General features: G+C 46.3%; 2 protein-coding genes across 2 annotated transcripts; both read right to left on the bottom strand.

Annotated features, from left to right (window-relative positions):
- Nucleotides 1-20,936: 20,936 nt before the first annotated feature.
- Nucleotides 20,937-40,110, bottom strand: SASH3 (SAM and SH3 domain containing 3). Its single transcript, XM_056107747.1, has 8 exons — nt 39,995-40,110; nt 28,781-28,876; nt 28,094-28,240; nt 24,877-25,018; nt 22,504-22,652; nt 22,170-22,379; nt 21,864-22,014; nt 20,937-21,349 (listed from the first exon to the last, which is right to left on the bottom strand). Exons 1-8 carry the CDS (start codon nt 40,049-40,051, stop codon nt 21,153-21,155), a joined length of 1,149 nt encoding a protein of 382 aa, XP_055963722.1. The 5' UTR covers nt 40,052-40,110; the 3' UTR covers nt 20,937-21,152.
- Nucleotides 40,111-55,924: 15,814 nt separating this feature from the next.
- On the bottom strand, nt 55,925-93,098 carry XPNPEP2 (X-prolyl aminopeptidase 2). Its single transcript, XM_056107746.1, has 21 exons — nt 93,050-93,098; nt 90,389-90,462; nt 88,499-88,609; nt 86,170-86,233; nt 85,146-85,250; nt 84,854-84,940; nt 83,561-83,707; nt 75,797-75,898; nt 73,816-73,897; nt 73,357-73,552; nt 72,542-72,631; nt 70,196-70,305; nt 69,379-69,456; nt 67,940-68,011; nt 65,503-65,563; nt 61,974-62,043; nt 61,207-61,311; nt 60,748-60,807; nt 60,277-60,353; nt 57,088-57,177; nt 55,925-56,119 (listed from the first exon to the last, which is right to left on the bottom strand). Exons 1-21 carry the CDS (start codon nt 93,096-93,098, stop codon nt 55,925-55,927), a joined length of 2,025 nt encoding a protein of 674 aa, XP_055963721.1.
- Between the last annotated feature and the right edge of the window lie 34,597 nt (nt 93,099-127,695).

The following is a 127,695-nucleotide window of genomic DNA, read 5'->3' as shown; positions in this document are numbered from 1 at the left end:
TTCGAGATATGTTCTGTTAATTGCAAGTAAGTGTTGGTTATTGAAGCAGGCTCATTATGGTCTCTTCTGGAATTATTCTATTAGTGATCTTTCATAACTGATGGGATATATTTATTTTACTTATTTTTTAGTTCTGATTCTTGGGCCACATCTGGCAGTGCTTAGGGCTTACTCCTGGCAGTGCTCAGGGGACCGTATGAAGTGCCAGAGATCAAACTTGTGGTGGACGTGTGCTGTAAAGTGCCTTACCTCCTGTACTGTCTCTTTGACCCCTGTATTTATTTTTCAGTGACCTATAATTGAGAGACCTTTCCAATGTCTATATCTTCCCAGTTAACCAGAATTAATGGAACTTGTCTGCTCAAGATTTTTTTCCATTGTCCTGTTTACTTGGTAAAAGGAAGTATGTTGAGGAAGAGAGCAGAGACTGAGACTCTCAGATTCTTTGATTTTCTACTTTACCACCTGTTTTTTCTTGACTTAAATTTTATCTTTGTAATTTGATTAAGGCCAAACTTGGAAAGTTTGGAAGTTATTAGATAGCCCTAGTTAGGGGCGAGAGAAACAGTACAGGGTTAAGGCTCTTGCCTTGCACACATTTTATCCTGGTTCAGTCCCTGGCACCTGAGCACCAGAATGAGTGATCCCTGAGCACCACTGGAAATGGTAAAAAAAAGAGAGAAATTATTTTTTATTTCTGATGTGAAGTATTATGTGAAAATCTTTTATTTCTAGCATGCAATTTTATTTTTTCTTTTTTCATATTTCCTGCCCTTTTGCTTTTCCTTAGTAAATCTTCTCTAATATCTTGGCCTGAGATCTGTCCCATTCCCGACCAGGCACCACACCTCAGTTCTGATCAGAGATGGAAGAATTGTTTTTTTCCTTATGAAATACACCTCAAATTGTTTCCTCTTTCTAATAGCTGGCATTCTTCTTCTTCTTTCTTTTTTTTTTGCTTTTTGGGTCACACCCAGCGTTGCACAGTGGTTACTCCTGGTTCTGCACTCAGGAATTACTCCTGGTGGTGCTCAGGCGACCATATGGGATGCTGGGAATCGAACCTGGGTCGGCCGCGTGCAAGGCAAATGCCCTGCCAGCTGTGCTAACGCTCCAGCCCCCAGGTGTTATTTTTTTATTGCTTATATTCCTCCTCATTCCTAACATTTCCAATGTATAACTCTTCTCCAGGCCAGGATCATTGGCATATATCCAAAATCTCTAGTGGTTGATGGAGTTTGACGATTTGGAGTTACTTCATGTCTGTTTGGCTCTGGGACCCTTCTTGTGTTAGTGAAGATCATCTCTTTCCCCCAGTGGTGGATGCAGATTCGAATTCTTTGTTGTTTGTTTGAGGGCCATACCTGGTAGTGCTCAGGGTGTACTCTAGATTCTGTGCTCAGGAGGTCACTCTTTTTTTCTCAGAGTCTTTTAAAAATTTTTTATTAGTGAAACAACGTGAGGTACAGTTGTAGACTTATAAATTTTTGTGCTTGGGTTTCAGTTCCACAATGATCGAGCACCCATCCCTCCACCGGTGCCCATTTTCCACCACCACTGATCCCAGTATCCCTCCCACCCCCCCATCCCTCCCATATCACCATGCCTCTGTGGCAGGGCATTCCTTTTTGTTCTCTCTCTCCTTTTGGGTGCTGAGGAGGTCACTCTTGACCATGCTCAGGAAGCCCTGAATGATACTGGGTATTGCCCACACAAAACACAGCTTCAGGAAATAAAAGAGGACACAAGGAAATGGAAATACATGCCTTGCTCATGGATTGGGTAGATTAATATCATCAAGATGGCAGTACTCCCCTAAAATAAAAACATTGTGTACATTTGATGCAGTCCCTATAAGGATACACGTGAAATTTTTCAAAGAAATAGATCAAACACTCCTGAAACTTATATGGAACAGTAACCCCCATTCCCCAAATAGCCAAAGCCATCCTTGGGAAAAAAGAAGATGGGAGGTATCACTTTCCCCTATTTCAAACTGTACTACAATGTGATAGTTTTAGTAATTAAAACAGCATGCTATTGTATTATAGACAGACCATGAGATTAGTGGAATATCCTGAGACCCTCAAGTATATGATCAATTATTCTTTGATAAAGGATCAAAACATGGAGCAAGGAAAGCCTCTCCAACAAGTGGTGCTGGGAAAACTGAGCAGCTACATGGAAAAAAAAATTCAGACCTCTTTCTAATTCCATGCACAAAAGTTAAATCAAAATGGATTAAAGACCTTGATATCAGACCTCAATCCATAAGGCACATAAAAGGAAAATGTAGGCAGAACCCACTCTGATATTGAAATTACAGGCATCTTCAAGGAAGAAACTCAACCGACCAAGCAAGTGGAAACAAAGATCAACAAATGAGACTATATTAAATTAAGGGACTTCTGCACCTCAAAGGAAATGATGACCAGGATACAAAGACTGCCCATAGAATGGAAGAAATTACTTGCCCACAACTGATATGGTAAGGGGTTGATATGCAAGATACATAAAGCACTGGTAAAACTACAGGAAAAATATCCAACCCCTTTAAATACTCAGGAGAGGAGATAAACAGGAACTTTGACAAAGAAGAAATGCAAATGGCCAAAGGCATATGAAAAAATGCTCTGCATCTGGGGATGGAGCGATAATACAGCAGGTAGGTCCCTGCACAAAGGTGACCCAGGTTCAATCCCTTTATCCTATATGGTCCTCCAGCACCTCCAGGAGTCATTCCTGGGTACAGAATCAGGAATGACTCCTGCGAGTCGCTAGGTGTAACCGAAAAATCAATAAAGAAAATAAACCTGCATCACTGATCCTCAGGGAGATGCAAATAGAAACAAGTTATTATCTCACCATGGAGAGTGGCTCACATCAAAAAGAAAAAGCAACCAATGCTCGAGTGTATATAGGGATAAAGGGGTTCTCTTTCACTGTTGGTGGGAATGTCAACTGGTCCAGCCTTTATGAAAAACAATATGGACATCCCTTTTTAAAAATCTAGGAATTAAGTTTCCATTGACCCAGAAACTCCACTTCTTTAAATATACCCCAAAAGCCCAAACATAAAAATGGAGAAAAGACATTTGTATCCCAATGTTTCTTGCAGCACTATCCACAGTAGCCAAAATCTAGAAACAAACCAAGTGACCAAGAATAAATTACTGGATAAAGAAACCGATATATATATAAATATATATATATTCCATATAATGGAATATATTCGGCTATAAGAGATGATAAAGTCATGCAACTTGCTGCTATATGGAGGAACCTGGAGAGTATCAATGCTGAATGGTTAGTCATAGGGAGAGAGTAACACAGAACCTCTCTCATATGTGGGATATAAAGAAACATAATGGGGGGATAATGAGTAACCAAAGAGAGTGGAAACAGAACATGAAAATTGGTAGTCAGTAGGAAATATGACAAGGGAGTTGGAGGACAGGATGAGGCCAGGGATGGGGAAGGGCAACACCTATGGTGGAGGGAAATATCCACCTCGGAGGAGGACGTGGTGCAGAAAGATGGTCAAATATTATGTTTGAAACTCTCAGCAACAGTACTGTAAACAACAGTGAAAATCACTAATGCATAAGAATATATATAAGTAATATAAATATAATAATAAATTTATAAAGAGCCTCTTGTAGAAGCAGATGGGTGGATGGGAAGCAAATGGGAGAGAGGGCATTGGTAAAGGGACGTCAACTCAGGTAAAGGGATCTGTGTTGAAACTGTATGCCTGAAACCCAATCATGAATAATTTTGTAACTTTACGGTGACTAAATACTTTTTTTAAGAAGAAAAGGAAAAAACGCTTGTGCCAGTTTTGAGAATAAATTGCAGGAATCACTTTCTGTTCTTAGGTGATAAGATTTAGAACTGACATCAAAAGTTAAAATGCTGAATATTACTAGTTTTTTGTTTGGAGGCCACACCTAGCAGTGCTCAGGGGTCACTCAAGGCTCTGAACTCATGAATCACTCCTGGCACTGCTCCAGGAACTATATGGGATGCCAGGGATTGAACCTGGGTGAGTCACATGCAAGGCAAGCACCCCACCTGCTGTACTATCTCCGGCCCTGAGTATCATCAGCTTTAAAGCTGGCAAGCCCAATTCATATTCAAAAAAAGAGTCATTATAGATTTCTTGGATAAGTATGAAAGGGAAATGGGAACTACAAATTTACGTCTTTTACTTTTGAATGTCTTATAAGACATGAGTGTCAGTGGAAAACAACTGTATAATTAGCTGTCCTGATTATTTTACAAATAAACACAAAATATGTTTTTGCAATTTTAATATATACTCTAAATTTTCAGGAATGTAGAGACTTTATAAATAGAGTGATGATGGTACTTTTAAAAATTTTTATTGAATCACTGAGATAGTTACAAGCGTTCATGTTTGGGTTACAATCACAAAATGATCAAACATCCATCCCTCCCCCTGCCTCCAGGGCAGACAATATTACCCATACTCTCTCTCTACTTTTTTGGGCAATAAAAACTGAGAGGTTATCATGTTTGGTCCTTTATTTACTTTCAGCACATATCTCCCATCCCAATCGATTCCTCAAGCCATCATTTTCTTAGTGATTCCTTTTCTATTCCAGCTGCCTTCTCCCCTCCGCTCATGAGGCAGGCTTCCAGCTATGGAGCAATCTACCTGTCCCATGTATCTACTATCCTTAAGTGTCAGCCTCATGTTATGTTGTTTTAGACTCCACAAATGAGTGCAGTCCTTCTATGTCTGTCCTTCTCTTTCTACTCATTTCACTTAGCACGATACTCTCCATGTCTATCCATTTACAAGCAAATTTCATGACTTCATCTCTCCTAACAGCTTCATAGTATTCCATTGTGTAGATGTACCAAAGTTTCTTTAACCAGTCATCTGGTTAAAATGCTGAATATTACTAGTTTCCAGATTTGGTTGTTTCCAGATTTTGGCTATTGTGAACAGTGCTGCAATGAACATATAGGTACAGACGTCATTTCTACTGTGCTTTTTTGTATCCTTGGGATATATTCCCAGAATTGATATTGCGGGGTCATATGGAAGCTCAATTTCTAGTTTTTGAAGGACTGTCCATACTGTTTTCCAGAAAGACTAGACTAGTGGTCATTCCCACCAACAGTGAAAGAACTTCCCTTTTCCCCCACATCCACGCCAGCACTGGTTGCTTTTGTTCTTTTGAATGTGTGCCAGTCTCTGTGTTGTGAGATGATATCTCATTATTGTTTTGATTTGCATCTCCCTGATGGCTAGGGATGTGGAGCATTTTTTCATGTGCCTTTTGGCCATTTGTATTTCTTTTTTGAGGAAACTTCTGTTCATTCTCCCCATTTTTTGATGGGGTTGTAGGTTTTTTTCTTGTACAATATCTTGTATATCCTGGATATTAATCCCTTATCAGGTGGGTCACGGTCACGGTCCTCCCATTGTTCATCGATTTGCTCGAGCGGGCCCAGTAACGTCTCCATCATGAGACTTGTTACTGTGTTTGGCATATCGATTACGTCACGGGTAGCTTGCCAGGCTCTGCCGTGCGGGCGAGATACTCTCAGTAGCTTGCCGGGCTCTCTGAGAGGGGCGGAGGAATCGAACTTGAGTCGGCCATGTTGGCTGTGTACAAGGCAAACACCCTACCGCTGTGCTATCGCTCCATCCCATCAGGTGGGTATTGGGTAAATATTCTTTCCCATTCTGTGGGCTCTTTCTGTATTTTGGTCACTGTTTCTTTTGAAGTGCAGAAGCTTCTTAGTTTGATGTAGTCCCATTTGTTTGTTTGCTTCCACTTGCATGGTCAGTGCTGTTTCATCCTTAAAGATGAGAACAGCGCAGAGTTTCCTGCCCCCGCACCTGGCTGTCCTCAACGGGGCCCCTTAGAGGAGGGAGGGTTGAGTTTCTTCCCCACCCCCGGCCCCGAGCAGAGCCCCAGCAGCTGAGGACCTCCGGAGCCAGCCGCGGCCATGCTGGGACCACTCTCCACACGTCCGGACAGGCCTCATGCATGAAAGAACGGGCAGAGGAACCCAGGCATGCGGGTCCCGGGGCTGAGGTCTCCAAGCCTACTCGGATTGGGACTGGGCCTTCTCCACCCAGACCCCCCATCTTCCAGTAGGTAGGCATCACACCCACCAGCTGCCGCCAGCGCCAGGTTGGTCCCATCAACGGCCAAGATGCAGAGACTATAAAACCCAGCTCCCGGAAGCACGCGACTGATATCTTATTATCTTATTTTACCTTTGGAGAACCTGGTAGGCTACCAAAAGTATCCTGCCCACACAGCAGAGTCTGGTAAACTTCCCGTGTCGTACTCAATATGCCAAATACCAGTAACAGTGATGGGTCTCATTCTCCTAATCCTGAAAGAGCATTGCAATGGCTCTTTTAAAATCTCAGGGCTAGGAAGAAGGAGACGTTACTGGTGCCTGCTCGAGGAAATCGACGAACAACAGGATGATCGTGATTGTGATTACAACATACTTGTATGAATCTTCTTTGGTACAGTTACACTGAGTAAATCTACGTATAGGTGGACACATTTGACCATTTGATTGTCTCTTTTAATATAGACTTGCCCAGGAATTTGTATACACAATGCACAATCTCTTATAAATTTTCTTTTGTGATTTTTCTCTTGGTTTTGGAGCCATACACAGCTGTACACAGGAGTCAACCCCTGTTTTATCTTTCAAGTCCCTTATTTCTCTTTATATAATAGTATTTAACATTACTGTTCTTGAAATTATGTGCACAACTATCTCTGACATGAATTTCAGAATTAACGGGTCTGAAAATGACATGGTTGAAAAACTGCTGGAGTAGAACAATGATTTTTCAGGCATTTTACGTCTGAGGACTGGAACATCCCAAGCATCAGCCTGTGGATCGACAGTTAATGACCTCTGTGGTACACCAGTGGCTTTTAACCTTTTTATGTTGCCAGACCAGCAGTCAGTCTATACTCAGCACCTCAAAAATCCTGAATCCACTGAACTGGATTATATCAAAGATTCCTTTCTACCTGTAAATATTTGGAAAATCTAGAAGATAAAAAATAATCAATTGGAACCAGAGCTATAGTACAGCAGGTAGGGTGTTTGCCTTCCCAGCATCCCATATGGTCCCCCAAACACAGCCAGGAGTAACCCCTGAGCATCGCTGGGTGTGACCAAAAAGAAAAAAAGTACTCAACCTCCTTTACTGTGCTTTTATTTGTCTAATTATTTGGTCTCCCAAGAGGTACTCAGGAGATATGGGGATCCCACTGTTGATTCTTGGCCAGCTGGGTTGGGAGTTCAGTGCAAGTACCTGAGGATATTATGTGGCTCAGCCCTGTGGTACTGAGGATATCTATGTGATCTACTCAGGTGGTGATGGGGACCTTCTGGACCACGCCCTGCAGTCCTCTGGGTATCAAACCCAGGTTGGGTACATGCAGCATGTGCTCTAACCTCTGTACTAACTCCAGCCCACAATGTACTTTTACTTTAAAAAGTTTTTTATGGTGTTAGGAATTGGTAGGACTTAAATTCAGAGCCTCGCAAATCCAAGCCCCTTTAATTTTTTTTTTTAATTTAAAACACCATGATTTATCTTTTTCATATTTGGCTTTTAGATATACTGTGTTCTAGTACCAATGTCACCACCAGTGTCATCTTCCCACTCCCAGGGTTCCCAGCTTACCTCCCTCCCCCCCGACCTGTGCCACCTCACCCTCTTCCCCATTGTGCACTTTGACAGGCACATATTTGATGAGATTTTTTAAATTTAAAAGTAAAGTAAAAAGTAAAGGCCCTCCCGTTGATCATCGATTTGCTCGAGCGGGCCCAGTAACGTCTCCATTGGAGACTTTGTTGTTACTGTGTCTGGCATATCGAATACTCTCGGTAGCTTGCCGGGCTCTCCGAGAGGGGCGGAGGAATCGAACTCGGGTCGGCCATGTTGGCTGCGTGCAAGGCAGACGCCCTACCCGCTGTGCTATCAGTTACAGAGTTGTTCATGGTTGGGTTTCAGTCATATAATGTTCCAACACCCATTCTTCACCAGACAGGCACATTTTTAAGTTTGGTTGTTGACGTTTGAATCTCTTGTTTTCAGTGTTGTTGACTCTGATTGGATATCTTGTTATCCCACTCCATTACACTACACCTCCCACGTACTCAGATCCTCAATTTTTAATTCCCCCCTCAATTTCTTTCCTTCTCTGTCCTTTTCCTCTCTATACTCTGGGCTCAAGGGTGATCTAGTCATCCCCCTTTTCAAACATTACATTTACTTGTCCAGTTCTTCTATATACCACTTATAAGGGAGAGCCTCCTGTGTTTGTCATCTGGCTTAGTTCATTTAACATGCTATCTTCCAGTTCCAACCATATTGCAGAGAATTGAGTGATTTCATCTTTCCTTATAGCTGTGCAGAATTGTGTTGTGTATATATTCCACACTTTCAGGATCCACTTATCTATCATTGGACACCTAAGGTTGATTCCATATCTTAGCTATTTTGCTAAGTGTTTCAGTGAATAATGTGCATATGTCTTCTTAAATGAATGTTTCTGTGTTCTGGGGGTATATACCTAGAAATGAAACTGCTGGTCATATGGCAGCTCACTTCTTAATTTACTGAGATCTCTCCATGCTGTTTTCCATGAAAGTCGAACCAGACAATGTTCCCACCAGCAGTGGATGATAATTCCTCTTTCACCACACCCCTGCCCAACACAGAGTTTTCCCAGTATTTTTGATATGTGACATGTTATTTCATTGTCATCTTGATTTGAATTTCCCTAGTGGTAAGTGATTATGAGCTTTTTTATTTGATGTACCTGTTGGTCATCCATTGGTCTTCCTCAGAGAAATCCCTGTTCATTTCCTCTCCCCAGTTCTAATGGTGTTTTTGAATATTTTGTTGTTTATCTTTGTGAGTGCTTTATATATTCTGGATATCAAACTTTTATCTGATGTGTTGAATGCAAATACTTTCTTGCATTCAGTTGTCTTTTCATTTTAGACCGTGTTTCTTCTGCCACGAAGAAAATCTTTAATTAGATATTTATTTTTTATTCTGTAGTCTTTATCATGGCATTGAAGCATTGAAGACACCTTTAAAGTACAGATCTTCGAGCATTTTGCCTATATTTTCAGCAATGTATTTCATACATTTTGTCCTAATTTTAAGGTCTTTGATCCATTTTTAATAGACTAGTGTTTTTATAAATTTTAAAAGTAACATTAACTTCTTATTAAAGTACAGGAAAGTAAGATTTTTTAAATCACTCATAAGCTTATCACTACACTATGATAATCACTCAATACCTTGATATATCTTTCTAATTTTTTCTATGCATGTATAACTAAAATATGTATAAACATAATTAAAAATTATAGGGACTGGAGAGACAGTAGAGTGGGTAAGGTACTTGCCTTGCATACAGCTGACTCAGATTCAATCCCCAGCACCCCATATGGTACCCCAAACCCACCAGGAGTGATTCCTGAGTGCAGAGCCAGTAGTTAGCCCAGAGCACAGTTGGGTATGGCCCCCAAACCAAAAAAAATCATCTATAGAGTTTTGTAATCCCATTTTTTGGGGGTGAATAACTTTCTTTAACATTAGGAATTAATTGAAATTTTTTCTATTTTTTAAAAATGTTTATAGTTATTCACAATTATTTATTATTACATTCAACATTCCAATACAAACCCCACCACCATTACATCTTTCCACCACCATTATTTCAAAATTTCCCACCATCACCAAAGCCTGTCCCAAAGGCAGGTGCTAAATAATTCATTTTGTATTGTTTGTTATGAGTAATCCACTAAAAATGATACAAAGATTTTTCCATAGAGGAAAGTGTGTGAAGGTCGTTATATCGGACCCTAGAGACATTAAGCTCTTATGTAAGAGATTACTAGTATTTATTTTTGATTGAGATTGGTTGCTTTCTACTTTACACCCTGTCAAATGTGGTGTGCTACTCCTGATACATCAGTGGCTTATAGAATGAGATATTCATAGCTCCAGGAATTCTAAAATTTTAAATAAGGTGATAGAGCTGAAGTTAAAATTTTAACTGGATGGTCACTTTGGGGTCTGGAGCATCTCTGTAGCTTGTGTCTCTCTTCTGAGATTTGTGAGCCTCTGAGCCTTGGCTGTTAATGAGCTTATATGGTGTCAGAGGCAATTTGTGAGTATGATTGCCAGGCTCCTGGAAGAACAGGGTGATGGGGGAGGTCGCCCATTCCAGACTCTGAGAGCCTGGAGATTTCGGTCACAAATCCTGCATACCAGGGTTTTTCAGCATATTCATTCTCATGCATGAGGCTTTCTCCAATGAAATTAATTGAAATTATTTTATAAGTCCCTCACCATTTCCCCATTGTCAGTCATTTAGAGGTTTCTATGTTTCTGTCATGCTATGATGAACTTTCTTTCATGTGGGCATGCCATTGATTATTTAGGATAGATTCCTAGAAGTGTAATTACTGCGACAGACTAATTTTCTCAAGACTTAAGCTAAATATGACCAGTTTGCTTCAAAGAAGGTGGCTCCTGTTTGTCCTGGTAGCAGTGAGCTTGCTTCAAAATATCACACTTAAACAGAGTAGGTACCATTACGACAATAATTGATGGAAATGATCACGCTGGATAAGAGCTGGATATTGAAAATAGGTAAAGGGATACATACACATATATAATATATATATATATACACACACACACATATATATAACACTTTTCAGTATCTGTATTACAAACCGATTTGCTCAAAAGAAGGGAAAGTGAGGAGAGAGAGGGGGTGAAGGAGGGAGAGGAAGGGAGAGGGGTGCCTGCCATAAAAGTAGGCTGGTGTGGTGGGGGGGAGTTGGTGAGGGTGGGATGGAAACTGGGAACATTGGTGCTGAGAAATGTACACTGGTGGAGAGGTGGATGTTGGAACACTGTATGACTGAAACCCAATTATGAACAACTTTGTAATGGTCTATATCATGGTGATTCAAAAATGATTTTTTAAAAAAATCACGTTAAATTTTGTGTGAGTTGACAGCTAAAGAGATAGCATAGGGGTTAATCCACTTGTCTTGCACATGCAGACCCTGGTACCATGCCCAGCACCACATAATTCTCTAAGCCCCGCCAGAGTTATCCCTAAATATCCTTGGGTGTGGCTCAACCTCCCACCCCAAGTTGGGTGACTTGATAGTTACACATTGGCATATCAGTGTCACATAATTTCTGTTTTATTAATAGTAATACATTTCCCACACTGCTTCTCTACTCATGTTTTGGGCCAGTTATGTTCTGCAGATTTTCTCCAATAGTATTGGGTTTTCTGCTTGATTAACAGATAAAAGCTTAGAGCATTCACTCCACCAAGGGCCAAATAATGAGTGCTTTTACAACTCCAGAACGTAGGATTTGTTGCCTAACTTTTCATGTCCCTTCACTTCCTTCAAGCCCCACTTCCCCCTAGACTTTGCTGCCCGGCACTGTCTTTCTTCAGTTGTTTGTTTCAACTTTACTCAATGGATTAAAGTGCCCAAATTAGAGACATGATTATTTATCATAAAACTGGACTCTGTCAAATGGTGTCACTAACAGAAACATGTGGATCATTCAGTCCTGGCTGCTCTCTTATCCAAGTTAAGTACCATGTCTTACCAAAGGTCGCAGAGGCAATTCTGGTAGAGCCAAGACAAGGACCTGGATGTTCTGACTCCCATTCCAGAGAGGATTTTGGCCTGACAGATAAAATATAAACACTCCAAGTGTCAGTTTGAATAAGATAAGCCTTTCATATATAATTTGCATATAAATTTATATAATATAGATTATATATGTATATTTTGTTTTGAGGGTCATACCTGTTGGTGTTCAGGACTTACTCTTTTTTGGGGGGCCAGACCTGGTGATGGTCAGGGGTTACTTCAGGCTCTACAGCCAGGAATTACTCTTGACAGTGCTTGGGGGACCATATGGGATGCTGTGGATTGAGCCCAGCTTGTGTGCATGCAAGGCAAATGCCCTACCCACTGTACTATATCTTCGCTCCCAGGATTTACTCTTGATCCTGTGGTCAGTGATCACACCTAACAGAACTCAGGGGACTGACTATATGTAGTGGTCAGCCACATGTTAGACACTTTATGCCCTGTACTATCTCTCTGGCTTCGAGCCTTTCATTTATTTTATGTTCAATGGATACTTTTGATAGCTCACCATCTGGTAGGGTTAACTTTGGGGGGAAAGTTTCTGTCTGCCACGTTTTGTTATGAGTTGATAAACATCAATGGTGTTTGGATTTCTTTTTGATGCATTTAACCAATGACTCCTCCATTTTAGGTAGAAGGTTGACTCTGTAGTCAGACTAACATGGGGGTGGTTGTTGGGGTTTTTTTTCTACATTTCTCTCCAGACCCCTGCACTTAGGTTGAACTGATGGTGGGATTTCTTTAGCACGGAAAGTCAGGAAGTGGCTTTGCCTTGTTCCCACAGTCAGGTTGGCTGTCCCTTTGTGAGGGCCATTGCCCTGGGCTCCTTCTGACGCTATCCCTGGCAGCTGCCAGAGGCAATGGTATACAAATGCTATATTGGTAACTGTGAAGTTATAGGAAAAGGTGAAGCCTACATATCAAGTGCTATAGAATTCCCTTTATTTAGGACCTTCCTGGAGGAGGAGTCTTGGCTGGGTTGGGAGGGGAAGGCAGTTCCTTCCCACTTGATTGTGTTATGGGCTGAATAGTATAGAATGGGGCTGGAGTCCTGTGAGAAGCAAAGGTGGCCTCTATTGTGAAGGAGAGGTGGGAGAGCCACTTTTTCCCCCCTCTGGGAAACCTTATACCTCATCCTGCATACCTCATCCTGAATTTCCTGACTTGGATGGGGGAAGGTGTTGGAGCTCACCAAGAACCCTCCCCCCCCCCCCCCCCCCCGTTCAAAACATCTCAGAGCTTTTGTTTTAATGCCCTTGGTTTCTAAGGGTGCTACTGTATCCTCCATTGACGTGACAAATTCCAAGGGTGCCCTCTGAGTCAGAGTTGAAAGCAGGGACCCATGTCACATCAGCCTGCTTCTTTAAAATTTGGGAGTAGAATGTGGGCTTTTTGTGGAGAGAGAGAAGGACAGCTTTTGGTGGGGCACTTTGGGATTGTGATCAGAACCTACCTGGCATAATCTGAGGTAAGGTCATGAGAAATGGAGACAGAGGAGGGATAAGGGGAGATTGAGCTGGGACGTGTCAGTGCCCCATCTGTTTCCCCTCATGGGGCAGAGAGGAAGAGGAAGTCATCTCTACCTCCAGATTGGGGAAGAACTGACTGAATTCTAAATAAGTATCAAGCCTGTGCTGGTCATTTCCCCCTGAACCTGGCAGAGCCAGAACTCTGTCAGCTCCTCAGGTGGCTTTCTCTCCAGCACCAGCCTCTGGACACCAGACTTGGCACCCCGAGTTATAGTACTCTCTGGAGATTTAGCTATGAATTAGTCCCTGAAACTGTGGCAAGTCCAAATGACAGTGGCAGATAAGCACATATTGACATGACACTTGTGCCCAGTCCTGAGCTAAGTACCCTGGTGGTTACAAAAAGGGAAATAAGCCAGAGTTCTGTCAGTGTGAAACAAGAACTTGGTTGGAGTTAATTTCAGTTATTTCTGACAACCCAGGAGGTAGGTATTATTGATTTGCTTTATTGATGTGGAGCCATGCCCAGCTTGGGGAGGGGGCAGCCGTGTGGTACCAACGATCAAACCTAGGACCATACATATGCAAGGTATGTTTTCAACCACTTGAATTACATCTCCAGAGCCTTTTATTTTAGAATCTTGGAGGTGGGGTGGGAATGGGGCCATACCTAACATTGCTCATGGGCTATTCTTTCTGGCTTGGTGGTCTGAGGACCATTTGTGATTCTGGGGATTGGAACCAGGGTGACAGCTGACACAACTGCAAACAAGGCAAGTGTCTTACCGCCTATACTCTCTCTCCACCCTACTTTGCTTATTTTTAATTGAAATCTAAGGAACATATAACACCGTACATTTATTTTTTAGTTTTTGCATATAAAAGAGTTCACATTTTCATTTAGAAAATGCAAAAATGTTAAAGCCTCAATACAACTATCTCCTTCATTTAAGAGAGGCAAGGCGAGTCCATAGGTATTCCTACTTAAAAAGTAGGCTGTAACACTATGTAAATGTCAAGTGTTCAGCATGTTTATCCATTTATGAATTGCAGTATAGACCCATCATTTTTTTTTACCAAGAAGAAATGTTTATGTTTGTGGTTACCTGAAGTCACATAACTAGTCAAGATTTAAAGACTTTTCACTTTGCTCTTGGTGGTCACAAAAGTAAGGGTGTGTGGGGGAAGGGCCTGAAAATAAAACAGAAATAGCAAGGTGGTGTAGATTTAGGGGATCACACACATTATCATTTTTTAAAAAAATTATTTTCTTTTTGCATCACACCCGGCGATGCACAGGGGTTACTCCTGGCTTTGCACTCAGAAATTACTCCTGGCAGTGTGTAGGGGACCAGATGAGATGCTGGGAATCAAACACAGGCCAGCTGCATGCAAGACCAATGCCCTACCTGCTGTGCTATTGCTCCAGCCCCACACATTATCATTTATTAAGCATTTTATGTTGAACATTGTACTAAATATTTACACACTATTTTATTCAATTTTTGTAACAGCCTTACGAGCTTATTACTGTTATTCCCCACTTTATTGACTGGAAAGTGAGGCTCAGGAGACTGCCTGATATGTCTAAAGTGACCTAACCAGTAAAATAAATAGCAAATACTTGAACACATGTTAACTGGATCTCCTAACTGCTAGAAACTAGCCACCCCGATTGCCATTTTGCACTACTGCATCCTTACCTTTCTTCGAGGAATGAGAGGCTCCAGCTCCCAGGGTTTTTGACATCATAGTATGGGACTGGAGTATAAATCTTGGACCCCAGCCCTTGATTTGCTGGACTCAGAGCACCACTTGGTATCTCCTAGATATCCATGGTATTGCAAAGAAAGTTCCAGAAACTGTGCCTCAGAAGCAGTAACAGGCTCTAGGTGGCAGACGCACTCATCATTGGCTTTCTTGCTTCTCTAACTCTATCAACAGATACCTCTCTACCCTCCATGGAAAGCCATATTTCTCAGAGAGAACAAAAGAGGTGACATCTTGGGTGAAAGTTGAGGTGATAATGCTAAGTGGAAGAAATCAGGAAGAGGTAAATACCAGATAGTTTCATTCATCTGTGGAATATAAGGAAACCAGCAAACTGACTAAACACAGCAAACACAGCTCTTAGAAAGTCAAAAACAGTGACTGAGGCCAGAGAGGTCAGAGAGAGAGAGAGAGAGAGAGAGAGAGAGAGAGAGAAAACAGGTGCTTGCCTTGCCAACCCTGACACTGCATATGCTCCCCGGAGCACCACCAGGAGTAATCCCTGACTTCAGATCTGTGGGTAGCACCTGAGCAAAGAGGGTTACCAAGGAAGGAGAATGGTGGGGAAACTCATGGGGGTTGGATGGAAACTCACAGAAGGGGGGGGATCAATTTGATGATTAATGAATGGTAGTGGAGTTTTGGTGGTAGATGCGGTGTGCATTTACATTTTATTTTGTGGGGCCTCCCAAGCAGTGCCAGGAGGTCTTGGGGTCCCAACAATTATTCTTGGATGACCAGGACAGCGGCTCAAATGCAAGGGTCTGAGGAGACGATGCTGCTCAGGTCCTGCAGTTCCAGATATTTTGGGCCACTCTGGTGGTGTTGGGGACCTCAAGAGGCACATTCAGCAGTGCTCAGAGACTTCCAGGACTGTTCCCGATGATGCTCTACATTTCCCTGACACCCAGCTTCACCTGCATCTCCTCCAGTTCTGTGATCACAGGTACCCTCGCACAGCAACCTACTCTGGCCTACAACCAGCCTATAAGCCCAACTGGGGCCTCATAACCTAGAGACATCCCATATCTGCTTCCCTAGGGAAAAGGGAGAATTACAAAACATTTTTTCCTGAATCATCTTTTTGATGATGGTTGTGGGGGTGGTCGTGGTTTACAAGCACTTTGCATCTTACTCACCCCACATCCCATCTTTCCAGAAGCCGAAAGGCAACAAGATAATTACTTTGCTCCTACAAAGTAATTATGGAGACTAGGGCTTCAGGCCTATTTGTGCTTTCATTTCCTTTCATATTTTCATAAATTGTATTGTTTCTTTTCAAATAGGTAGAACAATAACACTTTGAATTTCAAAGAAAACAAGGATGTACAATGTGAATTGTTCTCTCACTTGCCTTCTTCTACCCTGGTAACCACTGTGTATACATATCGTCCCCATATTTGTGTGTATGTTTTCAGAAATAAAAAATTAAATGGGCTCACCCTATAAATAATGTTTCAGCACTCACTTTTTCTCCCTAATAGAGCATAAGTTCTTTTTTGTTGTTTTTGGCTTGGGGGCCGTATCCAGAGATGCTCAGGAGTTACTCCTGGCTCTGTACTCAGGAATCACTCTTGGCAGGCTCAGGGTACCATATGGGATGTTGGGGATTGATCGTCTTCATGCAAGGCAAGTGCCTTACCCTCTGTACTATCACTCTGGCCCCAAGAATGGAGTTTTTTTACAAGAACATTTATACACTAGGTGTATACCTTGTAAATTTTAAAGAATAAAATAACATGAAGATTTTCCATGTGTTGTTAGCTATTTTTTCTAAGTCATGCTTGATGTCTGCATGATACTGTGAACAAACCAGAAGGTATTTAATTCCTGAGTGTTTTACAAACCAAGTGCTCATCTGTCTGTGTGCCCAGATGTTGGTGTGCAGCTGAGGGGCTCTTTCTGTTACTGGAGTCCTGGGGGCGGGATAACTGGCTCAGAGGTAGTGGACATAATACAGGGTCAGGGTGTCCTTTGGCACCTAGGGGCCTTGAGAGCTTACTAGTTTTTTTTCTTTTTTTGGGTCACACCCAGTGATGCTCAGGGGTTACTCCTGGCTATGCACTCAGGAATCACTCCTGGAGGTGCTCAGGGGACCATATGGGATGCTGGGAATTGAACCCAGGTTGGCTGCGTGTAAGGCAAATGGTCTACCCGCTGTGCTATTGCTCCAGCCCCAAAAGCTTACTGGATTTTCCACTCAACTTACCTTCAACCTTCTGAGCCTAGGTTTCCTCCTCTATGCCTGGGGAAGATGATGGTACTCATCTTGGGAAGATGCAGTGAGACTTAGATGAGGAAAACAATTGACCCTTGAACCAAAGGGTGTGACTGCATGGATCTGCCCGTACCCGAATTTTTTTTCTTGTTTGGCCATACCCAGTGAAGCTCAATGACTATTCCTGGCTCTCCTCAGGAGTGACCTCTGGTGGTGCTTAGGGGATGATATACAGTACCAGGCATTTGAATTGGGGGTGGCAGGATGAAAGGCAAGTGCTGTAACCCCTGTGCTTTTTTGCTTTTTTGGATCACACCCAAAAACAAATAACAAATAAACATAGTTCATCTCCCTGCCTTCCTCCCTCCAGTTCATTTCCAGCCATGATTTCCACTATCAAAGATTCAACCAACCTTGGATGTTGATTGACATAGCAAGTATGGAAACTCACAAATTTGGAGGGCCTACTATTAGGCTGAAAACAGTATCCTGCAGATGCCAAAGAACAAATAAAGTTAAAGGGGACTATAGTTATACATGGATTTTTTTAGTTGGCATAATTATGGGGGCCACCACAGTGGCAGCAGTGTTGGGGTAGGGTACAAATTAAGAACCTCAACCATGCAAGGCATGTTCAAGTGGTAACTTTGTAATCACACCACCAAGCAGGATATACACAATTGTCTTGTTTTTTTTTTTAACTACACTAAGGAGTGTTCCCAACCTCTGCATTGTACAGTGGTCAACAGTACATGTTGAGAGCTTGGTGCCTAGTCCCTCTGCCAGTGCTCACTCTACAGCAGATTATTCAGTACCATGAGCATTTGAAAGTTTTTTGGATGCCTCCCAGTTTCTTTATAGCAATAATCAAAGGCTGTGGGATGAGCTACTGAGAACAAAGTGTGGAAGTGACATGGCCTTGACTTCCGTCTGCTGGCAGTCTCAAGATTGCCCTCCCTGATGCTATGAATGTCTGCACCCAATCCAGGAGCCTTCTCCATCATCCCCCGCTGCTATCTTGGGCCCTAAAAAGGAGATAGTATGGCTTTAGTGGGCCCAAGAAGAGGTAACCTCAGAGGGAAGGCCCTGTTGACATATATATATATATATATGACATATATATATCTGTGTATATATATACATATATATATATACACACACACACCACACACACATATATAGTAATGACTCACAGGAAGCAGAGAAAAGGATGAGTAGTAGGCAGGCCATGAACAGCTTCCTAAATATACTACTTACAATCATAGTTAAGAAAGTTAGGTAGGGATGGAGAAATAGTACAGTGGGTAGGTGCTTGCTTTGCATGTGGGTAACTCAGGTTTGAGCCCTGGAACCATATATACTCTATCAAGCCTTCTCAGGAGCGATATGTGAGTGCAGAGCCAGGAGTAAGCCTTGAGTACTGTAAGGTGTGACCCAGAAGTAAAAGTAAATAAACTGAATTCCCCTTTACTTCAATCTCGTTGTTTATTCATTCTGAGCAATCTATCCAAGAAATAGATGAGCTTGACAGCTGGCTTTGTTTTTTGAATTCCAGACGCATGCTCTTCATACCTAATGAAACGTTTAGATGTGTCTCCACCTTGGGCACGGTGCTGCCCAGGTACATCCCTTCCTTAATGGGGCAGAGGCCTTTAAGGCTCCTGTTACATTTCTAGGAAGAGGGAAATTGCTGTCTCTGCTTTCAAACCCCAACAAGGCCAGTCTGTGGCCATGAGTTCTGAAGAAAGCTGGTTAGTGGCAAGGATTGAGTCAGTTCTGGCTTCAAACTGCAGCCCTATGGCTGAGGAGATCAAAGGGCTGGAATACCTGGTTTGCATGGCACCACTAGGATGATCAATCTCTGCCAAACACTGGACTGGGAGTAGCTTCTAAGCACTGTCCAGTATGGCACAAAAACAAAATTATAAACCAAAAAAAGCCAGACTGGAGATACAGTGCAGTGGATAAGGCACTTCTCTTGCATGTGGCCAGTACCAGTTGGATCCCTGGATCTCCATATGACTCCCCTGAGCACCATCAGGAGTGACCCCTGAATACAGAGCCAGAAGTAAGCCCTGAACACCACTGGTTTTGGTATCAGGCCCCCACCCCCAAAAAACTCAAATTGGAGTTCTAGATCAGATGGATTGGGGGAACTGAGTATCCCTGGAAAAGGGACAGATGAGACCTGAGAGGACAAGAGGCATGTGTTTGAGTCCAGTTTAGAGGAGCCGATCTCCCGCCCCCACCCTCTCTTCATAGAAAAGAGAACGGGAGACAGAAATTTAGTTCTACCTATGTTTATTGCCATCAATCTCATCCTGCACCCTTCTCCTATTTACACCCAAACCCTTCCCCCAAACTAGCTTTTTCCACAAATCTGGGTAGCAGGTCCAGAAATGTGTCCACTGAGCAGGCAGAGTGGGCACAGTTTCCCCAGGCCACTTGGACTCCAGAGAAAGGTACTATGGGAATTCATAGCACAGACTTGGTATGGAGGTCAAGGGAGGACCCCCGAAGGAAGGAAATAGTCCCCCTTTTGGGGTTCAGGATACTTCAAAACTTTTAGCGAAGCAAATAAAGTAGATTTCTCAGTGTCAAGCTTCATAATGTCTTTGCTTTTAAGGATCTACACACATGGCCAAGTCTTGATCCAGACCTGATTTTGGCTTTGGAGGAGTCAGTCTGGCCTTGGAATCGAAGTCTGACCAGCTGCTATTAGCCTTGTGGCAGTGGCTGGCAGCCAGAGGGGTGGCAGGGGAGGGTTGCATTGGCATGTATTGTCAGGCTTGAGCATTGTTTTAAGCGGGAAGTTTCAGCATGGCCTGAATTAAGTGGATGCTACAGGATGGAGGAGCAGGAGGAGCCATTTCACTGGGAATCCACAGACCCCTCAGTAAACCCCATAGGTGTCCTGGGCCACCTGGAAGAGGACAGCAAACAGTGTCCCAGAATGTCAGTGCCATCAGTTTCCTTAGGGGCTCTCCGTGACCTTCCTGTCCTAGGCCTGTTTCAGTCAGGCACTTAGTTCAAGTCAGCTATTTAGCAGAAAAGTCTCTAAGAAAGCTAAAGGGAAAGGCAATAGGGACAAGTGCCTGTGTCTTTCCTGGAACCCCATTCTCCATCTCTTTGTGATCACTGAGGGTCCTTTGTTCAGTTTTTGGGCCATACCTGTTGGTGCTCGGGGCTTACTCATGGCTCTGTGCTCAGAGATCATCCTTGGCGGGGCTTGGGGTTCCATATGGGGTGCCAGAGATGAAATTCAGGTCAGCTGCATACAAGGCACAAACACCTAACCTGCTGTTCTATCTCTCCTGAGGAACCAGTGAAATGACCGGCTCGGGGCCAGAATTATAGTTCCACGGCTTGGGTGCTTGCCTGGCTTGTGGCCAACATGGGTTTGATCCCCAGCATCCCATGTGGTCCCCTGAGCCCCACCAGGAGTAATTCTTGAGTGCAGAGCCAAGAGTAACCCCTGAGCATCACTGGGTGTGTCCCCAAAAGCAAAAAGATAAAAAAAAATACCAAAAAATGACCAGCTTCCCTGAGTTTAAAGTCTGACCTGAAGCACTAACTGGGTCTCCTGTTGGGGAGCAGCATGCCAGGGGAATGTACGGGGTGGCGGGGGAGGGGTGTGGAGAGAAGGGTTTGGGAGCCATGTTGGAAGGAGGGACATGAGTGAAGCATCTCAGAGCCTCACTTGCTGTGGCTGTAGCAGGAGCAGGATCGAGAAGGGCTGTGCAGTGGGGAGCCGGTGGAGGGAGGGTGTGCAGCGGGTGGGCCCTGAGATGGCCCCTCATCCATGCCACTCCAGCCTGGAGCCCTGGGCTGGCCTCTGCAGCTTCAGGCGCGTGTGGTGAAACAGAGCCAGGCACAGTGCCAGTCCTCTGGGCCCATCCTCCCAGCCTTTGCTTTACAGGTCCAGCCGAGGCCCAGGGTCGGTTGCCACCTCCGCCTCAGGGGACCCCGGCCAGGGAGAGGCCCTGCAACTGCTCCTCGGCGCCTGCCAGCTCCCCCTCATCGCGCCCGCTCTCCGAGCCCTCGAAGCAGCCCGAGTCGCGAGGAATGTCCACCTTGGGTCCCGACACGGACATTGTGTGTGCCGTGGGCTCCTGGCTGCTCTCGGCACCCTCCTCTGCCTCCTCACTGCCAGCTGCCGGGGGTGAGGGAGAAAAAAGAGAATATTTGGGACTTGAGCGTGTAACTGATGTGGAATGCAAGCCCCAAGGGGGGGAGAGCGAGGGGGAGGAGCCCTCTGCAGGAGGTCCTCTGCAAACTGCCTTTCCCTCTGGGCCACCGCCAGCCCTCGCAGGCCTGCTTAGAAAGCGGGGAATTGATTTCCAGGCCCTAAACCGAGGAGCCAGGAAGCCTGGTTTTGACTCCCGGCTTTGGTATTTGCAGCCGTGAGCCCTCGACTCAATCACCGGCCCTACCTTCACTGGCCTTTAAGTCTCCCCTTCGGTTTGAAAGTAGGGTTTGACTATGCCGAAAATCCCTCCGCCCCACAGACTAGGCCTGATGCTGGAATTCCAATCATTCCAATCAGAAAAGTGCCTTCCCACTGCAGGAGGTGGCGGGGCGCCATCTCAGTGTGGTCAGGGGCAGGTGCGCCTGGGGCTGGCCCCTGTTTGGAACCCCTTGGGTCTGGGTCGCCTGAACCCACTCACTGTCATAGTCCAGCAGGAGTTCTGCAGCCGTGAGCAGCTTGGCCCGGTGCTGTGGGTCTGTGATGTTCAGCTCATTAAGGTGTGTTTCCCGCAGCTCTTTGAAGTCCTCCAGGGTCTGGTAGCCATTGAGCAGCAGGGTGGACGTGTGTTCCTGTGGGCAGGCCCCCAGCGCAGCCCCTTAGAAACCATCCGCACCCAGCAACTCCAACCCTCCTCTGCCGCTGAGCTGCCTGCCCTGGTCCCCCCATCCCTGGGACAGGTGTGGCCTCCCTTTGTCCTCGACCCAGTCCCGGTCCACACTCCAACCTCCAGGCCGATGCGTTCCAGCAGCTCGTGCAGCGTCTTGGGCTTGGGCCTCTTGCCCTTGCTCTGGCGGCGACTGGGCCGGGCAGGTCCCGCAGCCTCCTCGGGCAGCACATCCACGTAGATGAACTTGAAAGAGCCCAGCTTGCCATTGAGGAGGCCCAGCCATGTCCCCACTGGTGGCTTTTCAACAATCTGGATCACATCGCCTTTCTGTGGGACAGCAAGAGAGCAGAGCAGGGGCGAGGAGGGAGGCCCTTAGGCCTGACCCGCCTCCTTGAAGGGAGCCCTCCACCCGCACCCCCAGGCTCAGGAGGGACCCGGTTGCCAGGCTTACCCGCAGTTTCAGGGAGTCATGGTCATAGGGACTGGGGGTGAAGTCGGTGTGGACTCGGGCCCGGCCACAGAAGGGTCCTGTGTACTGGGGAGCTGGTGGCTCCTCTCCAAAGTTGCCTGCGCCTGGGCCAGGGCTGGAGACCTCACTGCCTGTGGGACACGGGGGCAGGGAACAGGTTCACCACAGGTCCAGGACAGCCGGGACAGTGCCCAGCAGGCACCTTTGTGGGTGGAGGGTGTCTGGCTAGAAATCCTAAGGGTGTGTGCAAGAAATGGGAGCTCACACAGCAAAAGGGATTCAGATCCACCACCACCACCCCCCCCCCCCCCCCCCCCGGAGCACTGCTTCACCTCTGCAGCCTGATGCCGGAAACAGTTCACCACAGATGGAGAAATGTCTCACAGACCCAAGGGGGAGCAAACTGGGTGGGCCTCAAGAGACTAGCTAGGCTCACAGTCCCATGAACACATGAGGGAAATGGACGCCAGTAAGGGCAAGGGACCTGCCCAAGGCCTCTCACCTTCTATTTGGCGGCCCTGGGCCTGTTAGAGTCCAGGTCTCTGAGTCCTCTTTCAGGGCTCTTGGAAGCTACCTTCCTCCCAGGAAGTTACACCTGTGTTACTATTTGACTTTCTATACATCATAAGACTCTGTCTAGACACTGTATCCCATGGAAACTCAGACAGGCTTTTTTCTTCTGGGGAGGGCAGATGAGGAGCCATTGCTTTTGTTTGTTTTGGGGGCCACACCTGGCCATGTTCAGGGCTCAGTCCTGGCTCTGCACTCAGGGATCACTCCTGGCGGTGCTTGAGGAACCATATGGGGTGCCAGGGATCAACCCCAGGTCTGCTGCATGCAAGAAAAATGCCTCATTCACTGTATTATCTCTCTGGCCCCAAGGAGGAGCCATTTCAGTGGCTTTCCAGGGAGTTCGGAAGACATCTGTGGAGTCTGAGAGAGGGCTACTTGAAACTAATCTGAGGGGTGAGAAAGATGGTACCCAGTGGGTCTGCTACTCAGAGCTTACAACTGCTCCCCAGGCAGGGCTTTGGGAACCTTCTTTCAGCCTCATGAACAACTAGAAGATTCCAAGGGGCACCCTTAGCTAGCAAAGCAAGGGGGATTTGGAGAGCCCATTTATACCCCTACCTCAGCCTGACGTGTCCGAGACCTGAGGAGCTGTAGGTTCCAGCTCCCCTGGGAAGTACAGGGATGGATTGGCCCAAGATGGCAATTGGGGGCTCCTCCTCTGTACTTGGGCTCCCCCAGGGATTTGAACAAGAAGTGGGTGCGCCTCTAAGGCAGAAGTAAATTCAAGGCTGGGCCACTTTGAGCAAGGAACAAAATCATCCCTGTGAATAATCTCTGAGCTGGAGTGATAGCACAGCGGTAGGGCATTTGCCTTGCATGCAGCCAGCCCGGCCGAGCCGTGTTTGATTCTTCCACCCCCTTTCGGAGAGCCTGGCAAACTACCGAGAGTGTTCAATATGCCAAACACAGTAACAACAAGTCTCAAAATGGAGACGCTACTGGGCCCGCTTGAGCAAATCGATGAACAACGGGAGGACAGTGACAGTGACAGTGAATAATCTCACTGCCCCTAGGTGATTGTTGGAAAGATTTAACATAGAGAAGGCTGGGGAAGTTCCTAGCAGGCTACCCATACAGTTTGATTTCTTTCTTTTTATTTTTTATTTTATTTTTTTGCTTTTTGGGTCACACCCGGTGATGCTCAGGGGTTACTCCTGGCTTTGCACTCAGGAATCACTCCTGGTGGTGCTCGGGGGACCCTATGGGATGCTGGGAATCGAACCTGGGTCAGCCGCGTGCAAGGCAAACGCCCTACCCGCTGTGCTATTGCTCCAGCCCCCTGATTTCTTTCTTTTTAAACTTTTTTGGATTGAGATTCTGTGGTTTACAATACTGTTAATGATGGTTTCTCATGCACATAATTCCAACACCACAGCCATCACCAGTGCACCCACTTTCCTCCCCCAAAGACCCCAACATCCCACCCTCTCAATTCCTCCCCCCAACTCAGGTGTGTGGATCAGTTCTCCCATTATGTTGCCTTTGGTCCCTTGTTGCTTCTTAGTGTATCATTAATTCCCACATAGGAGAAGTCCATTCTGTATCTATTGCTTTCCTCCGGAGAGGAACAGACATTTCCCCAGAGAAGACGTATGGATGGCCACCAGGCATATGCCAAGGTATCTTTGTCACTCATTATAGGGAAAATGCAAACCAAAGGTTGATTTCTCTTATCCCCTTCTCCCCAATGCCATAGTTACCAGCAAGTCCCTAATCTCGACCTCTTTACTGGACTTGGTGGTGATCCCTCCATCACCCCCACCTCCCCCATGCTCTACTCACTGATGGAGGTCTGGCGGCTGAGAGTTGGATGCTCACGCTCTTCCTGCTCTGAAAAGGCCAGTGCCATCTTCTCAGGGCCGGGGCTGTCCAGGCTGAAGTCTGGAGATGTTGGGGAGCCTGAGCCCTCCTCCAGAGTGTCTCCCTGCAGTCGAGAGGAGGCAGGAAGTCATGACTAGCCTAGGCTGGCCAGACCCAGCTGCTTGGGAGGAAATAGACGTGGGCCTGGTGGAAAACTGGGGCCCAACTTAAGCCCAGTTCTGCCACTAACAGGGTGCCTGGCATGCTCTGAGTCCTGGCTTCTGTAAACAAATGCAAGAGATGGTTCTGTGCACCGGAGTACAGCGGGTAGGGCATTTGTCTCACACACGACCAACTCGCGTTTGATCCCTGGCATCCCATACGGTCCCCCTAGCACCGCCAGGAGTAATTTCTGAGTGCTGAGCCAAGAGTAACCCCTGAGCATCGCCAGGTATGACCCCAAAACAAAACAAAACAAAACAAAAGAAATGGTCTGGCCCTACCTATCCCATGGGAGTGAAGCTCAATGGGCATATAGGTAATGTGCTTTTCAATCACAGAAAAAAGGGACCAGACTGCATTGTCAAGCAGACAGCAGTTCCGGAAAGAAACTTTTTTTTTGGTGGGGGTGGATGTGCGGGGAAACACACCTAGAAATATTCAGGAGCCAAGCTTTGCCCTGTGCTCAGGCAACTGTATGAGTTTCAGGAATTCAAAACAGATTTGGGGGCCAGAGTGATAGTACAGCAGGGAGGGTGTTTGCCTGGTATGCAGCCGACCCAGGTTCTATCCCCGGCAAACCATATGGTCCCCCAAGTACCACCAGGAGTGATTCTTGAGTGCAGAGCCAGGAGTAACCCCTGAGCATCGCTGGGTGTGACCCCAAAGGAAAAAAAAAAACAGATTTGCTGCTGTAACCATGTGCAAGGAAAGTTCCTTAACCTTTGTTTTACCTTTAGCTCCTGGAAAGGAACTGCTTTTTTTTGGCTTTTTGGGTCACACCTGGCAATGCACAGGGGTTACTCCTGGCTCTGCACTCAGGAATTACCTCTGGCGGTGCTCAGGGGACCATATGGGATGCTGGGAATCAAACCCGGGTTGGCCGCGTGCAAGGCAAATGCCCTACCCGCTGTGCTATTGCTCCAGCCCCAAGGAACTGCTTTTGACTGCTCCTGTGTGCTAGTCATGTCTGTCAGTGCTCTTAATCTTCACAGTGAGATTTGTCCCAAGTTTACAGATAATAAGTCAATGGAGGAATGTTCCCAAGCCAGCCTGATACCAAAGCTCCCACACCTCAGCATGATAATAACTATTTCACAATTGGCCAGCTGGGGGAAAAGCCTAGATTTTTAGCACTTGTCCATTTTTGGGCAGTCAATACTCCCTGTCATGCTCAACTACAAGCTACTGAAGAATAGTCTTTCCTGTAGAAGTCTACTATAGGCTCCCAAGACCTTCACTGTAACCAAAATGTGTGTGTTTTATTTTTTTTATTTTTTGGTCTTTCCCCCACACACTTGATGGTATTCAGGGCTGACTACTGACTCTGTGCTCAGAGTTCACTGCTGCTGGTTCGTGGGGGTCCCTGTGCTGTGCAAGGGATTGCATTCAGATTGGTCGCATGTAAAGCAAGTGCCCTACCCACTGAACTGTCCTCCAGCAAAATGTGCATTATTTTTAGCTGAGATCAAGGTCCTGTGACTCCAAAGAAACTTTTACATTTCCCTTAACTTCCTAGGAGAACGAAAATTGGAGATATTGCCCAGATTTAGGGCTACCAGCAGAAATAAAGTTTCTCTCTTTTCATTTTGTTTTATTTTGGGGTCATACACAGCAGGGCTCAGGGCTTATTCCTAGTTCTGTGCTCAAGGGTCACTCCTGATGGGACTTGGGATCATATGGGGTACTGAGGATTGAACACATGTGCAAGGCCAACCCCTACCCCTGTACTATATCACCATGTCAGGAACAACCTTTCTGTCTGAGAAACCATCCATATGGCACGGTAAACATCTCATTTCGAGCACCTGGCCCTTTCTCATGGGAGTCCCCTTCCTCTCTCCTTGAACTCCCAGATCCCCCATCCCAGTCCTTAGCTTAGGATAAAAAGCTGAGGCTGGAGAATGGCTCAAAGGGCTGCAGCACATGCTTTTTAGGCAGGAGGCTGAGGTTCCCTGAGTACCCCAGGAGAGGTACCTGAGCACAGAGCTGGGAGTAGCCTTCCAACACCACCAGGTGTGACCCCCAAAGCGAGCAGTCCCCCCAAACAGCATCAAAGCCCCTCCTTTCAAATTTATATCTCTGGAGTTGCTTTATGTGTGTGCAGTTAGATTTGTTTTTCTCCTGATAATCTGAATTGGATGTGGGATTGCTCCACCAGCCCAAGGACAGAGTGGTCTGGGGACATTTCCTCACAGTCCTATGCAGTCACTGGGAGGTCGCCAAGTCACACGCAGATGCTGTGGATGTGCATGACCTTGAGGGCACAGAGCACAGTGCCAGATGGAACAAGAGTTAGGAAGTGACGTGTTTTGAAGATGGACTGTAGTTGCTTCATTTTAGAGTTTATTCAGTTCAAACTGAGAATTAAAATTTCAGACACGGTTGGGTTTCACTCCAAGAGCACAGAATTGCTAAAATTCCTGACAGACTGCTTTCCTGAATTTGTAAGAGCTAGGACACCACAGCCTTGGCATCTCCTAGAAGAGCCATAGGCATGGGCCTGAGAGATGGTTCACTGAGCTGAGTTGGAGGGAGGCCCAGGTTTCATCCCCGACACCCCAGGGTCTTCCAATCACAGAATTGTAAGTAGACCCCTGCACCACTAGGTGTGCCTCCCACCCCCAAGTCACTGTGTTATTCCGGTCACCAGAGTGAACCTCCTTATGGATGTCTCACCCTCCTTCCCGGCTTGAGGCATTGCGCCCCTAGGTCCTCTTTGCCTCAGGTGGTCCTGTCAGATGTCTTCTCTCCTCAGACCACTTCTGTTACCTGTACTGCCCCCCCCCCCCGCCCCGTTCCCTTCATACTAAGTTTGTTTTGGGAAGGGAGTGCCTTATCTCTGTAATCTTCCTTCTTATAAGTCAGCCTTCAGACATTGAACCCAAACAGAGGCTGAGAAAGCAGTCATGTTCAAACCCTACCAGAATGGTGCCTGTGCTCCCTGCCCTTTACCCATCTCCTGGATCCCAGGCCTCACCATCTCCTCTGACAGGGCCTTCACCATCATCTTGCCCATCTTCCTGTTCATAGTTCGGGAAATCACGGCCCGCCACTTCTTCCCCAGCTTTTTGCCACTCTTCCCAGGGTCCTCTGGGGTGGAGGCACCGGAATCATCTTCTGGAATCTGACAGGATGAAAGAAGAGGTATGATGACCCTGGTGATGGTCAGGATTTGGGGGATAGAGGCTACAGAGGTAGGAATGACAGGCCCCAACCACTTTTCCTTAGCTTCAGGTCTACCCTTAGGCCTTTTGATTTGTGATTAATTATCCACTTAATTTAGAATTGATTTGAGGAGGGGTTTGGGCCACACCTGGCAGTGCTCAGGGGCTACCCCTGGCTCTGAACTCCTGGGGTCACTCCTGGCTGTGCTCAGGGGACCATGTGAAGTGCTAGGAATCCAACTGGAGCCAGCCAGCTGCATGCAAGACAAGAAACCTTAACCCCTGTATTGTCTCCCAAACCCTGAACAAGATGCGTGTGAATTCTCAGAGCCCAAAATGTTGGTGGCTGGGCCGGTGGGCTTTCTGTCTTGAAGCTGGTTTTGCTTCAGTCGTCCTCAAACCTCCTTTCCTTTCCGCAACCCTGCCCCCCCCCCCCATCCACCCGCACTTCTCCACCCAGGGCCTGCTGCCAGATCTCCCCAGGAGGTTCTGAAACTCACATTATCATCCAGATTAAATTCTTTCTCGCTCACCACAGGGGAGCTGGGCTTGGATTTGGCAAAATCCTTGAAGCTGCTGGAGCGCTGAAGTGAGAGCTGGAAGAAGCAGAGGTGGAAGAAGCAATCAGTGGTGCTAAAATGGCTGGCTAAGTCGGGAGCGGCTCACTCCCACCCTCCCCGCAGACCCCAGGCTGGAGCTGAGCCATATGTACCCTGAGGACTCAAGGCTAATGAGGTGACGCACCCAGATGTTCTCAGGGATCAGATTCCATTTCTTTGGTAGGAATACAGAGGTGTTGGGAGGGAAACGCTGATTCTAATAAAGAAACCCTAGACTTGCATTTCTTTTCTCTCCCTTAACTTCAGGAAAAGAATTTAGATCTTTAGATCAGGGACCTGTGTCAGGTAGGGAACTCTAATCAGAGATACCTACAAAGAATCTAAGCTAAAAGTGGTAGGCCAGGGGGAGGGATTAGTGAGGCCTGTTTGTTCTTAATCTACAAATGTGTCCCTTTGTCTCTTTGCATGGCACCAGCAAACATTTGTTTACCAAACATTCGCTTTTCCCACCCATCTCCCCAAGAATTGCCTTCTTCCACTTTGAATTCTGGTCCCTTACTGGCCCTGCACCATTCTCCTGAGCTCAGGATGGCATAGAAAACTCATTTGCTCAACTGTCAAGAACCTCATATCTTTGTGTGTTTCCCTGGATATAAGAAATGGAAACTTTTTTTTCTCTCCGATTAATCTATTCTATGTCAATTCAATTACTATGCAGGCAAAAGCATCTTGAAGGGTAGGGGGACAATATTCTCTCCCCTAGAGTGCCCTCAGGGCTCCCTGTCTTTATCCTGTCCCTTAGCTGAGAAGGGTCAGAGCCAGTTCCTCACTATAGGAGCCTGGACATCAGTCATATCTCAGCCTAGGCTCATGTTTCTTTCTTTCTTCTTTTTAAGTTTTATTGCACAGCAGGTAGGGCATTTGCCTTGAACACAGCCAACATGGCCGACCCGAGTTCGATTCCTCCGCCCCTCTCGGAGAGCCCGGCAAGCTACCGAGAGTATTCGATATGCCAGACACAGTAACAACAAAGTCTCCAATGGAGACGTTACTGGGCCCGCTCGAGCAAATCGATGATCAACGGGAGGGCCTTTACTTTACTTTACTTTTATAAAGTTGTTCACAATAATTTATTACATTCAATATTTCAACACCAATCCCACCACTATTGCACATTCCCACCACCATTACACCTTCCCACCACCATCATTTTGAACTTTACAACCACCACCACCCAAGCCTGCTCCAAAGGCAGATGGTAAATAATTTATTTTGTATTGCTTGTTTTGACTAAGCCATTAAAAATGATTCAAAAATGTTTCCTTAGAGGAACGTGAGGAAAGTGTGTTAAAACTGTTGTATTTCACCTTGGAGCGATAGAACAACGGTAGGGCATTTGTCTTGCACGCAGCCAACATGGCCGACCCGAGTTCGATTCCTCTGCCCCTCTTGGAGAGCCCGGCAAGCTACCAAGAATATCTCGCCCACACGGCAGAGCCTGGCAAGCTCCCCGTGACGTATTCAATATGCCAAACACAATATCAACAAAGTCTCCAATGGAGACGTTACTGGGCCCCCTCGAGCAAATCGATGAACAACAGGAGGACAGTGACAGTGACAGTGACATCTTGGAGCCATCAAATCCCTGTATAAGAGATCGCTAACATATTGTTACAGGTTGAGCTTTATGTGCATATATATATATATATATATATATATATCAAGATCCATTGCCTTCTACTTTACACCCCATCAAATGTGGTGTGCTATTCTTGGTGCATAGTGGCTTAGAGAATGAGATGTCACTCCAGGAACTCTAAAATTTTAAATAGGGTGCTAGAGCTAGAGTTAAACTTTTAACTGGCTGACAGGATTGTGATTTTGGAGTCTGGAGACATCTCTGCAGCGTGTTGCTCTCTTCCGAGATTTATTTGTGAGTCTCTGGATTATGGCCATTAATGAGCTTATATGACCCCCCAGAGATATTTTGTGGGCTTGACTGCCAGGGACCCGGAAGCACAGGGAGGTGAGGGAAGGGAGCCTATTCCTGACTCTGTCTATGCCCATATTTCTACCTGAAGTTAGTTCCTGGAAACTTGAACTCTGAAGTCTGATCCTAGAACCCAGAAGTAAAAGGCTAAATAAGCAGAAACCAACACATATCTCCTATTGGACATTCACTTCAGGAGCTGGAGAGCTAGCATAGGGGTTAAGGTGCTTGCCTGGCACATGATCAACCCAGGTTTGAACCGTAGCACTGTATGTGGTTTTCTGAGACCTACCAAGAGGGATCCCTGAGTACATAGACAGGAGTGAGCCCTGAGAACTTCTGGGTGTGGCCCTCAAATCCGGAAAAAAATAAACTTTTGGGGGATGAGAGACATAGTACAAGGATAAAGCCTTCTAGGTGATCGAACCTCCAGACAATGAATATGGTTCCTGTACCATGTCAGGAGTAAGCCTAGGGCACAGTTGAAAGCGAGAAAAAAACTTAAAAGGGGGCTAGAGTGATAGTAGAGCAGGGAGAACTCTTGTCTTCCACGTGGCCTACCTGGATTCAATATCTGGTACTCTATATGGTCGCTCATGCCTGCCAGAAGTGATCCCTGAGCACAGAGCCAGGATTAAGCCTTGAACACTGCTCGGTGTGGCCCCCAAACCAAAATAACTAACTAAATAAAGTAGACTTTTAGGGTATAGGAGAGATAGCACAGAGAAAAAATGCTTGCACTCCACATGGCTGACTTCAGTTTGATGCCATGAGCGTTGCCAGGAGTGATCCCTGAGCACAGAGCCAGGAGTAACTACAATAGATTCACCCTCACAAGACATAGCCCGCCTCTAGCATTTTCCCACCTTCCTCCAATCTTGTTCCAAGTGAGCTGGGAGCACCAAGCTCCCATTGTAGTGATAAATGTACATGTATCAGGGCTTCCTAACTAATGAATCTGTGTCTCAAGGAAAGCAGGAAGAGTCTCAGAGAAGTCAGCAAGCCCTGGTAGTATCTTTTTGGGGAAGCCACAGTAGAGGCACTCAAAAAACGTGGTCACAGATTTGGAACACAAATGATTGGGGAAAGGGAAGGGAAGAGATGGGAAGGGAAGGGAAGGGAAGGGAAGGGAAGGGAAGGGAAGGGAAGGGAAGGGAAGGGAAGGGAAGGGAAGGGAAGAGAAGGGAAGGGAGTGAAGGGGAGGGGAGAGGGGAGGAGAGGAAAGGGAAAAAGGAAAGAAAGTAAAGGGGGAAGGAAGAGAAATGAGAAGGAAAGAGGGAAAAGAAAAAAGAAAAGGAAAGGGGAAAGGGAAGGGAAAAAGGAAAGGAAAGATGAAACAGGGAAAGAAAGAGGAAAAAGTAACGGGGCAAAGAGAGAGGAGAGAAGAGGATGGGGGGGGGGGCGAGAGGAGAGGAAGGGTGCCATTTTCTCTTTGTCTCAGCTTTTTACCTAAAGTGCTCAAGTGACAAACTGTCTATTGTTGGTGTGTACTTGTGTTCAGACTTGTAGAAGTTTGTTGTTTGTTGGAGGAGCCACACACAGCTGTGTTCAGGGCTCACTCTGGGTGGTGCCAGAGATGGAACCCGGGTAGGCTATGTGTACAAGGGCAGTGTATTACCCACTGTACTATCTCCAGCCTTATGTATTCAGAGGCCGTAGCCATTGTTTGCCTTAATGAGACTGTAAGCACAGAACTTTCTTTTTTTTTCTTTTGCTTTTTGGGTCACACCCGGCGATACACAGGGACTTCTCCTGGCTCATGCACTCAGGAATTACTCTTGGAGGTGCTCAGGGGGTGCTCGGGGGACCATATGGGATGCTGGAAATCAAACCCAGGTCAGTCGCGTGCAAGGCAAACACCCTACCTGCTATGCTATGTATGGCTCCAGCCTTAAGGAACTTCCTTAACGGAATTGGCATGCACATGCTAAGATAACAGTCAGAACCCACAGCCAGGCAGGTAGCAGAGGGGGGAAGTTTTAGACAAAAGAAGCACAGGCTGAGCCTGAATCATGATCAACAGTGAGGACCAGAGATACACACAGGAACTGGGGTTCACAGATGGCTAGACAGATAGAGAGGGATAGACTGCAGACACCAGAGATAAGGGCTTGAGGAACCAGAGCCCCAATCCCACAGCAAGCAGAAACTTTCACATCCTCTTTTCTATGTAAGGGAGGGTATCTGGTGACAACCTGTTCCCCACCAGGGCAGAGGCACTATCAATCACCACCCCCAATCTTCACACAGTTGGCCTCAAGTCCTGGCGACTGTGGTGAAGCACTTTAGTTCTCTTGACCAGAGAGCAGTGACTCTTGACCAAAGGCAAATGAGCAATCAGAGTCCAACTGCCCCTCCCTGAGGTCGCAGTGAGCGAGTTGACCACAAACTAGGTCAGCAGTCAGACAAAGCAAGAGGCTGCCAATAGGTCTCCTGGGTGAGGTGTCTCAGAAAGCCTCTTCTGGGCACATAAAGAAGCTGGGAAAGGGGGCTGCCACTGCCTATTGCAGATCCTATGCATTCCCTCCACCATTTCTCCTCTGTTTTCTTTCTCTTTCTCTCCCTTCTTTCCCCATTCTCTCTTCCACCTTCTGTTCATTTCCTTCTCTTGTATGGTTAGGATGCAGCTGCCTGGATAACTTCCTCCTCTTAGTGCCTGGAAAAGAGGGAACAGAGAGAGGGTGGGCACCGTGCTGGCCTGCGCCCAAGGAGGGTAGGCTGGGCTGCTATTTATAGACTGATGAGGACTATTGTGGCCTTCTCTCCTCCAGTCCTCAGCTAGGCCTGCAAACCAGGAGGCTGAGCGTCGCCCCTGAAGCCCTAGGGACGGGCAAGACTGGAAAGAAAGCAGAAGGGCAGGCATGGGGCCAGAAGTGGGCTTTGTTGGGGGAAGAGCAAACTCGCCGCCAGGCTGCCCTCTAATCATGACTCCTTCCCGAGGCCTCTTCCGGTCATTAATCTGCAGCCTGGGGGCTAGGGGCCTTTTCCTCCCAGGATCTTGTGTCAGGCCCCCTCTATCCCAGCTTTTGCCCAAAGCAGGAAGAAATAAGCCCAAAGGATAGTGGGAGTGATCTAGGGCTTGGAACCAGCTGGTGGGTCTTACTCAGTCCAAGGGACATGGAAAGGGTCCCACAACTTCTTTTGCCTGACCTACTTCCAGCCTCATGGTGAGCCCCAAACTTCCCAAACTCCTTTTGGTGACTCTGAAGTAACATGCCTCTCCCAGGTGTGAGTTGAGATCCTTGAGCCCCTTTTGATTTTATACCTGGCCTTCCTTTGGGGTGAGGTCTTCCTGGGGTTCTGTCCCAGTGGGAGAGATAGTACCATATATAATTGGCTCAGATTTCATGTCTAAAGGGAGCATGGGGGGTCCTTGGAAAAGAGGCTTTTCCAGCCAAAGATAGTTCTGAATTCTGGGCTGTGTCACCTTCTTCAGGGATTATTTTCATCTTAGTCTTTTCTATTTGGCATTAATCAACAACTGCTCACATCTTAGTTCTGCCTCCTTGGTTCTACCATAGAGCAATTATATAAAGCTAGTTGAGTTCCTTTGAGTTTTGTGGGGTTTGGGCAAGGGGGAGAGTCACAACTGGCAATGTTCAGGAGTTACTCCTGGCTCTGCACTCAGGAATTACTCCTGGTGATACTCAGGGGACCCTATGGGATGCTGGGGATTGAACCCAATTGGTTTCGTTTAAGGCGAATGCCCTGCCCACTGTACTATTGTTCTGGCCCCTACTCAGAGTTTCTGGATTTATGTTTCCTCATGGGGTAAAATGAAGAAAAGTGTGCTGATTTCACCAAGTTTGGGTGAAGATGAGAGGAGTGAGGGCCTGACCCAGCTTTTGTTCGTGCAATGTTGGGGTAGATTAGACTATGACCCACCTCCAGACTCAGAAAACTAACCCTGTGAAAATCTCCATCCTTTTTCCTGTCGATGGTAGTTTCATTCCTTTGAAATCTAGTCTCCCTGGAGACAACCCAGGTACTGATTGACTGTAGAATGGATATATAGATGTGTCGAAGTCATATAACAAAGTAGTGCAGCTCTCCCCAACAATATAAATGAACATTGTTGAATTTTTTAAAATTTTGGGCCACACCCAGTGATGCTTAAGACTTACTCTGGGCTTTGCACTTAGGGATCGCTCCTGGTGGGGCAGGAGGACCACATGGAGATGGGGATTGAACCTATGTTGACCCCATGCAAGGCAAGCACCCTATCTTCTGTACGATTGCTCAGGTCCCAGATATATTGTTGAATTTGCTGAATAGAAGAGACCAGTCCAATGTGGTTTCAGTCAACATAAATACAGATTTTCTTTGTTTCTTTTCGGAGGGCACACCTAGCAGTGCTCAGAGGGTACTTCCTGCTCTGTGCTTGGCATGGGAGGTCACTCCCTGTGTTGTTTGGGAGACCACGTGGTGTCAGATGTGGAACTGGCCATCCTGCATGTAAGGCATTATTCCCTCGAGCTATCTCTCTAGCCCCATGGTTTTTCTTATAAACAATGTAAACTTAATATACTAACAAATACAGTACATCGCTATAAATATATATATTTCTGCTTGCTGTAATTTTCATGGTTTATTTTGGAGCCACACCTGGCAGTGCTCAGGGTTTACTCCTGACTGCATTCAAGGATCACCCTTAGTGGGGCTTAGGAGACCACATGGGGTGCTGGGAATGAACCTGGGTCGGCTGCATGCAGGCAAGCGCCCTGCCTGCTATACTAATGCTCTGTCTCTATAATTTTCTTAATAGTGTTTTCTTTTCTCTAGATTACTTCATTGTCAAATTATAGCAAACAATAGACAGAACTTACACAACATGTGCTAATCAACTCTTTAAGTTATGTTGGCTTTCAGTCAATGGTAGGCTGTAAGTAGTTAAGGTTAGGGGGAAATAAAAAGTTTTACAAGTTTCTTTGATCAGGAACCAGTGCCTTTAACCCCTATTTAGTTCAAGGGTCAATTGTGCGCAGGTCCTCATATAGAATGTTTGAAAGCCAGCAAAACTAGCCTATGCTGTTGGAAATCATAACAGTGGCCATCCTTGGGGAATGGGGTTAGGTGTAGCATCCTTGGGCAATAGGGCCATGAAGGAAATTTCTTGAGTGTTGGGAATAAGAGTGCTCTGTTTCTTAATCTGGGTGCTGCCTCTATATAGGGTTGTTCACTTAATGGAAATTCATTGAATGCCATATTTATCACGGATGAATTTCATTATAGGGATAGTGTACTTCAATAAAATAATTTTGCAAAGCCATTTTCAAGATGACACCTGCTGCAGGAAGCCTCCTCTGACCACTCCCTCAGAGATTTACACTGCTGCTGTGGACCTCTTCACCCCCTGCCCCTTAAGCAAGCTTGGTTTGCCTTGGGTGTCTTTACAACCAGTTTCTCTGGTCTTCTATGTAGCAGTCGTACACTGATCAGCCTCTGGGTTTCAGGCACCAGCCTGTGCATGTATGGGAACCCACCACTAATGAGGACCATCACCTCCATGGTCCTGGCACTCTGCTAGGTACTTCATGTGTGCCAGATTTACCAGAGTCTCTCATATTCTGACTTCCCAGCTGAGGTTACTGAAACTCAGAGAAATGAAGGGTTCTACATAGGCAGAGTCACAAAGCCAGCAGCAGTAAGTGCAAAGTCCAAACCCAGATCTATGACTGAAGGCCCATTTGGGTTGCTGCTCTCAGAGTTCACAAAATTGCCTCCTGCACTCCCACTCACCAACAAAGGAATAGATTGAGAGAAATTATGGCTGTGAGTAGCATTTGGAGGGAGCATTTAGGAGAACAGAGGAGAGTAAGGAGGAAGAAACTTTTGGAGGGCTTTATGGAGGAGGAAGCCCATTTGAACTGAGCCATGCAAGGGAATCAGGATTTCTCCAGGTGGAACTGAGGAGAGTTTGAACCACAGTGAGAGTTAGGGATGTTATAGGAGAGAATGATGATGGAATGGTGGGTATCGTGCTGTGGCAGGGGATGGATCAGAAAAAGCCATAGAAGCCCCTTGGCAGCCATGCCTAGGAGCTTGGGTATTGTCCTGTGGGCAATGAGGACTCGTTGAGTGTCCAAAGTGCACACTGGTGGGGGTATGGTGTTAGGGGTACTAGATGTGTTGCCATAGGAGATGGGGTGAGGGTCCCAGGAAAGACTGGAAGAGGGAAGAGTTGAGCATCCAAATGGGAACCTAGATTTCTCTGCAATTCCCCTGGCCGGAGATGTAGGGTGCGGTGCGACACCATCATGCTTAGGGGAGCTAAGTCTCAGGACAAATCCCTTTCTATTTCTACCTGCCAACAGACCAAAGGGAGTGAAGAGAGACTGAAGGAGGCAAAAATTTCCAAAGTCTATGAGGATTAGGTCCTTCTCCCCTTTACAGTACATGCTCAGTGCCGCATCCTGACCTCTGCCATCTGGGAGGCCCTATGCCCTCACCCCTGCCTTGCTCTGTTGCCCAGAAGGTCCCTCTTTCCAAAGCTATGTGTCTCTGCCCCAGAGAGCACTCTCATCCATGGGCCAAGTCTTTTGATGTGATTCAGATTCTTCTAGTGCTTTTGAGATGAGTTGTGGAACATGAGAGTGGAGGGAGAAAGGATTAAGACTCTGAAGATGGACATGTGTTGGCTTGGATCTCACCTCTGCAGCTTATTGGCTGTGCCATATTAGGTTAAGTCCCTTACTTCTCTGAGTCCTGAGTATGAAATAGGGAAAAAGACAATGTCTGCCCCTATCTCATCAAGTTGTCAAAGAGAGATGGGTAGAACTTCCGGTAGAGAGCCTGGCAGCTGGCAAACCTTCAGGGCTACTTAGGTCTAGAATCAAGGCCGCCTCTTTCATATGGAGTGCTCCTCACCCCCTCATGTGCACATGTCTGTGAACATCAGAGTATTTTTTTATTATTTGGGTCAACAATATGACCTCCTGAGGTGGTAGATGAAGGGGTTGTTTCCTTTTACTCCCAGAGGAAACTGAGGCCCAAAAGCCAGTGAGAAACCCAAGGTCCTTAAAGTAGAACCTTAGAGGATTCTTACTCAGCTTTTGTGGCTCTGCCTAGCACAGTCTCCATTTGGCAGGCGAGGCAGGATGAGAAGATGGAGGCCTTGTGTGCCTCTGTGCGTTCCCCTCCTCCATATCACCTGTGAGAGGAAGGGACTTACCCAAGGTTGCTATGCAAGGGGAGAGGGGAAGAGAAGTACATAAGTCAGACCTGAGGAAGGTACTGTTTCCATCTTCTTGAAGTTTGTTTTGTTCCCAAGGGTATTTCTGGGGTGCCAACTTAGAAGGTGGCTCTGAAGGCCACCTCAGGCTTTGGCACTGGTTGGGTGGAGTTTGCCTGGGCTCTTCTTCCTGAAAGGATGGGGTTATCAGAATGTCCCATGGGCCTAGTTTCTTCTGGAAGACACCTGGGGAAATCCCATAGGCCAGGTTGCCAAGTTTAGAGTCTGGGTCACAGAAATTGGGAACACAAAAGAGGGCTTCTGTGGCTTCTGTGTGACCCTGGATAGCTCTCCTAAGGTAGCAAAGGGGGTCGGTTTCGAAGTATCAACTTTTTCTCAGATTCTTTTCCCCAGCTTAGCTCCTCTGTGGTTTGGGGCCCAGTAGCATCTTGAGCGGGCTCTACTTCCCACCCCTATCAGTCCAGAGCTAGGGGAAGTAGGCCCACTCACAGTGCACTGACACTCATTGGCTGGGCCTAGCACAGGGGTGAGCAACAGCATTTGTGTAAAATTTCATGAGCCTCCTTCCCCCATACTGTTTTCACCTCCACTGTGACCTCAGACAGGCAAGTGGAGTGGGGAGAGTGAAGCCGGAAGTGGTAGACGCCCCAGGACCTGAAAAGGGACAGGATGCACACCCCAGTGCCTTGAAGCTGGGCTCCCAACTAGGTCAGCATCTGTGTGGAAGTTGCTCCCTGAAAAGGGGAGCTCCTGATAGGGCACCTGGGTTGATCTCCTTTACTAAAGGCCCTTGACCTTGGTCTAAGGCTAGAGCGGGGGCTACTTTGGAAGGGTTCTAAGATCTTTCTGGATGTGTAGGATGCACTTGCTGACTGGGAAATTCCTACAATCAATTCAAAGAAATGCATTTAGAAATCCTCAAATTCAGCTAGAGACACTGAGATCTTTCAAAGAGATCTTTCAAAGAATCTTCTATCATTTGCTTCAGGAAGATGAACACCTCAGTTGTCCCATGATAGTGGCTTCCCCGCCCCCCCCCCCCCCACATCCCAACCACTCAAAGCACTTAGGTTTTTCTCCTCAGCTCTCACTCCTAGTCCCCATCTTACCAGCTTCATCTCTTATTTTTCACAGTAATTTCTCATCCCTTGGGAAACAGTCTGTATACCCTCTGAAACCCATTGTATCTTTCAAGGTTCTTTCCCTGAGATGGAAATCAGCTCAGGCCCCTTCTCCAAGTTAACCTCATCTCCTCTGGGCCTGCTGGTCTCCCAGAGCAGAACCAACCAAGGGAGGTAAGTTTATTACATGACAAACAGGCAGGCTCCTGGGGGCAACCTGGCTCCAAGCTGTGTGGCCCTTTGTGTGAGATGGTTCCTGAGAGGCCGTGCTTAGGCCAAAGTGGTGCCAGGTCCAGAATCAAGGAGCAAAAATTCGGTACAGCCTTAGGTTTCGAATCAAGCATTGTATTTTGTGATTCTCCAGTTCTCATCTAGGACTCTAGGCCTGAATTTTTAGCCCTCCATCTTCTTGTTGTAGGGTTGAATTCTTGTTGTTTTGGTTGTTGGGCCACATCAGGCGATAAAAAGGCATTACTCCTGGCTCTGCATTCAAGAATTACTCCTAGTGGTGCTCAGGAGACCTTACGGGATGCCTGGGACTGAACCTAGGCTAGCTGCACGTGTAAGGCAAGTGCCCTACCTGCTGTCCTATCTATCTCTTCAGTCCCAGGGTCAAATTCTTTAACTCTTGCGTTCTAAGAGTCAATTCTGTAAGTCACCTCTTTAGAATGTGAAGTCTTTTCTATATGGCGGCTACTCTCTACCCCTGCCTTGTCCTTAATAGAATGGTTCTTGCCTACAGAGTCACCCTATGGCGTTTGGCTAGAGCCACTTCTAAGAGTCATGCAGATGATGGGCTGAGAAAACAGTGGGAAGGAAGGGAGAAGTGAGTTCCCGGAGATATGTCTCACCTTTTTCTTCTGAGTGGGCTCCTTCTCGCTGGCGTTGGAGGGTTTGCGGCGCAACATGGCTCTTTACCCTGCTGGAAGTCCGTCCTCGCTCTCCTGGGTGTCCCAACGCTGAGTCTTCTCGCTCAACTTCTTCAGCACCGCCTGGGCGGCACGGCATGGACAGAGCTCCTCCTTGCCACTCTGACTGCGGCAGAGGCAGCTTGTGGGGTACAGGCCATGGACACCCTGCGGTGCGGTGCGGCAGCATACAGGAAGCCCTCCCACGTGACCTGCTCTTACAGCAATCGCAGCCACTGCCGGCCCTTGGGGGAGGAAGGAAGTTCAGGCTTCAGTCTCCAGAGATTCTGGGCCAGCCGGCTCTTGGGTTGAAGAAGCAGAGAAAAGTCCCTCACCTGCCATCTCACGTCCTTCTGCTCTGTCGTTCCGGAGACAGTCTCTCACCCTGACATTGTAAGGCTCACTCCAAGCCTGGTAGCTCACTAACGGGAAGCCAGAAGCCAGAAGCTGGACCCTGTCTCTGCCTATTGGGCCAATGCTACTGAGTCACCTTACATCACTACATTGCTCCCTGCCTTCACCCTTGTTGCTGTCACCCCTACATCCAGCACTCCCTCCAAGAGTGATCTTATACCCGATGACCATTGTCTCCAAGGTCATCTTCACAACCCTCATCACTAGAGGACCCATACTAGGGTTCACACCTGCCAGCCCAGGCAATTTCTACTAGTCCCCTTACAACCGTCAGCCTCACAGCCATCACTCTACACACATTACAGCCAGTCAGCCCCACAATACTTAGGTCAATAACCGTCATTGTTGTCATCCTCCACACTACAACCAACACTGCATCCCTGCACCTCAGCACCACCACACCTGCAGACCTCCCCTCTACCATCAGCGATCAACCATCATCCTCTCCAGAGCAACCTACAGTCCCCGCCCTCAGTCATCTGCCTCAATCTGCCTCCCCATTGCCACTGTGCCCCATATGGGTATCATCCTCACAGACACTGTCACTACAGCCAGTCACCCCCACCAACACCCTCATCCTTCCAGTCATCACTCCTATTGTTGTCAACACCCCACCGCCACCAGCTACCATTCCCACTGCCACCAGCCACCCATAGCCACCCACATCAGAGCAGTCATTCCTAGACTCAATATCTATATTTTTGGCAACCAGAGAAGCCTTCAGCACAACAATTGACATTTGTAACTTCACAGCCCCCAGAAATGGCTCCGTCACAAGGCGTTTCTCAAATGTCTAAGCATTGTTTCTAAAGTTCACTTTGTGGGTTCTTTGTGGTAGATATCTTAATAATAAATGACTTATTATTATTATTATTATTATTATTATTATTAGAAAATCAATGCATAGTCCTCACATACAAGTTTGCAAACACAGATAAACAAAGAGAAGAAATTCAAAGGTTCTCCATAATTTTTTCTGCATTGCTTGGATAAATATCTTATTGGGTTTTGAGCATCCATAAATATACACTAAAAAATAAAATTAAGGCCAGAGAGATAGTATAAGGTTTAAGATGCTTGCTTGCCTTGCATCCAGCCTACCCCATTTGAATCTCCAGTACTTCATAAGGTCCCCTGTGCACTGCATGGGAGCATGGTGTCAAGAATACCCACAGAGCACCACTGGGTGTGACTCCAATCCTCCCTCCCAAATAAGAAACATTTTAAAAGTTGGGGGGGGGGCAGGTGCAGAGAAATAGTACAGCAGGTAAGGAGCTGGCCTTGCATGCAGTCAACCTGGGTTCAATCTCTGGCATCCCACAGCCCCCCCCCCCCATGTCCCCACCAGAAGTGATTCCTGAGCTCAGAACTAGGAGAAAGCCCTGAGCACAGGTGGGTGTGGCTCAAAAAAAAGAGAATAAAAAATATATAAATCTTAAATCAGGCTCGGGAGAGATAGTATAGGGGTTAAGGTACTTGCCTTGCATGTGGCCAACCCCAGTTGGAATCCTTGGCACCACATACGGCCGCCTGAACCTGTAGGGGGTTCTCTTGAGCACAGAGCCATGAATAGCTCCTTGAGCACTGATTTGTGTGCCACCCCCCCAAATCCCTAAAGCTAAATACTTATTTTCTTTCGGGGCCACACCTGGCACTGATCAGGGCTTACTCTTGACTTTGAACTCAGGAACCACTCTTGCTGGGACCATATGGGATGCTGGAGATCTATTCTATATTGGCTTTGTGCAAGGCAAATGCCCTATCTGCTGTACTACTGCTTTCACCCCAAGTCATACACTTTTTTTTGGCTTCTTGGGTATGGCCAGCAATGCTCAGGGGTTATGGCAATGCTCCTGGTTCTGCACTCAGAAATCACTCTTGGCAGTGCTCAGGTGACCACATGGGATGCCAAGGATTGAACTGTGGCCGGCCACATGCAAGGCAAATGTTCTACCCACTTTACTATCGCTCTGGTCCCCCAAGTCATACGCTTTTAAAAGTGCAATTTGAACAGGGGAGTTAGTTGTAAAGGCTGCAGCTCCTACTCTGCATGTAGGATTTATGGGTCCCTGACATCATATGGTAGGGACAGTACTGTTAGATGCGAACCCTGCCACTGCCAAGCCAGGGGTAACTTTTAGCACCTCCAGGTATGGCCTCCAAACAAACAAATGTTTTAATGTTATAACCCTGGCAACAGGCAAAGAGACACCGCAGTGGTGGTGTTGCTGTTATTTCAGTCAGGATCTAAGCTGATGGTCCTTTGTTTATCCAAGCTTGATGTCTTGGGTGATGGTCAGAGCTGTTTCGTGCTTGGCACATGGTTTTTGTTTTTGTGCCACACCTGGCTGTGCTCAGGGCCTACTTCTGGCGCTGAGCTCAGGGATCACTCCTGGTGGGCTGGGGGGAGGGGGGACTATATGGGATACCAGGGATTGGGCCACACCTGGCCATGCTTAGGGCTTATTCCTGGCTCATACTTGGGCATCACTCCTCCTCTGGGGACCGTATGAAATATCAGGCTCAAACCTGGGACAACCGGATGCAAAGCAAGTGTCCTACCTGCTATACTATCACTCTGGCCCCTTACACAGGCAGATTCTTTTCCCATGCTATGAAATATTCTTCAATTCGGTGGTCTGTAATGGCTTTCAGGTGCCATGATTATGTCACCAGATCTTTCCCGATGAACTTGGGTTGGCTAAACATTTTTTTCAACTTTTCAAGCAAGCATCCTTAAGGTAAAAGGTCACGTCCACGATTATTTTGCTCTTAGATTTCCGGCAGGGGACTCCTGGGATAAAAGCTCTGTCTCTTTTCATTATGTGGCCCTTGTGAAACTGGGCCAGGCCTCTCCTGTTCCCAAGACGTTCTCGTGACTTCCTCTCCCCTCCCCCGCAGCCTGCCCCATGCCCTCCAACCACCTCTGTCGGTGTGAGCCTAGGAAAGGCCTGGTCGTTTTCGGAGCTGAAGTCTTGACTAGCCTGACTAGACCCTGCTCTGACTACTACGAGGATGCTGAAAACACGCTTAGATGCCGACAGTGCGCCTCCCAGGGGTCCGCGCTTTCAGCCAGAAAGCTGCTTGCGGTCGAGGAGGGGGGATGGGGGCAAGGCTCAAGCGCACAACACAAATCCCGCGTGGGGGGGGGCGGAGGTGGAGGCGGAGGGGGGGTGTCGTCTCAGGTCTTTGGGTTCAAAGAGAGCAATCGGGGTGACGGAAGGGGAGCGCCACAGGCTGCTGGCTTGGGGATGCTGCTGCTAGGGTCGGGGCATCTGGGTCTCGCGCGGGACTCGCGCGGGGCGGGAGTGGCGTGGAATGGAGTGGCATTGGAAGAATTCACACTTGCCGCGTCTGCGCTGTGACCTGGCTTGTGTCCCCCTCCCTCCCCTTGCTACCACCGCCACCACCACCACCACCATCACCACCGGCTGGCGCGCAGGATGTGCCGCGCTTCCTGTTTGCGCAGCCCCAGCAGCGAGCGGAGCTCACACACTAACCGCAGAACCTTCAAAGGCAGCCAGCAAAGCGAGCTGCAGGGCGGCCGCCCCCGCGAGGCCTGGGAAAAGGCGCGAGGGGGGCGGGGGCTGAGGGAGGGCGGGGCATGAGCGGGGACCTCAGAGAGAAGTAGAGGTGTCCGGGACCCAAGGAAGCTGGTTTATTTATTTATTTATTTATTTATTTATTTAGGCCACACCCAGCGATGTACAGGGCTTACTCCTGTCTCTGCACTCAGGAATTACTCCTGGGGGTGCTTGGGGGACCGTATGGGATGCTGGGAATCGAACCCTGGTGGGCCGCGTGCAAGGCAAACGCCCTACCCGCTGTGCTATCGCTCCTGCCTTGAAGCTGGGTTTTTTAGCTCTCACCTTCTGGCTTTTCAGATCTGTGTTCTCTGATCAGCCTTCCAACTCTGGGGGTCAAGTGGAACCCAAAGTGGACTTACCTCGCCTCCAACTTTTCTCTCCCAGTAGATTGTTCTGGCCCAAGTCTCATTAAGTCTGACCCCAGCTAGCTAAAGGGGTCTCAAACATACTTTCACAATAGGTTTCCCCTTTTAGGCAATATCTATTTTACAGGTTCTGTTCCAGACACAGAGGCCTCTGCTTAAGACCTGGTCCTGGCCAGTCATTCAGTAAACAGGGCTGTCTTGAAGTTGATCATGGGAGGAAAGATGGGGGCCCTGGCAGCTAACTCTGGGTTGAGTTTCGGGCGAGGCACTTGGAGGAGCTGTGAGAAAAAGAGTTGTCAAGGGCCCTTGCACCTGGGCGCTTACATCCGGGATGCGATGGCAGGCTTACATTTCCTAGCCTGTGTTCTTTGCCAAGCACTACATTAGGCACTTCACCAGCATTATTTAATCCTGCCACAAGCCCATGAGGTAAGTCATTTAAATTGGGAGAAAGATGGCGAAAATGGATGCTGTCTAAATACTGGAAAGGAGAGCCTTCTGCCTTAATATTTTGGGATTGTGTGCACGTGTGTGTGTGTGTGTGTGTGTGTGTGCATGTGTGTGTCGGGTGAGTTGAGTGATAGTGAGATCTGGCTGAACTCCAGAAGGCAAACACAAGGTTGCCAAATACACAAAGAATTTGACACCTAACTTTCACATAGAGCAATCACTCCTCTAATTTTGTAGATATCCTGGCTGGGGTAATTGGGTTGGTGGGACTCAGAGGGGTGTGGCAGTGTGAATGGACATAACCCATATTTGAATGAATAAGAGTTTGGAGAGCAAAGTGATAAACATCATTGGGAAAATTGCCAAATGATTTTGTTTGGGGGCCACTCCCAGCAGTGCTCAGGGGACCATATGGTGCTCGGGATTCAAGTCGGGATGCCCAGCTAAACCTGTGCTCCTGCACATAGCTATCTCTCCAGCCCCTAAAATAATTTTTTAAAAAATCATATCTAATTTGGCCAGAGCAATATTACAGCGGGTAAGGTGCTTGCCTTGCACATGGCTCATCATGGCACCCTGGCACCCTATGTGGTCCCTTGATCCTTGCCAGAAGCAATCCCTGAGCACAAAGCCAGGAGTAAGCCCTGAGTGCAAAGCCAGGAGTAAACCCTGAGTACAGCAGGATGTCTCCCCCAAACAAACCAAAAAAAGAATTTAATTAGTCAATTACCTTTTGGTTCACACCCAGTGATGCTCAGGGGCTGCCACCACTTGTCTTGCATGCAAATAGGCCCCGATTTGATCCCTGGTACCATATATGGTCCCCTATACACTGCTAAAAGTGACCCCTGTGCACAGAGCTAAAAGTTAGCCTGGAGCTCAGCCGAGTGTGGGCTATATCCCAAACAAAACAAATATAGAAAAAGAAAGTAATGCTATGCATGGTAGGGGAATGGTGGGCTTTACGGCTCTTTCAGGCAGGAACTGTTACTCAAGTTTTCCAGGAAGGAAGAGGAACCTCAGAGGGCTGGAAGATAATAGAGCTGGAACTGACAGGAGTCAAATTTGAAATGCAGGTCTGATCGGGGTTTGGGGCCTACTCTATCAACCGTTACTTATGATGCAAACTTCCTGAAAGAGATGACGATGAGAGAAGCGGCCCTCTATGCTAGTTGCTAGTTCCTGTTACCCACGGAGAGTGAAGGAGGAGAAGAGGGTACTGGGAAGTAGTATCATATGCACAATAGCTGGCTAGCAAGGATCAAGTGCATGGCCATGATCTGTAGGAAACTCTCTTAACCTCAGGAGTTCTTAACATCTCTAATGTTCAACCTACAGGGTTGGGTGGGCAATCAAGTTGACTTCAAATGACTGTCTTGTGGAGAAGTTCTGGGTGACCAGGAATGATGGGGAACACAATGGGAGTTTTGGGTTCCTTCCAAGGAAGACATTTTCCGTCTTCAGACAGTTCAGAAGTGAACTGCCTGTCTCTAGAAATGCTCAAGCAGAGATCACATAGTCCCTGGTAACACCTCGATATTTCCAAGGTGATGGTTAGGTTGGTAGCCTGATCCAAGAGCAGACTCCCTCCCTCCCTCCCTCCCTTCCTTCCTTCCTTCCTTCCTTCCTTCCTTCCTTCCTTCCTTCCTTCCTCCCTCCCTTCCCTTCCCTTCCCTTCCCTTCCCTTCCCTTCCCTTCCCTTCCCTTTCCCTTCTTTCTTTTTTTTTTTCCTTTCTCCATAGCTGATAGTGCTCAGGGGCTATTCCCGGCTCTGTACTTGGGGCTTACTCCTGATTCTATTCTCAGGGCTCACTTCTTGTAGTGCTCAGGGGACCATAAGAGTGTTGGGGTTCTAACCGGGGCCAGCCACATGCACGGCAAATACCTTAACCTCTCTTCTATTTCACTGGCCTGTATCATATTTTCCTTTCTTCTCCCCTCCCCTCCCTTCCCGTCCCCTCCCCTCCCCTCTCTTTTCTCCTCCCCACCCCTCCCCTTCCTTCCCCTCTCCTTTCCCCTCTCTCCTCTTCTTCACACCCAGCAGTGCTCAGGGGTTACTCCTGCTCTGAACTCAGGAATCACTCCTGGCAGGCTCGGGAGACCATATGGGATTTCAGGTATTGAACTTGGTTTGTCTGTATGCAAAGCAATAGTACAGCCTTACTGGCTGTACTATTGCTCCAGCCCCACTGGCAGATTTCTTGATGATAATCTTAAGTAGCAAGGGCAAGAAGAAAAAAAGTAAAGGAGGGAGAGGTAGGGAACATTGAGCGCGGGACCCTTGGCAAGGGCATGCATTCCTTCTACATAGACAGCACAGTTCCAGGAACACGGGCTGATGGGAGGTAATGAGAGTCATCTCTGACTCTCTAAACTTGCAACTCATGATTAAGTCTTGGTGGAAAAACAAGAAACACCTGCTTGCAGCTGTGGCAATTACCACCAGAAGAGGAGGTTGGGCTTTCGGGCACAGATAAAATCACTGACTGCACAGACACATTTTAAGGTTTCATTATTGTATTTTGGCTTCCATGCTTACAGTTGTGTGGGCTCTAGTGATTTAGATACAGATATCTCACCTCTACAGGACAGATGGGCCTCGAGGCCCCTGACCCTTGCTCCTATGTTACTTCCAGACCACCTCTCCTTGCTTTTCCTTCCTTTTCTGTCCTTCCCTGGATTTTTTTTTTTGTTTCTAGGATCTAGAGCCAATGGTTTACCCACCTTTGACACCTTCTCTTTTTTGTCATCTAATTCTGTATAGTACAGATTAGTAAAAACATCCAGCATTTGTCAAGGAGGCAGGTTGGGCTGTGAGAGAGAACCTGGGGACAGTTGTGGAAGGATAGACACCAGTGGTGGTGGAGATGGGAACATTGTATCTCTGAAACCATGTTGTCAACAACTTTATGTCTAAATAAAGATAAGAATAAATTGAAAAATCCCCACTCACTGGGTGGGAGACTATCTAGGATTCTGTCCCAAGGCTACAAGGCAAAGGTTGTTGGGCAGTTCACTGGAGAAAAATTTCAAGGGCACAGGGAAGAACAACTCCCAGAAGAACAACTAGGAGCAGAATAATTCCCAGAAATGGAGGCAAGTGGAACCAAATTTAAGCTGCTCTCCATCATCTATTACAAGGCTTCTTAAACTTTTCCCAATTGCAACCTTCTTTGCCCAAGAAATTTTCACATGATTCCTGGTATGTAAGTCACGGTCACGGTCCTCCCGCTGTTCATCAATTTGCTTGGTCACGGTCCTCCTGTTGTTCATCGATTTGCTCAAACGGGCCCAGTAATGTCTCCATTGGAGACTTTGTTGTTACTGTGTTTGGCATATCAGTACGTCACGGGTAGCTTGCCAGGATCTGCCGTGCGGGCGAGATACTCTTGGTAGCTTGCCCTGCTCTCCGAGAGGGGCGGGGGAATCGAACTCGGGTTGGCCATGTTGGCTGCCTGCAAGGCAAATGCCCTACCCGCTGTGCTATCACTCCGGTGCTAGGTATGTAAAGGTAAAAGGTAAGGTAAAGGCCCTCCCGTTGATCATCGATTTGCTCGAGCGGGCCCAGTAACGTCTCCATTGGAGACTTTGTTGTTACTGTGTCTGGCATATCGAATACTCTCGGTAGCTTGCCGGGCTCTCCAAGAGGGGCGGAGGAATCGAACTCGGGTCGGCCATGTTGGCCGCGTGCAAGGCAAACACCCTACTCGCTGTGCTATCGCTCCAGGTATGTAAGTATACAAAATAAATATGCAAATCAAACACTGGTACTAAGTCACATAAATTTCAAAAGTTATGCCACCTTAAATAGGGTCATGACCCACAGTTGATGAAACTAGGCACTACTGAATGTATGACCTTGGACAAGTCACCTTGAGCAGTGAGCTCTGTGGGAAAAAACAACAGTGATAAAGTGGGTCGTAGAAAACTAACACAGCTGGAGAGATAGTTCAGGGGTTTAGGCACTTGCTTTGCATGTGGCTGACTCCTTTTCTAACCCTGATACTTCGTAGAGACCCCCTCAGCCCCACCAGGACGGATCCATGAGCACAGAGCCAGGGGTAAGTCCTGAGATTGGCTCATTCTTCTCTCCTCCCCCCACTCTCACCCAAGTAATGAAAAAACAGGTAGGGCTTTATTTTGCAACAAGACTATAGCATGTTGGAAGTTGAAAGATTTATACCCTAGAGAACCATCTTGCATTGATAGAAAAACACAGTTTCTGGGACTGGAGAAATAGTACAGTGGTTAGGGCACTTGCCTTGCTTTGTACACAACTGGCCCAGGTTTGATCCCTGGCACCTCCTGTGGTTTCCTGAGCCTGGCCAGAAGTGGTCTCTGAACTCAGATCCAGGAGTAAGTCCTGAGAACACCCAGCTGTGGTCCCAAAACCAAAAAGAAAAAGGAAAAACAGCGTTTTATAGGAAAAAGAGAAAAAGACAGGGAAGCATATTTATTTAGGCAGGATATGTTGTGAATTGATGGGAATCAGGATGTTGATAAGGTTTGTTTGACTTAATTTTCTGATGCATGTTATCTTGCCCAGTTAATTTTTTTATTGAATCACTATGAATACAAAGTTACTATAGTTCAGGTGTACAATGTTCCAACACCAATCCCTTCACCAGCGTCCACTACCCTCCATCAATGTTCCCAGTTTGATCTCCTCCACTTTGCACTAAGGCACCTGATGTCACACTCAACATGCCAGCAACATTCCCTATGCTGAGCTAGGACTATGTTAGCCCTGACTCTAGGTACTCCATGGAGTTCTCCCAGTGACTTGAGAGTGACTTGGAATAACAGCTGGGGCCACGCATGGCACATGCACTTAATGTGGGCTTTGTACGGAGGAGTATGCTATGTGTCAGTAACCAGTTACAAGTAACCGGATGACACATATCAAGAACGCATACTCAGCCCAGTATGCAGCTGGTACCTAGCAGCTACATAAGTTCATCTCTGAAGTCAGCCAATTTCTCTCTCCTCTTGTCTGGGCGACTCTGTCTATGCAACTCTTTCTTTTGCCAACTCCTTCCATCTTGGCTGCATAGAAATCTCTGTTGTGGGGCCCTGTGGCCCAGATCCTGCAGGTTTCCAGTCTATGACAGCATCTCTCAGTCCCAGCTATACTAGATGTGAAATCTAGAATATTAGCGGCAGGGTTGGGACTATTAGGACTCCTACGGGTTGGAAATCAGCTTCATGGCCTTGCCATGGGCCACTAGGGTTTTCTTAACCTACTCCACTCACAATGCTTGCTAAGTTCCTGCTTCACAGCAAGGAAGTGAAGATGGACTTGCCTTGAGGCAGAGCTGGCTGGGCAGGTGAGATGGATCAGGTTTTGGGGAGTAGCTCCCACTGCCAGCTGCCAGTTTTGAAGAGCACTGATGGATAAGAAGGAAACCTTTTCTGTGAAATCTTTCATATTTCTTTTTTTTGTTTGTTTGCTTCTGGTATTTGGGCCACACCCGATGATGATCAGGAGTTCCTCTTAGCTCTGCACTCAGGAGTTACTCCTGGCAATGCTCTAGGAACCATATGGGATCCTGGGGCTTAAACCTGGGTCAGCAGAATGCAAAGCAAGTGCCTTACCCACTGCACTATTGCTCTGGCCCCTGAATTTTCATGTGTCTGTTAGTTGGGAGGCACTGTGTGATTTAAGGAGGTGATTTAGTTAGTTTGTTAGTTTAGTTAGTTAGTTTGGAGGCACTGTGTGATTTAAGGAGGTGATTTAAGGTGACTTAAGGAGGTGCCCAGTGATCTCGTTAAAATCACAAGTGATGTGACTTAGCTGGGATAAGAGTAACCAGTTGAGTTTCTTTCTTGTTCCTTGTCCATGATGAGCTAGAACCAGTAGGTAGGCAAATGAGAGAGGACTGACTTAGTTGCAGTGAAAGAAGTAAACCCATGAGGGTTTTTTTTTCACGAGGGCTTTTTTTAATCTTTTTGCACTCAGGGCTTACTCCTGGCTCTGTACTCAGGGATCACTTCTGGTGGAGCTCAGGGGACCACATGAGGTGCCAGGAATGGAACCCAGGCAAGCACCTTACCCCTTGCACTGTCTCTCCAGCCCTCTCCTTTAGACCATGAATGCATATATTTGTGTGTGTGTGTTCCCATGTATTTCTATCACTTTGCCTGTGTTCTTTCCTAGCCCATAAAGAATTTAAAGTGCCAAGAAATAGGAATTCAATCCCATCATCACTACAGTTGTCACTACTGTTGTCAAACAGCTTGCCTTGGGCCTCAGTTTGCTCCTCAGAGGGAGGAAAGGAATGACAGACAGTGAGAGAAGAGCTAGCATGAAGTGGAGGCAGAATGCCACACATTTCATCCCAGCTCTGGCCCCTGTGGGCAGTGTTTGACCTTGGGCCAATTCCTTCCTTTTACAGAGCTGCTGCTGAAGTTTTCTCTGTTGCACAGTGAAGGGATTTAATCTTTTTTTTCTCTGTTTGCTTGTGGAATTCCTCATCTGAACTGGCTGTGGGAATGGTGCGCTCAGTGCAAAAGCAAAACACGGGGTCCCTTGTTGGAAAAGTTCTTCAGAGTGTCAAGATGGTGACAACAGAGCATTCAGCCAAGTGCAGGATGACTCTGAGCACAAGGCTGCTGACAGAAGAAGCTGGCCCTGCAAGTTTTTCCAGAGCAAACTTATGGGATGCCCCTGTGGGTGGTCCTTTTCATCTGGAAGTCAGCTTTCCCTTATCAGCTTTTCTGAAGATTCCAAGGCTCCAGGGACCGTAGTTGAGAAAAACAACTTAGATGCTTGCTCAAAGCTAGCCTATTCTTGACCATGTAGATATCAAAACTTCATTTCTCAAATTTTTCTTTAACTACTTTCAAAGGAGAGGCAAGCGTTGAACTGGGGCTGGGTGAAGAAGAGTATTAACACCCTCCTGTGCATCTGATTTCCTGGCTAAAAGAGTGTTGCCACATCCGGCAAGTAAAGACTTTTCACTGCAACCTCATAGGGAAGGGATGTAGCTAGTTTACAGACAGGATGACTAAAGACCAGAGAGGTGAAATGACAGTCCTGAGGCCACACAGCTGCGGACTAGAACCTTTAAATCCTTGGGGCTGAAGAGCTAGTACAGCGAGTAGGGCACTTGCCTTTTTCACATGGTAGACCCAGGTTTTATCCCTGACTCCCCATATGGTCCGCTGATTCTGCCAGGAGTGATCCCTGAGTGCAGAGGAGAGCCCTGAGCACAGTCGGGTGTAGCCCTCCAAACAACTAACAAACAAAAAACCAAGCTGTGAGTTAATCAGAACCTTTAAATCCTAACTTTTGAAAAAGGAGCAATCAGGCAATGAGGGGTTGATAAGCCTCATCCTGAAGCCTAAAGCATAGCTCAGAGGCCAAGGGGGAATTTGTCGTTCTTGTAATCCTGAGGCACTCCCCAGTGCCCTGCTTGTGTTGACCCTGCTGTGTGTGTGCCAGAGTGCTTCCCTGCCTGATCAACAGTGGGCTCTTAATAGGATGGTTAAGAGCTAGGGTGAGGGGCTGGAGCAATAGCACATTGGGTAGGGCATTTGTCTTGCACGTGGCCAACCCGGGTTTGATTCCCAGCATCCCATATGGTCCCCCGAGCACTGCCAGGAGTAATTACTGAGTGCATAAACCAGGAGTAACTCCTGTGCATTGCTGGGTCTGACCCAAAAATCAAAATAAGAAAAAATAAGAGCTAGGGGTGATTGCAGCCCTTTTCACTATGTTTCCAGAGTCAGGGTTCTTAATCCCCAAATGGGGTGCACTGAAGCGGGGAATCATGTTTGGGGAAGCCCATGCACCCCAGGGAGGACAAGGAAGTTTGTGAACTGCCTGGGCTGAAAAGCTTGAGTGGATCTGAGCCAGATATATGGGGCCTCCTGCTGTTCAGTGCCTGCCAGAAACTTATGAGCACAGGCAAAGGCCTGGTTGGGCAGTTCCCGAGGATGCAGGATGGTATAGAAAGAACACAGCCCGGTCTGAACACGACTCTGCTTCTCACCAACTGTGTGATCCTGGGTCAGTGGCAGTTTTTGTATTTGGAGAATAATAAGTGCTACCCAGTTGGCCCTTTATCTAAGAGGATGCATGCCAGTGTCATTCTGGCTGATTTTAATCTCACTCTTCATTTCCTTGATGTATGACCTTGAACAGGCTGGTGAATTTTAGGGAATCTTACTTAGTTTCTTTGCTTGCAAAATAGGCATGACAAAAGGTTCCTCTCCAAGGCTGTGGGGATCAAGTAGGAAAATGCAGTGCTGCATTGTGTACTAAAAGTGTATTAAGAGGGCAGATCTGGGGCCGGAGTGATAGTACAGTGGATAAGGCATTTGTCTTGCATGCAGCTGACCCAGATTTGATCCCTGGCATCCTGTATGGTCCCCCAAGTTCACCAGAAGTGGTTCCTGAGCACAGAGCCAGGAGTAACCCCATGAGTATTGCTTTGCGTGACTCAAAAACTAAAAAAAAAAGAAAGAGGACGGATCTGATACTTCATGTTATCTGATATTTTAGCGCCATAAGACTAAAAGAAATTGAGGCACTTGTCTTGCATGTGACTGACCTCAGTTCTATCCCTCATTTTATCCCTGGTTCATATCGCTGGGTGTGGTCCTAAATGCCCTCCCCACAAAATGTTTTTCATTTTCTTTTCTTCTTCCCTTTTCTGTTTTTGTTTTTGGACGACACTCAGTGGTTCTCAGGGCTCACTTCCTGGTCCTGTGCTCAGGGATCACACCTGGCAGAGATAAGGGAACCCTATGCAGTGCCAGAGATTCAAACCAGGGTTGATCATATGCAAAGTAGCACCATACTGTCTGTACTATTTCTCCCTCCCAAATGTGTAGCAATGTAGCACTGTCCTCCCATTGTTCATCAATTTGTTCGAGCAGGCACCAGTAACATCTCCATTGTGAGACTTGTTATTACTGTTTATGGCATATCGAATATGCCACGGGAAGCTTGCCAGGCTCTGCCGTGCGAAAGGGATACTCTCCATAGCTTGCGGGGCTCTCCGAGAGGGACGGAGGAATTGAACCTGGGTAAGCAGCATGCAAGGCAAATGCCCCACCCGCTGTGCTATCGCTCCAGCCCCCCAAAAGTGTATGTGTATTTAAAATATTTTTAAAGAGCATACATGTAAAGCACAGTGCCTGGTACATGCTAAACACTTAGCAAGTGATAACTACAAAGATGATGATATAATGATGATGACAACTTTACTTTGATTACTAGAAGAGCATGCAAGGGAGCAAATGATTCAACAGAGGCCTACTAATGGATGCTGCAGGTTCTCAGTGAGGATGTGTCAGCACTGGCCCTTTTGGTGGCAAACCTCTATAGTGCTGTCACAGGTCATACTCAACACTCAAAGTAGGCCTGGTGTCCTTGGCTGGGGAGACTTGGTTCATCAGAGACTTGGTTCTCTCCTTCCCCTTATTGTGCTCTGCTGAGTAAAGGTACCTGTGCCAACTTGGCCAGGCCTCATTTGACAAGTGCCTCACCAGAGTAGAGCTCACCTTTACCCCTCCAAAGGCTGTATCACCTTCAGGCACAGGACGTGGTTGGCTGGGCGTGGCTGGCCTGTGAACAGCGGGTGCTCCCACATAGACATGCACACATGCGCACATGCAGTTTTTCAAGTACTTCTGCTTCACACCAAGCTCCCATGGAGCGTCACTTCTGTACCCCCACCTCACCTCCTCTCAAGCTCCCCTACCACAAAAGCCACAGGTGAGAGCAGTCCCAGTCAACACAGCAGATACAGTGCAAAGCCCAGACAAGGGCTTCACTGCCAGGCTGTTTGAAGCAGTGAGCAGGATGTGAGCCCAGGTGGCTAACGGCTGGGCTAGCTGGAATGAATGTTCTCAAACCCCAGGCCTCCCACACCCCAAATTCTATTCCTCCCCCTACCCCCACAGCAGGCTGAGAGCTATGTGTTAAGATTCAGGCCTTCTGCATGTGCTGACAGGCAAAACTGCTGGCCCATTGTGACCCCACCATTGTGACCCCATCATGTCCTAGGATAGGTCCTAGGTGTCAGCCACTCTGTTTTCCTGTCTGTAAAATGAGGATACTGAAGCATTCGCACTGGTTCCAGGCCATCCAAGAACTCTAGTGGATTGGATAGTGAGGTCCCCGTAGCTGTACCGGGGAAGTTCAAAGGGAAGGTATGGCGAGGGATTAAGCACTGCTGCCCACACGATTCCTAGTTCTGGAGAGGACCAAGTTCTCGAAGCGATGTAGGCACATTCCCTTCTACCCCATGACCACATTCCAATGGCTTCTCCCCATCTCATCAGAGACAGCCTCAGGGCATGAGAAGATGGGGTGGAAGCGACTCTGATATGTCCAGCAGGTGGTGACAGGGTAAAGCTCTCCCAGGGCCAGGAAGCTTCTGGGAGGAGGGCAAGTGTGTGACTGGTCTTATTTGGGGCGTGAGGGGGAGCAGGATCAATAGGCTCTGCCCAGTCATAGGTTTAGCCAACTGGGTGTATGGGAGAACAAGGGACTGGTTGGTACTCCTATCCCAGGGGCTAGAGGTTTGGCAAACAGGAGCAGAAGTATATAAGCCCAGAGGGGGCCTGCTAAGGACCCAGAAGCCCTACGTCTACGAGGCTGGTTTCTGGGGAAGGCAGTTGAGGGCAAAGTGTGTCCACTATTTCCCAGATGGCCGTGCTGGGGCAGCACGCTGGGGAAAGTAGCAACTTCACCAAGTTGCAGGTAGTGAACCTGGACACTGCCCCCAGGAGTGACAGGTCCGTCCTGTCACTCTGGACAGATGGCCAGCAGTAAAGAATGGCACCATTTATTATCGTTGCCTTTTCATACTTTCTTTATACATGTATTGATAGGTGGCAGGAGAAGAGGCAGAAAAAGGGGCAGGCAGCCACGGGGCTGAGGCCTCTCACTCCAGACAAAGCATACTCCCTCGACCCTTCCCCCCCAACTCCACTAACATGTCTGTAGATGGTGGGGCCATCTTCCATCCAGTGAGCTGCCTGGAGCACTGTGGGCATGGGTGGAGTGATCTGAGTGGGAGGATGAGTAGTGGAGCCCCAAACTTCTAAACACTCCAGCCAAGAATGGCAAGAGTGTAGACGACCAAGAGCGAGGCCAAGGAGGCAGCGCGTGGGGCGCTCCCGGTCAGGGGCTCCGTGTGCTGCTGCAGCCACCTGAACTCATCCTGTAGCTGGCGCCGCTGCAGCTCCGGGCCCACCTTCTCACGGATGGTCTGATAGTAGCGGTTCAGGTACTGGATCTGCAAAGGGTAGGAGAGTTGAGGGTCTTCCCGGGTCAAGCTGCCAAGGGATGAGGTATTGGGGACAGTCGGTCCCCTGCTGTGGAACTCTGCTACCTACTTTAGCACAGAGACCCCAAACCCTCCAGAGGTCCCCAGACATTTCTTGTCAGGTTGTCAGCCTTCTGGGATTTTCAGAGGCCTGTCTTCATGGCAACTTGTTAATGTCACAGTAACAATTTTTTGTGGGATTGGGGGATGAGGGTGGGAGTTGAGTCTCACCTGGCAGTGCTCAGAGCTTACTCTTGACTTTGCACTCAGGGATCATTCCTGGTGGGGCTTAGAGTACCATGTGGGCTTAGAGTACCATGTGGGATACTTAGAGTACCATGTGGGATACTGGGGACTAAACCTAAGTCAGACATATGCAATTCTAGTGCCCTGCCCACTGTACTATCGCTCCAGCCAGTTCACAGTAACTTTTATGGTGAGTGAATTTCAGGCCCAGGAATGAGAGTAAGTCGGGCAGGTGCTGTTCTCCCCATTTTACAGAAGATTGAGTCCCAGGATGGATAAGGGAGTGGTTATGGGCCTAGGACTTGTGGCAGAGTGCATCCACCCAGTCTTAGATTTTACAGGAATTTACTCCTTGGGACTGGACACTTGATTCTGACTGTGGAGTTCTATTTTTTTTACTCAGGGCTTAGTCCTGTCTCTGTATTCAGGGGTCACTCCAGACAGTGCTTGGGGAACCATATGCCAAGATTGATTGCCTATAAGGCAAGCACCTTAACCTCTAAAATAGCTCTCTGTCCCCTGAATGGAGAGTTCTAGAAGCTCTGGGATCTCTGGTGAGGTAGGATTCCCCATAAAAGTGTCTAGAGGTGCCTTCAGGCTGGACTCTCCTGGTGGGAGGTTTCATGAGAGGGTTTCATGGGTAGGTGTTCACAGGCTGAAGGCAGGGACAATGCTGAGAGACACTCACTTACCTGCTCTGGAGACAGCAAGCTGACATTAATGAGATTCCGGTCATAGGGCACCAAGGACACCACTTCAAAGGTCAGATAGTTTCCTGGATACTGGAAGGCCACAAATGGGAGAGAAAGGAGAAAATGAGGCAAGAGAAGGAGCTTAACTGAAGAGAGGAAGAGAATGCTTCACCCAGCAGGCGTGCTCATAGGGTGAGGTTGTCCTGAGCCTCCCATAATGCTCAGGACCAATGCTTTGCTACCACTAAGCATCCCACCTTTAGTGCTGCCCTCCACATTGCTAAGTTCCCACTCCTGGTCTGAGTTCTCAGTGTACTGTAGTACCTACAGAATGTGTCAAATACTCAGATACCACGGTCCATGTGGTTAGATCAGCATTTCTCAACTGGGGGCTAGAGGGTCCCCCTATGGGACCCCAGGATTTTCAAGAGGGTCTCACGTGGATCTCGTGTCAATTGGGAAGTAGGGCTTGAGACTAAGGGGTCAACCAATAGACATGGCAAAGGCACAGGAAGGAAACAAGGTAGAAAGGGGGCCACAGGGGTCAAAGGTTGAAGAATCATTTTAGACCATCAGAGTGAAAATCTCTAGAGCACGGCTGGGAACCAACATTTCAATCATTTGAAGAGAGCCAGAGAGAACTCAATGAGTTAAGTGTATGTTTTACATGGAGGAGGCCCAAGTTTGACTCCTTTCATGTCACTGAGTGACCCCAGGCAAGGAGCTGGAAGTACTCCCTAAGCATCACAAGGTATAATCTCAAAACCTCCCCACAAATAATCAGTTTAAGATAAATATCTGATTTTCCTTTTTGCTCTTGGGTCACATCCAGCTGTATCCAGAGTTTACACTTGGCTCAGGTATTTGTTGCTGTTTTTTTTTAAATTTAGGCACTGTGGTTTACAAAACTGCTTGTTACTGTTATGATTTTATACATAACACATTCCAGCACCAATCCTTCACCAGAACGGTCACTTCCTTCCATCATTGTCCTAGTGATAAGCTTCCTATTGAAGACCAGTTCTCAGTTTCTGATGCCTTTAGACATTTATGATTCCTCTACTGAGGTTTATATATCTATCTAAATTTATCTTTATATGTCTATGATCAACTGATTGATCATAGAGATAAAGATAAAGAAGAAAAAACAGCTGATAATTGTCATCTGTCAGGGAGCCCAGGCATGTGCAGTAAGTCCTCACCTAATGTCACTGACAGGTCTTTGGAAACCGTGGTTTTAAACAAAACAACATATAAGGAAAATCAGGTCCTCATCCGGGACTTTTTTTCTCATCAGCATTATGATGAGGCAACATTGAAAATGAAAGATGCATTCAAGGATCTGTTGGATATACTTAGGAAATCTAAACTAAACAAGACACCCAACAAAAAAAGAAAAGTACTACATACAGAGATATATGCCTCATTATTTCTTTTTGGGGGGTGTTTCACTAATAAAAAAATGATTAAATAAAAAAATAAAAAAATTTAAAAAAAAGTTTATATCTGGGTATTTTATCTTATTAGTTGCAGAATCTTTCTCTCTCTTCCTTTTTTTTTGGCCACACCTGGCAATATTACTCCTGGCTCTGCACTCAGGACCTATTCCTGGTGTGCTCAGAGAACCATATGGAATGCTGGTGATTGAACTTGGGTCTGTCACGTGCAAGGCAAGTACCCTACACACTGTGCTATCATTCCAGCCGTTCCCTCCCTCCCTCCCTCCCTTCCTTCCTTCCTTCTCTTTCTTTCTTTCCTGTGCTCAAGGGCTACTTCCAGCTCAGTACTCAGGGGATCATAGGTACAAATCAAGCACTTCAACTTTTTCTTTCAGTTATCTCTGTAGCCATTGAGTCTTTATTTTGAACAAGTTGATTACTAAGTTCATTGAGAACCTGTCATTTTAGGGCAGGGATCCTGATCCATTTGGTCAGGAAAGGTGGAGAGGGACCCAGGCATTAGCATAAAATTTCTTTAGAGGATCCATATGTGTGTATAAACATATGCATATGTTTATATATGTATACGTAAATACACACATATATATGGGGGCTGGAAAGATAGTATGGTGGGTAAGGTGCTTGCTGTGCACGTGGCTGACCTGAGCTTGATCCTTGGCATCCCATATGGTTCCCAGAGCCCTTCTGAGAGTGATTCCTGAGCACAGAGCCAGGAGAAAGCCCTGAGTACATTCAGGTGTGGCCCAAAACCAAAACAAAAATGTTTGAGAGCCCATATTAGGTGGTTTACAGGGACTATTCCTGTATCAGTAGTTGGGGTACTCAGTCCACCTTGCAAAACAAGCACTACAGCTTGTTGAACTGTCTCTCCAGCTTAAGATGATTATAATATTCTAATAAACATAACATTCTAATAAACCAGGCTTGAGAAACTGATCTATGATTTTTTTCTTTTTTCTTTTTCTTTTTTTTTTTTCGGTCCCTCTGGGTGTGCTCAGAGATAACTCTTGGATTTGTGCTGAGGGATTACTTCTGGTAGTGCTCTATCCTTGATCAATGGAGTTTTTATGGAGCTATTGGAGACTCCAAATAATTTTATATTCACATATTAAATTCTTGTATTTTGATATTTTTTGGTGAGGGAGGGGTTGGGGATTGGGGTCTACTCTTAGTAGTGCTTAGAGGTCATACCTGGCAATACCCAGGGTCTGTATGTAGTGTCAGGGATCAAATGAGGGTTGCCTGTCCCTCCTTAAACCCTGTACTATCTTCCTAGCTCCTGACATTCTTTTTTTGTGGGGGTGCAGTGGGTCGGGGGGTTGTTGGGGAATACATCTGCTAGTTCTCGAAGGTTACTGCTAACTCTGTGCTCAGGAATTCCCCTAGCAGAGTCTGGGCAACACATAGTAATGGGAATGGAACTCAGGGATCCTGCATGCAAAGCATGTACTTCAGCCCTTTGAACCACCTCTCCAACCCTACCTTCATATTCTTTCATTTCAGCCCAAGTCACTGTCATGCTGTCCACACCTCTAGTCCACCTTAATAGCACTTAATCTTTGTTTTTTGACAGTCACACCTGGTGGTAATCAGGGATTATTCCTGGCTCTGTGCTCAGAGATGACTGCTGGTAATGTTCTGGGGACTTTATATAGTACTGGGGATTCAAACCAGGATCAACGACGTACAACTTGCTGTACCAACACTCTGTTTCCTAGGGGCACTTTACCTTGGTCTTTGCTTCTACCACGAGGGCCACGTCTTCAATACGGATCCCAAATTCTCCATCCTGGTAGAAGCCAGGTTCTGGGAAAAATAGAGATGTTGGTGCAGTAGGCAGAGGGGTGGACCCAAGTTGGGGCCTCCTGTGCCCGTTGAGCATCTGGTGGGCCTGGCTGCACCTGGTCATTGGCTTAGGTAGACCTTATTTGGTGCTTGTGGGCTATGCTAAGGCAACCTGATGAACCTCTACTATCCCCCTCTTGTTTGGGTCCTGGAGGCATTCTTATCTTCCTGTGGTCTCTGTTTTGTGACAACCCAACGTTTGATTGGAGACACTAGAGTTTGGATAGATAGTCCAGACCACTTCCCAAGGACAAAGTGAGTATAGCAATTGAAGGGTTTTGGGGTGAGAGTGGGACCATTCTATTTGGGGCTAATATTGGGCTGAGAAGGGGGTGGGAGAACCCGAGAGCCATACCAATGGAAGTGAACATGCCCTTGGCCATGGCTACATTGTTGGACTGGAATCCCACTGGCCCTGGAAAGGAGATAGAGTTAGTGTTGGGTCCCCAATACATACCAGCCTGGCAATGAGCAGCCTGGTTCTGGGGAAGAGAAGGTCACAGGAGATCCCTGGGAATCTCTAGAAAACATTGTCCATTGCAGCATTGTCTACCTGGGCTTGATACACACCAGACTGACTCTGGCTTTTAGTTCTCTGGGGCCAATGCCAGTCAGCTCCTAGGTCTTAACATGCCACTCTTCTCTCTCCAAGTGGGCAGCAGGAGGCTGCCAGCACATCTCACTTAACCTCTTGTGCCTTGTCTCACACCAGCTGGGTCACCTTGAGTGCACCTCTATGGGACTCATTCTTTTCCATACCTACCTCTTCATAAGAGGGGGAGTCATGGGGAAGGTGAGCAAAGGAGACACATACACTCATGCACACACAGGAAGTTGCCAATGCCATGACCAGTCCCGTGACCATAATTAAGTCCAATGTCCCACAAGGCTTTGCGGGCAAAGGCTTCCACCATTCTCCCTGGAAGAGAAAAACAGTCCCTAGTTAGTCACTTGGTTGGATTCCAGACTGTCTGCATGGCCTCTTCTGGCATCCTTGCCCCAGAATTAATTACCTAGAAGGCACCTGGGGAGAGGGCCTTTAAGAGACAGGAAAGGAAACACCAGTTCCAGCACACCCAGTTTTGTACCCATTACCTGGATACATAACTCTATTTCAATTTTCTACTGTTTGTCAGGAACCACCTTCCTCCTCCCATGGCTGCTGCAGCACCCAAAGATAATCCACCCCCCCACTTCTGAACAACAGTTTAGGAATTTAGGAAAAATAAGTCCTCTCAAGGCTCAGGCTCTGCCATCAACCCTGTGTAACCCTTGGCAAATCACTTTGTCTCTCTAGGTTGAATTTTCTCATCTAAACCATACATGGTGGGGGCTGGAGGGCCTTGCATGTGGCTGACCTGGGTTCAATCCCTGAAATCTCATGTGGTCCCCTGAGCCTACCAGGAGTAATTCCTGAGTGAAGAGCCAGGAATTACCCCTGAGTATGCCAGGTGTGGCCCAAAAGCCAAATAAATAAATAAATAAACCATAGATGAAATGATGGTAGATTCTCCTCCCAGGTTGCTGGTCCAGAAAATCAGGGCCTGAGGCTGTAGATCCAGCCTGGTCTCTTAAACCCACCTGATGTAGAAGCAGGAAAGATGAGTCTGGACAGATCAATATTTCCCATCAACACACGTGTATACGCCTCCTGATAGGGGAGAAGGAGAGATGTGTAGCATGTAAGAAGAAGAGCTGGGAAACTTCCACCTGCTCGGCCCTTGTGCATGCATATAGTATTAGGGCCCATTCCTGTGGGGGATGTGCATACACTTGTGAAGTTCCCTAGGTTTTGAACTATTGCCAGAGAAAGCTATGGTGACCTTCCAAGGCTGGAGTTTGTCTTGCGATTCTCTTTGGCCCATGGGGTGACTCAGAGGAAGCAGGTAAGGTACACACCTTGCAAGCGGTTGACCCAGGAACAATCCTGAGCACCCCGAGCCCCACCAGGAGTGATCCTTGAACACAGAGCTGGAATAAGCCCTGTTGTGGCCCCCAAAACAAAAACAAAAAGACCTCAAAGCTTTGGCTGAAATGAACAGTGCAGAGGCTTGGATTTCTAGCCTTGTAAATACATGGTCACAAGTTCAAATCCCTGGTGTCCCACATGCACTGACTGTGATGTTGGCAGCTCTGATTCCTGATAGATTTTGGTCACACCACAGCCAGCAGTGTACATATATACAAAGGGGTGCAACCCCTGCCTAGTATCACAACTAAGAATACATTTGATGATGGGGGTTGGAACAACAGTACAGTGAGCAGGGGTTTGACCTGTACGTGGCTGACCCATGTTTGATCCCTGGCATTGCATATGGCCCCCGAAGCCCCCCCCCCCGGAGTAATTCCTGAGTGCAGAAGCAAGAAAATGCCTGAGCATTGCTTGGTGTTACCCTCATCTCCCCCCAAAATTGATGGAGACAGAAATAGTACAATGGGTAGGACTCTTGCTTAGCATGTGGCAGACCCATGTTCAAACCCTAGCACACCATATGGTTCTCCAAGCCCACCAGAAATGATCTCTGAGTGCAGAATCAGGAGTAATCCTTGAGCATTACCAGGTATGCCATTCCCCCAAAAGAGCAACAACAGAAAAAAATATACGTGCCATGGCCAGAAATATTGAACCCTGGCGAGCACATGTCTGACCACTGCAGTGACACTAGCAAGCACTGTATCCAGAGTGTGTATGCCTCCTTTGTTGAAGAGTGGGCCGGAGATATAATACAAGAGTTGAGGCACTTGCCTTACATGCAACCAACCCTGGTTAATATTCCCAGTACCACACAGGGTCCCCTGAGCATTGCTAGTGTACACTCTTGAGCACAGAGTCAAAACAGCCCCTGACTAGTTTGGGTGTGTCCCCACAACCCAACCAACCCCTCCCCAAAATGGTGAGCCCTAGAGAACACACATGTGCAAGCGCTGTAACTAAAGGAGAGCAAACCTTGGACAGCACCTCGGGTGAGTGTTAGAATACCACCACCCCAATGAGTACCACAGTTAGGTGTGTGTGTTTCTGTTTGTGTGTGTGCATGCACACACACGTGTGTGCATGCCACCACTTGTCACTGCAACATCATCAATGACAATGACTGGGAAGGAGAGGTAGGAGGGGGGAAGAGAAAAGAAAATCTCAAAATCAATGTACTTTCAGGTTTCCTGGGAACCCTACAACAGCCAGACACTGGGAGGCCAACTCCTTGCACAGGAATCCTGATTTGGTCATTTGTGAAATGCCAAGACTTTGAACAAGCGACTTGAACTACTCTGTGCCTTAGTTTTCTCCTCTGGTATGGACCTGTCACAGTTCCATCTTGTAAAGTTGGGAGGAACAGGCAGACTTATGCAGATAAGATGATCATAAGATGATCCAAACAGGGAACAGGAGATACTGTGGTGGTTAGGGCAGGTGCCTGGCATACACCCAATGCAGGTTCAATTTCTGGCTCTAAATGGTCCTTTGAGCATCACATGGTGCATCCCTTAAAGGACCCCTAGCACTGCTGGTTGTGGTTTGGGTGTTTCCAGCACTGTAAAGCCTGAGCAACATCACATCCGCAGACTCTTGCCCTGAATTGACAGCCTGAGCATTGCTTGAGACCGACCCTCCCCCCCCCCCCCCCGAAAAGATGCTCTAAGAACAGATCTATACAACTGAGTTGGGAGGAGAGGTTTGAAAGGGAGGGATGTTGGAGTCCTTGGGGGTAGGAAAGTAGTGCTTACACAGGTGAAGGGTGTCGTATTGCAAGTATGTGCATAAGAACCCATCATTTAACAGAATTATAAATCACAGAGTCACAATCAATAAAAACAAAAAAAAATGCGCTCCAAACAGTAAATAGAGGTCAGTATACCAAATAGAGGTCAGTATACCACTGTCAAACTTATAGCCATCCTGGAAGTTTCTTAAGACCTAGAGGTTGGGCTAGGCCTGTTAATCCTGCAAGTGTATTGAGTTGACAAAAGCTCATCTGATACACAAGCCTCAGACAGTCCTCAACCAGCCATACCTGACCAGCGTTGGGATTTTGGTCTTGGTTTCCAACTCGAACCTAGGGCCAAAGTCTGTCAAATGCATGCTTACTCCAGCTCTCCTTCACCCTCCGCTTCCACCCAAGGCCCCTCCTGTGCACAAAAATCATGCCCCAGTAAGTCTACATCTGTACCTCATGGTGTTTTATTAATAAAAATTTTAAAAAAATCATGCCCCAGCCTGTGTCCTAGGTAGACCAGCTCTCACGGCTTCCTGCAAACTTCTCACTCCCTTCTACCTTTATGGCTTTGCTGGGCTGTTTCTCTGTCTCTGGAATGCCTTTCTTCCTCCTCTCTACTGAACAGAGGCCTAAGGACATAGACAACTAAATAATAGTTGCTCCTGTAGGAGGAGAAGAATCTTATTTCTGTGTGAATGGTGAGAGGCACATTCAGAGTTAAAAGTTAACGTCAAAAAGTTGCTGCAAGAGTGATAGTTCAATGGGTAGGGTGTTTGCTTTGCATGTGGCTGACCTGGGTTTGATACCTGGCATCCCATATGGTCCCCGAGCACTGCCAGGAGTGATTACTGAATGCAGAGCCAGGTGTAACCCAAAAAGCCAAAAAAGAAAAAAAAACAGAAAAAGTTAAAAGTCAAAAGTTAACCCATTTGGCGTGGACTGAGATGTACGATGTACTCTATAGAAAGGGGACAATCTCAATAAATATTTGTTGGGGCTGGAGCGATTGCACAGTGGGTAGAGTGTTTGACTTGCACACAATGGAGCCTGCATCCCACATGGTGCCCTGAACACCACCAGGAGTAATTCCTGAGTGTAGAGCCAGGAGCAACCTCTGAGCATTGCTGGGTGTGATTCAAAAAGTCAATAAATAAATAAATATTTGTTCACTGGTTCATTGAAATGAGATGATGATACCCTTGCACTGATGTCTTATTGATGATCTGAAATATCTCTTTGGAAGTAGTCAGAGGACTGGTTTTTTGGTGGCAATTTGCTGTGTGACCTTCGACAAATTACTTCGCCTTTCTGGGCCTGATTTGGAGTCCTTGAAAAATCACTTGGAATGTCCCTTGGAGGAGGGTGGGTATGGGAAATCTGGGTCCAAGTCTTACCTTTTGGAAATCAGTGGGGGTGCCCCAGTGGACTGTTCTCGTGATGTCTGTGGTTCCATCCCTGTAGCGAAAGAAAATCAATATATCTGGATCTGCTGAACACATGGGGACAGGGATGATGGCCAGGCACTGGAGTTGGGACTGGGGGACTGGAATGGGATTGGGAGGCAATATTAAATTTCCATCTTCAGTATCTTGGTGTGAAGGGGTTTTACACAGCTCTCAAGTCAAAAATCACTTCTTCTTTGGCCACAGTTTGTTTTATTTTCCCCTTCCATTTTTATTGAAGTGCCATGATTTACAATAAAATAAATCTGTAATAATTTCATGCAGTATTCTAATACCACCCCATCCCCAGAGTGTCCGCCTCCCTCCATTAACGCCCATTGCCTTGGGCTCCCTTGGATCAGGCTGACTCTAAAAGGAAGGGGCCTGAGACAGTACAGTGGGTAGAGCTCTTGTCTTGCATAGGGTTGACCCAGGTTTGATTCCTGCCACATACGGTCCTCCAAACCCCACCAGGAGTGATTCCTGAGCTTAGAATCAGGAGTAAGCCCTTAGTACTGGCAGGATGTGGCCATCAAGCCAAAAATTAAATTAAATTTGAGGAAGACTGGTTCTAGGCTTCCTGGGAAGCAGGAACAGTTGTCCTACTTTTGCAGAGTAGAAAGTTGAGGTCTAGAGAGCCAGACTTGCTTATTCACATTGTTATCTACTATGTTTTAGATCACTTATGCTGTGCCCTGGGACAGGGGGACCAAACCTGCCTCCTTCTCCCCATTTCCCAGAAGAGGCCATTGAGGCGATGAGGCTCTCTCATCTTACAAACCTGTGAAGTAGGGCCAAGACTGGCACTGACTTCACACACACCATTCTCACCATCATAAAAACGAATCTGTGGGGCCAGAGCAACTAGTACAGCTGGTAAGTCACTTGCCTCACACGTGGCCTACCCAGGTTGATGGCCTTCCCCAGCACCACACACAATTCCGGGAGCCTTGCCAGGGGTGGCCCCTGAAGTCAGAGTCAGAAGTAAGCTCTGAGCACCACCGGGTGTGCCCCAAATTTTAAAATTAAAAATCTACTCTGAGTCCCAGTGACCCGGAAGTACAAGCCAGAGAGTCTGGCTCTTAAACCCCAGCAACAAGCACTTCCCCAGGCCCAGAAATGCTGGAGAGAGGGGGAAGGGAACCCTTAGTGCTCAGGGTCCCAGTTACTCCTCCTCAGAAGCAGGTCATGAGGCGTGGCTGACTTCTTTAGAAAAGAAGAGGAAGTGAGGTGACCATTTCCCCAGCCTCGCCCTGCTCTGAGCATGCCCCAGGGGAATAACACCCCACCACTTCTCCTTTGCCATTGGCCATTTCTGGTACACAGAACACCCAACTAGGACCTAGCAAAGGCTGCAAGGCGCCCTGGAGCCTTGGATCCGTGGTTCCCAGAGCTATACGAGGGATTCTCAAAGGGTCTTTGTCAAGAGCCCATACACAGGCCTGAGAGAGGAAAGTTTCAAAACTACTCCTACTTCGCCATTAGCTGGGCGCATCTCTCCTGTCTCCACCGGGTGTTACCTCACTGGCTTCCTAGATCCAAAGGGGAAAATCTTCCAGTTCCTTTCATATCAGCTGTTGTGTCCCGCATTTGGAAGGAATGGGGCTAGCCTACTCTGTTCATGTCTTGGCTATGCACTGGGATTAACACTTCTTAAGGGGGGCAGCTGACATCATGGTTGCATTCAGATTTCAATGAAAGCACTGGGGGTAGGCACATACGCAAATGGGAGAGTCCTAGCACAGGGGCAAGCCTCCTACTTAGCTCAGCACCTTGTCGGGCGAGCTCTCAGGTGCACTTAGCAACTCACAGACACACATAACCACACACACACACACACACACACACACACACACACTGATGGTGTGCCCTTGCCCAAGTATTCTCCAGGCCTCAGCTGATGTGGCTTTTCTCACCTGCCAGCTGCATTTGGAAGCCGGATTCTGCTCCCATCCCCAGTCTGATAGAGAGACCTCCCCGAGCATAGAGGGAGAGGGGCGGAGACCAGGCTGAGGCGCATGCTCAGTGTCTGTGCTGTGCAAGGCCGCGTTGAGGAAATAGGAAGTGTATACATGCAGCCAGATCTCATAGCATGTCTGGAGAATCTGTGCAGTGATAGCTGGGGCGATGGAATCCAGTGGACTTGCAAAGGGAATCTTATAAATTCTCAAAGTGGCAGCTCTGCTGTTTCAGCACCTGTTTCTCATGGCAAGGACCCTCCCCACCAAGTGTGGAAATAAGAACAATGCTTATTCGCATTCAACCAGGCCTCTTCTTTCTTACATGAAGACACAAGGCCCAGGAAGGCCAAATTATTGGCCTGCTCATGGTTGGCCCAGGAGGTCTGAGCTGAGCCTGCTGGGTCAGGTCTGGGTTGGGGAATACATACCAGTATTGGCCCCCGGAATCCAGCAAGTACATCTCATCTGTGGACAGGTTGCGGTGCAGTTCCTTGGTTGGGCTGGGAAGGGAGAGACATTGAGAAAGGAGCAGTTTAACCCTTCACTGGGAGGGTTGGGGGTCCTAAGTAAAGTCGGAGGGACTCTCTCCTGAGCCCTAGGAGTTGGGTCTTCAGGTTAATCCGTTGGGGGATATCATTATCTCACAAGCCGCCTTGTGAGAGTACAAAGCTGTGGCCACTGATAGCCTGAGCACACAAACGTTTGTCCCAACATCTCAGCGAACCCAGGGAGGGGAGAAAGGAAAGAACCTAGGAAGTGCAAGCTAGAAGAACTTTAGAGACTGCCACCACCCCACCCCTGCCACAGAACCGGCAACAACTTTGACATAAGGAGAAACACCTCTTATAAGAAAACATGAAGTTAAAGGGGAGGAGGGGTAGGAATTGGTCTAGAGCCAAAGGCTCAGGTCAATATTCTTTCTGGAAACTTCTGCCACTTCTGAGGGAGAGGAGGCTCTCCAGGAGCCAGGTCACAGAAAGGGATGGTCCCCCAAGGCGGGTGGGAGAACAAGCAGGGCTGAGGAACTCCCACGCTGCCGCTCCAAACTGAGGCAGCTGCAAGGTTGGGAGATACCAGGGAGGAAATTCTGGGCTTGGCAAACTTGGTCCTTGGAGGCATCTGACCTTTCCCTATTGTGTTGGTGCCCAGTGAAGGCATCTGGTTGGCTTGCCCCCCAAATAACATCAGGTAGGCCTGCACGGGTCTGTCTTCTATGAGGCCGAACACCTGGCTAACTACATCTTGGGCTTACCTTGATTGGTTCAGGCTGAGTGAACTGGCCTTTCTCCTCATGGCCTTGGGAGCTTTAGAAATTGGCCCACATAAATAACACATGGGAAGCCAAAGAAAAATCATCTGATCGCAACCCTGACTCTCTTTTAGATCCCTCAGCTCTGACAACTCATGAAGTCTGAGCTTTTCAGGGAAAAATTGCTCAGGCCTTAAATTCCAAGAAGACTTCTAACCCTGCACTGGGTTCTATGGCCCACACCCAAGGTTGCACCTAGCACCATGCAGTGGTGGAAGCCTGGAAGTTTAAATATGGACTCAGAACCTGGCACCTCCTCTCCTCCCTTCCATCCCTTCCTACATACACTAGGATTTCTCCACCGCCTCCCCCCTCACACACACATATACACGCAGGAGTCTAGAAAGTTCTTTCTCGGAGCTGAAGCGATAGCACAGCAGGTAGGGTGTTTGCCTTGCACACGGCCAACCCGGGTTTGATTCCCAGCATCCCATATGGTCCCTCGAGCACCGCCAGGAGTAATTCCTGAGTGCAGAGTCAGGAATAACCCCTGTGCATTGCTGGCTGTGACCCCAAAATAAAAAAATAATAAATAGAAAGTTCTTTCTCTTGAAGTACCTGTAGTGGGCCAGGGCAGCATTCAAACCACTAGCGGAGATGGTTTCGAAACTGGTTCCAGAGGAGAACTCTTCTTCTCTGGAAAGTACAAGGTAGGAATGATTAGTGAATGTGCTCAGGAGCAAGGTTGAACCCAGGGCCTTTAACAAAGGCAGAGAAGTTTTATTTGCTCTTCCAGCCCCACCTTATAGTTTATCGTCCAAGCCCAGACTTGTCTCTTGTAGAACATTCAAAGTCAGAGAAGGAGGGACTGAAGACAGCCATGATTTCTCCTCCACCTCTATTTTATAGATGGGGAAACCAAAGTCCCTATGTCCTCTAGGGACTGAAGAAGAATCCTAGCTCCCTACCTCTGGAAAACCAGGCCCCGCCTCAAGCCCCGAAGTAGCAATCATCTCCTCAAAGCTACTGTCTGCCCATAGCCTGAGCCAAGCATGTCCTCAGGAAGCCCCCATCTCCATATGGATAGTCTCTAGTGGTCCAGGGTCCAAGTGACCTGGCCTGAGTCAGCCTGCCCCATAGAAGGTCAACCTTAGCCCAAAAGTTACACTAGGGGGCGCTGTTGGGTTGTGGCCCTTCGAGTTGTCTGACTTTCAGAGGCACTGGAGAATAACTACTGCACCACCCAGTAACCTGTCAGATTTAACTCAAGGAAGGTCTTCTGCCTTCCCTAAGTAAGGAGACCACCCAGTAACCTGTCGGACTTAACTCAAGGAAGGTCTTCTGCCTTCCCTAAGTAAGGAGACCAATTCACCCTCCCAGTACTGTCCCCACAACCCAAAGATAGTTAGCCAAAGAGACAAATGCATTGGCTCACCCTCGGAACTTGTCCACCAACTCTGCCCCTGAGAATTCATTCACTGTGCCTTTGGGCACGTTCTTCTCCAGCCAGACTAAATATCGGATCACGGCCACTGCATCCCGCACCTGGGTGGGAGGAAGCAGAGAAGCGGGCTAAAGAATGTTCTCCACTGGGACTCCAGCAAGAGCCGAGATTAAAAAATTTAGAGGGTGATAGAAAGAGAGCTCAACTTTGCTTTGCTTTCAGGAGGGCCAGGTTCTATCCCCAGCAATCTCTTCTCTCAAGTCAGGAGTGACCCCCAAGTACCACATTGGTATTATTCCCTGTGGAATGCCAGGTGTGTAAACAAACAAAAACAATAAATATAAAACAAAGAGGTCTTCACTATTTGATAATATGAAGAAAGTCTTGGTAATTTTTATATATATGGTCATGTGATAATTTATTTATATGGTGCTTAGGAAAGAGTTCTTATAGCGGTGCATACTGAGGTGTTGGCAGAATATGATAACTGTGATTTGCTTTAAAAGCATCCAGAAGCAGATGTAATGAGTGTGGGGTTGGAGATGGAATCGGATTGGCTATGAGTTGATGATTGTTAAAACTGGGTGACGATGCAGACGGGCTGTTTATGTTATCTTCTCCACCTTTGTAAATATTTAAAATATTCCACCAGAAGCAGCTTGTAAAAATGAGACAGTTTATTCTAATTTTCACACATCGCCTTTGCCGGGGGGGGGGGGGGGGGAACATAACCTGCTGTGCTCAGAACATAATCCTGTCTCCATGCTCAGGGGTCACCCCTGGTGCTATTCAAGAGACCATATGTGGTACTGGGGATTGAACCCCGAGCCTCCCACATGTAAGGTAAGTGTTTTATCGCTGAGTCATATTCCCAATCCAGTTTATCCTGGGTTTAACAGAGATATCAAAAAGAGGGAATTATCTGTTGATCAGGGTAGGGAAATCATTAGCACTTATTTAGGACTTGGAATGTGTTAGGCAGTGTTCAAAGCAATTTTTTATTTGCTAACATAGTTTACATGATAAATTAATATAGCAATTTCATTTATATAAAATATATGCATATAATTATACATTTATATAATTATGCTTATATCTATTTGAATGGGCTGGAGTGATAGTACAGCGGTAGGGCGTTTGCCTTGCACGCAGTCAACATGGCCGACCCGAGTTCGATTCCTCCACCCCTCTCGGAGAGCCTGGCAAGCTGCTGAGATTATCTCGCCCGCATGGCAAAGCCTGGCAAGCTAACCATGATGTATTCGATATGCCAAACACAGTAATAAGTCTCACAATGTTACTGGGCCCACTCGAGCAAATCTATTTGAATGACCAGCATATAGTACGTGGATATATGCATGCATACTGGCATATATTATTATAGTAAGTCTAGTTTAAAATTAACAAGTTAAGTTAATTAAATATATATTATTATTTATGACACTGTTATATTCTAATTAGGTTATAATATATTACATATATTATAAATATCGATATAGATAATTTGGGGGGTCTCTCACATGGTGCTCAGGGAACTCAGGAGTCCCTCCCAGAGATTCCTAAACAACCAGACTCATGGTTCAATGCAAGGGCCAGAGATTGTGATGCTGCTTGGGCCCTACAGTGCCAGAGATGACCTGGGCTACCCTTGCAGTGCATGGAGGCTTCCAGGGTTACACCTGGTGATGCTCAGGGGACCATAGTAGTGCCAGAGTTGGCTGCATGCACAGTATGTACCCTAACCACTGTACTCTCTGGTGCCATAAATGATAATTACTTAATCCTCACAACACTTCTATACTGTAGATCCATTTTACAGATGCAGTAACTAACTTGCCAATGTCACCCAATAGTGAGTGGGTAGGTATGTGAGGAGCTGGGGTTTGAACTCAAACAGCCTAACTCCAGGATCTATGCACTAAACTAAGAATCCTGCAGGGAGGGGGGAGTTGTGACTCAGGGGTGTGTCCAGGAGTTAGGTGTCTCCTCAGTGTCACAGTGGGCTCCCTCAGGCTCCTTCTGCAGGCTCCCCCTCCCTCCCTCCCTCCCTTCCTTCCTTCCTTCCTTCCTTCCTTCCTTCCTTCCTTCCTTCCTTCCTTCCTTCCTGTTTGTTTTCAGCCCAAACCTTGCTGTACTCAGGGTTTCTTCCTCCCAGTGTGCTCAGGGATCACTACTGGCAATTTTTAGGGAACCCTATGGGGTACCGGGAATTCAACTGGAGTCAGCCACATGCAAGGCAAATACCTTAAGCCTTGCACTATCTCTCTGATTCGGTTCTCATTTCGAACCCAGCAAAGCAAAGCTTTCAAAGTCTATGTTTGCCTGCTGTGGACTTACATGAGTGGCCCTGAGTAGGGCCTGCTCCTTGCTGTTCTTCACCGCCTTGGCCATCATCACCGGGGAGTAGGTGTCGATCACGAGCTTCTCCTGTTGCAGGTAGAGAGCAAGAGGTCTGAGAGTCCCCTCCAGGGCTCTATGGTGTGTGGAATGGATTAGCAGGAAAGCCCAGCTGTGGGGAGCCTTGTGTGTCAAAACAACTGGAGAGGCCCTACAGCATCAATGCTGTTTTCCTTGTCTGCTTCCTGCCTCTGTAAGCCTTTCCTTGTCTTCTGTGTTCTCCCCACTTCCTTGCCTCCCAATCCTATCAGTGCTCTAGGACAGATTTGAGCCTGGCTGGTGTCACTGACAGGGGCTGCTGCATCAATATCCAAACAACTCCCACTTACTGTATACCGTTGTGTGTCTGAATGTGGGATTCACGCACAGTGTGTCTACATGCTCTTTTCAAAGCAACTCCCCTGAAGTCACCACTCACAGCCTTTTTACAGGTAAAGAAGCAGGCCCAGACAGGCTAAGTCACTTGTCCAGAGTCATCGCACAGCCAGATAGGGGCCGGGTTGGGATTCAGCCTCAGGTTTGACTGACCCCAAAGCCTTTGCTGTGTCAGGGTCTATACTTTTTATCCTCTCCCGCTACCCCACACCCTAGACAATCTCTGAGCTCTCTGTGCACAGTACATCTTGTTTCTTCCTCTTCCCCAGGGAGGCTTCCAAAGGGACTTAGCATTGTGAACCAATCAACCATTTGACTGAGGCTCCGGACTTCTTGCAGCAGGGAAAGCCTGGTCGGGACTGGGGACCTAGAAAACCCACCTTGGGTATCACTTCATAGAGTCCGTAGGTCGTATAGCTGGCTCCAATCCATATTTTCACATTTTCTGTGGCATAGATACGGACGATGTCTCGGACTTGGCTATATGCTTCAATTTGCACGCACATGGCACCTGTGCAGTTGGCATTGAGGTACTGCAGGGTATCCGAGCTAAAACGACTCTTGTCTGCAAATAACCTGTGTGGAGAGGAAACACAGAGCTGGTGCGGGGTAGGTAGTCTGTAAGGATGAGAGAACTTTGGTTTCCAGAGGTCAGACGAAGCTGTGCCAGGGACCTTAGTAGACCAGATTCGGAGTCTATGGGAACTGAGGTGAGTGGTCAGGAAAAGCCCATGGGAGGCTTCTTAAAGGTCCCTGTTGAGATGGGTGCCAAATTCGTGAGCATGCTTTCATGGGGGCAGTGAGGGGTGGAGACTGGCTAAGTCACAGAAAAGCTGTACCTGATGGAGGAGTTGGTGAGCAGCGTGTAGGAATAGAAGAAAGGGTTATAGGGGATGTCTTTGCTCCGAAGATTGAAGAGCCCTGGGGAAAAGAATCACAGGTTGGCCACATGCAAGGCAAGTGCCCTGAGACTGCCTGCCTGCCTGCCTGCCTTCCTTCCTTCCTTCCTTCCTTCCTTCCTTCCTTCCTTCCTTCCTCCTCCCTCCCTGCCTGCCTGCCTTTCCTTCATTCTTTCTTTCTTCCTGCCTTTCCTTTATCCTTCCTTCCTTCCTTCCTTCCTTCCTTCCTTCCTTCCTTCCTTCCTTCCTTCCTGCCTTTCCTTCTTCCTTCCTTCCTTCCTTCCTTCTTTCTTTCTTTCTTTCTTTCTTTCTTTCTTTCTTTCTTTCTTTCTTTCTTTCTTTCTTTCTTTCTGCTTTCCTGCCTTCCTGCCTTACTACCTTCCTTCCTGCCTTTCCCTCCTTCCTTCCTTCCTTCCTTCCTTCCTTCCTTCCTTCCTTCCTTCCTGCCTTTCCTTCTTCCTTCCTTCCTTCTTTCTTTCTTTCTTTCTTTCTTTCTTTCTTTCTTTCTTTCTTTCTTTCTTTCTTTCTTTCTGCTTTCCTGCCTTCCTGCCTTACTACCTTCCTTCCTGCCTTTCCCTCCATCCTTCCTTCCTTCCTTCCTACCTTCCTTCCTTCCTTCCTCCCTCCCTCCCTCCCTCCCTCCCTCCCTCCCTCCCTCCCTTCCTTCTTTCCTTCCTTCCTGCCTTTCCTTCTTCCTTCCTTCCTTCCTTCCTTCCTTCTTTCTTTCTTTCTTTCTTTCTCTTTCTTTCTTTCTGCTTTCCTGCCTTCCTGTCTTACTACCTTCCTTCCTGCCTTTCCCTCCATCCTTCCTTCCCTCCATCCTTCCTTCCTTCCTTCCTTCCTTCCTTCCTTCCTTCCTCCCTCCCTCCCTCCCTCCCTCCCTCCCTCCCTCCTTTCTTTCTTTCTTTCTTTCTTTCTGCTTTCCTGCCTTCCTGCCTTACTACCTTCCTTCCTGCCTTTCCCTCCATCCTTCCTTCCTTCCTTCCTTCCTTCCTTCCTTCCTTCCTTCTCTTCTTTCTCTCTTTCTTTCTTTCTTTCTTTCTTTCTTTCTTTCTTTCTTTCTTCCTGCCTTTTCTTCATTCTTTCTTCCTTCCTGCCTTTCCTTTATCCATCCATCCATCCTTCCTTCCTTCCTCCCTTCCTCCCTCCCTCCCTCCCTTCCTTCCTTCCTTCCTTCCTGCCTGCCTGCCTGCCTTTCCTTCTTCCTTCCTTCCTTCCTTCCTTCTTTCTTTCTTTCTTTCTTTCTTTCTTTCTTTCTTTCTTTCTTTCTGCTTTCCTGCCTTCCTGCCTTACTACCTTCCTTCCTACCTTTCCCTCCATCCTTCCTTCCTTCCTTCCTTCCTTCCTTCCTTCCTTCCTTCTTTCTCTTCTTTCTCTCTCTCTTTCTTCTTTCTTTCTTTCTTTCTTTCTTTCTTTCTTTCTTTCTTTCTTTCTTTCTTCCTGCCTTTTCTTCATTCTTTCTTCCTTCCTGCCTTTCCTTTATCCTTCCTTCCTTCCTTCCTTCCTTCCTTCCTTCCTTCCTTCCTTCCTTCCTTTCTTCTCTTTCATTTTGGGGCCTAACTGGTGATACTTAGGGGTTATTCCTGTCTCTACAGTCAGGAATCATGCCTGGCAGTGCCCAGGGGACCATACGGGATGCCAGGAATTAAACTCTGATCAGTCGCGTATCAGAAGGGAACGCAAATGCCCTACCCACTGTACTATCTCTCTGCGCCCCCCGCTCGCCCCCCCCCACCCCCAGCTTTCTTATTCAGGAGGCGTGAACTCCTGCCCCTGCCTTTTTCTCACAGACTATGGCCACAGAGCCCTCAGAACTTCTGCATGCACAATCATGAGGAAGAGTCATTTGCTTCAGGGCCCAGGAGCTGTGGGCCTTGAGGGGAGCCTGACCATCCACCTGGGTCCCCAAGTCCATACTCACAGGCTGTCTCATCAAGCGCTGACAGAAGGACGGCAGTTGGGGCCTTGCGATTTTTCAGCATCTGGCTGCGTATTCCAGATACTTTCTCCTGCCAGGTACTCCCTAGAAGCAAAGTTGCCCCAAGAAAGCATAAGCCACTTACTTCCCTTCCTTTTGGTATTATTCCCTAGGGCAGACAGTTTTCCATTCTTTTTTGTTTGCTTTTTGTTTTTAGGCAACACCCAGCAGTGCTCTGGGGCTATTCCTGGTTCTCAGATCTGGAGTGACCCTTGGCAGTGCTCCAGGGAACGTGGGGTGGTGTGCCAGGGATTCTAACCTGGATCAAGCACCTTATCTCCTATTCAATCTTTCCAGCCCCTTTGCTTTAAGAGCAGAATCCTTTCTCCAACCAAACTCTTACTTGTGTCATGATAAAGGACAGGGGCTCTGGAACCAGGCTGAATTCAAATCCTGACTCTGTCATTACTAGTTGGGTAGCCCTGGGGGACATTACTTAACTCCTATTAGTCTTATTTTGCAATCCTTTTTGTTTATTTACTTTCAGGTGCCGTGTAATCCCATCAATGGCCAAGATTCAGAGACTATAAAACCCAGCTCCCGGAAGAGAACAGAGCAGAGTCTCCTGCCTCCCCCCACCCACCCCCACGCCTGGCTGTCCTCGCCCCCGGGCCCCTTGGAGGGGAGTGGGTTGAATTTTCCTCCCCGCCCCGACCAGGGCTCCGGCAGCCGGCAGCCGAAGACCTCCAGAACCAACCACCACCATGCTGAGACCACTCTCCGCACACATGAAGGTACCGGCAGAGGGCCAAAGCCATGCGGGTTCCGGGGCCGAGATCTCCAAGCCTACTCGGATTGGGGTCGAGCATCCTCCACCCAGATCCTCCAAATTCCAGTAGGTGGGGGTCACACCCACCAACTGGCCCCCTGGCACCGTGTAATCCCATCAACCCATCAACGGCCAAGATTCAGAGACTATAAAACCCAGCTCCCTGAAGCGCACGACATCTTATCATCTCATTCCTACTTTAGACAAACTGGCAGGCTACCGAATGTAACCTGCCCACACGGCAGAGTCTGTCAAACTCCCCGTGGTGTACCCAATATGTCAAATACCAGTAACAATGAAGGGTCTCATTCTCCTAACTCTGAAAGAGCCTTGAATATGGCACTTTTTAAAAAAAATCTCAGGGCTAGGACGAAGAGACGTTACTGGGGCCTGCTCGAGGCAATCGATGAATAACTTTCAGGTGCCATACCTGGCAGTGTCCAGAGCTTATTCCTGGCTCTGTTGCTCAGGGATCACTCCTGGTGGTGTTTAGGGTGGCACAATATGCCAGGATCAAACCTAGGTTGGCATGCGAGGCAAGCACCTAACCAGGTGTGCTATCTCTCCAGCCCCTTATTTTACACACTTTTACCACAGGGATGGTTTGTAATAATAGAATTTGCCTCAATATTTGTTATGAGGATCAAATGTAGTGATGTTTGTTCTGTATATTTGGTGCCTTGGCATGGGATAAGCCCGGTTTAATTTTCTGATGAATGAATTATCATGCAGAGCAGGAATGAAGACAGATAGCCTAGTTGAAGCTCAGAAGGATAGGGGTCTGAAACCTCTCCCCTGCAGTAAAGCATGTTCAGTAAGTCCTGGATTCAGACTAAGCTAAGTGTACTTTAAAAACTTTTGGGGAGGTTAGAGTGATAACACAGCAGGTAAGGCGTTGTCTTGCACGTGGTCGACCCAGGTTTGATTCCCAGCATCCCATATGGTCCCGTGACACTGCCAGGAGTAATTCCTGAGTGTATGGGCCAGGAGTAATCCCTGTGCAATGCCAGGTGTAACCCAAAAGGCAAAAAAAAGAAATAAAGAAAAATAAAAAAGTTAAAACTTTTGGGGCTGGAGCAATAGTACAGTGGGTAGGATTTGATTCCATATGGTCCTCTGAGCTACCCCAGGTGTGATCCCTGAGTGAAGAGCCAGGAGAACATGCTAAACACTGGGTGTGACCCAAAACTCAAAATAATTTTTAATTGAGATTCTGTGGTTTACAATGCTATTGATTATAGTTTCTCATGTACAAAATTCCAACACGACACCCATCGCCAGTGTACCCTCCCTCACAAGTGCCCCAACACCCTTCCCTCCAAACCCTGACACCTCAACTGTGTGGATAAGTTCTCCCATTATTTTGCCTTTGGACCCTTTGTGACACCTTGTTGTGTATCTTTAAGTCCCATATATAGGGCCTGGAGTAATAGTACAGCGGGTAGAGCGTTTGCCTTGCACGAAGCCAACCTGGTTTAATCCTCACCATCCCATATGGTTCCCCAAGCACCACCAGGAGTAATTCCTGAGTGCAGAGCCAGGAATAACCTCTGAGCATCGCTGGGTGGAACCCAAAAAGCAAAAAAAAAGTCACACATGTAAGAGAGATAATTCTGTAGCTATCCCTTTTCTTCTGTCTTTGCTCATTAGCTAAGTATACTTTAATCCTTATTTGGTCTGCTGTATAGAGAAGGATGCTGTGGCCTGAGGGAGGTAAAGTAACTTAACTGGAGATTGGGTGTGTTACAGATGACAAGGGTAGAACTGGGGATGGGGCTGTGTTAAAGACAGCAAGAGGTACAACCGCAGTTTCCTTGGTTACATATTCCACACTCGGTCAACATACACACTGGACTCTCTTGCCAAAAACTGTCAAATTCCAAACCTGTCCTTTAATACCGTGTCACAGGACTGTCCTGGTTCTAGGACTTCAGTTTTCATTTTTTCTCCCAGCTTTCTGCGATGTATAAAGGAGTCTGCTCCTATAGACTATATAATTTGCTGGCATGTCCTTAGCATTAAGGCTAGTCTAAGTGAGCACTAAATGCCATTAACACAGGATAAGGAGATTGCTGAAAGGCTTAGCTTCTACATATGCTTTTCCTGGGCAGGCATCATGGGTATTACCCCGCCATCCCCAGGACCTCTGTAAAATTTTGTGGCCCTCAATTTTTTAATACAAAAGGAAAAAGGGGGGGGGGAAGTCACTTTATGTAAATAAGCAAAACTCAACGAGAACTAAAGCTTTGGGTCATTTCGATTTTTCAGGTTTTGTTTTTCCTTTGGTGTGGTAAAATTGATATACCATCGAGTACATAACTTACACGATTTTAAAATGCAATCCAGTGACTTAAAAAATTCACAAAATTGTGCAACCACCACCACTATCTAACTTCAGAACATTTTCATCATTCCCTAAAGAAACCCTGTAGTTATTAGACAGTCCCTCCCTTTCTGCAAGCCAGGGATTAGTTTCTGTCTCTATGTATTGGTCTCTGCTGGATGGGCCATGCCAATGGAGGCAGGCAATCTGGGGCTTCCTCTAACAGGTTTTTTTCACTTCAATTACATTGTCACAATTCACCAAGGAGACACTAATTTTGGCTTTTTGGGTCACACCCGGCAATGCACAGGGGTTACTCCTGGCTCTGCACTCAGGAATTACTCCTGGCAGTGCCAGGGGACCATATGGGATGCTGAGAATCAAACCCGGGTCGGCCATGTGCAAGGCAAATGCCCTACCCGCTGTGCTATCGCTCCAGCCCCTGAAGGAGACACATTTCTGAGACAACGAACAAATGAATTTAAAAGGCTGCATATAGCTCTCTTTGAGTAACCAACTTTTCAGGTTTGTCTCTTTTTTTACCTTTTATCCTCTTTAAAACCAGTGAGTGGCTGGAAAAAGTTTCTGGAAGACTTGAGAAGTCTCTATTCTTAGCACTGCCTTGGTGACCACCTACACATACCACCACCACACGGACAGCTCCATCAGGTCCCAGCACACAACACCCAAGCCTGTATCACTGGATTGAGAATCACTAAGAGCGGCTTCCCCCGGGTTCCTACCCCAGAAACTGCAGGGGTGTAGTAGTGGTGGTGAGTAGATCCCTACCAATAAACAAAACAACACAGAGAGATACACACACAACACCAAGTTCTGGTTTTTGGCTTTCCGAGACTTGATTTGGCACCAGATGGCTTTGCATTCCCTCATTTGTGGGAAGCGATGTCAAAATCCATCTGATTATTCCCCCCACAGCCCCCCACATCTATCCCCAGGAGACTCCTCCCCCTAAATTCCCTCTCCTTCCTGGCACGGATATGCTCTTCTTTATCTGAATGGATATAGTTTTGTTTATGTTTGAACAGCCTTGGAGAACATGTTTCTTAAAACATACACACACACACACACACACACACACACACACACACACAATGGTGTCAAGAGGCAGAAAGAATGATTCTGCAAGTTACACCAGAGCGGATAGAGAAAACTGGACCAAATATAAGTTGTTTCATCAGACTTGCTATTTTGAAATTTCCCTCCTGCCTTTTGGACAGCTTTCCAAAGCAGAAATGCACATGGACCCAAGTGTATGGGCAAGGGCCTCTCACATTGCCCAATATCCTGCAGATTCTAAGTCTATTGGTTTGTTCAGAATTCCCCGGGGAGGCATGGGGTGCAGTGGTCAATTCATAATCAGTAACCTTTCTGGCCCGGGTCAGGATTGTAATAGTAATTTTGAGAATCATGGAGAGTCCTGGGTTTTTTTGTTTTTTTTGTTTTGTTTTTGCCATACAGGGTGCCAGTGAGATCAAGATTACTGATGTGAGAATTTGGGAATGTCTGTTAACTTTGCTTTTTGGGGTGGCCTTAGTCTGTGCTCCATAAGCCCTTGTCTGTACTACAGACTGACCCTGAACTTAGTAGCTTATTTTCTTTGTCCACCCTGCCCCATCCGCTGGCGGTTATCTTCCATCTAAATTCCTTCTTACAGGTGAACCATAACCAGGAGTAGCATTTGAATGGTTCAATTCACACCAGTCTCAACACCAGACAGGAAATTCATATTACATTTTTTCTCCCTTCCAGGGGGTGGTCTGCCTCCCTGCCTCCCTCCCTCCCTCCCTTGCTCCTCCGCTCCCTCCCTCCTCCCCCTCACCTCTATCCCTCCCTTCCTATCTTCCTCCCTCCTCCTTCTCTCCTCCCTCCTTCCCTCCCTATTTTCCTCCTTCCCTCCCTCTCTCCCTTCCTCCCTTCTTTCTTTCCTCCCTCCCTCCTTTCTTTCCATCCTACCTCTCTTCCTCCTCCTCCCTCCCTCCCTTCCTTCCTCCCTTCTTTCTTTCCTCCCTCCTTCCTTTCCTTCCTACCTCCCTTCCTCCTCCCCTTCCTTCCTTCCTTCCTTCCTTCCTTCCTTCCTTCCTTCCTTCCTTCCTTCCTTCTCTAGGACATAATAAACTTAAGAAGAAATTGCTTAGGCCTGAAGTTTCCCAAAGTCATGAGGGATACATTCCTTTAAAATGGCAATCCTGAATTCTTTGGAGGTGGAGAAACTGAAGCACCACCTGGAGAAGATTAGACCCCCTCAGAAAAGGAGAAGCTATAGGAGAATCTAAAAGACCTGTTAAGAATATGAAAGGACAATAAAAAGTGTAAGACTTTCCCTGTGACAACACCCAGATTAAGTTTTCAGCATGCAGATAACTCTAGGCAAAGATAATTTGGAGAAATTGCAGATAACTCCCTCCCCAAAGACATTCTCTACTGTTTTCACTTTGAGAAGCCTATGTCATCCTTTAAACACATCTCTCCCTCTTTCTCTCCCTTCAAAACTCTCAATTTCTTTCACTAAAATAGTTGGCTTCACTCTTTTGCCTCCTCCTGAAATTCTTCTCTGTTAGGGAAGCCCTGTGCTAAGATTAGGACTGACTTTCCTTTCCTGCAAAGAGTACTTTCTCCTCCAGTCTAAATTCATGGATCCCAGAGACCTCAAGTGGTGGATGGACTTCAGGCAAAGCTTGAAGGGGGCTGGTAGGACCTGAAGGTCTGTGCCGATAGGTGTTCAGAACAGACATGCCAAGTCCTGACCCATGCCAGGCATTTCCCTGGGTGACTGAGGTGGGTCAAGCAAAGAGGTAGAAGCACTGTTTTCTCCTGTCTAGCACTTTCACTCCCCACTTCACCAAATCACTTGCAGCCCTTCCTTTCCCTCCCCTCCCCCCTCTGCCCCTCCCCTCCCCTCCCCTCCCCTCCCCTCCCCTCCCCTCCCCTCCCCTCCCCTCCTCTCCTCTCCTCTCCTCTCCTCTCCTCTCCTCTCCTCTCCTCTCCTCTCCTCTCCTCTCCTCTCCTCTCCTCTCCTCTCCTCTCCTCCCCTTCCCTCCCCTCCCCTTTCCTCTCCTCTGCTCTCTGCTCTGCTCCACTCCCTTTTCTCCATTCCTTTCCTTTTCTCCATACTTCAAATCGTAATAGTCTTCCAGCATTTTCTAAATATGATCTGATAACTTTTTGACCCAAACTCTCTGAAGGAAGAGACCCCAGAACCACACTTCAATTGATTGGCAGGGGTGGCTTCCAAAATAAGGCTCAGATAATCCAGGGCCCCTCCAGAGGAATCTGAGCCAACTGGGGTGGATGGTTCAGAGCTTGACTGGAAGATACAGTGCTGCTTGCCAGGGAACACTAGGCTCGTCCTGCCAGTGCTCAAAGGTCTCCATGCCACACCTACTGGTGATTTGGTGGGACCATGTGGCACCAGGTTTATAACTTGGACCTGGCTCATACAAGTAAAGCATTTACCCATGACTGAGCTACCTCCCCAGTGCCCAGAACCGTAGTTTTATGTATATTTACTAATATTGTTATTTTTGGGGGGTGGGCCACATTCAGTGGTGCTTAGGAATGACTCAGCAGTGCTCAGCAAACCATATATGGTTCTGGGATTTGAACCAGTGTTGCAGTCCATGCAACTGTACGCAAGGCAAGTGCTTTATCTACTGTACTATTTCTCCAGCGCCTTTTTAAAAAACTTTTTGAGTGTGAGACGAACACCCAGCAATGCTTAGAGGAAATTCCTGGCTCTGTGATAGGAGATGATGTGCTGTGAGGGATTAAACCCAGCCGTCCTGCATGCAAAGCATGTGCCCCATCTCTCTGGTCCCCTAGAAATCTATATTCTATTTTATTTTTATTTATTTTTGCCACACCCAGTAAAGCTCAGGGCTTACTCTTGGTTCTGCCCAAGATCACTCCTGGTGGGGTGCTGAGGATCAAATTTGAATCAGTACCTTACCCACTGTAGTATCTTTCTAACCGAGAAATCTATATTTTCTTTCTTTTTTTTGCTTTTTTTGGGTCATACCTGGCGATGCTCAGGGGTTACTCCTGGCTTTGCACTCAGGAATTACTCCTGGTGGTGCTCAGAGGACCATATGGGATGCTGGGACTCAAACCCGAATCGGCTGCATGCAAGGCAAACGCCCTACCCACTGTGCTATCACTCCAACCCCAAGAAATCTATATTTAAACAAGAATCTCTGGGGTTATCCATTATGGTTTGAGAGATGCTGCTTTGGTACCTCTTTGGATGAATTTCTCAGCCAAAGGACAAGCAGCAGGGACCTGTATAGCACTGCATAGCACTGTCCTCCTGTTGTTCATCGATTTGCTTGAGCGGGCACCGGTAACATCTCCATTGTGAGACTTGTTACTATTTTTGGCATATTGAATATGTCACGGTTAGCTTGCCAGGCTTTGCTGTGCTGACGCGATACTCTATGGTAACGTGCCAGGCTCTCCGAGCCGGGTGGAGGAATCGAACTGGGGTTGGCCCGGGTCAGCTTCATGCAAGGCAAGCGTCCTACCAACTGTGCTGTCGCTCCAGCCCAGCAGGGACCCGTATTGCTACAAATTGGGAAGCAAGACAGGCTTCAGAAATTACCTGTGAATTGCTGATCCAGAACATAAATGGGCGTGCTGGGAACTGGGGGCCTCTGTGACCCCCACACCAGGTCCACAAGGTTGGTGGTGATGGACACCAGATTTCTGCCTGAGCCTTGGAGGGCCATGTCATAACTTTCCCAGGAGGCTGCAGAGACAAGAAAGTGCCACTTACCCTCCTGACCAAGGAAAATTATGACTTAGGCAAAAGTTGTCCTTGTCAGCTCAACTTCTTGCAGTCCCATTACTGGGAGTTGTCGTCAACTTTCACTTTCTGCTTTCAAAGCTTAATTGCATTGGGCCTGCATAACCTTGTCCACAGTCGATTGGCTAAACCGGCCATTTGAAAAGCCAATGCTTTGGGGCCCCTTTTGGGTTCTACTATCTCCCTTAACTGAGCTCAGTTTCACAGCTCAAAGGAATGGTGTTATTCAGACCACTTCAAAACTAGCAGACAAACGGGGGCTCAAGTGGGAGGCCTGGGGGACTCCCCTAAGTCTGGCTAGCTGCTTGGGGCCCCAGAGCTCAGGGACCCATATTCTTGAGTACTGGGATGGAGGAGAAGTTGATTTCTTTACCGAGAAGCCCTCCCAACTCCATTGAGCTTTCTAGAAGAGACCTCAGAAGTGATCCCAGTGCCCTACTTGTTTAGAGTTCCCAGCACAGAGCATGGCTCTGGGCTCAAGAGCATCCTGACAGGGGACCCCGAAGATGACATAGTGATTTCAAGCTTGGCTAGTTCAAGGCTGCAAGTTCACACCCCACTGCAGCCCTCAAGGACTGAAGTGATCTTGACAGCCTGCCCGTTAGGGATCTCCAACCAGACAGCACCTAAAAACTGGCCCAGCAGCCTTAGAAGTGCCCAGGGCACATAGGATGCTACAGCTGGACAAGGCTGAGGCCTGAGCGATGGCCAGGCCATGTGAGGTGATGATTTTGCCCACCTCATGTTCCGGATTCTGTGGCAAAATAGCAGGGGAGAACGAAGAACATCCTCCCTTATTGATCCATTAGATCTTAGCAAGACCTCAAGTTTTCCAGGCCAGGTCTCTGCATTCCTGACTTTAAAATAATCTGCATTCATTCTTTGTACTGTGCTTTTCGACACAGTTCATAAGGACACCCTTGCTGTCAAAGAGTTGGCAACTGCAAGTTCATATCTGGTGTCCTCACAGTTACCTTGCCCCTCCCATCGATGTAGGCCTCTTTGCCTGTCAGGGGAGCTGAGCGGCCCTCACTTATGTGGGCCAGGGAGGGACTGAGGGAAGATGGAGGGGCTGAGGGAAGAACTTACCGATGGAGAAGAGGAAGGGGTCGAAACTGACATTCCCGCCCACAGGAACCTCATCCAGGAGCCAGGTGATAATGGGAGAAGTACCAACTGAAAGACAAGAAGTACATAAAGGTCGCCTCCCAACTTTAGGACATCCTCTTAGGCTTCTGTGGGTGACAGTCCTGCCATATTTGTCCTTTTGGATATCAACCTCAGATTCTCCTTGCTTCTCCCAAGAGGCTCAGCATGACCTGCCCCCTCATTCGTTCTTTCCCTCAGGGCTTGGGGAACAAATGTGCGGGCCCCTTTTCACCTTCCTTATGGAGTTCCCAGTTGCAGTCCATCTGCCGCTCAGCCTGGGTCCAGTAGCGACTGTCGGTCCAGACAGCTGCTTTGTTCATCGTCACCACAGCAGTTCCTGAGGCGGTGTGGAGAAAGTAGGAGGTAATGCGGAAGGTGAGGCATTATTGGGGGCATGAGTCATATAGAACTCGACCTGCCACCAGAGCCCTCTGAAAACTGTCTCTCCTCCACAGGAAGGAGGTGAAGTCAGGTGAGGGTAAAGGGGAAGCCAACCCAGACGCTATTTTAGTCTGGGTCAGACACTTCCGTTTCGTGTTGAGGGACTTTTCTACGGTAGGCCATTTGGCAGCAGAAGTGGGGTTCCCTTTCCACAGAGGTGATGCCACCTGCAGTTGCTGTCAGGGAAGAGGGTGTGGTCTTCGCTCTGCCGACTCTGGGGCTGACAGGCACAAGTCAGGAGTTTAGGTGAGGTCAGGCAGAGAAGCCAACTCCAGGGACTTTGGTCAACGAGATGGGTTCACGATGGGTCAACCAAGTCAACTTGAACCCAGGGGTAGCTGGCATTTCATTCAAGAGACCACGATAAGGGTCAGAGACTCCTAGAGAAACACATAGGATTTCTTTGTGTCTCACTTGGTCTCCTTGGCTGAGAGGAGCTGTAAAACTCTGCACACTCGCCCCTCTCCAGTCGCTGTGTGACAGAATCAGTGGACCCCTAGTGGCCAGATGTACAAGGAGCAACTATTTCAGAACTGGAGGTGGGGGTATGTGCTGGGGGAGTACTCTGTGGGAACTGGCTGCAGAGGAGTGAGCTCCTGAGGGGAAGAAGGCAGATCTGCCTCACAGTGTGGCTGGTGGCCTATGAATTGTGTGTACTGGGCAAGCTGATGGGGCACCTCCCTGGTGAGCCATTTGAAGCAGAGAGAGGGCCCTCAGGACTCTAGGTCCTGGCAGCTGAAAATTAGCCATGCCAGGGTCTCCGTAACTATCTTTTGATCTAACAGAAGCAATAAGGGCTGGTTAATGGCTGTCACCTGCAGAGCCCGTGAAGCCTGTCATCCATGCACGCCTCTTGTCATGTTCGCCAATATACTCGCTCTAGAAAATCAACAACACCATTGTCAGCCTCTTCAGACCCCACACAGAAAGTTCCAGCCATCACCCCACATCTGTCGAAGTTAGATTCAACCATTTCTTTTTTTTTTTGAGCAGTGAAATTACAGTTTTTATTTGGAGGTTTTGAAGGAAAGGAGGGAGAAAGAGTGGGAGAGAGAGAGAGAGAGAGAGAGAGAGAGAGAGAGAGAGAGAGAGTGTGTAACATGCTCAAAAGAGATCTCGGCCTTCTCCAAGGGTGGAGAGAGTCCCTACGCACATCCCAGCATTAGACACGAAAGCATCAAAGTCCACATCTCAAGAGGGGAGATGCGGGCGAGACATGTTCCTGGCCACATGGGTGCAAGCAGCACAGGCGCTCAGGCAGCATATACATGCCAGATTCAACCATTTCTGTTAGTCCAGGAAATCTGGGTACCTCTTCCAGGAAGTTCTATGGAATTCCCCCAACTTTAAGATCTTTCTGGGGCTGGAGTGATAGCACAGAGGGTAGGGCATTTGCCTTGCACGCTGCTGATCCGGGTTCGATTTCCAGCATCCCATATGGTCCCCCAAGCACAGCCAGGAGTAATTCCTGAGTGCATGAGCCAGGAGTAACCCCTGTGCATCTCTGGGTGTGACCCAAAAAGCAAAAAAAAATCTTCCTATCACTTGAACTCCTCTTTCTCTTGGAGTTTAAGCCCCACAGTCCACCAGTGGGCTCCTGTGTAATAGAATTGTATTTCTCCCCTAGAGAGAATACAGATATACATTCTGTGTAGATTGAGATCAGGTCTTTTGTTCTCCTGGGTGCATTCTTCTAGCTGTGTCCACTTCCCCTCTCTTCTCACACTAGTGTGGTTACTCTGCTAGATCATAAATCACTGTTTTTTTTTTTTTTTGCTTTGGGGCCATATCGATGTGTTTGGAGGCAACTCCAGATTCTGTGCTCAGGGATTGCTCCTGGAGCTTGGAGGTGCTTGGAGACTGTGGAGTCCTGAGCATTGAACTGGAGCTTCTTGCATGCAAAGCATGTGCTCAGCCTGTTGAGCTACCTCTCCAGCCTCAGCATGAAGACATTTTGCAGAAGTTTTACCCGTTATTGTATTTTGAGCTTCACAATGCACACATCTTATCATTTCTATTTTGCAGAAAAAGAAACAACCTCAGAAGTTCACACATTTACTCCAGGTTCTTAGCCCTTCCCAGTGAGTGAGAAAACTAATTTAAACCATCATTTTGGCTTTTCCAACTGTGCTGCTACTGGGAAGGTGAACAGAGGTAGGTGAAAAGGGTAAAGGTGGAGTCAGTGGTGGAAAAGGGTGGGATAAGTGGGCAGAACGGCAATTCTTCTTTCAGACTATCTTGCTTCTTCTTTTTTCCCTGCTTTTTGGGTTATACCCAGCGATGTTCAGGGGTTACTCCTGGCTCTGCACGCAGGAATCACTCCATATGGGATGCTGAGGAACAAACCTGGGTTGACTGGTTGCAAGGCAAGTGCTTCATCCCATGTACTATCTCTCTGTCCCCTATCTGGTTTCTTGTCTGTTACTCCTCCCCAATCTACACCTCTGACTCACATATTCTAGGGGCTCTGGATCATTTCAATGTTCCATCCTTCAGGTTATGGGAAGAGCTGGGCTGTAGGGCATCCTAAAGTCCTCCTAGACTAATTTTTAGTCCACTGAGGGTAGTACCCCAACCCCTCATTCTGGATCTGCTGTTGAGAAATTGATCCAGGGCCAGGTATGTGGCTCTGTGGCAGAATGCCTGCCTCACATGAGTGAGGCCCTGGCATCACTTGCAACAAAATGCACAGAAATGGATCAAAATCAATTCTGCAGTTGTTAATAGCATCACTGTATGTGGTCAAGAAGATAATTGTGTTGCTGGAGAGAAAGGGCAATGGGATGAGTGCATACTATGTATGTGGAAGGCCTGGATTCAAGCCCCTGTACTGCCTGATCCCCTAGCATTGCCTATAGCAACCACCAAACACAGAGCTGGGAGTAGCCCCTAATCACTGCCTGGTGTGACCCTCCTCCCTCTAAAAATAATACTTAACAATGTCTTCTCTCCGCTATAAAGGAATATAGTGTTTCAGTAACCCAAAAGTCCCCAATCGAAGCTCCCCATTTTCTTCCTTTGGCCTGATCCGTCTTTTCTCTGCCTTCATCTCCTGAGTCTAGAAGTCGTCTTTGACTGGCCAGTTCTCAGTGGTCAACCTCAGGGATCAGATATAGCAAGGTTGTGGGAAGGAGCTGTACTTACCATGTGGGCATCTGTTTCGGGGATGATGTACGCTGCGACATTCTGTGCATGCATCTGCTTGCGGAGCGCTGTGAGCTGCACTGTGGTATTGACTGCGGTCTCTGGAAGGTACTGGTGGCAGAAAGACAGCAAGACACATACACATAGACACACAGTGCTTGCAAAAAATCACACTTGCACCTCCAGCCTCTATAGCAGCCACTAGCTTTTGTTAGGAAACCGGGAGAAGGAAGGCACTCTGAGGAGCATGGGGAAAGATGTTAGGATTAGTCTCAAATCAGGTGGAGCTGGAGTGATAGGACAGCTGTTAGGGTGCATGTCTTGCATACAGGTGACTGGGTTTAATGCCCAGCACTCCATGTGGTTTCCAGAACCCCACGAGGAGTGATCCCTGAGCGTAGAGCCAAGAGGAATCCTTGAGCACTACTGGGTATGGTCCAAAAATTAAACAAAAAATAGACTAGAATCAGGTGCTTGGGCTACCTGGAGATGAATTTGTTGAAAACCTTGCAGAGGGATCCTTTTTGACAGTAATAAGACATGACTTTAGGATGGTAGAGCAGGGGGCTATGATTTATAGGGATCTGAGCCGAGGAACTAAGCCAGGAGGGGGAATATCTGTCTTTGGGTATCTAGAAGTAGAGTTGCCAGATTTAGCAGATAAAGATTCAGAATACATATGCAGTCATGCTTGAATTTTAGCTAATCAACAACCAAAGGTTTATAATCATTTTGGAGGTGGTGGTGGGGGTGGGGTGCACTGTAGGTGTTTGGGGACCACTCTTGGCTCTGCACTTAGAGGACACTCCTGGTAGTGACAAATGAAGTTTTAATAGAAACGTGTCCCATACACTATCTGGAAATCTGGATCCTAGATATGAGTTTATCCAGGAAATTTACATGTAACCACTCATCCTGTATTTCATTGGAGGACTTTGTCAAGCTTCCCCTCACTGGTCCCAAATGACAGATGAGAATGAACGAGGTTCCTTCCTCCTCTGATTCTTGCTCCAGTAGTTTGGGGCCATAATCCAGAAAGGTCTTCCAAGGCCAATCATTTCTTTCAAATAAACTATGCGAGGCTTCTGTTTTGTTTTGCTTTTCACTCAGCACTATATCCACTTCTGTCTTAGAATAAAAGTTTGTGGTTTGCCCACCCATCTGCCTGCCCCAGGGCGCTCATAAAGTTGACACTGCAAGCAGATGGTCCCTCTGCTTTAGTGAACTGGCTGGCAGGCCCAGCAGCCTGGGAAGTGGGGCTTTGATGGAGGCAAGAATGGCTCTGGCCTCCAGTTAGGCAACTAACTACGTTTTTGCTCCAATTTGTGAGGACTTCACCCCTGTCCCCAAACCCAGACCCTTTGCCCAAGTCCCTTGCCCTTCCCTTGGCTCTTCTCGCCCCATCTTCTTCCTTCCTACCTCTCCTGCCTGCTTCTTTCTTGACTGTTTCTCTAGAATTTGGGTTTCCTTTTCTTCTCTTTTTCTCCCGCCTTCCTCCCGGCTCGCTGTCCTCCCCCTCCTTATTCTGTTTTAGCCTCAGCCAAAGGCTCTCTAGGGCCCTTCCGCTCCCTCTACAGCCCCTCCTTCCTCCCTGCCAGGCTGGAAGTAGATACGTGCTGTGGGAATGGGGGGTCGTATTTGTGTGGGGGGTGGCGGGAAGAATGTGTGGGGGAAGGGATGGGGCGGATGTCAGACACCTGAGAATGTGCTGCCCGCCTGGAGGGATGTTAATCAGAAACAGGGGCCCCAGAGTCCGGAAATGGGGAGAAAGGCGGGTAAATGCGAGGGGCTAGCAGCTAAGCCAATGGGGGATGGGAGGGCGGTGGGTTCTGTGGAGGGGGGCCCCCAGCGGAGGGGGGGGGCGGGGACCGCGGCTGGGCGGAGCCTCACCGGGGGGTTGCCGGAACAGTTTCGCACATCGTCTCTGCCTAGGTCCGCTGGACTCTGGTGGCCCGAGACACAAACTGTAAACCAGGAGAAAAGTCCAGGATCATTCGTGACCAGAGTTCCTAGAAAGCTCGCGGCGCGTCCTCACCCCCACCGCCCTGCAATCATCGCCACAGGGACCTCATCCTCTCTGTCGAATGCCACTTGATAAAAATAATCACATTTCATAGGAAACCAGGCTAAATCAGATGGCACCCTGGGTTACAATCAAAGAAACCTGTTTCATCGACAAGGTATTGCCACTTTTGGGTGGGTTTTAGTGTTCATTAAATCAATTTTTCCCTTCTAATCTAATTGGGTCTTTTCAGGGTCTAGCGAACTGGAAAAGTTGTGTGGAAATTAAAATTTTGTAATCAAATTTACTTTGAAATGCTCTAGAGAATCTCTCTAAATAATCAGCCCACCTTCGTTTCACCCTTCTATAAATCTAATTTTATGTATGTATTGGGTTTGCTTAAATCCAAGGCCCATATTCACCATTCCTTATGCTCTAAATCTGCCTATCATTCCAGGCATTTCCACTCCAACATTGTCTCCTGGTGGGGAAAGGTGAGTTAGCATGGAGACCGCTCCTACTATATGCCAAACACTGAATTTAGCATTTTATCAGTTGTATCTCATTCCATACTTCAACGATCCACTACAGCGGGTCTTATCATCTACTTTCTATAGAGAAGGAAACTAAGGCTCAACATGGGTCTGGTCATTCACCGAAGTTTTGCCAGAGTGACACAAAGGCAAGACAGGAAGAGGAACCCGAACCACCTGAATATTTTTAAAAATAGTCCATCATGACAAAGGGGATGGTATGTGTGAAAACACTATTTCTGCTTTGGACTCTGCCCCAAATTTGGTGTGACCCAAAAAGACTCGCCAGTATCCTTTGAACAAACATGTCCCGATTGTCTACTCTTTGACAGGAACTGGACCAAGTACTATAGATGCTGGGTCCCTCAGCCTGAAAGTCCAGTGGTCTCTTAGATGCCTGCTGATTTAAGGGCTATCTCCTTGGAAGACAAAAGTGCCTGAGAGTGGGGAGACACTGACTTTACTCTCTGAGTGGGTTAACCTGGAGATGGCTACAATTCATGCCCATGAATATCCTGCCTAGATATGTTGGTTTCATAAGCTCAAAAGTGAGTTGGTTAAGAAAATAAACTCTCAGGCTGTGGAGATAGCTTAAAGGACTGGAACTTCGTAGTGCGAGTGCCAGATTCAATCCCAGGCGTAGTGCTCCAAGCATACCACCAGGAGTAATCCCCAAGCACTGAGCAGGGAATTGCTCATCCTTTTGATGTTCATCTTATCCCTACTGGACCTATGTTACACAGTCTTAGCATAAATCCAGCTAGGTTGGCTTCGAGAGGATCCCCTGTTCATGCCACCCAATCACATTCCTCACCCCTCTGCTCTTGATATCTGAACACTGTAGCCTGCATTCAGCAAAGATTATAGTAAAGTCTGTTTAGCTAGAATCTACTTACTCTTGTCATCTCTTAGCAATTTCCATTCACTGGCCCTTTGTATTGCTCACTGGGCTCTGAGTTGTCAGCTGCCTTTGCTGTGTTCAGAGCTGAGCCTGATCTCTCCCTATTGCAATATCTTGAATAAAGTCTTCCTGAAACGTTGTAACAAGTGCCAGGGTCTTCTTTCTTTCTTTCTTTCTTTCTTTCTTTCTTTCTTTCTTTCTTTCTTTCTTTCCTTCCTTCCTTCCTTCCTTCCTTCCTTCCTTCCTTCTTCCTTCTTCCCCTCCTTTCCCTTACCCTCTCCTCCCCTCCCCTCTCCTCCCTTCCCCCCTCTTCTCTTCCCTTCCCTCCACTCCCCTGCCCTCCCCTTTCTTCCCCTTCCCTTTCCCTCTCTGCTTCCCCATGTTTGGGGGCCACACCCAGTGCTGCTCAAGGCTTACTCCTGGCTCTGTGCTCAGGGCTTATTCCTGGCTGTGTGCTTAGGGGACCATATGCGGTTCCAGGGATCAAACAGGGGTCAGTTGCCTCCAAGGCAAGTCAGCACCTTTCTCTCTGTCCTATCTATCTGATCCATCAATTTTTCTTTAACAAGTAGAGTGAATATTGCCAAACCAGAAATATTTTTGATGGGGGAAAGTCACAACTCAGCCATGCTCAGGGGCTATTTCTGGCTCTGTGCTCTGTGTGACCCATAGTAGTGCTCAGGGGATCATGGGTGGGTTCTGGTGATTCAACCTGGATTGGTGGGATGCAGAGCAACTGTCTTAAGCCCGCAAAAATCTCTGACCCCCAAATCTGAGCCTTTAGAGCCCTGGATGCTGATTCTGAGATTCCACTCCCTCAGACTTAGAGGAGAGAGCTGAACAAATAACTCAATAGGTAGAATGCATACTTCCCCCAAAGGAACCCAAGTTCAAGCCCCAGCACCTCATAGTCCCCCAAACCCAGAGCTGGGAGCAGTCCCTGAACCCTCCTGGATGTGGCCCCCAAACCAAACCAGTTAGAGAGGACAGAAAGCAAAAGCAACACCGTATGTCCCAGCCCTCCCTCCAAACCCTTTCTGAGCTCAGAAGTCAGAAGCCAGAGGCCAGAGCTGAACCTGCCCTGCTGAGAAAGGGACAGAAAGGGAGGCACATACCACAGAGGAGGACAAGCCAGGGGCCGCAGCCCCTGCCAGGCCAGGCCATGGGTCTCAGGAAGCCGGTGCTGAGCAGATGGAGGGATGGGGAGGAGTGGGCAGGGCAGTCTCCCTTGTTCTCTTCGTGTAGGCCTTTCCAGTGCAGGAGTGACCAAGGGATGGAGTCTGGTGATGGAGGGGAGGCCTCCGACAGGTGGAAGAAGAACGCACCCTGGTCCTTTGAATTTGAGGGTTCCAGGAGTCAAGGAGAGTGGAGGAGTCTCAGCTCTCCCTGGCTGCTCTGGTGCCTCCAGGAATACAGGGAGCCTGGCCCGGGCAGAGTCCAGAGGCTGCGGCCGAGTCCAAAGATCTCTAAGGTGGAGAAGCAACAGCTGGTCTCAATTAGCCTGCTTCTTCCAGCCCCCTCTGTCAGCAGCCAGCCCCAGCCACCCCTGATTTCTGTCCCCATCCCTTCAGCAAGCTGTTTCCTATTAGCTTCCCCACCCAGGGTCCTGGCTGCAGCCCGGCTTGGAAATGAATGTTTACCCTTTGTCCCCCTCTGAGCTGAATGGCTTCAGCCAAAGCCAGCATCCTCTCTCCCTGGCGCCCCAGAAGCCCTCCCTGCTTCCCTGGTAGCTGTGGCCTCTGGTGGGAGCATGGCTTTCTAGTTGGTTCCTGTGACTCTCTTCGAAATGCACAGTGCCGCAGTATCACCAGCCACTAGCCCAGGGCACTATTCTTTCCTTGGGATGGCTTGTGTGGCCAAGGCCCATTCTGTGGCACATTCTCCACTCTGGGAGATGTAGGCTGTTAGCATTATGGGCATATAGAGCATTGATGCCCCCAAAGACCTGTTTGGAGGACCTGCTGGGTGAAATGAAGGTGGGGCCACTTTTGAGCACAGAGCCAGAAATAGTTTCTGAGGTCTACCAGGTAGGCTCTCCCAAATAACAAGAAAGAGCATGTCCAGGGGTCAAGATAGGTACAGCAGGTAGGGCTTTTGGTTTGCATGTGGCAGACCCAAGTTTTATCCCTGGCACCCCAGATGGTCCCCTGAACCCTCCAGGGATGATCCCCAAGCACAGAGCTAGGAGTGATCCCTGAGCACACCAGATGTTTTCCCAAAATTTGTGGTCCCCCAAAACCAAAGGAGAAGAGCATTCCAGTGAGCCCAGTTTGCCCTCTGAGAACCCCTCTGCTCCTCTTTCTGGGACTCCATCCCTCACTAGTTCAGAGAGGACTGCTTCCAGGATGGATGCACCCAGAACTCTGCTGAACTAGCTTGGAGAATGTCAGAGGCACACCCCCATTCCATGTCATTTTCATTTGCTTCTCGCAGAATCACACCTTGCTACTGAGCAGAGCTTAAGAGCTACTCCCAGCTTGGTGCTCAGGGACAGGGGGTGCATGATGGTCCTGTGGTGCTTGGAGAACCATTTGCTTCCAGGGATTGAACCCTTCACACATGGAAGGCACTAGTGAGCCACACCTCCCAGCCCCTTCATCTTATTTTTAATGTCTTTTTGCTCTGTTTATACCCATAAGTTTAAGGCCACTTTCACATGAGCTATCCAAATACAATAAAGGAGACCACTTCAAAGAGGGAAGCAGGGACTTCCCGAGACTTTCCAAAGAAGGGAGGATGTCGAAAGGAGTCAGGAGCTTTGGGGAAATGCCACTTTCAGGCAGAAAAAGCAGAGTACCAGGCACTGAAGAGATAGTACAGGGGTTAAGATGCTTGCCTTGCATGTGTGCCAACCCTGGTTCAAGTTCCCAGCACCACATAGTGTCCTTCTAGCATGGCCATAGCCTAAGAGTCTTGCTGGATGTGGCCCCCAAATAAAACCAATAAAACAAAGCAAAAAGCCAGAGCAGACTACTGGCTTCCTGCTCCTTTCCATCCCCACCCTGTTTTATCACTGGAATGAAATTATTCCCAGAGATTATATTGGGGCAATGCTCCTCCAAGGCGCTCCCCTTGCACTGTGTCAGCTACCTGGATGAATAAGCAGATAGACTTGCTGGAGTCATCTGGGGGAGAAGCCCTGATAATAACCTCAGACAAACCCAGTTGGCCTTCACCCATGACTCCTGGGATCAGACTGCCTGTTGTCTATTTTTGCCCTGTCACCCACTAGCTTGGTAACTAAGGGCACATTCTTAGGACTCTTAGATCTTCTAAGTCCTCAGTTTTCTAATCTAGGAAGTGGGATCATAATATATCTAAGTTTTTTAGGGGTGTGATAACTGTAAAATTCTCGGAATATGCTGGACAGAGGGTGTAAAATGCTATGTGTTCATTAGGTCAGTGCAGAACTAGAGTGAGAACCAGTCTCATCTGTACCTTGTTCTTTTTGTCTTGGCAGCAAACCCTGCTGAAATGGCAGTTCATGTTAAAACAAAGCTCATCTCAGCAGAAGAGGCAGCCAGTCCCAGAAGAACATAAACTGGGCAGGCATCTCTGTCACCATCTTCTGGACTCTGCCCAGGGATAGTCTTAAAGGCTACAAAGGGTTGTCCCTGCCATGCCTAATCTTGACCCTGGTGGCAATGATTTGCTTCACACATTTTGACCTCCACGCCCTACCTTATCTCTTTAACATGAAACCAATGTCTTTACTCATCAGTTTTGGGGAACTTGAACCCAAGTTGGCAATAGGCCTGGGGTGGAAAGAAATGATTCAGGATGGGAAGGGTGAACAGCCAAAATGTCCTCGTCTCAAGTTATTTGGAAGAACCAGAAGTCCCTAGAGTCTTGCGTGGCCAGCACAGAGAACTCATCTCTGCTTTTTTTTTGGTTGGGGGGGGGCAAAGGTCACCTACACTCATATCTTGTAGTTGGAGAAGTTGTTCTGGATTCCTTTTGGCAATGCCTCTTTATTGTGGGAGGTGGGGAACACCTGGTGATGCTCAAGGATTACTCCTGCTTCTACATGCAGAGATCACTCCTCGTGGGCTCGGGGATCATATGGGATACCAGGGATCGAACCAGACTCAGCAGCATGCAAGGCAAGCACCCTAACCACTGTACTAGCACTTCCGCCCCAGTAATGACATTTATAAATGTGTGTACCCTGATCCACCATAGGCATGTTATACAACATTTCCCAGCTCAGTGGGATCTCTCTGGGCCCCCACATCTGCCTAACTAACTTCTAGTCATAATGCATTTGTATTTCTCTCACTCAATGACAGAGATGTCGTGAGTCATAGTTCAGATCTGAAGACAACCATTCATTTGTGTTACTGAGTAAATACATGTGAAGTTGGTGGCAGGCCAGGAGTGTTAGCCCTGGGGCCACAAGTGGTTATGCCATGGAACCCTCTGGAAGAGTGGAACTCAAGGACAGTCCAAGATAAAGGTGAGAACCTTCAGATCAGAGTGGTATAGAGTACCCTGGAATCTCTCAGAAGCAGTAGTGGGGCACACATTGACAGTGCGAGGCACAGAAGTGGCACTGAGGCCAATTGGTCATGGGTGGGTCTGTGGCCAGATTGGCTGAGACGATAAATGACAGCTTGAGAGAGTAAAGATAGGCAGTACTAGGGTGAAAATCAATGACTCAATGGAAGTCTGCACACTGTGAAACACCCCCACCCCCAAAGATGCCTCAAGATATTGAAAACACAATGTGAAAGGGAGTCTGAAATCCTGCAGGTGGAAAGGGAGCATGTGACCTCACTGAAGATGTGAACTCAGAGGCTGAGGGACTGGATGTCCTGGGTCATGCCTGTAGCTACTTACAAATCTCCTTCTCCTTCTTCCACCAGGTTTATTTATTTATTTATTTATTTATTTTATTGAATCACCGTGAGAAAGTTAGAAGCTTTCATGTTTGGGTTATAATCACACAACGATCTGTCCCTCCACCAGTGCACATTCCCCACAACCAATCTCCCCAGTATACCCCTTTCCCCACCCTCCCCCTGCCTCCATGGCCAACAATATTCCACCAGGTTTTTCAACCATTCTCGAAAAAAGATGGAGTCCTTATCTGTGAGAGAGGAGCAGGCTAGAGAAGTATAGGCCTTACAGGTTTATCAGTGGTGGAACTCTGAGTCAAATCTGGGTCTAGGAACTTCAGATCCCGTATTATCTCATCAGGCTTCATCGTCACCCCAATCTGAAGTTTCTCTTTGTTTCCAACTGTCCTTCGGTTAGAAGTAAAACTTTCTCCCATTTTTTGGGGGGGTAGTGGGTCACACCCAGTGATACTCAGGAGTAACTCCTGGTTCTGCATTCAGAAATTATTCCTGGCGGTGCTTGAGAAACCACCTAGGATGCTCTACTCGCTGTATTATCACTCCTGTCCCAATCTTTCTAGCCCAGTGATCAAAGGCCTTCTTTTCTTTTTCTTTTTTTTTTAATTTTTTTTTTTTTATTAGTGAAACACCATGAGGCACAGCCGCAGACCTACAATTCTCTGTGCTTGGGTTTGATTACACAATGATCAGATACCCATCCCTCCACCAGTGCCCATTCTCCACCACCACGGATAATATTCCCCCCACCCCCACCCCCCACCCCCCCATCCCCCCCTGCCTCCGTGGCAGGGCAATCCCCCGTGCCCTCTCTCTCCTTTTGGGTGTTGTGGTCTGCAAAAGAGGCATTGAGTGGCAAACATGTTCAGTCCATAGTCCACTTTCGACATGCATCTCCCCTCCTGGGAGGATCCTCCAAACACCCTTTATTTGGTGTTCCCTTCTCTATCTGAGCTGCCCTTTCCTCTAGAATGCCCGACTGGCCACTAAGCTATGGAGTAATCCTCCTGGTGCTGATCTCAGCTACTCTTGGGTATTAATCTCATATTTTGTTACTTTATATCCCCCAGATGAATGCAATCTTTCTATGTCTATCCCTCTCTTTCTGACTCATTTCGCTTAGCATGATACTTTCCATGTTGTACCACTTGTATGTAAATTTCATGACTTCATCTTTTCTAACAGCTACATAGTACTCCATTGTGTAGATGTACCAAAGTTTCTTTAACCAGTCATCTGTTCTTGGGCATTCAGGTTTCTTCCAGTTTCTGGCTATTGTAAAGAGTAAAGGCCTTCTTTTCTTTTCCGTGTGTGTGTGAGGTGCCACACCTGGTGCTGCCCAGGGCTTATTCCTGGCTCTGAACTCAGGGATCATTCCAGGCAGGGCTCAGGGGACCATATGGGATGCCAGGGATCAAACCTGGGTTGGCTGTGTGCGAGGCAAATGCCCTACCTGCTGTACTCTCATTCCAACCCTTACCTTCTGGTATATCCCATCACCCATCTCTTCCTGTTTAAGTTTTCTCCTTCATCCAACAGACTCTAGCACAAAAGCCACCTTGGGGGCTGGAGCGATAGCACAGTGGGTAGGGCGTTTGCCTTGCACGCAGCCAACAAGGCTGACGCAGGTTCGATTCCCAGCATCCCATATGGTCCCCCGAGCACCGCCAGGAGCGATTCCTGAGTGCATGAGCCGGGAGTAACCCCTGAGCATCGCCGGGTGTGACCCAAAAAGAAAAAAAAAGCCACCTTGTCCACCAAACCTTGATCTCTCCTTCAAATTCTGTTTTTTTTTGCCACGGTGCCTTCCATAATATTTTATATGAACCTCTATTTTTATTAGAATTTGTATTGTCTTGCTTATCTCATGATATTAAGTTATGTAGGAGCCTGAGTGATAGTACAATGGGTAGGGATCACTCCAACCCCATACACTATGTAACTTTCATCTGTGCTCTTCCTGGAATATCCTGGAGGTACATGGGGGTCATATGTTCCCCCCCACACACACACACATTGAGAAATACTGTCAGCATGACACCAAGGCTTAAGATCCATCTCATGTTGTGATTCTTCAGGTTCAAGGCTGCTCAGTTCAAAGCCCTTTCTGTTCCACTTCTCTCCAAGTGCCCATACCAAAGGCAATATCTTGTGGGTGCATTTCTGTTTGGAATAGCATAATAAACTCCAGCATCTCATTCTCTAACTACATTGTCACAACCTGGCAATTCCCCCCCCCCCCCCCCACACACACTACTCTTCCTATACTTTCTTTTTGACCTCACTGCCACTTCATGTCACTTACTTTATGACATCCATCAGGCCTCATCACCACACCAATCTGAAGTTTCTTACCTTTTCCTTTCCACTGATCAGCGTCTGTGAAGTCTCACTTCCTTCCTTCTTTGATCCAAAGGAAACGACCCATTATCTCAACCTCTCTTTACTAGCACTTTTTTGATGTGTGTATGTTTGGGGGGGGGGGAGTGCTTTGTGCTATATGCATGATGTTCAGGGTTTACTTCTGGCTCTGTGCTTAGGAGTCAGTCCTGGAGGTGCTTTGGACCAAATGCAGTGCAGGCAATTGAATCACAGTCAGGTGCACACAAAGAAAGCACCTTAACCCCTGGACTATCTGTCCAGCCACTTATTATCACTTTTGCCCCTTTGTCCTCCTACCACCTTCCAGTCAATCTTTATCCTGAAGTAAAGCACACTCCCTCCAGGGCATTTGCACATACTGTTCCCATTAATAAGGTTGTTCTTTCCCCAGATATCAACATGCTTCACTCTGATTCCTTCACATCTTCACCTCTCTAGAGAGGCTTTCCCTGGTCTCATTATTTTTTAAAAACACTTCTATCCTTTACCACCTTATTCTGCTTTATTCTTCAGAGCATTTACCTGACATGCTAAATATCTATTTGCTTATTTCTGTTCATCTCTTCCACTAGTATATATGCACCATAAAAAGGAGACTCTATATTCTGTGCTATGTCTCACAGCTTAGAACGCTGCCCAGTACTTGGTAAGCAATTACAAGTATTTGTTGGACAAATGAGTGAACCCCAGGCATTGGGGCTCTTCATTCTTCTCCTGGCTTCTTTGCAGGATAAAAGATCAGAACCGTATTGATTGGAGTCACTGCACTCACTCTATGCAGCTCAAGCTAGAAGGACTCTCGAGGCTTACTTGGCAATCTTTTTACTCACCCTGGATCATCTTCCTTTCCCATTGTCTTCGTTGTCTACAGAGAATTCTAGACCATTCCCTTTGTCCTCAAACCTGTCTGCATTCCATGACCAATGGATATTCACTGTTTCCAACATTGCATCATTTCAAACAGGTGCCTTGCAAATCTGTGTACAAATAGAAGGATTTCTCTAGGGGCCATAGCTGAAAGTAGAAACGTACATTTTTTTTATTTCAGCAGATTCTGCCAAACTGCTCTGCAAGAAAAGTTGTACCAGTTGTTCACACTTCCACCAATAGGTAACAAAAAACTGTTTCCACAGTCTATACAAAATAGCATCCATGTTTCAGTTTTGTCAATTTGTGGGGTAAATTGTTCCCTTGTTTTGTGTTTATCCAATGACTAGTTAATATTGAATATGTTTTTTGTATGTTTTGTCTTTATTTTTTCCTTCCTGGGTACATATTCCCTTTTATTTTATTTTTATTTTCATCTTAATTTAATATTTTTTTTTGCTTTTTGGGTCACACCTGGCAACTCTCAGGGGTTACTCTTGGCTCTGCATTCAGGAATTACTCCTGGCGGTGCTGGAGGACCATATGGTATGCCAGAGATCAAACCTGGGTCGGCCACATGCAAGGCAAACACCCTACCTGCTGTGCACAAATGCTTAGGCCCCTCTTACTGACTTCTAAAAGGAGATCTTTATGTATTTCACACATTCCTCATTTATCTGTTTGACTTACTACAAATATCTATGTTACACAAATATTTTCTCACTTTTAACTCTAATTTTTATTTTAAAGACTTAAAATTTTATGTATTCAATAATCTATCAAGATGTTGTATTATGGTTTCTAGGAGTGGTGATTTGCTAGAAAAGGAAATGACTCATATTTTTCTATAGCAATGTGAATTTTTTGGCAAATGCATGTGTGTTTAGCTAATTATTCCATTTGGAATTTATGTTTGCATATTTAAGCTTATCTGTAAGATAACAACAGTATTATTTCCCATTTGGCAATTTTCCTAACATCAATTGTTGATTGCTGTATCTTTCCTCATTGATTTGCAAAGCTTTGTTTGTAGTACTGTAGCACTGTTCTCCCGTTGTTCATCGATTTGCTCGAGAGGGCCCAGTAACATTGTGAGACTTGTTGTTACTGTTTTTGGCATATCGAAAACATCGCGGGGAGCTTTCCAGGCTTTGCCATGCGGGTGAGATACTCTCGGTAGCTTGTCAGGTTCTCTGAGAGGGGTGGAGGAATCGAACCTGAGTCCGCTGGGTACAAGGCAAACGCTCTACCCGCTGTGCTACCGCTCAGGCCCAAAGCTTTGTTTAGTGTATATTATATTCACACATATACACGGAACTGTACAAGACTTTGTTTTATTATATTTATCTGTTTGTTAATGTGCCACATCACACTGTTTTTATTATTATATGCTGTGTGATACTCTGTTCTGATAGTTGGTAGTGCAAATCGGGCTGGAGCGATAGCACAGCAGTAGGGCATTCGCCTTACAAGCGGCCAACATGGCCGACCCAAGTTCGATTCCTCTGCCCCTCTCAGAGAGCCCGGCAAGCTACCGAGAGTATTCAATATGCCAGACACAGTAACAACAAAGTCTCCAATGGAGACGTTACTGGGCCCGCTCGAGCAAATCGACGATCAACGGGAGGGCCTTTACCTTTACCTTTACCTTAGTCTGAATTAGTGTATTTCCTTTATAGATGATCTCAAAAGTAGCCCTTCAAGTCCTATAAAAATTTATATTACAGGGTCTGGAGTACAGTAGGTTAGGCCTTGCATTGCACGTGGCCAACCTGGGTTTAATTCCTGGCACCACATATAGTCCCTTAAGCACTGCCAGGAATGATCTTTGAATGCAGAGCCAGGAGTCATCCCTGAGCACTGCTGTGTGTAGTCTCATAACAGAAACAAAAAAAATTTATGCCATGGGCGGGATAGATAGTACAAAGGGTCAAGTGTTAGCCTAGCATGCAGCTGCATCTGTTGGTCCCATGAACACCTCCAGGCTTGGCCTCTGAGCACTGTTGGGTATGCCCCCCCAAACAGAACAAAATTCATGTCATGATTTGAATTGAGATTGCATTCAATGAATGGATTAATTTTTGGGAAAATGTCTATTGTTATGCCTAAGGATTTTTCTAGCATCATGAAAATATAATTGACAGATAAAATTTTAAGATATTTCAAATTATATAACATGATGATCTAGTTTTTCTTTCTCTATCAGGAATTTAACCCAGAGCTTCACATTTGCCAGGTAGGTGCTGTTCCACCCAACTACATCCCTGGCCTATTGTGATGCTCTGTTACACATATACAGTGTAAAGGACAGAGTCCTATTCTTTTTTTTTTTTTTTTGCTTTTTGGGTCACACCCGGCGATGCTCACGGGTTACTCCTGGTTCATGCACTCAGGAATTACTCTTGGCTGTGCTCGGGGAACCATATGTGATGCTGGGAATCGAACTCGGGTCGGCCATGTTGACTGCGTGCAAGGCAAACGCCCTACCCGCTGTGCTATCGCTCCAGCCCCCAAGGACAGAGTCCTTTGATTTCTTAATCATGTATTGCATTTTTTTTTCTTTTTGGGCCTCAACTGGTTGTTTTCAGGGCTAATTCCTGGTTCTATGCTTAGGTATTACTCCTCATGGGCTCAGGAGACCATGTAGGATGTTGGAGATTGAACCCAGGTTAGATGCATGCAAAGCAAGCTCCTTACCCACTGTCCTATCTCTCCCATCTCATAAATGTATTCTTTTAAAATCAGGACCTCGGGGGCTGGAGCAGTAGTACAGCGGGTAGGGCACACCTTGCACACAGCCGACCCGGGTTCGATTCCCAGCATCCCACATGGCCCCCCAGCACCACCAGGAGTGATCCAAAAAGCAAAAATAAAATAAAATAAAATCGGGACCTCTCCCAGTTGATGTTCAGGGAGAAGGATCTAGTCTTTTTCCTTTGGAATGTGCCATATCTCTTTCATTCATCTCAGTCAGTCAAGTTCCATCCTCACCTCACCCACTGTGGCACTGTGGCCTGATTTTAGCTTCTATCGCTCTTTATTTTTATTTATTTTTTTTGCTTCTATCGCTCTTTTGCCTGTGACTTTGTAGCATTCATCTACTAAGAAGCATGTATGTGTGCGTGCGTGCATGCGTGTGTACGTGTGTGTGTGTCTGTGTGTAGGACTGTGTCTACTCACTTTGAAATTGGGCAGGTTATCTGTACTGTTTTGACCTTTGAATAAAGGGATATAGGTGATTTCTGAGACTAGTTAAGAAAACGCAAGAGGGCCAGAGCAATGATACAGGGGATAGGGTGCTTCTCTTAAATGCGGCTGACCAGGTTCCATCCCCAGCATCCCATGTGGTCCCCAGAACTTTCTAGGAGTAATTCCTGGGTACAGAGCAAGGAGTAAACCCCGTGACCCAAAATCCAAAGGAAAAAAGAAAAAAAAAAGAAAAAAGAAAAACAGCTCCTGCCTTATTTGTTATTCATGCCCCTCTGCCCCTCTGCTCTCTTTTACTTTGTGCTCTGCGATTTACAATTCTGTTAATAATAAAGTTTCAGACATTGATGTTCCATTAGCACATCCACAACCAGAGTGTTAATGTCCCTTTATCACTGTCTCAAGGGACCCTCCTGTTCACCCCAACCTATCCTCTTGGTAAACTAAATTCTGTAGGGCAACTCTCAGAGTGTTTTCAATGGCAACAAGACTGTTCTTTCCTTACTATATTGTTTCATATGTCACATACAGATTTTTAAAAAATAAATTGAGGTGAAAATCAAATAACAAAATTATATACTTAAATGATTTTCTTTTTTACTTCTGGATTTAGTGTTATACCTGTCAGTGCTCTAGGGTTAATCCAGTTCAATACTTGCAAATTACTTCCAGTGATGCTAAGGATTTACTTCTGGCTCTGTGCTCAGAAGTCATTCCTGGTGGTGGTTGGGGTATATATATGCACAGTACCAGGATCAAACCAGGGTTGACTGCATGCAAGGCAAACATCTTTTTAAAAAATTTTTATTAGTTAAACACCATGAGGTACAGTTGTAGACTTACAAATTTTTGTGCTTGTGTTTCAATTATACAATGATCAAATACCCATTCCCTCCACTAGTGCCCATTTTCCACCACCACGGATCCCAGTATCCCTCCCACCCCCCAACCCCCATCCCACCCTGCCTCTGTGGCAGGGCATTCCCTTTTGTTTTCCCTCTCCTTTTGGGTGTTGTGGTTAAGGCAAACGTCTTAACTTCTTAATTATCTCGCAGGCCCGCAGATGAATCATTTTATTTTCTTTCCAGTTTGGGGGCCTTATATGGTGGTGCTCAGGGACTACTGGCTCTGCACTCAGGAATTACTCCTGGGGTGCTTGGAGCACTATAGGGGATGCAGAGTTGGCCCAGGTTGGCTGCATGCAAAACAAATGCTCTACCCACTGTACTGTATTTCCAGCCTCCTCATCTGAAGAATTTTAAAGTGAACAATTCAACAGTATTTTGTACTTTCACAATATTGTGTAACTACCACCTCTATCTATTTCAAAACTATTTCTATTTTTTCCAAAATGAAACATCATGCTCACTAAGCAGTTACACCCCAGTCCTCCCTCTTCTTCCTGTTCTTGGCAACACAAATCTAATTTCTTTTTGTTTTGGGGCCACACCCAGAGTTGCTCTGGGAATACTGGCACAGTGCTCGGGGTTCAGTGTACCGTGTGTTTCTACAAATGAAACCTAGGCTTTGTGCATGAAGAACATGCACTCCAGCCCTTTTATTTTCTGGGACCCAAATCTACTTTCTGTCTCTGTCGATTTATATGTTCTAAGCATTTCATGTAAATGAAATAATGTATCACATTACCTTTTGTTTTACTTTGCTCATTTCTTGTATCTTACATGTTCATCCAAGTAGTCACACGCCGTACTTTATTCTTTTACTTGTTGTATAATATTCCATTGTATGAGTATATCATATTTTGTTCATCCAAACAATATTGGAAAGGGCTGACTCAAGTAGCTTGCCTGTGTTGGAGACAACGGTGCCTAACTCATGGCCCACACCAGCTGTGGTTGGGTATATTGGGTCTGAATAGGAAAGTCTTCTTTTATGTGGATGACGCAAGATTGCTGGTGTTTCCAAAGGTATCATTGACCTATTCCCGAAGTCAGGGTGCAACAAAGTGCTAGAGAAACTGATGGGTGAGTGCTTGGAAGTTGACTTAACCTGTCCTATTGGAGTCAGCATATCTGGAACTGGACAGCAGAGGGCAGCAGAGGTTGATGTGATTGCATTTCCTTGGGTTGACATTGGGGGTGGAGAGGAGTAGGGAAGAGAAATCAAAAGGAAGACTCGGGGGCTCTAATTTCAAATGTGGGCAGGTCAGAGAAGTTTTCCAAAAGATAGAAGTGCTCATGGGATAGATCTCCCTTAGGCTCTGCGAAGAAGACAACCAAGGGTGTTGGGTAGATTGGGCAATGCAGAAGAAACTAGGGTTTTGGGATGGAAACTGAGTGAGCAAGTCGGGATCCTTATGAAAGACATTAGTGAAAATGCATAGATCTAGTTTTGTGTCTGTTTGGCCCCTCTCCCTTTTCTCTCTTAGAAATACTGATGGTCCTTAGAAGGACAAAGTTATCAGTTACGGTCTCTACAAGGTAGTGACAACCTTATGTGCATTAGATGATTAGCTGTATGAATGAAAGCTACATCAAGTCCTGGGGTCACCAAGGCTCAGAGAGAGAGGAATTCACTCTATGAAGGTCACATACTTAGGGTTCAAAGTAAAAGCCAACACTTACCGAGACCTTATAGGTGCTGCTGAACACATGTGACCTCACTAAATCTTCACATTAACCTGGCAGTGTTCGGTGGCAATTCCTGGCGAACTGCTCCTGGCAGTACTGGGAGTCAGGTGGGGAACATGCAGAGTTAGGGATGCAAACCTGGTCTTCTGTAGGCAAGGCATATGATCCATTCTTTAGAGCTACTTCCCAGCCCCCCCCTTTTTTTTTAATCAGTTTACAGATGAATAAACAGCTCAGAAAGAATATAAACCACTTGTTCAAGGTGTAGCAGCCAGGATGTTAACTGAAGCAGCATGACCCCGTGTCTGTGCTATCAGCCACCACATTCTGCTACTCAACTAGATCCAAGGATTAGATCTCTGGATTCCCAACTCAGAAGCATTTTTATCAGTACTTACACATTGTCTTGGGTGGAAATCCAGCTTGAGCCAGCCAAGTCTGTTCTTTTCTTTTTAATTCTTCAATTTTTATTTATTTATATTTTTCATTTATCTAATCATTGGGCTGGAGCGATAGCACAGCGGGTAGGGCATTTGCCTTGCATGTGGCTGACCAGGCCGACCCGAGTTCGATTCCTCTGCCCCTCTCAGAGAGCCCCGCAAGCTACCAAGAGTATCCCGCTCCCACAGCAAAGACTGGCAAACTCCCCGTGACATATTCGATATGCCAAAAACAGTAACAACAAGTCTCACAATGGAGACGCTACTGGGTCTGCTCGAGCAAATCAATGAACAATGAGAGGTCAGTGACAGTGACAGCTGTCTAATCACAGTTACAAAGTAGTTCACGATTGGGTTTCATTCATACAATGTTCCAACACCCTTCCTTCACCAGTGTACAGTTCTCACCACCAGTGTCCCCAGCATCCCACCCACCACCTCTCCTCAGCCTGCCTCTGTGGCAGGCACTTTTCTTCTCTCTCTCTCTCTCTCTCTTTCTCTCTCTCTCTCTCTGTTCTCAAATTAAAGCAAGGCAGTTTATTACTTGAAATGGTTTCCAAGTTAGTTTCTTTTTTTCTTTTCTTTTTTCTAATAAAAATTGTATTACTATTTTGAGCGACATTCAACTGTTTTCAAGGCTTCTTCCTTTCTCTGTGTTCAAGGATCATTCCTAGCACTGCTCTGGAGTCCATGTGTGGTACCAGGGATTGAAACCAGGAATTGAAACCAGAGAATGTGCCTTAACCCATATACTATCTCTCTAGCCCATAAGGATGAGGTTTGGTGAGCATATTAGAAAGCATACTTGTCTATCTATACACCGATTTCCTTCATATTTTTATTCCCTGTTTCTTTGATGTTTTAGGATAATTTTTTTTTCTGGTGCTGAGGATTGAACCAAGGACCTCACAGATGTGAAGCATGCGCTCTTCTGCTAAACTCTTTACCCAGTCCGTAAGATTATCTTGACTAAGCTCTTATATTTTTTAATTTTTTAATTGAATCACCAAGAAATACAAGTTACAAAGTTGCTCATGACTGGGTTTCAGTCATTTAATGTTCCAATATTTGTCCCTTCACCAGTGTACATTTCCCACCCCAGTTTCCCTCCTAGCCCATCCCCAAGCCTGCCTTTCTCCTCTCTCTCTCTCTCTCTCTCTCTCTCTCTCTCTGTATCTCTCTCCTTTTAGGTATTACGGTTTGCAATACAGGTACTGAAATGTTATAATGTATATCAATTTACCTCCTTTCAGCACTCAGTTTTTTCTAAGTGATCATTTCCATCATTCTCATAGTGGTCCCTTCCCTGTCCTAAGTGCCACCTCACCCATCCACTTGTGGCAAGCTTCCAACCATTGACTGGTCCTCCTTGTCCTTATTTCTACTGTCTTTGGGTATTAGTCTCATACTATGTCTTTTTTTAAATCCCCAAAGTGAGTGCAGTCATTATATGTCTGTTCCTCTTCCTCTGACTAGTTTTACTCAGTTTGATACTCTTCATGTCCTTCCACGTATAAGCAGATTTCATGACTTCATTTTTTTCTGGTGACTGAGTATTCAATTGTATAGATGCACCATAGTTTCTTTACCAAGTCATCTATCTGTTCTTAGGCACTCAGGTTGTTTTCCAGATTCTGGCTATTGTGAATAGTGCTGCAATAAACATAGGACTGCAGATAGCTTTTCATCATTGAGTTTTTGGGTTCCTAGGGTATATTCCCAGGAGTGGTATTGTTGGGTCATATGGAAGCTCAATTTTCAGTTTTTTTGAGGCATGCCCATATTGCTTTCCAAAAAAGGCTGTACCAGGTGGCATTCCCACCAACAGTGAATGAGAGTCCCTTTCTCCTCACATCTGCAATTAGCTCTGGCTGTTATTGCTCTTTTTGATAATGCCAGTCCCTGTAGAGTGAGATGATATCTCATTGTTTGCATTTGCATCTCCTGGATGTAGTGATTTAGGGCATTTTTTGTGCACCATTTGGCCATTTATATTCCTTTCTTTAAGAAATTTCTGTTCACTTCTCTCCATTTTTGATGTGGTTAAATATTTTTTCTTGCAAAGTTTTACCAGTGCCTTGTATATCTTGGATATATCAGATGTCTTCTCCCCGTTTTTTAAAAAAATATTTAATTTTTATGAAGTTGTTCACAATAATTTGTTACAGCGATAGCACAGCGGTAGGGCATTTGCCTTGCACGCAGCCAACATGGCCGACCCGAGTTCGATTCCTCCGCCCCTCTCGGAGAGCCCGGCAAGCTACCGAGAGTATCTCGCCCGCACAGCAGAGCCTGTCAAGCCACCCGTGATGTATTCGATATGCCAAACACAGTAACAACAAAGTCTCCAATGGAGACGTTACTGGGCCTGCTCGAGCAAATTGATGAACAATGGGAGGGCCTTTACCTTACCTTTACCTTTATATTCCAGCACCAATCCTATTACCATTATACCTACCCACCACCATATTTAGAATGTTTCTACCCAACCTCCAAACCCTGCCCCCAAAGTAGGACCTAAATAATTTATTTTGTATGCTTGTTATGAATACTCCACTAAAAATGATCCAAAAAGTTTTCCTTAGAGGAAAATGTGTGAAGATTGTTGCATTTCACCCTGGAGCCCTTAAACCCTTGTATAAGAGAGTGTTAACATGTTGTTAAAGGTTGAGCCTAATATATATATATGTATATGTATGTATGTATATATATATGTGGGCTGGCGTTATAGCACACACACACACACATATATATATATATATATATATATATATATATATATGTGGGCTGGAGTGATAGCACAGCGGTAAAGTGTTTGCTTTGCACGCAGCTGGCCCGGCTGAGCCGGGTTCTATTCCTCGGTCCCTATCGAAGAGCCCGGCAAGCTACCGAGAGTATCTCACCCGCATGGCAAAACCTGGCAAGCTACCAGTGATGTATTCAATACACCAAACACAGTAACAACAAGTCTCACGATGAAAACATTACTGGGCCCGCTCGAGCAAATCGATGAACAACAGGAGGACTGTGACTGTGATATATATATGTATATATATATACGTATATATATACATATATATATGTATATTCCTCCCCGAGATGGATTGCCTTCTAATTTACACCCCATCAAATGTTGTGTGCTACTCTTGGTACATCAGTGGTGTAGATTATGATTGGCGACTGCGTGCTCCAGGAATACAGGTTGATTTAATTTTTTTAACTGGCTGTTGACTGCGGGGTTTGGGGACATCTCTATGGCGTGTTGTTCTGTGTTGCTCTCTTCTGAGAGATTTATTTGGGAGTCTCTGTATCATGACCATTAATGGCTCCAGAGGCAGTTCCTGGGCATGAGACTCAGGCTACCGAAAACACAGGGAGATGGGGGTTCTCCTCATTTTTTGATGGGGTTGGATGTTTTGTCTTGTAAATTCCATCAGTGTCTTGTGTATCTTTGATATTAACCCATTCTTATGTATCTTTTCCCCATTTTTTGATGGAGTTGATTGTCTTTTTCTTGTAAAGTTCTACCAGTGCCTTATATATATTTGATATTAATCCCTTATTGGTTCACTATATACAGAACATTAAAGCTAAATATGTTCTTCTTTAAGTAGTTTCCTTTCCAGCCTGCTCTAGCTATTCCCCAGAGCTATCTTCTACTCTGAACTTTGTCTTGACCCAGGGCAGGAAAAGAAGGTTAGTGATGGAACTTTTAATTTTAATTCTATTTGGCAAGCCACCCGTGATGTATTCGATATGCCAGACACAGTAACAACAAAGTCTCCAATGGAGACGTTACTGGGCCCGCTCGAGCAAATCGATGATCAACGGGAGGGCCTTTACCTTTTTACCTTTTATTTATTTGTGGGGGCACACTCAGTGATGCTCAGGGTGTACTGGCTCTACATTCAACAATCACCCTGACAGAGCTGGGGGACCACATGTGGTGCTGGGAGTCAAACCTGGATCAGCTGCATGCAAGTCAAGAGCCCTACCCTCTATACTATCACTCTGTCTCTAAAGTGATGGGACTTTTTTGATCTTCCTCTATTTTATTTTCCTTGTACTATTGTTGTTGGTGGTTGACTAAGTAGCTTTTATTTTCTGTGCTAGTGATTTAACTCAGAGCCTCATGCATGCAAAGCAGATGCTTTATCGCGAGCTACATCCCCATCCCATCATTCTTATTCTTGTTCAGTCTCTGCATGGATGGTTGCATGAATACATGCATTCATTCAACACTTGTTGAGCTCCTATAAAATTGTGCCAAGCACCGTGTTGGGTACTGGAGAAATAGAATTATTAACAAGGCATACAGTTACTTACCTCATGGATATTTGGATCTCAAAGACCTGTATGTTGATTGCAACTCATTCCTTCTCAGGGAACCCTAGCTGAAATTGGGAATTGCTCAACTCCTCCATCTCCATTGTCTTAGCTTGTGCTCTCACCCTCTGAGTTTTCCTTGGGTCATTGCAGCTGGTCTGCCAGTTTCTACCTCCTCCCCACCCAACCCCCATGCCCAGCCTGCACAGAGCAGACAGCAGACAGACTCCACCTTTGAAAACATCCCTTTCAAAGTGTCACATCCTTCCCCTGCTCAACCTGCTCAAATCCTTCAATGACTGCCCATTTCCTGTCAAAAAAAGGGGTTCAAATTCTTTCACCATCTGTCCAAGCCAAGCAAGTCCATGAACCAATTTCGCCCTTTCCTCTTACTTTCTGTCTTATTTCCAACCGGTTTTTCTGCTCTAGGAGGGAGGGTCCTTTTATGGTCCCTAAACACTGCCATCTCATTTATCATCTCCTCAAATCCTACATGTCCTGCTGAAGATTCAATGGAAGTACCTCCTCCTACAAGAGCTTTCCCTAAAGATCCACCACTACCACCACCCATGCAATCTCTCTACTCTCCTCTGCAATCCGAGGTCTTAGCTAATGTGAGGAGGGTCAGACTAGACACCTTCAAGAGCAAATACTTTGTATAAGCATAATGTGTGGTGGTCTCTAGATGGGTTCTTATAGCTATCAGACATTTACTGCCAGACAATAGAATTCAGAGATTTATAGACATCACTTCACTGAATCCTCATAACACTCTATAAAATAGACACTGTTTATTAGGCTCACTAATTAGATGAGAAAATTCTAGCTCAGACAAGTTAACTATCTGGTTCCAGATCACTAAGCATCGTGTTTCATCAGGAGATCCTCTGTTCTTTTAAAACATATGTTATTAATTATTTATATTATTTGTTTAAATTATTAATCTATGTCTGTGGTACTCAGGGTTTACTCTTGACTCTGTGCTTAGGGATCACTTCTGGAGGGACTCAGGGGACCTTATCGGGTTCTGGGGATTGAACCTGGGTTGGCCACACATAAGGCAAGCTACCTACCCACTGTACTACGGTTTCATTCCCAGATCCTGTGCTCTTTCATCAGGAGATCCTGCACTCTTTCCCAGGATTCACTGGATTGAGCTGGGTTGAATAATTTAGCTCCCTATACCTCAATTCTGTAGGGCTTTTGAGAGCTTTTTCACACTTGATTTTAGGGAAGGGAGTAGGCCACACCTGGCTATGCTCTGGGCTTAGTCCTGGCTCTGTGCTTAGGGATTCACTCCTGGCAGTCCTCAGGGAACTCTATGTGATGCTGGGGATCTGAACAGGGGTCAGCCACACGCAAGGCAAATGCCTCACCCCGTCCCCCCATACTATTTCTCTGGGTCTCACACTTGATTTTTTTTTAAAATTCTAGTGATGTTTCCCCTGGTCCAAAATCTGTTTATACTTTATCATTATTTTATTGTTGTAGGCCACTTCAAAGTCCTTGGGAAACAAGATTTAAATAGTTAAATTCATGCCAATTAAAAGTACCTCTACTATCTCGCTTCACAGGGTCCAGAAGAGAAGTGTGCCTGGGTGCTGGGTGAACATTTGTCTAAACCTGTGCTTCGGGAGGCCTTGAGGAAAAGGCAATCCAAGCAAGTTAGAAGCCAAAAGCTAGCTCCTTCTATGAAGTAAAATGGCATAGAACCTGTGCCAGGTTCTCTAACAAAATACCCTACTGTGGCGTGCGCTCTATTTCCTTTCATGGCTTAATTTTTATTTTTAAGAAGCCATCAGTGGCAATGGATGATTCATGCTTTACATACTTTTCTTGTTTATTTCCCTTCCTCGACCTTCAGATTTTTTCCCCTTAATGTTTGTTCCGGGTTTTGACAAAGCACAGAGGACTTGACTTGCGTTGGTATCTCCTCCACCGTCCCGCCCCCTTCCTTAATGTCTTCTAAAAAAATTTTTTTAAGAAAGAAAAAGAAAGGAAATGACAGTATTCCAAAACTATCTTTTATTCCATCAGTGGATGGGTTGCACCTGCTACTTCTAAGGTCACTCTAAATTGTTTCCTTTTACTATAAAACTGCTTTGGACAAAACACTCTAGTAGTACTAAGAAAATTCTGGAGTCTGTCCTACCGTCCCTTTCTGTACCTACTCTTGGCCCCAAAAGTCAGCTGAATAAATGGGATCTAGTGTTGGGTTTTCATACCCCAAAGCAGCAAAGTTTGTCATTCCTCTGGCAGCACCATTTGCATACAAATGATTGATGCTGGGGATTCTTTTCATTTCCTGAAGGCAAATCTCCCAAGACCTCAATTAGGCTACAATTTGTTAGTCTGCTTGCAGCTACTTTGAACTATTCAGAGCAATAAAGCTTCATTTCTTTGCAAGTAACCTACAATACAAATGGTTCACTGATTTGAAGAACTACCTCCAATTAGTTTGAGTAAGTGAGGCTGGACTGTACTCAATAGGAATTTATTGATTTCTTTCCTCATTCAAATTGCTCTCTGTAGGCAAGACTTCTTTTCAACAGTCCTGGCATTCTGGGAAGAGTAGAACAGAGGGGTCCCCCTTAGAGATGAAGACGTGTTGCCCACTTACCTGTGCAAATGCACTGCCTTTGGCACTGATAGGCAAATCTGTTTGTCATCTTGTCTTTTGGGGCTGAAATTTAAGGTTGATAGTATGACTAGGATGGATGAGTCTATTGTGAGACTGATCAAATAAATAGCTTTACCTCTCTTGGTTTGAGTTGTCTCAACCCGCAACTGTATACGCAGTCAGTGAATGAGATTAAGTGCTTAAGTTTAGGGTGGTCACTGGTCTAGGTTAGGACTCAATCGTGGATGAAGAACTAAGTAAAGGGGTCTTCCATTTTTAATGCTGACTCTGCCAATTATAGGTAATCCTATATTGAACCTAAGGCACAGAGTCTAGTAACAACTAGAGGATATTGGAATTACGGGACAAGCAATTAAGAAGATGAGAAAGATTCTGGACAGTTGATATTGCCTGTCCATCAGGCACGATCTACATAGAAGGCAAAGAGAATTTTACTTCCAGTTAGTGGTACAGGGACCGGAACAATAATAAGTGTGTAAGGCACTTGTCTTGAGACATCTGACCTGGGTTTGATTCCAGATACCTCCTATAGTCCCCAGAGATGCAAGAAGAATGACGCCTGAGTACAGAACCAGGAGTAAGCCCTGTGCCCTGTGACTCCTCAAGTTATTGGTGTAGTCAAGTAGTCCCAAATTCCACTTCGACATCATGACATCACGACCATCCTGTTGTTCGTCGATTGCCTTGAGCAGGCCCCAGTAACGTCTCCTTAGTCCTAGACCTGAGATTTTTTTTTAAAGTGCCATATCAAAGCTCATTCAGGGTTAGGAGAATGAGACCCATCATTGTTACTGGTATTTGGGATATTGGGTATGCCACAGGGAGTTTGCCAGACTCTGCCGTGTGGGCAGGTTACATTCAGTAGCCTGCCAGTTTGTCCAAAGTCAGAATGAGATAATAAGATATCCAGGAGCTGGGTTTTATAGTCTCTGGGTCTTGGCCGTTGATGGGATTACAGGGCGCCAGGGGGCCAGTTGGTGGGTGTGACCCCTGCCTACTGGAATATGGAGGATCTGGGTGGAGGATGCTCAGCCCCGATCCGAGCAGGCTTGGAGATCTCAGCCCCGGGACGCACATGCCTTTGTTCCTCTGCCGGTACCTTCATGCCTGTGGAGAGTGGTCTCAGCATGGTGGTGGCTGGTTCTGTAGGTCTTCGGCTGCTGGAGCCCTGGTCAGAGCAGGGAGGGAAACTCAACCCTCTCCCCTCCAAGGGGCCCGGGCGAGGACAGCCAGGCGCGGGGGCAGGAGACTCTGCTCTGTTCTCTTCCGGGAGCTACAAAATTTGAATTAGGCACCTTTTCCTTCCTTCCTTCCTTCCTTCCTTCCTTCCTTCCTTCCTTCCTTCCTTCCTTCCTTCCTTCCTTCCTTCCTCCCTCCCCCCCTCTTTCTTTCTTTCTTTCTTTCTTTCTTTCTTTCTTTCTTTCTTTCTTTCTTTCTTTCTTTCTTCTCTTTCTCTCTCATTCTCTCTCTTTCTTTCTTCTCTTTCTTTCTCTCTCATGCTCTTTCTTTCTTCTCTTTCTCTTATTCTCTTTCTTTCTCTTTCTCATTCTCTCTCTTCTCTTTCTCTCTCTTTCTCTCATTTTCTTTCTTTCTTCCTTCCTTCCTCTCTCTCTTTCTCTCTCTCATTCTCTCTTTCTCTCATTCGCTCGCTTTCTTTCTTTCTTTCTTTCTTTCTTTCTTTCTTTCTTTCCTTCCTTCTTTCTCTCTCTTTCTTTCTCTCTCATTCTTTCTTTTTCTTTCTTATCTTTCTTTCTCATTCTCTTTCTTCTTTCTTTCTCTCTCATTCTTTCTTTCTTTCTTTCTTTCTTCTCTTGCTCTCTCTTTCTTTCTTCTCTTTCTTTCTCTCTCTTTCTCTCATTCTCTGTCTTTCTCTTTCTCTCATTTTCTTTCTTTCTTTCTTTCTTTCTTTCTTTCTTTCTTTCTCTTTCTCTCATTCTCTTTCTTCTTTCTTTCTTTCTCTCTCATTCTTTCTTTCTTTCTCTCTCATTCGCTCTTTCTTTCTTTCTTCCTTCTTTCTCTCTCATACTTTCTTTTTCTTTCTTTCTTCTCTTTCTCATTTCTCTTCTCTTTCTTTCTCTCTCATTCTCTTCTTTCTTTCTTCTCTTTCTCTCTCATTTTCTTTCTTCTCTTTCTTTCTCTCTATTTCTTTCATTCTCTTTCTTCTCTTTCTTTCTCTTTCTCTATCATTCTCTCTTTCTTTCTTCTCTTTCTTTCTCTTTCTCATTCTCTCATTCGCTCTTTTTCATTCTTTCTTTCTCTCTTTCTCTTTCTCTCTCATTCTCTCTTTCTCTCTCATTCTCTTTCTTTCTCATTTTGTTTTTCTTTCTTTCTCATTCTCTCTCTTTCTTTCTTTCTCTCTCATTCTCTCTTTATTTCTCTTCTCTTTCTTTCTCTCTTTCTCTCTCTCTTTCTTTCTTTTTCTTTCTCTCTTTCTTTCTCTCTTTCTTTCTTTCTTTCTTTCTTTCTCTTTCTTTCTATCTCATTCTCTTCTTTCTTTCTCTTTCTTTCTCTACCTTTCTTTCTTTCTTTCTTTCTTTCTTTCTTTCTTTCTTTTTTCTTCTTGCTCTATGCCTGGGGATCACTCCTGGTGGTGCCCAGGGGAACCTTGTGCAATACTGGGGATCGAACCGAGGTCAGACACTCACAAGGTAAGTGAGTTAACCCCTATATCATCTCTCCAATTTATGAAATGGATACCTTTCTTTGCTATACATTTCTCTCTGGGAGATGCTGACCTTGGGGTGTTGCTGGAGCATATTTTATTTAGTTAAGTAGTCTCTTCTCTGTCCATAAGAAGGGTGGGGAGGAAAGGAGCTGGGCGGGGCACTTTGGCCATGTTTGAGTTACCAAATGACAATAGAATTCCTGCTTAGAATGTTGGGGAAATGGGTTTCTCTGATCTCCTGGGAGGAATTGTAATCACCAAGTTTTGAAAAGCTTAGGGAATCTGTAACTGAAGGCTGCCTTTTATTTTAGACAGGAAGAGACAGACACGAAGGGTGAGACTGATAAGTGCAAGGGCGTGAAGCACCATTTCCCCCTGCAGGATGCTGAACAGTCCCCGGAGCACAGGAGGTGGTGATGATTGGGGAATCTTAACCTCCTTGACTCAGGTGTTCACAATCACCACCATCACCACCCTGTGAGGTCATTGCCATTATTATCCCCACTTCACTTCACAAGAAATGGAGACACAGAGAGAAATAGGTCACATGACAAGTGGATTGCAAAGCTGGTATCCGTACCCATCGCCTCCAATTATAGCTATTGAGGAGATCAACTCTACCTGAAATAGTAGGAGATGTAGAGAAAAATTTGTGACTGGGGGGCGGAGCTTATAGAAGCCCAGTGCCTCCAGTGCTCTGAGGTGGCCTCAGTGCCACCATAGACAGTGATAGAGCACATACATCAGGGATCATATAGTTTATGTCAACAGTCTAGGTTCAAATCCCAGATCTACCATTTTCTAAATGAATGATCGTGAGCATGTTACTTGATCTTTTCATGCCCCAATGTCTTTCTTCATTTGTGAAATGGACTCATGGAGAGGGGGAGGCAATAACAGTATCAATACCAGGGGGTTGTTGTAAGGATTGCATGAATCAGAACAGGAGCATTCAGATAATGGTACATGCAGGGAAGGTTATCTAGCTATTTAACTTTTAGCGTGGTGAATGCTAGGTCTAGTGTGGCAAGTTCTAGGTCAAGGATGTTGAGTGCTAGGTCTGTGGTTGGCTGGGAGATCTTTGAGCCTCAGTTCCTCCCTGCGTCCTACTTTAGGGTTCCCATGAGACTTTAGTGAGGCCGTGCATAAAGATGAATACACAGTGAGTATTCAGTTCCCAGCAGCACTCTTGCATTATTTCACCAGCCCCTAGCAACTAGCCCTAGAGTAAAGCCCACATTCTCTCGCTGACCCTGGATCTGGGCGTACCAACATTAAATGACTGGGTCATTGGCAAGAAATGGGGGGCACCTTTTGCTCTGCAAAGAATTTCTTTTTCAGTGCAAGTGACCTGATGTATGGCCTGCTGACAAACAGTGAGTTGGAAAAGAGGCCATGGTCTTGGAGACAACTTGACTCCAATCTAGAGTTTCAAGAGCCCAAACCCTGCAAGGTAGTGGAGCCAATGGGGAAAAACTAAGCTTCTAGAGCTAGGCCTGCTTGGTTACAATTCCTTAAGCCGACCACTTTAACCCGTCTGGGCCCAAGTGTCCTCATATGCAAAATGGGGGTAATGTTTTAACCCTCCTCACAGGGGTGTCTTTAGGATGGACTGCATGAAAATATGCCAGGAACATGTAGAATACTGACAGCACTGCCTGGCACGTCGTCATATTATTATTGACTTATTTCCAGAGAAACCAAGGAGATGACTAAGAAATGAAGGAAGATGGTGCCACTCCACTCCACCCTCTCCCCTTCACCACCGGCTGGAAGATGCTCTTGTCCAAATGGGAAATTGAAGCTAAAATAGCACAATAAAGGAAAGGAAGCGCTCTGGGAGCAGATGGGCTCTCACTTGCCGTCCTGAGGAATGTGCTGACTATTCAGGAACAGGCCTTTGGCAGTCACTTAACACAATTATGAAGCAAAGGGAAATGATCAAGTTTGTCACCAGGGTCCGTGCCAATATATTTAAGAAAGTGGTGGAGCTGAAAGGGAGGATGTGAGGAGTGGGAGGCCCTCCTGTACATTCTTGGAACCAGTTTACAAAACCTTTGGGATGGCCCTCTTCCCCATGTGCCCTCCCAAAGCCCTCAAGGAAGTAGCCTTGACCTGGAACTGGGGCTTCTGAGCCAGGCCTGTTGGGGGTGGAGGGTACTGGCCTGCAAGGGCTGGGCTCAGTTGAGACTTTCATTTTTCCTTTAACCTCTTTGTCAAACTTGTAATTCAGGGTCCACTGTATGTCTGGTCCTGGGCTAGAAGCCATGTGGGGGTGCTGAAAAGAACAATGCAGGTAAGGTCTTTGTCCTGGAAGAACTCAAAGGTACTTAATGGCTGTGTTCCTTACACATGGGGAAAGCATCTGAAAGATCAGGGACCCAAAGGCCATCATCCTCTTCCCACAGATTTACTTGGAAGAAAAGAAATTGTCTGGAAAGGTTAATGCTTAGCATCAAATAACCTCTAATGGTGGAATTAGTGGGAGTGTTATTTCCTGGGGAGTCGAGGGGTCATGGCAGAATGTAAACTCATTAAAGAACTGGGAACACTGGTGCTGGGAAATTACACTGGTTGGGGGGAGGGGTGTTGGAACATTGTATGACTGAAACCCAATCATGAACAGCTTTGTAATGCTCTATCTCATAGCAATTCAATAAAATTAAAAAATATAGAAAAAGAAAAGAAAGGTTCATGCCTCTGTCAATCGGTTAACCCACCTCTAACATTTATTCACTCTTAAAGACTTAGAAACCGGGCTCTCAACACTGCATTTCACCAGCTTTGATGGTCTCATCTATGCTCCTACAAGTTCGCTCCTACTTTAATGTCACAGAAATTGATCTGAGGTGTAATATCAAAGTAATGGATCTGAGGGAAGAATCGTACAAATAGTCTTCCCCCTTCCCTTTGTTGCTTCTGTGACCAGGAGTTGACACATACTTGGTTGTGTTGCTTGCAGGGGGGTTGAACGCTTGGTTATTTTCAAATGCTCTTTTGGTTGAAGTGTTCAATAGGGATCTCTCACTTAGCTGTCATGTGCTGGACAGTCATGTGCTTTAACTCACAGTTGGGTCACTGGTGAGCCCAGAGATGCTGCAATCACACTGGGGCACGAGGGGAGGTAATGGGATTGGACTAGCATCTTCATGCTTACAGGGTACTTCTTACATCTGTGGATCTCTACTGTAAATTTGAGGGGGGAGGGAAACCACAGCTGGCAGTACTGGAGGCTATTCCAAACACAGTACTCAGGGAATCATGTGATGTCAAGGATCAAGGCCAGGCCTCCCTTATGCATGTTGAGCTCTCTCCCTGGGCCTGTAAAAGAAATAATGAATGTTTGATTGGGCATGGGTCATAGAAAGACCTGTAGGCATAATGTAACTCATGGTTCTAAAGGGTGGTCCCTGGACCAGTAATACCAGCATTATCTGGAAGCCTGTAAGAAATGCAAATTCTCATAGGCTCCATTTCATAGACACTGAAACAGAAACTTGGAGGTGAAGCCCAACAGTCTGTGGTTCAACAAGTCTTCTAGAGGTTGCTCTTGAAAGTCCAGGTTTGAAAATCACTTTTTTATAGAGAGCTTTTAAAATTTTTTTTATTGAATCACTGTGAGATAGGCTTTATAAAGATGTTCATGATTAGATTTCAGTCATATAGTATTCCAACACCCATCCCTTCACCAGTGTACATCTCCTAGCACCAGTATCTGCAGTTTCCTGTTTCCTTCCCTCCCATTAACCCCTTCCCAGCCTGCCTCTATGTCAGGCACTTTCTCTCTCTCTCTCTCTCTCTCTCTCTCTCTCTCTCCCTGCATGTATGTGTGCCTCAGTGTTTCCATCTGTACATAATGAGATAGGATATAGTGAAGGGAAAGAGAGAGACAGAGCGAGAAAGATAGAGAGCTTTAAAAGGACTGGAGTGATAGTATAGAGGTAGAGCTCTATATTGCCCGTGGCCAACCCATGTTCTGTTCTGGACACCACATATGGTCCCCCCAAGCACAACCAGGAATGATCCTAATCACTGAGCCAAAAATAAGCTCTGAGCAACACTAGCTATGCTCCCCTCAAAAGAGGGAGGGGGAATCTGGTATTCTAGGATGTTTCGGGGACCACGGGGCCTATAAAGGCTTCATTTTAGCTACTTTATGTGTTGAACTTCTACACTGGATTTTTTTCACTTGATAAACATTTCTTTGAGACCACTATTTACAATTCAGTTAGCTTATGATAGAATTTTAGGCATGCACCATTCCAATGTGACCCCCCCACCAGAGTGTCCACCTCCTTCCTCCATTTACTCAGTATCCTCTTACCCAGGGCCTCCCCAAATCTTTCACCATGGTAAGCTCAGTTCTGTAACCTAGTTTCTGTTTCTGTTGCCTTTGGCCATTTGTTACCCCCCTACACTGGATTTGGTTTAAAGAAAGAGCTCCCAAGTTAAAAGACTGAAAAATACACCTTTCTTCTAATCAGCTGTGACTTTCTTTTCATTATATCCTACCTCATCATAGGTACAGATGTGAAGACTGAGGCACAAAAAGGGAGAACTCTGGACCTGAGAATCATACAGCGGTAGGGTAATTGCCTTGCACATGGCTGACCTGGGTTCGATTCCTGGCATCCCCTATGATACCCTGAGCTCCACCAGGAGTGAGCCCTGAGCGAAGAACCAGTAGTGACCTTTGAGTACCACTGTGTATGGTCCCAAAATAGAACAAAACAGAACAGGAAAAAAAGGAAGACTCCAGGAAGTAGGGATGAGACTAACTTCCAGGCTTCCGAGCTTTCAGCCCAGAGTGCTTTGAGACATCTTGGGCAGTTCCACAAGAGAGGAAACAGGAAGACACGTCTTGGAGTTCTCTTTTATTAAGATCCTGGGGGCTGACTGCTTCTCTTTCTAATCCTGCCAGGAAAGAACAGAGACTTCTGGGGTTCTGGAGGAAACCCTTCCGGTTTCCTCTCTCCTCCTGTGGCCCCAGACAGCCTCCAGACCAGCCTGACTCCCCACCCCCCGCCCATCCTCAGCATTTATTTCAAGGTGGAACGTCATGCGATGGGGATGGGGGTGTATTCTCCCTGTGCAGCCCTAGCTTCTGTTTTCTTGAGCCATTCAACAGGCCAGCATAAAGTTGAGGCTCTGCCTAAATCTGCAACTCCCTCCCTGCCTTTTGTTTTCTGCCCACCTGCAATGGACCTTGCCCTGTCATTGCCCTTCATTTCACCTAAAACTGGGGACACTGGGAGCCCCTAGTGCAAGGCTTGTGCATTCTGTACCATGGCTCCTCCCCTCTCACACTGCTAAAGAGTATGGTCCAGCCAGGGACTCACAGGGTTTGGTAAGTGTACAGTGGGGTTAGGGTCTGCACCACTTGCTGTCCAAGGCTCAAGGGTCCAGGTGGCAGGAATTCCCTGATGATTCCTGGGTACTTTTCCATGTCAGACTTTGCCTTTGGCTGCAGACTTGAACTTCTGCCAGCCTCTTATGGCTATCTTTCCCCAGGGCAAGGGCTTTTTGGCCAGTCATCTCTGAAATGCAGGAGAGAATGCAGTGGTTACTCTGGGTGCTACTTAAGATCAACACAGCGGTTGGGGCAGGAGTCTTGAGCCGCTAAGCCTACGTGAAAAAAGTCAAGGCTACTCTGTGTGAGTCAGCTGCTTGGCTCTTCCCTTCCAACAGTGTGTTGTCTGTTTGTGTGTGTCTGTATGCATGCTGGGCATGGTGGGGGAGGAGAAAGAGAATGAAAAGAAGTGGAAAAGTGATGGCTAGCATTTGCAGGTCAAGACAAATCATCACCCCCAACGGCCCCCCCACCACGAGCAAAAGGGAAATCCTAGCCAAGACCTATGTCTTAGCCCCTGAAGACTGACTTATAGCAGGAATTTCCCATTGATGGAAACTTGGCAGTGTGGTGCGTGCAAAAAGACTTTATCTTTGGTCTGATGGATGAACATTGAAGTTTGGCCTCAACTTCTCACTGGATGATCAGACTTATTCAAAGGTCTCCACTTTCGTTTTATCAGGGGGCACATCCATTGATGCTCAGGGATTACTCAGGAGTTACTCCTGGTGATGGTCAGGGGCCCATATGGAATGCCTGGATCGAACCTGGGCTGGCTGTGTAAAAGGAAAATGTCCTGCCCACTGTATTATCATTCTGGCCCTGAAAGGTCCCCACGTTCTTCAACCTTGGTTTCCTCAGTTACAAAAAGAGGACAGTCATGCATGGTTGAAGCAAATGAAAATGCTAATTTGGAGGTTTGTAAAGGTTTTCTGTCACTACTTTCATATTGGTTTAACACAGAGAGGGTAGATGTTTCACCAAGAGTTCTTGGCAAAGAGTTATCACCTCATGATGGTTATTGTTCTTATTAAATGAGATTTTATACAAAAGTGTTTATAACAGCACTTGACACACACTAAGTACCTAAAATGGGGTAGTGATGACAGTGGGTACCAGCTACTTAAAAACCTATGCTGGTCAGAGATTGAGGCGCAGTCCTGGCTACTTCACAAATATAGGTTATATATTAAATTGAAATTTATCAGTGGCATAATCAGAGGGGATAAAAAAAGTCAAAGAGATAATACAGGGATTAAGGTGCTTGCCTTGCATGTGACCGACCCTTGTTGGGTACCCAGCACTGCATATGGACCCTGAGCCTGCCAGGAGATGACCTCTGAGTGCAGAAAGAGGAATATGTTATGAGCATTGCTGAGTGTGTCTCTAGCCACTCCCCCAATAAAATAAAATAAAATAAAATGGACCCTTGGCCAAATACCCCTCCTTTCAAGACTGACTCCATTATTAAAATTTCTTGCTTCATCACTCTTTGTCATGAAACTGCTCACCAGTGAAGGATATTATTAAAGAGTCCCAAAAGGGGAATAGATTCCATCATTGACTCTGGTTCATTCATTTATTCTTCAACAACTTATATTGAGAGCCTATTATGTGTCAGATGGATACTGTGCTAAGTGCTCGGTTGAAGAAAGTGTGCTCCTCGTGCTGGAGGAATTCACAGTTTACTATGGGAGAAGCCCCCAAGATAGGTATAGGAAGTCCACTGTTGGCAGTGTCAGAGTCATAACAAATGTGTCCTAAGACTCAGGACATATCAGAGGAAATTATATAACTGTGGTTGGAAGTTAGGGAAGGCTCTACAGGAAAAAGTGACATTCTTAATAGACCATGAAAGATATGGAATGGCATTCCTTGGCTGGAAAAAGATGGAAACTCTAGAAGGCCATTTTATACAGGAGAAATCTACTATGTGGAGTCACAAGATTGCAAAGGTAAGTGATTGGGATTGCGTGAAAGTTCAGTGATCAAAATTGGTTAGAAGTTCAGTATATCTATCTCAGCTTTGGGGAAGGGAATGTCACTAGCTGGGGCTGAAGGGGTAAATAAGGTTGGAATTAGGAAGTGAATTGAATGCCAACCTGGGATGTAATCCTTCAGGCAAATGAGAACCAGCGGGTAAGAATTTCCCAGAATGTCCAAGCAAGAAACATCCTGGTTTTAAAAAAGAAAGAAAGAAAGAAAGAAAGAAAGAAAGAAAGAAAGAAAGAAAGAAAGACAGACCTTGGTTTTGTCTGGAGTGAGACCTAGGAATAACAGTTTTAAGAAACATTATTAATAATAATTCTCAACTTCACTATAGAATAATTTATATATAGCAAAATACACCCCTTGTTAGTGGTCAATTCAATGAAGTTGTGACAAATTGATGTATCAAACAAAACTACATGCCCGACACCACATGGCATGTCTCTGTATCTCAGGGATAGTGTGTGTAGGTGTGTGTGTGTGTGTGTGTGTGTGTGTGTGTGAGAGAGAGAGAGAGAGAGAGAGAGAGCATGCACACTTTGTAACACTCTCCCTTTTAGTTCTGGACAAGCCATCTGGAAGGGTTGCTCTTATGGATATCATCAGGGAGGATTGCTCTTGGACCAGAATGGGTGTCAATTTGAATGAAGGAGCTGATATAAGTTTCTCTCATTCAAGCTACTTTTCAGCCTCTGTTTCCACTCCATATTTGGGACCAACCATAGGAAACTCCAGGATTCTCACTTGTGGGATCTTGAATTTGTGATTAGATCCTGGCTCCATGAGGGTGTCAAAAGTGAGCCTGAGGCTCTACTAGTCACTGAAGTGTTTCTTGGATACAATTACACTATTACACGATTGTACACGGTTGTACACAATTATACGGTTGGATACAATTACACGAAATAAGAACAGTAGCGACGATTTTGGATGATGCAAATAGTGTAAACACAAGGGTTGTGCAAAATGGGGTTCCTTTTGTTCTGAGCCCCAGGAGTGACTGTGCATGTGAAAGCAAACTACATTGAAGATTGACAATGTTTTCTGTCAAGGAAAAAAGTTTCCATGAAGATATTCACCCCAAACCCCTCATCTTTGATTATTACTGCATTGCTTTCTGTCATTATAGATACATTTTACCTATTTCAGAATTTTTTTAAAAAATCATACAATACTAGCCTATTGTGTCTGACTTCTTTCAATTATCTTAATGCTTTTGAGGTTCTTTATTTATAGCACATTTCAGTGATTTGTTTATTTTTATTGCTAATAATCCATTCTCTTAATGTACCACTACATGCTGTGCATATTGATGTAAATTATAACATATATTGATATAACATTATATAAATATTGATATATTGTAGATATGTTACAGTATGTTTATCTAGTCACTTGTTAGTGGACACCTGGGTTGTTTCTATAAATAAAGATGTGGCTTAGAGGTAGAGGACTTGCAGTATTTGTGTGAGGGTCTGAGTTCCATTCTGTGCACCACCTAGAGAATAAAAAGATGCTAAGAACATTTTTAGAAGGCTTTTTGTGGACATATGTTTTAATCTCTTCCTGTGCCAGAATTAAACACTAACTTATGTTTAATTATATAAAAAAAACCTACTAGACTTACTTCCACAATTATTGTAACTTTTTATCAGGAATGTAAAAGATGCCCTTGACATTATATCTACTTGGTATTGTTAATTTTAAAAAATCTCAGCCATTCTTTGTGAGTGTCTGTGTAACAAAATCTTATGGTGACATAAATTTGTTTTTCACAGACTACAAATTACTTTTGTACTTTACTAGCCATTTGTATGTCATCTTTCATGAAGTGTCCATGCTTTGGATATAATTTACGTACAGACAATAAAATGTACCCATTAAAAGTGTGCAGCTCTTGAAGCAGGCTGAGAGAAAGGGCAGTTGGAATAGAGAAGGGACCACTATGACAATGATGATTGGAAGGAATTGCTGTGGATGGGAGATGTGTGCTGAAAGTGGGTAAAGAACCAAACATGATGGCCTCTCAGTATTGAAAATCATAATGCCCAAAATGAGAGAAAGAGAGAGAGAGAGAGAGAGAGAGAGAGAGAGAGAGAAGAAAAGTGCCTGCCATAGAGGCAGGCTGAGGGTTGGTGGGAGGGATTCTGGGGACATCAGAGGTGGGAAATGTACATTGGTTGAGGGATAGGTGTTGGAATATTGTATTACTGAAACCTGATCATGAAAGCTTTGTAACTGTGTAACTCACAGTGAGTCAATTAAAAAAAAGCAGAATGGTGGCAAATTAAATCTTGAAATATGGGTTTGAAAATACTTGGAAAGTGTTGAGATTCATAGAAATAGAAATGTGTTAGTGATGCCAGCACTAAAGAAGAGCATAAAGACTCTTATGAAAGATTCTTAAAAAGTGTGCAGATCAATGAAATTTTTTTAGATTAATGAATTTCGACAGGTGAAATCAACCACATAACTAGCCCCATTTACTTAGAAGCTTATCAGTGTCAGTGATATTTTCAAAGCACCAGTTCTGGATTTCTACATTTTCTCTGTTTTATTTTTGCAATTACCTTTATTATTTTCTTTCTTTCACTTACTTTGAACTTAATTTGATCTTCTTAAATTTGAAACTGAGGTTATTGATCTGAGGTCATTGATCCTGCATCTTCCCTTTTTTTTGAGGGGTGGTCTGAACTTACAGGTTCTCAGAGCTTACTCCTGTTTCTGACTGAAGGATCACTCCTGGTGGCCTCTGGGGACCATGTGGGGTGCGGGAGATCAAACCTGGGTCAGCCATGTGCGAGGCAAGTGCCTTACCCATTTTACTATCGCTATTACTCAGGTCCCAATTCTGTCTCATTTATTTTCTTTTTCTTTTTTTTTTTTGAAAGGGGGTGCACACGCATCGGTGCTCAGGGCTTATTCCTGGCTCTGCATTCAGGAATCACTCCTGAGAGGCTCGGGGACCATAGGAGATGCTGAGATCAAACCCGGGCCTGCTGCATGCAAGGCATGCAAGGCAAATGCCCTCCCTTCTGTGCTATAGCTCTGGCCCATCCTTTTATCTTTTCTAATATAGGTCAAAAGTACTATAAACTCCCCCCTGAGTACTGCTTTGAAGGCATCTCACAAATTTTTATATGTTTTGATTTTCTGCTATTTAGAAATACTTCCCAGTTCCCTGTGATTGATTCTTTGACCTATGGATTATTAAGAAGTGTGTAATGTAATTTCCAAGTATTTAAGAATTTCCAAGACATATTTTTTGGTGTTGATTTCTAATTTAATTCTGCTGAGGTCAGAGAACACACTATTATTTTAGTTCTTAAAATTCATCAAACTTACTTTAAAAACCAAAATATGGTCTACCCTAGTGAATGTTTCATATACCCTTATATATTCTGCAGCTGCTGAGTGTAATGTTCTATTTGTGTCATCAGGTCAAGTTGATAATGTTGCTGAACTCTTCTAGAGTCTCACTGGTTTTATACTTACATTTTTTATTAGTTACTGAGAGAGATTTGTTGACCTTTATAACTATAATTATGATTTTATTTCTTCATTTCTGTCAGTTTTGGCTTTATGTATGTTGAAGCTTGTTATTATTATATTGTCCAGATAAAGTGACCTTTTTTATTATAAATGTTCATATATTCTGTGTTTTCAAGCTTACTTTAGAATTAACAGATTCATGCCTGGTATGTGTTTATCCATTTTTTCGTTTCAACCCATTTGTATCTTTGTACTTAGAGATGTTTTTTACACATAGAAAAAAAAAAAGGTTGGGGCCCACTTCGATTCTAATACAGTAGCATAATCCTAATCTTTAATTATGATATGTAAAGTATATTTATGTTTAATGTAGTTTCTAATATGGTTGGGATAGTTTATTTATGTTTAATATAGTTTCTTCTCTGTATAGTTCCAATTTTAGTATATGTGCTGCCGAAGCGACAGCACAGTGGGTAGGGCATTTGCCTTGCATGCGGCTGACCTGGCCAACCCGAATTCGATTCCTCTGCCTCTCTTGGAGAGCCCGGCAAGCTACCGAGAGTATCTCGCCCGCATGGCAAAGCCTATCAAGCTATTCGTGACGTATTCAATATGCCAAACACAGTAACAACAAAGTTTCACAATGGAGACATTACAGGGCCCACTCGAGCAAATCGATGAACAACGGAAGGACAGTGCTAATATAGTTTCTGATATAGTTAGCTTTAAGTCATTATTCCTATTTTTTATTCTCCTTATCTGTGTTTCACCAACTTTTCCATCTTTAACCTGTTTTCTTTTGGATTTAGAAGTTTGCCTCCTTCCTTCCTTCCTTCCTTCCTTCCTTCCTTCCTTCCTTCCTTCCTTCCTTCCTTCCTCCCTCCCTCCCTCCCTCCCTCCCTCCCTCCCTCCCTCCCTTCCTTCCTTCCTTCCTTCCTTCCTCTCTCTTTATTTC

The sequence above is a fragment of the Sorex fumeus genome, unplaced genomic scaffold (assembly GCF_029834395.1).
Source record: "Sorex fumeus unplaced genomic scaffold, SorFum_2.1 ptg000171l, whole genome shotgun sequence".
In the NCBI taxonomy this organism is placed as follows: domain Eukaryota; kingdom Metazoa; phylum Chordata; class Mammalia; order Eulipotyphla; family Soricidae; genus Sorex; species Sorex fumeus.
Note: the sequence above shows the minus strand (reverse complement) of the source record. Positions and strands in the feature narration are given on the sequence as shown.

Bases quoted from the DNA above. Each gene is read 5' to 3' on its own strand.
- XPNPEP2 (XM_056107746.1), bottom strand. From the start codon at position 93,098: ATGGCCTGGCCTGGCAGGGGCTGCGGCCCCTGGCTTGTCCTCCTCTGT. The intron at 90,463-93,049 runs GTATGTGCCTCC...CCTGGTTTACAG, and splicing joins CTGGCTTGTCCTCCTCTGTG to TTTGTGTCTCGGGCCACCAG. The intron at 65,564-67,939 runs GTATGTATTCCC...CTTTCGCTACAG, and splicing joins GATTCCGGGGGCCAATACTG to GGATGGAACCACAGACATCA.
- SASH3 (XM_056107747.1), bottom strand. From the start codon at position 40,051: ATGTTGCGCCGCAAACCCTCCAACGCCAGCGAGAAGGAGCCCACTCAG. The intron at 22,015-22,169 runs GTTGGAGTGTGG...GCCTGCCCACAG, and splicing joins TGGAACGCATCGGCCTGGAG to GAACACACGTCCACCCTGCT. The intron at 21,350-21,863 runs GTGAGTGGGTTC...CACCCCCGGCAG, and splicing joins ACTCCTGCTGGACTATGACA to CTGGCAGTGAGGAGGCAGAG.